Raw genomic sequence first — 144179 nt, 5'->3', positions numbered from 1 at the left:
TTAACCTTTTAACCTCAGTTTCAGTTAATTTGAATTAATAGATATAATCAAACATCTTTTGTGAACTACCACTGAATAAAAATTAAGGGTGTACAGTGGTTTTCACCAAATACTCTTTCTCTAGAAATCCTCAGTATGGACTATGCTGCTCTTGGAATCCTTGGATAAGCCTCCATTAACTTTCAGTGATTGAACAGCACGAAGACTAACAGAAGCAATACAATTACATCTACTAAGAAATGCCATGGATGTTTCTGGGACCTCAGGTTGAACAGGATGCAATACCTCACAACTGCATGAGGTGTGCTGTTAACATCCAGAATAGAGAGGCTGCATGGAAATTTCCTCTTACCTGTCTTTCCTTGAATACTCTCACCCTTAAACTGCACCAAGGAGCTGGTTTGTAAAATGCTGTTTTTCACGGAGTCAAAATCATACCAGTGACTGCTCTAATCATCTGCTAGTATAGACAATTGCATTTATATTTAGCTTTCCTCTTATAGTCATAATGTAACTGTCCATAATGTCAGGACTTTACCTAGTGTAAACATCCATAGACTTCATTCAGAAATTTAAAGAAAGGATATGGCTATGTTGCACAATAGGGAACTGTACCAAAGAAAGCTTGCTCAAACCCAGATTCAGAAGTCTCATGGTAAACGCAGTATAACTCTTTTATAGTGTGTTATTCAAGTCTGGTGGAGGGCTACGGTTTTTTAAAGGGCTGACTAGTCTAAGCAGAGTTTCATACTGTTTTCACTGCTTAGTATATCTCAGGTATCTTTGTCCAGCCCTGCATTATGCTCTGAGATGAACTGAGTCTCTACTTTTGCAATACTTAACAGATACAATGTAGGTATAAAAGAAGGTATATTACCATATGGAATAAGTGTGTTTTTTGAACTGGCCAGACTAGGATTGCCATTAATTTCTACAAAAAGTGAGAATGAAACTCTAATTTTACATGCTTTTCCAGAGATTTAAGATTAGAAGAAATTAAGCTGAATGCAGTGAAATGGAGGCTCCAGGAAGCAGAGAATAATTTTGATTGTAACCAAATTCACAGGCAGTGTACACAGTTGTAACCACAGGAATTGCCACTATGGTCTGCACTGGTTTTGAATTTGCTATTGAGAACAAATGTGCTGGAGTGGAAAGAAAATCTTCAGAAATTGAAAGACAATCCAGATGAATGATTTTACAGCTTTTAAGAAAAGCTTATTTTCATAATAACAGGTTTTAGAACAGGTAATCCCCCAAACTGATTTTTGGATGGGTGTGTGGGTATATGCCACAATACATCTTTAACTTGCAGACGTGTGAGTAAGCAAGTCATTTTACACCTCTCTCTATTCTCCCTACTTTATTTTTTCGTGTTTATTTATGTAACAATGTCTTTATGGTAAGGATTTTTTCTTTCAGTGTGTGCAATACCCCATGTAAATTTTAAAGGCTTTGAGGGCTACCATTCTACAAGCTAAAAGATAAATAATGATGAGGCGTACATGGTACATACAGAAACAGTGGGCTGAATGTTTCACAAGATGAACACATTTTATGTTCACATATGATACACACATACTACATGTACTCACATATGTTTTCACAGTATACTCACATATACTGCCTTCTGTGGAAAAAAAATATGTGCGTTGTTAAAATTTTGTTTTAAGGAAAAAAACATAGAATCATAGAACATCCTGAGCTGGAAGGAACCCACAAGGATCACTGAGTTCAGTTCCTGTTCCTGCATAAGACAACCCCAAAAATTTCCACCATGTGTCTGAGGGCATTGTCCAATCACTTCTTGAATACTGACAGGCTTGGGGCCATGAATACCTCCCTAGGGAGCCTGTTCCAGTGTTCCACCACCCTCTGAGTGAAGAACCTTTTCCCAATGTATTGAATCTAAATCTCCCCTGGCATGTCTTCCTGTCATCCCCTCGAGTTTATTTGAGTTCCCTCATCCCTAACATTGATCACCAGACATAAGAGATCAGTGCCTTCCTCTCCTTGTCCCATTGTGAGGAAGATGTAGGCCTCAATAAAGTCTCCCTTTAGTTTTCTTTTCTCCAAACTGAACTCACCAAGTGACTTTAGCTGCTCCTCTTATGGCTTCCCCTCTAAACCTGTCACCAACTGTGGTCCTCTTTCAAAATGAAAGCTTATAGAAAATAGCATGACCATTGAGATGATTTATTCTTTGTTATGTACAAGCAGACTTCTTTGTGAATCTTAGTCTTAGAAAATTTATATCACATTGCTTTCTCTATTTCAATTTAGATTTGTGCTTCAGCATTTAATTCCTCTGTTTTTCCATCTCTGTACATTTTGAAACTCTTTTTTGTCAATTTGGTTAATATGCTTTGGAAACTTGATGTGAATAAAACCATTGAAAATTTCATAAACTTTGTTGCAGTTTCAAGGTCTATATATTTATATTTTCATGGACAAGTACAGATATTAAGAATGTACATTGATATTAATGGTTTATTTTGCAAAAGCTAATCCTGAAAATAGCTAGTATTTCGATTTTAACATTACTTAATGATGAAGTGTTTGGATTTTTTTAATAGATTACACAGAGTTTTATAATATAACAGCTCTTCATAATAGTTTTGGTTTTTGTTTATATTTTGTTTTTACACTTGTGTGGAAATTTTAAACATAACAGATGTGTTTTTCAAAGATTTCCAATTCAGATAGAAACCTCTGTATTTCTGGTAGTCAGTAGTCAGCTGAATCTGAATTTTTCCATCTTCCTTCTACATTTTGTATGTTCTTATCTAATCTTGCCTGAATGGATTGAAAATATTTTGAACTTTACAACAAATACCCTACAATACTTGTTATATGTAGATTTGTTTTTATTGTTAATATGACCATTTAGAAGGTCAAAATTGTATATTCCTGTCTTCAAATACACTAGTGCAATTAAACAAATCTGCCTGACATTTTAAAAGGTTAACTGGTGTACATTATTGTCCAGTGTAATGAATTAACTTTCCAAGAAATATAAGGTGATTTTATTTTTGTTTATTTAAGTGTAAATAGGACCGCGAGAAAGATAGCATTTTACTGAAATTTCCAATGTTGAAGACTATTAAGCAAAAAGATTGCCTAATATTAAAATTTACATAGAAGGCTATAGACAGCATTAAAGATCTAAGCAAGAAAAACTAGTTGCAACGGAAAAGATAAGTATTTTTTTGCATTCTAATGCTACATATAATTTTCTGTTATGTAAGTAATAAATACTGGAGTGTAGTCCCAATTGCCTTTTGGGATTTCTCAAGGTTTTAGGAATTTTGTTCGTAGTCTGGTTTTGAATCACAAATTACTTAGACTTTTTAGTGCCTGCCTCTTTTGTTCATGTTATTCTTGCTCCTCCAGTTTTCCATGGTTGACATAAACCTAGGGTAATAAGCAGGTATGACTTATAACATCACTAAGGTGTACTGTTAATTGCTTGCATTTCACCTATCTGACATGATTAATATTTCTCCCATAAGGAAGAATGTTGTTATTAAATAACTATTATCCATTAATAGAAATCACAATGCACAAAATAGCTTTTAAGTAGGACAATAGCTTCCTGCAAAAAGATTTGCAAGCGACTGGAATGTTTCATGGAGTAACTATGTTAACTTTTTTACAATAAATGGTACATAAAACCTTAAAAATTGTCAGTGTGACAGGGATGGAGCCAGGCTCTTCTCAGTGACAATCAATGATAAGACAAGCAGCAATAGGTACAAACTAGAACACAGGAGGTTCCACTTAGATATGAGAATAAACTTCTTCACAGTGACAGTGACAGAACACTGGAACAGGCTGCCCAGGGAGGTTGTGGAGTCTCCTTCTCTGGAGACATTCAAAACCCACCTGGATGCCTTCCTGTGTAACCTCATCTAGGTGTTCCTGCTCTGGCAGGGGGATTGGACTACAGGATCTTTTGAGGTCCCTTCCATTCCCTAATATTCTGTATGATTCCGTGATTCTGTGATTCCGTTGTGTTACATTTTATTTTCTGTATAAACTGGAAGAAAATTACCCCCAAAATTTCTTAATTTCTTGTACTACCAAAGCTGCAATCATTGCCACTAAAATGATGAGAAGTAAGTAGGAGTGATTAGTGTAAGTAGGAGTGAGCAACAGTTTTTATAAGTGTTGATCCGAAAAGAGGCTGCACTCAGGACTATTACTACAGAGTTTAAAAATTTTATCTAAAAATATAATTTATCAGTTTTTAGTAGGAATACGGCAACTTTCTGGGAGAAATCATGCTACTTCTGCTGGCTGATAGTGCTTTTTCAAAAGAGTAACAAGAGTTGCCTGCTTCTGTTTTGGTTGTGTTTTTTTGTTTTTGGTTTTGTTTTTTATTGTGTGTGTTTTTTTGTTTATTTGTATGTTTGTTTTTGTTTGGTTTGTTTGTTTTTTTAATACAAGTAGATTTTTTTTTTTACCAAGTTTTTGAAAGAAATAGGTAGGCAGTATAGTATACACAGGCATTTAATTCACAAATACAATTGCTTTAGTGATGAACTGAAGTAAACCTTTTGGTCAGTGAAATGTGGTTTATCTTCATTTCTGTGTCGGTCCTTTACTATAATTATATGTTCATATATTTATTCCTGATTTTGATGTAGGGCACCATCTTACAGTGGAAGCTTTGTTACATGTGGACAGTATATCTGGTCTTGTAAATCAGTTTGTCTCTTGAAAGACCTGAACACAATCAATTTTGGTTAGCATTTCATACAACTAAAGCTCCAATTATTCTTAAAATACATAAAGTCATAAACTTTGATATATTGTACAACCGTGTCCCTGTGTATCCCTATCAGTACAACCAAGAAAGGCTGTTTTGCATACTCTCCTGGACAATAAATTATGTTTCTTCCCTTAACATTTCCGCTTCTCATATTTGCTCCTGACTGTCAAGATATAGGAATTTTACTATGATTACTGTTTTATCTTCTTTCTTCATAAGTCAGTCCCAAATCTCTGGCCAGTTTTTTTATTGAGCCCTGGAGGCCTACAATTACCTCTATCATGTTTTTTTCTTGTCAGTTTTGTCTATCCTCCCTGTTTGGGCAGACTCTCCCTTTTTGGTCATTTTGTAAAACACATATTTCTGAAATTATTAGCTACATTAGATGTTATTTCTTTCCGTCTGTTATTCCTTCAATTCAAACTGTGCATTGGGCTAAACTGTATGTTTTACAAACAGCTTGCTGTCAAAAGCAGCTTCTAGGACCACCTTGTCTCACAGAGGCACTATGCTTGTTGGAGTTCATACACAGACTACCCACTGAGACTTATTGAGAATGTGATGAAAGTCATACTGGATCAGATGAGAAAACCACTTTCTCAAGTATTTTCTCTGTACCAGTGGCCAGGCTCAGCCAGTCCCAATTGCTGTGAGAGTAGGGAACAAAAAAGGAAGGAGCTACTTCTGCAAACTTTTCTGCAGGATGAATACTGTAACTTACCAACACTATACTCTTATCATCTTAAGACAGCCAAAGCCCAACTGCAGTTAAATCTGGTGAGGGACATGGAGGGCAGCACGGAGGGCTTTTGCAAGTACAACAGCAAAAGAAAAACCAAGGGAAACTTGTGGTTTGGGGTGGGGGCCTGAGTGTCAAAAGACGTGGAAAAGGCTGAAGTTTACAATGTCTTCTTTACATCAGTCTGGAGCAAGAAAAACAGCCTTGACAGAAGAGGATCCAGTTAGGTAACATTTAAACAAATTGGTGTCCTGATTTCAGCTGAGATATACTTAGTTTTCTTCCTAGTACCTGCTATAGTGCTGCATTCTGGATTTAGAATTAGTATGAAGTTGATAACACACTGATATTTTAGTTGTTGCTAAATAGTTAAGGACTTGTCAGCTTTTCACACTGTGCTAGGTGCAAAAGAAGCCAGAAGGGGACACAGTTAGGACAGATGAGCCCAGGTGGCCAAAGGGATATTCAATAGCATATGATATCGTGCTCAGTATATATTTTGGGTGAAGAAGAAGGAAGAGGGGAGACATTTGGAGTTATGGCATTTGTCTTTCTGAGTAACCATTAAGCATGATGGATTCTGGCTTTCCTGGAGATGGCTGCACATCTGCCTGCCCATGGGAAGTAGTGAATGAATTCCTTGTTTTGCTTCAATTGTGTGCATGGCTTTTGCTTTACCTATTAAACTGTGTTTATCTGAACCCATGAGTTTTCTCACTTTTACTTTGCTAATTCTTTGCCCCCTTCCACTGGGCAGGGTGTGGGGGAAGTAAGGGGGAGTGGTGGTGATGACTGAGCGGCTGTGTGATGCTTAGTTGCTGATTGGGGTTAAACCACGTCAGTCGGACATGTATAAGTTCATGGGATGTAACAGGAAGCACCCATAGTGTCAAGGGAGCTGGCTGATGTGATTGCAAGGCCAGTCTCTATTATCTCTGGAAGGTAATGACAATATTGAAAGGTTCCTTAGGACTGGAAGAAGGCAAATATCACTGTTATCTTCAAGAACCACAGGAACAAGAATCTGGGGAACTACTGACCAGCCGTGCTCACCTCAGTCCCTCAAACGGTGAGCAACAAGGTGACTGAGGGTAGTCAATATGGATTTACAAATGGGAAATCATGCTTAACCAATCTGATGGCCTTCTCCAACTATTATTATTTTTATTATTAATAATTATTATTATTGGAAATAACATATCTGCATATAAAAATAAAACAACTAGTGGCCAACCACTGTTAACTTTGCCACATCAGCAGCATCTATTTCTACTTCCTATTCCCTTCCTCAGGAGGAGAAGAAGTAACAGCCAATGTCATCAGTGTGACTCAATGTCAGATCACATTTCTCAGTCTGAAGCTTATTTCCAGGTCTCTATGAGCTTTTTTGTACTCTAAGTGCCTTAGATTCAAAATAGACCAAGATCATTAGGTATTCCCGTTTCTGGCCTTTGGTCTTCACATGTCACTGAACGGATTTAATGAGCAGGTGTTTACTAACATTCCTTGTTCCAGTGGCAACATGCTGTAACCTTCAGCATGTCACTTCAGACCTCATTTGGTGCAGCACAATAGCGTGGTTTTGACTCGTTTTTGTTTTTTTTTTTAACGAAGACTGTTACTAAAGCATGAGAAGAGATGTGAGCTAAAGCCATATATGACAATAAAAAGAAGAACACAGAAATTGTGAAGATGGTAGCAGTTAGCATCTCAAGGACTCAAGAGAAAAACTAAGAATGTATGAGAAAGAAAAAGCAGGAAGTCCAAAAATAACAATTTGGTAAGAATGAGCTTCAGCTCATACTGAGAAGCAGTGGAGGCCACTTTTCCTTGGTTGTCTGAGACTGGCCAGCTAGCAAGGACATCGTATATATCATGATAGCAGAATTTTGATGCATGATGTAGAAGATGCCTGAATAAAAGCTGCACAGTAACGTTATAAATACTAAATGTTGCATCCTTATTTTCATAACTGACTGATACAGGATTAGTCTTTCTTTTTTTTTCCTGAAACAGTGAATTCCATAAATGAAACCATATGAATCCTGAGTTCCGCTAGCTGCAGGATAAATGTTCAAAAATCATGTCTAGCACGCTCAGCAGACAGAACTCCTAGGAGCATTATTGAAGGTTACAGCAGCTAGGACTTTTGTCAGTCTCATCTTGTCTGTATATGCCAGCCACCATTCACTGGCAGAAGCCTCTCATGTCTCTTGTCTACATGTTAGCTATAGTTTCATGACCCCTTGGTGCAGGAAAGTGATCACTGAAATTTGGCTCAAGATTAAAAATCAGATATTTGCTCCACAGATATGTGAATTCATGCATAAATCCATGCACTAGAAGAGAAGACTTAAGCAATGTACAGAAAGTATATATTTTCATGGAATCTCCTCCCACCACAGGGTTACCTTTCATTCATCCATTTTTGGGCTCTGCCCAAGCAGTCAGAAGAATGTATAGCCCAAGACCTCTGTGCAGTGAAGATTTCCCAGTCATCTGTTAGTAGTGTTCAGGAACTCAGACTAGCCAGGTGCACATATCTCACATTTCTTCCAGACATTGCAGTTTCAAGTACTCATGACAATTAGCATTGCTGTTGTCTGTTACTGCAGCAGTAAATGAGGTGACCACTTATTTTGCACCTAAAGAGTGACTCTTTGGAATTGGTGTGTGTACTACATCATTTACGATTCAAATCTATCTCTTGGACATTTTGCAGTCCAGCAGATAGTCAGCTCTTACAGACTCCAATAAATGATATACAGACAAATGTCCTGACGCCAATAGCTTGAAACTAAGGTATCACTGGAATCACACTGTTAATGTAGGAGTCCATCAAAAAGCATTATGTTTTCTGGCTTTAAAGTTCATTTGAAATGACTAGTTGCTTTTAATGATTATGATTGATAGTGAATAGGAAATATCCATTGGCAATATTTTGTTGCTGAATGTCAATCCAATAAGTGTTTTGAAGCATGAAAGTTATCTGATTATTCTGTCAACACGTCAACACAGTGATCTAACAACTCCTTAATAGATACATATTTTTTACAATACATTTATTTGTGACATGAGAAAAATATTTCACTTGAATTTCAGTATCCCTCATCTAAGTGCTGGGATGCTGATGCTTCCTAGGATTAGACAGTAGCTCTTCCTGCCTAGTAAGGAACTCTTTTTAATAGCAAAAAAGAGTTTATCAGATTGATCTAACAAAGCCAAAGGAAGACATTTGTAGCTGGGTTTTCTCATTATTTAATTTCCTCAAGATCAAGCTTTTCTCTACTTCTGGAATAAAGAAATCTAGACAGTTGATTGAGTAAACAGTATTTCAACATGGCATCTCTTGTAAGATTCATACTTACTGATGATTAGCTTCAAAATCTTTTTCATAACAACATCATTTTCTGACTTCTCTCAGATAAGGAATTTGCTGTGATCCCCTCATCCCAATCTCAGTCTGCTTCTTTAAAGACATTCTATCATGTATTAGATGCTTGCTATTTACTATATTACTGTATGCTACATTCAAAATAGTTATTAGAATGGGGGTTGCAATTTGATTCCAACTAGCCAATTTTATTTGAGTCTTTAGGGGAAAGTAAGTAAACAGAAAACATTAAAACTTCAATTAGAACATGAAGCCTCTTGAACATTCTCAGTGAATTATTTTATTCTCTCAATCTGAAATTCAAATTCATCATCTGTGTTTGCAATTAAATATATATATATATATATATATATATAAGCTTAAAGGTATAGAATGATATTGTATTTTCAGATATTTGGTTGTTGGTTAGACATTAGCATTTATCCTGTTTGGATAAGTTATATCATTGTCATCAAAGTTGTACTTTTCATTGTCAATAGTGTATCCTGAAAAAGCCAAGTTTAGAACCTCTTCCACTTCATTACTCATGCCTTTGTGTGCATATTTGATACAACTTAAGTCCTTAGTGAAGTAAGAGTCTCATCCAATTTTGATCTAATACAGAAAAGTTGACACTTTTCGTCTTAGCTTTACATATTCATTGTCATAGTCATGCTCTCATGTTCAAAATGTGCTCCAGTGCCCCTTATTTATTCATTTTTTAATTTATGCTAGCCAGTGCTGAGGATAAAGCAGTGTGCTGGGGAAATTTTCTTTTTAAAAAAATATTTTTAAGTAATGAAAATGTAAATGCAGCTAGAAGGGGTATGATTAGTAGGTCAAGAGAGGTTCTCCTCGTCCTCTACTCTGCCCTGGTGAGACCACATCTGGAATATTGTGTCCAGTTCTGGGCCTCTCAGTTCAAGAAGGACTGGGAACTGCTGGAGAGAGTCCAGCGCAGAGCCACAAAGATGATCAAGGGAGTGGAGGATCTCCTGTATGAGGAAATGCTGAGGGACCTGGGTCTCTTTAGCTTGGAGAAGACTGAGGGGTGACCCCATTACTGTTTATAAATATGTACTGTTTATAAATATGACACTTTAATATGTGTCACGAGGATGGAGCCAGGCTCTTCTTGGTGACAACCAATGATAGGACAAGGGTCAATGGTTACAAACTGGAACACAGGAGGTTCCACTTAAATACGAGAAGAAACTTCTTCACAGTGAGGGTGACAGAACACTGGAACAGGCTGCCCAGGGAGCTGTGGAGTCTTCTTCTCTGGAGACAGAGAAGTGTGCTGGGACACATTCCTATGTAACCTCATCTAAGTGTTCCTGCTCCAATGGGGGAATTGGACTAGATGATATTTTGAGGTCCCTTCCAATCCCTAACATTCTGTGTGATTCTGTGTGATTCTGTGAAGATGAATGAGACGGCAGCTAGAAAAAACATTTCAGAAATGTATCTTCATTTTAATCTTAATGTTTTGTTTGCTTCAAATATTTTCTATTAGTAAATCTCATTAACCTTAATAGTGTGTTATAAAAAACACAATGTTATCAGTCTATAGGGTTAATATGTACTACTGGGGCAGACTTGAGTATATGTAATGATATTTTTTCTATATACTTATTTTATCTTCCTAATTTTTAAGAATCCAGTTCTTGATATTCTTTGGGGAAAAGCTGAGTACCCAGCATTACCCTTAGAAGGCACATAACAAAATTCAACATCTGTTGAAGGGGAAGCTGAAGACTGTAGACATAAACTTACCCCTTAGAACACAAAATCTTCAAAAAACCCACAAAGCTACAACCAACCAAATTCCTGTTCTGGTAGCTGCTCTGAGTATTGTTTTGTCTGTATTTCCTTCCCAGCTCTGTCCTATGCTGATATGCTGGTGTGGCCAATGACCCAGGCACCTCTATCTGAGTGCAGCTCACAAAAGAGAGAGAGAGAGAGAGAGAGGTGTCCAATAGAGAGGGGTGTCCTTCGAGATCCCCTGCTTTGGAAGTCACTACAGGCTTTCCCACTGGGTATCTGATGGCACTGTGGCAATTTACTGGTACTCTGAGGCAAGTCAGTGCTGCAATACTCAGTGTTTGATACATCCACATAATTATTGCTATTTCAAAGAGTAATTTCACTCTGCATTTTAAACAATTTCTGGGCACATGATTAATCGTACTCCATCAGAAAACTAAATTTGGTAAAGTATTAAAAGCATAGAGGTTACACTTTAAGAGAAAAATAAGGTGCTTAAAACAGAATGAGCACTTCAGCAGATTCCAGCCTGAATTCAGTGTCAGACAGGGAGGATCTCCTACGGACACCCATGTTTTTTTTCCTGTGTCTGGCCATAAGGATGGCAAAGATCACTGTCTCCTCTATACATTAAAGGTTTGGCAGAAGCAGTCACTATAAGATGCTGAGAGTTAGCAGGAGATTCTCAATGCACTTTAAAAGAGATGCTCTGGCCTGATGATTGTCTGCCTTTATGTGTATTCTGAGGAGAAAGCAGTTCATTTTATTTTAAATTTAATTTGTGGAAAAGCTTGTTTAGCATGATTTTGCAGCCTGAATTTTTGTTTCTAAAAATGATAGCTTCTTAGGCTTGCCCGCTTTTCTTTCTCCCTCCATTCTTCCTCCAGCTTTACTTAATTTGTAAATTAATACTTGTTTCTAACTGTTAGCTGTGCAGGACTATATTCTAGAACTTTTTTCCCTCTCAAAACCCTACAGCTTTGTCTGCAGCAGTGACAGGAAGCCTGGTTGTAAGTTTAGGATGCAAGACAGAAGTACAAGAGGACTGAAAGTGTTATGTGTTCTAACATAGGGGTTTTTGTGTGATCTTGAGGAAGTCTCTTAAATTCTTTGTTTCTTACTTCCTTATCTTTAAAATAGAGAGTTATTTTAAAGATTGTTGTAGCTTATGTACAACAGTTTGAAAGTAGTAATCTCTTCCATAGAGCTAAATCTGTCTCTGACTTGGCAGCAATGTACAAAACCAGAAATCCTTACTCAGGTGCAGAGATAGGAATAAATTCATACAAGCTGAGCTGTTAAGTAACTGGGCAGTACATCACTGATGACTAAACCCAACAAGATTAATCTAGAGTTCCATAATGTCTCATGACAAAAATCACTTTGGGAGTTCAAAGGCATTGCAGGAAAACACAAACACAGCAAGTTTTGTGTCAAAGTTATTTCAGAAGAAGCTTATCACTATTCTAGACATATCTCAGATTTGTCCTTTGTTCCACTAATGCTTAAAAGACAGAATAACATTCTATGCAACTAAAAAGATATTAATTGAGCTTGTGTAATATAGTGTTGGGATGCTGCATTTTTAGTGCCATTTAATCAATAAGACCTAGTTGTGTTCAAAGTATGAATGACTCTAAAATGCATTATTCATGAAAACTTTCTGTGAGTTTGCTGCTGACCTCAAGTAAAGGTCAACAGGTTTTGAAAAGGTAACATTTATATTATGTGGAGAGGGATGACTGCTGAGCTGAATAAAGAACTTTCTAATGAAGTTTGAATTGGGTATGAACTTCTAATCTGATAAGACATACAGAAAAAATAATGTAATTTAGTGTATTCCTTTTAGTTGTATTTCTTTCTTGAAATATGAAGTCATCCTCACTGGCGACACTGTGTATGCAGGTAAAGATGGGCCATAATGGGTTCTTTTCCTTCAAAGGGTAAATTAAGATATAATTGAAGAGTAAGAAATACTGGATTTTCTTGATGAGAAATCAAAGTTTTTCATGGTGCATGAGCAAACCTTGGCAGGAATAGTGTTAATTTTGACTTGAAATGAAACACTGAAACTGTTTCAAATATGTACTTTATTTGTTACCCTTAAAAACCTATATGATGTTGAACTAAAACAACTCCAGGACTGAGTTGGAAACTTTTTGAAAAATTACATTTGTAAAATACCACTAATGTTTTTAGTTTTACATTTAAATGGATTTCATAAAAAAATTATTCAGTTACCTTTTCACACGGTTATGAAACTACATGTTTAACTAGTAATACGTTTGCCAAACTTTACTGAAAAAGCAATTTTTCTCAGCAAGTGTATGTCTCTTAATGCAAGTAAAAAACAAAACAAATCAATCTTTTTTATTGCAGACTACAGAGCCATGCTAAATTCATCCAGAAGCTGCAAGAAGGGCTCCATAGCTATTTAAAGTGGAACACCTTACTGAAATTATTTCATTAAAGGCAGGGTTGTTTTCAGCATCCAGTTGCTGGTGAATAGGTAGAACCGGAGGCAGCACAGAGGGCAGCTGAGAGCAGAAGCCCCCAGATAAGATAAGCCCCCCCATCCTGTTCAGGTCCAGACTGCAGCTCGTGGGCAAAAGGAGTTCTTCCTTGTAAAAGACTTGAGCACAGAGGAGACTAGGGGCCAGTTGATTAGAACTGCTCACCTTAATTGAACACCTAAATGGAAACCAACCATCTGGCCCTGAGCCCATCAGGATACTGCTTTGCAACCCCTTCTCCAACACCATCTCCCAGAAGCTTTGGGCAGCTGTACCCACAGCTATCTGGGAGAGGCAATGGTGCTTGCAAGGACTCCTGCAGTGGCCTGGAAACTGCACTGAGCCTTGGGCCCTTGCCTTGCCTTTGACTGAGCCATGACGTACGTAGTCTTGCCAGTATGTTGCTGGCCTTGATTTTCCATTGCCCCCCCAACCACCTGGGACTTGCCTTGTCACTGTCACCTCATCACTATAGCCTTGACCATCTGCCCCACAGCTGACTTTGAGCCCCAGCCTAAGCCCTGGACCTGCTCAGCTCATTGGGTGGGACTGTGGCCCTGGAAAACATGTTTTTTCTTACAGGATGTGTCAAATGAAAATCCGGCTCTAAATCAAAGGGTGGCTGTAAGTTACCTGATGTGCCCTCCAAAAACGTAAAGGTGAGGGAATGGTAATTCCCAAGAGCTTGCAATTTGCTGCCAGTTGTGATCCAAGTTAGCTCCAGCTGCTCAACCTCCCAGTGGTGCTACAGCTCAAGGAAAATTCATGGTAGGAGGTCAGATAGAGCTTTAGGCTATCTATATTAATCATACTTCTGGGAATGGTTGCACTAAAACTGTTTGCAGCTGGCTATTGATAAATCAATATTTGATGAAGCAAGCCCAGAAGACATAAAATGCACATTCCCATTGAGAAGGCCAGTGGTGATAGCTTTGGAGTGCGTGATTCGAACATGTAATATGAGAAACAGTTGATTTTTCTTCTTGGTGGTGGTGCTACTTTTCAGTGAGAGAGCGAGTTTCTCTTTGTGCTCTTGTGACTGGTTGCACTATCTTTAATGCTACAATATCTAAGGATCTTCAGTAAATTTCCTTTAATATATATATATTTTAAAATATTTTACATTCTCTGTACATTTTTTTCAAAATTATATGTAAACCAGTTTATCTAAGGGTTAGAAACATAAACAGTCCTGGTTTTAGTATTGTTGAGAATACTTTTTCTTTCCCCATATCACACCCAATATGATAAATAATGTCTGCTGTACCGTGTAGGTTTAATGTGAAATTGCAAGTGTTGTTGAACTGTGTGCCTTACCACAGCTCTAAATTACATGGGGAACTAATACAGTAGCTACATATTACTACTACTAGGTAGCAGCTAAATCTGATTATGATTTATTATTAATATAGCAAACTGGAAAATAGCTGTACTTACCAGTTACATGTTTTTGATTTGTTTTGTGTTTTTTTGCTTTGTTGTTGTTGTTGTTTTGCTGTTTTTTTTTTTTTTAACAAATGATTACATCTGTGTGCAAAATAATTCCAAAAAGGTCTGTTTTACTAGTCTTGGGGGCTGTACTTACCTAAAAGACCTAGGTGAAAGCCTTGGAGATACTTGGTTGTAAACAATTTTATCAGAAAAAAGACAGTTAACCTGTCAAATTCAACTGTGTTTAAAATATAGGGAAGTACTAAAACAAATGGACAACAACAAACTGACAAGTAAGTACAGCCATGTGCCTTGTCACTGAAATAATGTAAAAATAAAAATGGATTTTGAGAATGTACTATGTAAAATTAAGCAGCAAATAGAAAGTACCAGTAAAGGATTCTATTTTGTTGCACCTTGAAAAATTCTTGAAATCTTACTACTTACTCTTTTTGAATAATGTTTATTTGCATTTTTAAATGTGATTGTAGTTGGTAGAAATTTACTGAAGTAACTAGAAAATTGGTATCTTATCAGAATAGACTGTAGTGTTCTGAAATGTGAACATATATTCTCAAATCACCAAAATATGATGCTGGACTTTAATTTTTGTACCGAAAGAACTTACTCTTATTTAGTCCTGCACTACTGAGATCATTGGGAGTTTTTCTGTAGTAGAAGATGGCCACAATTACAGTTAAAATTTATCAGTATTGTTATTTATCACCAACATGATAACTATATGATAGTTAAATCTAACCTTAAGAAGTTATAAAAAAATCAAACCAGCTGAAAAATATGAATTACAGTATTAAACAAACAAATCAGTGTGATTGAGCTGCATGGTAGTATAAAATCTCATATACTCATCATTTTGCTAGAGGTTTTTTTTCTTTCTAATTACTTTCTTGAAATTTTAAAGAAGGATTCAATATTTTTTTTTTTTAAGTAAAAAAAAAGAAATACAGTAAGGAGGAACTTGGGAGAGAAATCTACAAGTACAGAAAAATACATGCAATTCAAGTATTTAAAGAGTGAAAGAAAAGAGTGAAAGAAAAATATATAAGATCAGCAGGTGTGGGAACACTTACATAAATTGCTAAGTAAGTTTCTTCATTTTGCATTCTCTTTTCTCATTTTGGGCATTCATTAAGAGAGCAGGTCTCCCAGTCTTAATCAATTACAATGAATTATGCTTGATTTTGGTCAAATACTTCAGTCTCAGTACAGATCTGTGAGGTTTTTCACTGGTTATAAGTCTCCAAGTACAACTCATTAACCAGTATATCCTCTGAGTCCAATCATCCACCCTTTTTTCTTGTTCATTTACCAGCTCACCATCCAGACCTTAATGTGGCAAAGAGCACTGAAGGCCTTGTTACACTCAAAGTAGTTGACATCCAAGACTTCCCCCTTGTCTAAAATCTAGTCATATTACCATAATATGGGCCTTTAGGAATGCGTTTGAAGACCAAGACACCTGTAGTAGCACTCTCTTAAATTCTCATAGGACTCTGTGTTGTTCTGGAAACTGGATGAAAGGCAGATTTTTAGTGCCTGGCTGTTGAAGGGCTGGTAAGCAGGAATTCAGATCCTTCAGAGACTGGGAATGCCTCTGTAATAAAAAAAGCCTATACAGAAGAGGTGAACTTAATTTGCATGAAGGATTAGGACATTTGAAATTGGAATCTGATTAACTTGTATATAAATTTAACATGGTAAAGTCAGCAAAAGTGAGAGAATTATTCAGCATAGAGTATCTGTTGTTGACGAAATCACAGAAATTCTGTATCTTTGAGCAAAGATGAAACAAGTCTGAAATCTTCAGTTACAGGGCATCTCTATAACAATAAGCATGATGAGTTTATATTCAATGTCCCCACAGATTCAATTGAAAATCACTGCATCTCTGCTCAGTTTCAAAAAGTGAAACTGCATGAAAACAAGATGAGCAAAAGAATCCCTACAATGACAGTAAACAGCTATTCCAGTTTACCATGACAATCTCAAATACAAATATAGTGACTCATTATATCACTAGTCACCCAATTTGCAATTTATTTTCAGCAGCTACAATATGTATTAACTATGTTATAATAATGTCACGGAGGCACCCCGAGGTTAGTTTAAGGGACAACAGGGTCCAAAACAAATTTTAAACAGGGTTTTAGCACTCCAAAAGTTACTTAAATACAGGTTCGGATATCAGTTGAGGAAAATTATTAAGGGGCAGCAACTAATACAACAGGCGGTCCACAAAGTGCATGCACATGGCTTCACCCAAAACAATGCCGGAGCTGTCTCTGAGTCCAGGAGGAGTACACGCTTGCCTGAACATGGTGCCGGGATTATTTTAAAAGAGATACACGTACTCGTAGTGAGTACTGAAAGTTAATACACTTGTGATTGTGTGAGGGTAAATTTATAATACACTAGCAATCCTGTGAGGGTAAATTTACTGACACGTGCAAATGTGCACAGAATATTATACGTGCTTATGTGGAAGCACGGGAGGAAAATACACCCACGATTATGCGAAGATTAATTTTATATGTGCTCATATTGTGCTCACAGAAAGTATCAATATACTCACAATCCTGCGAGAAGTTTTACTCACACACATGGCGGCAAGGCAAGTGGAGTCTCCGTCCTGGGGAGGGGAGCTCTCGGCAGCAGCATCTCGCACGTGCTCCAAGAGACCCACGACAATGGGCGCAGTCTCGACAAGAGTCCCGTTTTTTATATTGGCTGATCAGATCTGGCTATAGACATTCCAGAAGCTTCTCTGCACCCCCACACTGGCTGTGGGGTGTCCCTGAAGCCTCCAAACATCCCCCACAGGGGCCGCAGGTGCCCAGCAGGTCACTGGTGCCTCGACACTCCCTAATGGCCCTGGCCAGGGTGCTCTGGGGCCAAACAAAAGAAGCTGTTAGCCTCAAGTAGCAGAGAGAGGGAGATGTGTCTACTTCTTCCATACTGAAGGAGGGAGGGGGAGAGAGGAGGGTTTGCGTCCTGCTTACAAATATCATCTGTTACACATAACAGCATGGTTCGGTGAGATCTGATCCAATCTTAAGTACCATTTAGGGAACTGAAAATAATGTTATTTCTTGAGTTCTGGTGGTCCTTCCTGAATCCAAATAGTTCAACATATTTTATTACTCTCTCCACTTTCCCACCCCATCAAGGATTCTTATAAGGTACTGGATGCTTTGTAAACTACAAGGGACTGGCTGCCTGGGATGTTCAGGACACTGAAGAACTGTGTGAATAACATTGCATTCCATAGATTATATGAAGTATATGATAAAGTCACTATGAAGCAGTGGTGATTCAGAGCAGTATTTCTAAGTGCAAGAATATTAATAATTCGTAGATTTCAAAAAATATTCCTTCAAACATATTGTTTCATTTAGCAAACTCTGATGATATTGGTCTACAAAGTCATTTTTTGCTTTCCCCTTCATTAATGCTCCTGTGTTTTATCCTCTGAATGTACTAAAGATTTCACCTAAGTGAAAAAAAACCTTAAAAAACATATTTCGGGTAAAATAAAATACTGAGTTTCGAGACTGTAGTTTATTACTATTAAGATGATAGCGTGGCAGAAGTAGCCATTCCTGCTCTGATTGATAAGTTGTGCTCTCTACTTTAAATTCATACCTATGACTTAAAATTGTCACAATCATTTAGTTAAAGTCATATTCACATTCGTATGTACCTATAATGACATCTTGTTCAGTAAAGGGTCTTTTTATACTTCTGTAATAAATAACATCAGAGCCAAATACTGACTTGTAACTTAGTAATAATTTTTTTTCCCTGGAATCCAAAATGCAAGGGCCTTATTTTTATTATTTTTTAAAATAAAGTTTTGTATAACCTTCCATTTCTTTACTGGCATTAGTAAGCTGTTCTTGAATATGGAAAGAATAAACAAATATTGAAAACTGTTGAGGTTTTCATTTTTGTTTTATTTTTTTTTGTTTTGGATTTTTTGTGGGGTGTTTGGTTTTGTTGTGTAGTTTTGTTGTTGTTGTTGTTTGATTGTTTGTTTGTTTGCTTTCATTTGGTTTGGTTTTGTTCGGTTTGGTTTTGGTTTTTTTTCGATACAAACCAAATACACACTCAGCACATACTTGTTATTGATTATTGAGAGATTTTAAGTAGCTTCTTGGAGAAAGAGGTGACGGTGGGGAAAGCAAAATCAACCTTTTGTGTCTTGGGTTGGGTCTGCTTGATTTTCTTTTTTCCTATGACTTAACAGAAAGTTTGTCTAATACATGATAAGGACAGGTGTTTTCCCACCAGTTTGACTTTCTAGCAGTCTGAGGTTTTCTTGGATAAACCAATATTGAATGAAGAGGGCTTTTTTGACATCTGAGGTCTGGGGGATGTTTGTGTATTTGTTTGAATATTGTTTGTGTATTTGTTAATAGTTTGTGTGACCAGGATATGTGGGATCTGATGTGTTGTTCTTTCACTCTTATGTATTTTGTTTATGTCAAGGATACACAAAGTAGCTGCAAATGTTTCTGCTAATGCAGATATATCTGATGATAGATATCTTTGCATATATTAGTTTTGTAAGCATTTCCTATATTTTATATAGAGTCCAGATTTAAAATAAAAATCACACAACTTTCAAGGACTAATGCGGTGTTTTCTTTTGACATGATATTGGATATACCCCCACAGTACATGAACTCCTGTAATACATTTTTGAAGGTTTTTCTTCACCTCTTACATAGTTTTCAATTTGCTATGGGCATCTTTTTAGGTTTTAATAGATGTATTCAAACTTAGTTGAATGTATGTCAGGATTGTTCTTTGGAATCCAATGCATAGGGTTAAGCAATGCTGCACTTCCATTTTACTCTCATTAGAAGCTGGTGTGAGTTATACTTTCTGATTTAGAAGTACAGGGAAAGGACACAGACAACTTAGTAGAACCCAAAAGACTTCAATTTCAGATGTATGTTATGAAGAACCGGCATACATTTTAACCAGTAAGTGATGAATGGTTGTTTGTTTGTTTATTTGTTTGTTTGTTTTATTCCTAGATAATTGCCCAGTCAAATTGCAGATTTTATGAGGACAGAGAAGAAAGTGTCATCCATGTGAGCAGCAAGCATCTGTACCAACCCTCTGCTAAGCAGTGAGGCTAGTTAATCCAACAAGCTCTCAGTGAAGGCTCAGCCCCAGATCATGTTCTTAAGTGAGCTCCCTGTCTTATTTCCACCTGTTTTACCGCTGAAGGAAGTCCTGAATGCTGCCTACTGGGACTGAGGTACACAGTGTATCTGAGGTGTGACAGTTTCATGATGTTAAGCCTGATGTTATCTGACTGTTCCATGGAGGCTATGGAGTAGCCCTTCTGTCCTGTGCAAAGGAATCCTCTCTTGGTCTTGACTAATACACATGATCACAGCAAGTGTTCAGGCCCCTGCAACTAAATTCCCAGTAGACTTATAAAAGGGCAGCTCCTTTCTTATCTTGTTGTAAGTGAAAAATAGCACTCTCAGGAGCATCTGTCTCAGATCATATGCAGCTGCCTCATTAGACCAAGTAGGAACATATCATCTTCCCCTGAGCTGGAAGCAGCAATAGTGACTTCATGATAATCACCACTGCTCTCTCTCCCTATGACTTTGATGAATTTAAAATTTATTATTTCAACTTATAGTTGAAGTAACTGACATCTATCAGATATTTAATTTGCTTTAATTCTTTTCATTATTTACTGCAGATTATTGTCTGTAGAATATAGATTGGTAGTTATACAGTGAAGAGGTAAAATTGTGCACACTTCTATATAAAATAATGCCTCTTTTTTTGGTTTGCAAAATTTTTCCAGTATTTTTAGCACTTAGAAACCTTTATGTAACACTTTTTGATTTAGGATGCCTATCATTTTTGCTCTTCTGAATTGTGAATGATTGTTTTGTAGTTCACTGACAACTTTATGGAAGTCTGTTTCATTTAGCATCCTAAATGATGATCACTATAGTTCAAACAAAATATAACTGGATTAGGTTCCAGATATTGGGGATGTAACACATCAGATGATCTTATAAATTCCTTCTGAACTTATATCTAATTTAGCTCTGTCAAAATCATTCAAATCCAAAGTGGGCTTATGTGTCTCTCACTGTCTTCTTTCCTATCAGCTCTGTGTACACTGTTGTGCAAACCAGCTCTCCATGCTTGATGCAGCAGCACTTGCAGTCACAACCCCTTGCAGTCCTGTTTGCTTCCCCTGTTCAGCCTGGATCGCTTTGTCTCTTAAGTTTTATTGCTTGAATATGTTAATTTAGAAGTTTTATTTGTTTTAATAGATCATTTTTATAGTGTTTTTTTTGTGTGTTTTTGGTTTTGTTTTTGTTTTGTTTTGTTTGTTTGTTTGTTTGTTTGTTTTGTTTTTTTGTTTTTTATCATTAAGCATGACCAGTAAAAGAACAGTAAAATGCAAATAATGTACACATTCTGATGAACAAGTTCCCTGAAGGTTCATTGTAGTGCTGTGACAATGAATGATTAGTGATGCCCAGTGTGCCAAACTCCCAAGGTGCACAGCTTTCAAAAACAGCAGACACAAAACCAGCAGTATGTTTTTCTCATTCATCAATTTTGTGAAGGCGAATTGGCTTTCTGGAATCCCCACAGCAATTTGCAAGTGATATATGAAATAAAATATTCCTACCTGCACAGTGCACAGAGAAAAGAAAAATGAAATAGCTTTCCCATCAGTGCTTTGACATGCTATTTCAGTGATATTTGATATCCAGTCAGATACTGGCAGAAATAAGATACTAGTTCCAGATGCTAAAATACTGTCTACAAAAACCTTCTGAACATTTTTCTGCACAGTTTTCCTGTTTGTTATGTCAGCAATGTTAACCTTCATATTTTGTCTTTCAGAAAACATATTTGGTTGTGCAAGTCCATGTCAACAATTTTCAGAATTATTGGAGTATCTTTCTCTTCTTATTTGAATGGATCTTGGCTTGGGGAAGTGTATGAAATGGATGACCTCTCCAAGTTCATTGCTCTCTCCTGTGATTCATTAAGATTACCCTTCCACTCTTTTTTTTTCCTTTGCTGTTTTGCTTCTGTAGTATTTAATTCCCTAGATATTTACCAGCTGTGTCTCTAAAAACCTTGTCAGTGTTAATTTGTCTTGTTTTGTATTGTTCTTGTAATTTTAATAGTAAAAATTTGAGAAATGAAAAACTTTCCATGGAAAATAAGGAACATTTGATGCTGCTTGTTAAAGATAACTGAAAGGTAAGACTTTAGCCAGAATAAAAAGATATATATATGTAGACATGTGTAGGTGACAGGTGTCTATGATTAGAATGACTTTTGGAAGGACAGTAAACTCTGATATTGTCAAGTAAATTCACATTTTTTTTTCATTTGAGGTTTGAAAAGCATTATTTTATAACATTAATTCTCTTCAGGCTTTTGTGCACTTGTTTCCCAAGAACTCTGAATACCCTTGGAAAGAAGTGCCAACATAATGGATTAATGAAGTGAGGCAATTCCTAGAACTTGTGAAATTGCCAAAGTCACTGGGCATCAGTGGATGTCTTCTTTCCTTCCAAAAAGCTGAGAAGCACTGTCTAGCAGTTACTGGGGTCAGTGAACTACTAAAGCAAATACTCCTTCCAGGCATTCATAATGTTCAACTGCAGCCACCAATGGTATAGATCTGTGCTACTGAGAAACATGAAGCAATATTCTGTGCAAATCTTCACACAAATATAGCTATATTATTTTTGATACCTAAGAAAGGTTGTTTCAACTTTTCTCAGGTAATTCTTCATGGTACCACATCGTACAGTGTAGCAGAAAAAAGAAAGACTGTGATGATTTTCTACTTGGAAAGTCTCTGTCAATGCTGTACTATCTTTATCTCTTTTGTATTCAGCATTAAGGGAGATAAAACATATTCAGGAAGGAAAGATTTTATTGGTTGTCCTTCTTGTTCTTCAAGGTTAAATATATTTACCCATAAACCCTAACATTTTAGTGTCAGAACTGTATGTTCTCAGGATTTTTATGATTTTACAGCAAGAACATCAAAACCTGTTAATGAATTAACAACATCTATAAGTAAGAAATTCTGTCATTAGTGGTGGGATTTACTATGCCAACTATCCTTTAGAAATGAAGCGTTATTAGTTCTTCTAATGTTTGGTAAGGGGGAGTGCTCTATTGAGCATGTTTTTGGGTAAGTCTTCTCCTTCCTGGCTGGGTACCTGATGTCTGAAGGAAAAATGTCGTGTGACCTCAGCCATTTTCTGAGCGTAAACAGCAATATGGTCTCTCTGCCAGGCTTCCTGTTTTCATGCAACTGCTAAGAACATAATGCATTGACATTTCTGTGCTTTTGGCAAATGGTTCAAGTTATTCATGGGAAAGTAAGCTAAAAATATTTACGGGTCAAACTTTGATTGTATGCCATTTAAAAATGTCTCATCACATGTATTTATGCACTATTTTCCAAAATTTCCTTTTTTCAATGTTTTGTTGTTGTTATTGTTGTTTTGGTTTGGTTTTCTGTTGATACTCTGATTATCCATGTCCATTCAAAATTAGGTACCCCTTTAACCTGAATCCCTAAATGGATCTTCAATTTGAGCTCAGTCAGCCATGGTTAGTGCAATTCAGTTTATTTTCTTGGTAGTAAACTTACCCTTCCATTGTGTATTTGGGTAATGGGCTTTGTTTAAGGTGAGATTACATATACCTGACAGATCAATGACTCAAATAAAATTAACCACGTACCTTGAAATCTGATTTTGAAGGACTAGAGTATCTTTCTTTGCCAAAGTCACAAAGACATCTCTGAAGCAGTATGTATAGTGTATCTCATTTATAGTTAATTTGTCCCAAACCCACAATGCCTGTTTGAGCAGTCTCTGCACTAAGCAAACTGTAAACAAATCTGTACAAGAAATGTACATATGTCTCTAAGTTTATTATTTTCAGATCATTTGTTACACTTGGGTGGAGAAAGTCCTGACTCTCTCTGCATAATCAAACTCTGCTTTCCATCCTTTGCGGGGCAGATAGGGAAAAACCTGGAATTAACCATTAATTAACCATTAAAATTCAGTTTTTACTTTATGTGGTACATGTAGCCCCCACACACAAAAAAAAAGGTAGTTAAGATTTTGCTTGTCTTTAGTATGGTTCAAGTAGGTTCTGGAAACATACTCTTATAGTAAGAAAATTTATTTGCCGCAGATATTGAAACAAGTTCCTGCAGTGATTTTCATGAAGGAATAACCTTAGTAGACCACAGATGCATTTATATGAAATCCTCCATAGATGAACCTCATAGTCCTCCTGGGGAAAATACAGAAAAAATAAAGAAAAAGAAATAAAAAAGAAGGAAGGAAGATGGGAAGGAAGGAAGGAAGGAAGGAAGGAAGGAAGGAAGGAAGGAAGGAAGGAAGGAAGGAAGGAAGGAAGGAAGGAAGGATCAGAGAGGATCAGAGAGGAAATTTTGACATGGGTGATGTAATGTGAACTCTGAATTGTTAGTGTTGATTTTGCTCAACTGTTACTTAAGAGCACACAGGTTGTGCCTCAGCAGAAGTTAAAAAATTGCATTAATATAAGAGAAAAAAGGTTGTTGTGGATCAGACCAGAGATTCATCTAGCCTACTAACCCATGCCCATCAGAGCATATAAAGCAAATGTATAATAATAAGAACAGGACACATAATGATTTTCATTTGAACTATTCTCAATTTTGAGCTGGTTTTGGCTCGCAAGACTTTTTGAAACAAATGTGTTTTCAATGTGTTTTGCTTCCATGTAGTTTTATAATTTACCCTGGAGGACCTGTAAACTTTAATCATTCACAACATCTTGTGGCACCCTTGCATGGTCTGATCAACTGCCTCCTTTGTTATGAGTTTGACTTATTCTAGTTTCATATTATGCTCCCATCTCTTTTATTGGAAGAGACAGTGTGCAATTTCTCCATATCTACTGTCTCTGTGTCAGTTCAATTTTATAGTCCTCTGTTATTTCTATGTCTTTTTTTTCAAGATTTAGTTCTTTTGAAGATGTCAAGACAATCTGTTGTTTTTCATACAGGAAGAGTTTAATGCCACTGAACATTCTTCCCAGCATGCTCCGGACCATTTCCTGTTTTATTAGATCTTACTCTGGAGGACATAAATAGAGGTATAATTATATTATTGTTTCATTGTCTATGCTTTCTCTAATAATTCCTAATGTTTCATGTGGGTTTTTGACTGCTAATGAATATTGAGCTGCTGGTTTTACAGAGCTGTCATAATTTCACAGTCCCTACCTAACCAACTCAGGGCCCATCATTTCATTTGTACATCACTTACCTATGCACATTTCCCTTGTTCTTCGCTTTACATTCACCTGTGTAAATGTGTTTCTGCTGCTACTCCCTCTCTTCCAGATAAGTAAGACCTGTTTGCTTGTCATGGGTAGAAGAGAGCAGAGAAATCATGAACCTGAATAGCTAGCTTGTTTTTTCTCCTCCTGACAGGCAGTTGGCTTCCCAAGGGTTTGAAAATGCTGGTTTGTCTACTAAGAAGCCAATACACAGAAAACAAACATACTTGTATAAAGAACTGATGTTGAAACTTATGGTTTGTTAGTTCCAAAACCACAAGCATCAGATACCTGGCCTAATGTTTTGCATCAATCCTTCCTTATCCTTGGCAAATGCAGAGAGCAATATCATGTACTATGTAAAGCTACTACCTGAGCCTGGTTGTCCTAAATGCTCCAGATGGGTAGTATACACTTAGCTCACTGCTGCATCTGATGAATTCTCTTTTAATTATAGATTCTTTTCCCATATTACTATGGTCTTTATGTTTACATGTACTATTAAGGTCTTCAACAAGATTTAATACATTTTCTTTATAATAATTTATTTTACTCATCTTTTTCCTTGTTTTCATTCTCTTTTTTCCTCTTGAAATAGTTTACCATTAATATTGTCCAGCAAATTCTGCCCAATTTCACTGAGAGATTTATCACTGTCATTCTAGCATTTTTTATATAAATTTGTCTTAAGAGTAGAAATTATTTAGACTTTCATAATATTAATAGTTCACCATCAGTGCCTTTTGAAATGATATTTACAGCTTTCCTGGAAGGCACAGAAAGGTCTTAGTGGTATTTACCACACTATTAAATTTCTCAACTGGCACAACAGTGTGTGTGCTATACAATGTCTTCAGGGAGAAGGAAAGAATGATTTATCAAGGTCAGGTCTTACAGTCATTGATTGATTTTTAGTCTGGGTATTATAAAAGTTGCATCTGTTTGAGGAAGAAGCTGCACAGATCTCTGACTCCAAAGTCTCTGATTCAAAACCACCGGTCTCATTTCACATAAAGTATTCAAAAGCTATTTATTATATCTATTGAACTTCAAAAATATCTATATGTCAGCTCTAAACATTATATGCAATTTTTAATTTTTTTTTTCTCCCATTGTATTTTGTGAATTTCTTTAAAAGGTGTTTCTTCAGAGCTCTGAATCTTCACAATTCATTTCCATGCACAGCTCTGGAGGGTATCAGATCCCCCTTTCATCCAGCAATGCACACACAAACTATTTTCAAATAAGTAAAATAGTTTTATTTGCATAATATTATTTATCTTGTATTATAAAGTCTTTATCGAGCTTATTTCTTCCTGGTTTTCTTGTACAAATTTATAGAATTACAGAACAATTAAGACTGGAAAGGACCTCAAGAGGTCTCTCCCATGCAAAGCAGGGTCAGCTACAGGGTCAAACCAGGTTGCTCAGAGCTTTATCCAGCTGAATCTTAAAAGCCTCCAAGGACGGAGACTACACAGCCTTTCTGCGCAACCTACGCCACTGCTGCAGTGTTCCAGGGTGAAAGTTTTTTCTCTTATATCCACAGCTTACCAGCCATGACTCTGGTCATTCTGCCAGGCATTGCTGTGAAGAGCCCACCTCCATGTTCTCAGTAACCATCACACAGGTATGGTCAGGCTACTGTTAGGTTACCCTGAAGACACCTCTTTTCTATTCTGAACAAGCCCCGCTTTCTCAGTCTCTCTTCACAGGACAATACTCCAGACTTTGATCACCCTAGGGGTTCTCTGTTGAACTCACTTCAGTTAACTGACATCCTTCCTCTGCTCAGGTGTTGTCCAAAACTTAAAGTAGTTACTAGATGTGCTCTCATGAGGGCTGAGTAGAGGGGAATATTTACTTCCTTTGACATCCTGGATGTGCTCTTGTGAGTACCACCCAGAGTACACTGCTGGCTCATGCTCAGCATTTACATTTTTTCAGTCACTGCTAATTTCCCCTGATCTTCATTACTATTGCAAGATGATAATGGCTTCTCTATGAAATTGTCCATTACTCTCAACACCCTTGGATTCAGTCTGTCACAAGGACTTCTATGGGTTGAGTTCCCACACGTTGTCCTCACCCATTGCTGGTAGTTCCTCTCCTCTTTTAATTTTTTCACTACCACCAGAGGCCTGGGAGACCTTGTTGGTGAAGACTCAAGTAAGCCATTAAGTAGTTCAGCCTTATTTGTCTATGCTATCACCTCAGCCAACTGCCCCATAGAGCAATAAGACCATGTTTTCCTTCACCAGACTACTCCTATCAATATAGAACTAGAAACTCTTGTGCTTAATATCTCTTGCAAGTATCAACTCTAGGTGAGCCTTGGCTTTCCTCACACCATCCCTGCGTGTCTGGGCAATATTATTATAGTGCTCCCTTGTAGTTTGTTCCTGTTTCCTCCTTCCACACACTGTTGAACTGACCTGTTAATCTGTTTCTTTTCCTGGTATTTGGGGGCAAACATTCTTCAAGAGATTACTCTTAAAGACCTGTCAGCTTTTACAAGCTCCTTTGCCCTTCACAACTGCCTCTCATTGTGTCACTCCTACCAGTTGGTTGAATAAGCTCAATTCTGCTCTCCTAGAACCCAGGATCTGTAGTCTGCTACTTGCCTTCTTCCCTCTACAGGGGATCATGAGCTCTTCTGCTTCTTGGTCACTATTACTAAAGCTGCTATTGACTATCATCTCCCCAGTCTGTCCCTCCTTATTAGTGAATAGTAGATCCAACTGTGCATCACCTGCAGTTGCCTCATCCATTACATGTGTCAGGGAGTTGTCCCTGATATTTCCCCAAAACTCTGCTCAATTACTTGGCTATGGCTGTGTTGCTATTCCAGTAGATTGCAGGAAGATGAAAATCCCTCCTAAGAGTGGAAGTTCTTCATTCTGAGACATTCTTAAATTGTTTAAAGATTTTTTTTTTTAATGTTTTCTCATTCTAATAGCTGATCTGTAACAATGGCCTACTACAATAGCACCCTTACTGGCATTTCCCTTGAGCCTGATCTAATCCTTCCTTGAGCCTGATTCTTACAGGAGGTATGGGGAGAGTCTTTGAAAAACTCATTATCAGTAGATTGACTAACGGTCATTTGTATCATTTGAGAATCAATCTTTCAAAGACTAACCATATTCATTAATAGTGTGTAAATGTTGTGAACACTTTACAACATATTATACTAGTAATCCTAGAACTTTTAATAGCATACTTGTATCTGTTTACTAAGTAAAAATCTTATATCCATACAGCTTGTACCTAACTTGGTTTTTAGGGAAACTCTGGAAAACCTAGTCTCAGAATCTGCCTAAAATTCTATGCAATAACTTTAGTCAATGGAGACTTTCTTTCCTCTGTCACATTCTCTTTTCCTTTTCAACAACACTTCTCTTTGCATTTCTTTTCTATGTTTCCTTTTAAAAAATCCATAGAAAGAGACACAGACTGGAGTTTGGAATGATTATTGCAGTAAGTAAGAGGACAACTTCCATATCCTGCTATGTCAATTTAAAATATGTTAAGAAACTATTGGTTTTGGTAGTCAGGTAACACAGTGCCGCATGAACACATAGTAGCATGACTGAATTGATTTCATTAATAATACTGAAATATTGCTGATACTCTGAAGTTATTTAAAGATAGTCTGAGCAGCATGAGTAAAACATTTTTAAGTTGCTGCTTATGCAAGATTTTACTGATTTTGGTTCTCAACATTGTCAAATCACCTAGTTCAGATAACACAACACTGATCATGCCTTGCTATTTCTGTTTGAATCATCATCACTTTGTTATATTCTACATTTTAGTTAATCTTTTCTTGGCAATCTTTCCAAAATTCAAGATGTCACTTATTTACAAAGTGGGTATTCACAGGACATCTAGGTCTTTTCTTCCATACATAGATTGAGAGTAGAAGTAAAAGTAGTGATAGCCTTCCTTTATAGAATATAAAAAAGTTTATTTACAGTTCCTGTGTTTGTTTATAGCAGTGAATTAGTATTTGCAGTGCAATCTATATCCAGCTTTCTGTAATTCTCCTTTTCATAGTTGCAAATAATTGCTATGTGAAAAATGAAAACATAGTAGAGAATAGCTAAATAAGTAACCTCATTTTAAACACATTTATTCTATTAGCTATCATTTATTTGAGAGGACTACACTTTGTTATGGTGTATACCCTGGAGTGCTAGAAATTCATAGGCACAGAGTTTTGCATAATGCATTTACTTAGTGTCACCATGAATTTAGCAGATCCTGGTGTTTTAGAAGTATGTAAGCTTCCTTTTTTATGGGAAGTACTTGATTGTCCGACTGCCTTGTGATTTATTCATTCCATAGCTGAAGAGATGAGAAGTGTTAACCTTTTTATTGAAATAAACAGCCTGTAACTGAAAGTTTCAAGAATAATAGACAATAGAGGTCTGGAACTGACGTGTTTTTAACACAAGTGGGATATCACCAAATACACAGACAGATGTGATTAACTCCTTCCCTGTTGTTTGTTTTAGTGAACCTTTAGTCTCAAAATATATTATATGAACTTGAGTTGCATGCTTGTGTGCAGCATTCATAAAGAGGACTTCATGAGAAAAGATGGATCTATGTGAAAATTACCTTCTTCTACACCCTGGAGGCAAGAGGGATAGACAGTCAGGTGAGATTACACTTAGCCACCAAAATCAGATTTTTGTGTCCGATGTCCTTTTTAACTTCTTTCTTCAGCTTCACTGGTAAATAGTTTTGTTACACTGTCAGTTTTGTCTGCTGCCCCTTCTCTAGTGCTTTCCTACACTTCCACAGTCCTTTCATATTCTTGACAAATGGCATTGTGGGTACCTTCTCCTGAAGTATTTGAGCCTGAGGGACTGATTTCAAACATTTTTCCCCTGTACACAGCTGTACCAAAAGTTGAAGTTATATCAGCATCACCATCTCAATAGAATTATTTATGCTCCTGCAGATGCGGTTAACTTGAAATATATATTAAAATGGATTAAATTCACAAATTAAGCTTGAATGAGTAAAAGTAATTTTCCTATCTAAACATGACCTGGTATGCTGAAGCACAATAGGCAGTATAGCTTGGCTTGATGAACCACTCCAACAACAACAACAACAAAGTAAAACTTAGCCAATTAGAAACAAGAGATTTGCAGGGGTAAAGTCCTGTTGGGTATTGAAGAAATCTGCTGGAAGACAGGGCAATGCATTTATAAAGAAAACCCTGTAACTAGTGTTGTCATGTTTTATTCTGATTTACAGATGTTATTAAGGAATCTTAAAACAATGATGCTCTGAGATATGAAGCTTGTGGCTTTGTCTCTGATGAGTGTTCTACTGTTGCTTGTAGAGTTCATATTTTTTTTCAAGGAAAAAAAAATGTGGGTTGGGTTGTCTGTTTGGTTTTTAATGAGCCAGAAATATAATATCATTGCAAAGTTCCTTCTCCTTTTTGTTAAAGACCAGATTCCTGTATATGTATTTCTTTTTTGAGAACCCAGCTGTGGCTTCACATTCGTGGCTGCTTTGCAAATTAGCCATACTAAAAAAGGGTTAACAAACCAGGAAATCTAAAATTAAACAAATATGCCTACATATGGGTAATAAACAGAACAAAACCTATTCCATCTTCTTCCTAGTATTCTCTGGTGAAATTTACATCTGCTTTATGAAAGCGAGACTGAGGTTAAAAGAATTGTCACTATTTCTGTTAATTTTACTTGAACTAGTCACCACATAGGAATTAAACAGATGCCTATGATATGTGAATAATTTCTTAATTTTAGAAAAATATAAAAGGTTGTGTTTGTTCATTTTGTTTGTTTCTGTTTTAATACAAAAGTATTATCTCCTTGGAGTAGTTATTTTTTATTTAGGTCTTTATTTTGGGGCACTTGATAGGATGTTTTATAGAATCATAGAATGTTGTGAGTTGGAAGGGACCCACAAGGATCATTGAGTCCTTCACAGTACTGGACAGCTTCAATTGTAATTGAGCTTTGGCAGTGCAAATTTCCTCCTTACAGTGGCGAGCAACATCTCTGTAATCCTTCCATGATGCCTGACCTTGCTTCCAGGGACCATATAATTTCTTTTTTCACTGTATTTTTGCAGTCATCAGTAGTATTATGTTCAGATATAACAGTGGTAGATTATTACTTAAAATTGCCTAATTCTGTCTAGGTCACTTACATGATAATAGACACTAAAGAACCAATCTGTCATTGACCCTCACCATTTGAACAAGTCTGCTCACTCTGTCTAGTTCTTATCTAGATGATGGAAAGGAGGAATTTCACCTGTGGAGCTCAAGGGAAAAAAGAAAATTCTTTAGTTTTTTGTGGGTGAGTTTTTTTTTTGAGTTCCCCTCTAGCTTCTTCCTGATGCTAGAGAACATCTTTTAGGCTTCAGTACCTTACATGCAAGTTATGAATATGTTATTTCTGGAGTGAAACAGGATCATGAAAATATTTCAGGTTAGAAACATTTACCAAGATTCCGAACATTTTTTAGCTTTTCATCTTGGAAAGGTAAGTGGAATAAAATCTGGAAGAATGTTGGTTTGTTGATTTCAGAAGAGGGAAATGGTTGTTAATTCTCAGCTGGATTTGAGTAACTGTAGAGTTAACTACTTCTATTCCCTAGAATAGTAATATCCTCTCTGGTTCCTCTTTTAATAAAATGCTCTTAAGCTATGCATGAAAAAAAACTCAAAACATGAATACAAGGATAATCAGTTCAGTCATTCTTTTTCCTTCTGATACCGTGTTTTGTAGCACATTTAGTAAACAAGGAGTTAGCAGGAAGACATTGATTCAAGGTATGTAATTCTATATTGTAGTTCATCACAGTGAATGAGAATTATGCAATATTTTCAGAATTTTTTTTTAATCTAAATTCTGCATCCAATAACAACTAACGATAATTCCCTATGCTTTTAAAATGTTTTATTTATTCCTGGTACATATTAGCTTTTTCTATACAGTATTGCAGTTTCTCTAACACAGACATTATATGCACTTTTAGAAAAGAAAAGTTTTATCTTGTTGCATAAACTTTTGTTCTTTGAAATTACTCCACTTTGGGTTTTTGTGGTTGGGTTCTTTGTGTTGATGTGTTGTTTTTTTTTTTTTTTTTTGGTTGTTTGTTTTTTTGTTATTGTGTTTGTTTGTCTTGGGTTTTGGTTTTTACATTTTCTTACAGCTCTAGTCAGCAGATCTCAGCAAATATCTTTATTTTACTGGAGATTTTTTTCCCTTTTTCATTTTGTTTCTCTGTGCAATTTAGAGACATACCTTTTTCACTGATATATTCAGCCACAGTCATAATCCATTTTAAGTTGTTATAAATTTATTGAATGTGATCATGAAAACATAAAATTATACACTCTATTTTCTGATTAGTTTCACTATGTGAAGATCAGATATTTTTGTTTTATTCTCCTTTTTTTTTGTTGTTGTTGTTTTGTTTTGTTTTAGGGCACTACTGCAAAGATTAAAATAAAACAAAAACCTCCTTCCCAACAACTTTCCAGAGCCCTAGTTCTAGTTGTTCTGAGGCTTCTTTATGGAATCAATGAGGATACATATTCTGACTTTGTTAACATTGAATTTCATCTCAAATTTTACTTTGAATTTTACCTAAAAGAAAGGGTAATGTGATTGAAGCCTGATGTATTTCTTTATGTTTTCACATTTATTTAATCTGGATAGCTTATGTCTTTTAAGCGTAATGTTAATCTTATGATGCACTTGAGTACCTGAATGAAAATACTCTTATATGAAAAGCTAAAGGGAGTGCTTGCTATCATAAACCAACTGTAATGTATCATTGAATTCCTATAGCAAAGCTTTTAATGATGGAATTCCCAGCTCTGTATCAGACTGAGCTTTGCAAAAAGGTCATTCTCGTGCCATTCTGAAGGTGCTTGGTTGTTTTTTTGTTTCGTTTTGTTTTGTTTTTCTCTGTAGACCAACATCATCTGTAGTAAAGCATAAGGAACAGTGAGAGCTAATGAAACAAGCTTTTATTTCCTGGTTAGTCTTTGGGTTATTCTGGCTTCATTAGGAGTCTGGGAAGGTGCTCTGTTGGAATGGAATGGATATCTGACCTTCAAGAAGTATTTCTGTTCTCTTTTCTTTAGACACTAGCAAGAAACAAAACGTATAAACTCCCCCAAACTCATCTTTGTTAAACTGGCATATGGGAATGTGGGAGATTGGTTTGAGATACCCTGAGCAACTTCCCTACTAGTGTTTAAGGTAAGGTTTGATAAGTACAGTATTGCACACACCAACAATATTGAAATAGCACATAAATGAGTTTTAAACTCCCTGGCAAGTGGGGATATCCCATTTATCTTTGACATTTTGTAAAAGCAAATATCAAATAGGGACATAAAGTAAGTTGTGCATGTGTTAAAGTTCAGGTTTTTGTATATCTACATATTCTGTTTCTTCTGTGCTTGCAGTTAACTTGCTTTAATATATTACAACAAATAGTGTGTATGTGGTGTTGAATATTGTTTGTTAAGTGTTTTGCACATATCTACATATTGTGTGCAGCTTTAAGATATTCCTTTCATGAAGAAGGAAATGTAGAGAACCAATGCAACTTAGAAAAAAAAAAAAAAAGAGTTTGTTTTTTTTTTTTTCTCACTGAGTGATGAATGAATTTGAGCTACCCCTCCCAATGACTCCAGAAGTTTGGTTGTGGAGTTTTCACAGATTTCTGTAATCCAACAACTAAGGAGTTACTTGGACACTACTGTAACATGAATGTGGAAGGGATAATAACGTGAATGTGGAATAGGGTAATAAGAATACAAGTCAAATGGTGCATCTGGCAGCAGTTTTTTAATTGCTTAAACAATATTGAAAATGAACTTACACCACATTGCTTTAGGATTTCAAATACTGAAGAGCCATGTAGTAAACCTCTATAATGTTATGACCTGTATAATAATAATAACATGATGGCAAACCTTGTTCATATTCTATCCACAGCTGTATGTTACTCTGGCTGTACCTACAGCACGGGGAGTGAGATGCTGGAAAGAAACTCTGTGGAGAGTGATCTGGAGGTTCTGGTTGATGGCAAGCTGGAACACGAGCCAACAATGTGCCCTGGCAGCAAAGAGGTTTGTGTTCTAGGGTGCACCAAGCACAGCATTGCCAGCCAGTTGAGGGAGGTGATTGTCTACTCTACTCTGCACTGGTCCAGCCTCAACTGAAGTGCTGTGTGCAATTTTAGTTGCTACAGTATAAAAAGGACATAAAGCTACTGAAGAGTGTCTGGAAGAGGGCCATGAAGTTAGTGAAGGGTTTGGAGAGGAAGCTGTATAAGGAGCAGCTAAAGTCACTTTCTTTGTTCAATCTGGAGAAGAGGAGACTAAGAGGAGACCTCATAGTGGTCTACAGCTTCCTCACAAGGGGAGGAGAAGGAGAAGGCACTTATCTCTTTTTTTTGGTGACCAATGATAGGACCTGAGGGAATGGCAGGAAGATGTGCCAGGGGAGATTTAGATTGGGCATTAGGTAAAGGTTCTTCCCTCAGATGGTGGTGGAGCACTGGAACAGGGTCCCCAGGGACGTAGTTATGGCCCCAAGCCTGTCAGTGTTCAGGCTGGACAGGTTGGACAACACACTCAAACATATGGTGTGACTTTTCGGGTTGTCATATGCAGGGACAGAAGCTGGACTTGATCTTTGTGGGTTTCTTCCAACTCATGACATTCTATGATTCTGTTATTCTACTCTCTCTTGTTCCTCAGGCTTGCAGCAAGTTATCACCCCTTACTGATTACTACTGATATAAATCACTCTTGTATATTGGAAATCAGATTATGGAGATCAAAACCTTCTAATTTAGATTGTAGATAATATTTTTTTTTTTTATTAATTAATACAGGTTTTCAGAATCAGATTGATTTCAGAAAATCATTTTCTTTGTTATGGATGAGGAATTGAATGTTCTCACCAACTATTTTGCTGCTTATAGGTTACATGATATGGGGGAAATAATTAGGCATATTACTGCCAAATGGAAAATTTTGCATGGTCTGTGATGGAGTTGTCAAAACTGAATATGTAACCTTTCTGCTTACCTAAATTTCAATGATAATTATCTAACATAGAGGTGAATCACACTGTCTTGAAATAGAATTAATGAGCATTTCCATTGAGGGTGCAATCTACTAGATTATTAAAGAGCATCTGTGTTCTTTTAATTATGGTAATTTCACTGTTTTAAATAGTGTTTTACATTTTCTGATGGGAATGTGACTATACTCAGCATATGCTTATTAAGCCACTTAGCAAACATAGGTGTATTAATAAAATCAAAGGTGTGTAATTTCATTCCATATTCTCAAAACCTGCAAAATATACAGTTCAAATACAGGAACTGAGCCTCACATACAGTGCAGCCTATTCAGGACAAGTAATGTCTAAGTACTGGGAAGTCTAGATGACCAGTTTTCATCTTGTATTTCACAGCATATCCCCAAGGGATTCACAAACTCCAGCCAAGGAGGACCACTGGGCAGTGTATATGTAGATTTGCCTGTTGTCGAGGGTTAAGATTGCGGGGTAACAATAAAACCCTGGCAGATGTATTGTTAACCACCTCTCCCCCCCCCCACTTTCCCCTCCCTCTCCCCCCTTTCCACTAAGGAGAGGCGATTGGGAGGAAAAGAAGGACAGAGTGAAGAGAGTTGGAAAAAATTAAAGATGTTTTACTAATGCTACTAATAAAAATAGAGAAAATAATACAAAATATACAAAACCAATCTTGAAAGTCTCAGCAACTGCAGAGCCGGCAACCAAAGTCCTGGATTAGACTCTGCAGCCAATCGGAGCTGGATTCAGTCTCTCACTAGGCCTCAGTTTGCAGGGACGACTAGCAGGGTCCTCTCCTAATGTCGGCCATAAGCAACAGGGAAAAGGAAAAGGGCAAAAGGGACAAGATTCTCGTGATCTCCCATTTTATATGAAGTATTCACGTGAATGGAATGTTATACACAGTTGGTCAGTTTCTTGGCCTCTTGTTTCTCGTAGCCCCTCTCGCGAGATGTCCATCCGTGCTTATCAATAAGTTTGCATTCCACTGCGAGGTTTACCAAAACATGTGTCTGGTTCTCCAGGCAAATGCAGTTAATATGAAGGCTTTAGCTGACAGGCAAAATTCACTGAAAGAGAAACTTGTTTTTAGCAAAACCAGGACACCTGTGTATGTGGAGTTTCCAAAGGGAGATATCTATTCATTAAAAATGCTACAAAACTATGTTTCTTTTTGATTGCAATTGTATTTATTAGATGTGAGCACTAGTTAGGCTAGTTTTGCACTTTTTGTGGGGCAAGTGGTAACAGTTTCCTTTGACTTAGACAAATTTGAAAATACCTCAAAAGCCAGTAGTGTTTAAGAAGAAAGTTAAGATATCTGTCCCAGAAAGCCTGGGTCTCTAAACAAGTGTCTTCTCTAGTTGTGCCCATGGGACAGAAACCTATCTGTGCCTCATAAATGCCAGCTGGAGATCAGCAATGTTAGAGACTGAGGAGAAGATGTAGTCTCTGGAGTAAAGGAAATAACTTTTTTTTTTTTTTTTTTGTATGGCATGTAGAGGCCATGAGAAAGAGCTGCTTACTGTAAACTGAAAATGAAGAAAGGTCTTTGGGTGTGCACAAGTGAGAGTCTAAGGGATAGAGGACTGGTAAATAAAGGAAAACCTGGGAACTTCAGTTACCAAAAGACAGAAGAACTGTATAATATTTGGGGATGTAGTCAAACTTTATTTTTCTCCTTTGAGACAAGGACCCGTATCATGTTGTCGAGGGTTTAGATTGCAGGATGACAACAAAAACCCTGTGTCGAGGGTTAAGATTGCAGGGTGACAATAAAACCCTGGCAGATGTATTGTTAACCACCTCTCCACCCCTCCCCCCCCCCACTTTCCCCTCCCTCTCCCTCCTTTCCACTAAGGAGAGGCGATTGGGAGGAAAAGAAGGACAGAGTGAAGAGAGTTGGAAAAAATTAAAGATGTTTTACTAATGCTACTAATAAGAATAGAGAAAATAACACAAAATATACAAAACCAATCTTGAAAGTCTCAGCAACTGCAGAGCCGGCAACCAAAGTCCTGGATTAGACTCTGCAGCCAATCGGAGCTGGATTCAGTCTCTCACTAGGCCTCAGTTTGCAGGGACGACTAGCAAGGTCCTCTCCTAATGTCGGCCATAAGCAGCAGGGAAAAGGGCAAAGGGGAAAAGCGAATGAGATCCTCGTGATCTCCCACTTTTATATGAAGTATTCACGTGAATGGGATGTTATACACAGTTGGTCAGTTTCTTGGTCACTTGCTTCTTGTCGCCCCTCTCGCGAGATGTCCATCCGTGCTTATCAATAAGTTTGCATTCCATTGCTAGGTTTACCCAAACATGTGTCTGGTTCTCCAGGAAAATGCAGTTAATATGAAGGCTTTAGCTGGCAGGCAAAATTCACTAAAAGAGAAACTTGTCTTTAACAAAACCAGGACACCCTGGCAGATGTATTGTTAACCTCCTCTTCCCCCCACTTCCCCTTTTTTGCCCCTCCTTCTCCCCCCTTCCCACTAAGGACAGGTGATTGGGAAGAAAAGAAGGACAGAGAGAAGAGAGTTGGAAAAATTAAAAATGTTTTATTAATGCTACTAATAAGAATAGAGAAAATAATACAAAATATATAAAACCAATCTTGAAAGTCTCAGCAACTGCAGAGCCGTCACCCAAAGTCCTGGATTGGACTCTGCAGCCAGCCGAAGCTGGATTCAGTCTCTCACTAGGCCTCAGTTTGCAGGGATGACTAGCAAGGTCCTCTCCTAATGTTGGCCATAAGGAAAAAAAGGGACAAGATCCTCGTGATCTTCCACTTTTATATGTAGTATTCACGTGAATGGAATGTTATACACAGTTGGTCAGTTTCTTGGTCACTTGTTTCTCATTACCCCTCTACCAAGATGTCCATCTGTGCTTATCAATAACTTCACATTCCATTGCTATGTTTACCAAAACATGTGTCTGGTTCTCCAGGAAAATGCAGCTAATATGAAGGCTTTAGCTGACAGGCAAATTCACTTAAAGATAAACTTGTTTTTTACAAAACCAGGACACATGTTGAAGTATATCCTCAATACAGTGGTATGATGAGGTAATCCCAGAGTATACAGAAAATATTCCTAATAATGACATCTTTGTTTACAGTAAAATTAATCAGTCAGGTTTTCACAAGGTTTCAGTAGCACTGAAAGCAAATGATTATTCAGGCTAAAATAATAAGTGTAAGATTCCTTTAAAACAAAACAAAAAAATGCCAAAACCTAAAACTCTACAGTTGTTGATTTTTTTTTTGTAGCTTTAAATGTTTACACCATATCAGAGAAAATATGACAGCATGAGGAAAGCATAGATTTTTTTCAGTTTATTGAAGAAGAACCTATGTATAGTTTATCAACTGTATTTTTCTGTGAAGTAATTAGGTCAAAATAATCTTGACATGCTTGAGTCACCTGACAAGAAAAGCAAATACATACTTTATCATGTGATACACTTGAAAGGTCTTGATTGTCTTGTCTTGGGGATAGTGAACTCTATGCAAGTTGATAGAATATATTTATTAGAGAATTTTTGACTCATATAGTGTGGATAAACCATTTCTAAAACTAAAAAAAATGGAACAAACTGCTTATCCCATTTAATTCAGAAATATTTCCTAGACTGTTATTCGATATTTATTTTACTTCATGTCAGATGCAGTACTGTGAGTGTATGATGCAATATTTTTGGATTAAATTTCTTTAAATAGCCTGGCAATGCAGGGATGGTTTTCAATATGCATTGTCATTTCTGCAGATAAAAGCCTTGCTTACTGATAGCAAAACTTCAGTATATGTTAGATTTCCTTCAAAGGAAAATAAATACCTCACCCATCTATTCCACTGTGCAAAAGCAAATCAAGATTAACTGAGCCTGAAAAGGGAGAGTAAGCTTAGCTGTAAAGTCTGGTTAAGACCATCATGTGAGAGGAAGAAACTTGGTTTCTCTTTAGGGATTTTTTTCTGTGTGTGGTGGTTTTTAATTATTATTTGTTTTTTATGATTCTTTAATGTCTATTGTACAAACACAATTAAGACTGTTACCCTAGATATGGGAGGAGATGGGTTTTGAATTAGGAGATCAAATTTGTAGGTTAGAAAAACAACAGTGGAAGGTCTTTCAGGAAGAAAAGTGGCTGAGTAAAAAATGATTAGAATGTAATAGATAGGAGACATCCAGCACCAGGTGAGCAAAGTGCTGTAACTGAACTTGGAATGAGAATTAATATGCTATTCCCAAAAGAGAACAGAGGAAAAATAAAAGTCTGTCTAAAGTAGATCATGCTGTTTGAATATGACTTGTATGCCTCTGAACACATACCACTTAAAAGTGATATGTAATTTTACAAGTTTTTGCTTATGTTTGGTAGAATTTGTCTAGTCTTCATCTCTTTAGCAAAAATGTTCTAATTTTTTGATCCTTTGCACTTATTGATTGTAGCTATAAGCAATAGTACTAGCAAGATAGCTGATTCAGTGAATGTTCACTAATGACTACTGTGGGGTTGATGGAAAAGCAGTCATAAGGCAAAAAAAAAAAAAGGAAAAAAAAAAACCTTAATATCAATGTGCTTGCCATGTTAGATATTCATTGGTTTGCAAGAAGTCAAATCTCAAATATTTCTCATCTTTCTGGCAGATAATTGTTCCTGCAATGCTGGGAAAAGTAGTATGAAAGCAGAACAAAGCAGCGTGCTTTCTCTAACTGACAAGGTGACAGGCCTGTTGAAATTCAGGACCACTAACATTTTGGTCCATTTCAGAATAAGCAAAATTGTTTAACATTCAAATTACATTTGCATTAATTATAGTTATAGAGCTATAACTAAATTTTTGCAAAGTAAAGCAAACAGAGCCTTGTTGTCCCAGTTTAATACATAGCAATATAAGTGAAGTATATGGTTAATAAAAACTAAGAATTAAATACATTGTTTAGATTTTTCATGGACCACTAAGCGTACATAAACTTTGAACCATCAAGACAGGATAATTTAGTATCTTCATTTTACAGCTGGTTAAATTAAAATATTGGGAAGCGACATTAGGATTCTTTCATGTATTGCTTCACATGCAGAGTACTGGAAGCAAGAAATCACTTTTATTAGTGATAAAATGCTGAAGTTTATTATAATAGCAAAATCCATTTTATGCAATGGCAGTTTATCACTACAAATATTGTCTTACTATATGGTGATATAAAACAAGTTATGAAAATTAGAGAGGGTTGTTTAGAATGCTGAGGAATGAAAAATGCATTTAGTTATTTTGTTGATTTTCCCTTTGGTATGACATGGTGAATACGAAATGGAAGCTTGCTGAAAGCAGGTCCATGGGGCTAAAAGAAACCTATGTTGGAACAACAGAAAAAGGGAAAAAACATCCTCAGTGTTTGAGGAGCCACTAACTGAATTCGGCTCAAACTAATTAATTTTGTTACAGAGCTCAGTTGTGGAACTAATAATCTAATATTATAGTTCTATCTTAACACTTTCTAAATAGAAAAAAACCTTTATCAAGTTTATCTTATTTTTTGCAATCTAGCTTAGTGACATAAAAAATACTACACCAAGGTTCCTTTTAGAAGATCAAATACAATAGCTAAAACAACCTTTTCAAAAAGGAAATGGCCTTTTTGAAGAGTTTCTTCATGTGTTGTGGTAGTCCTGTGATATTCTGATATATTAATGATTTTGTGTCTTCTTTTATAATTAAAAAATAAAATAAAAGAAAACAACAGAATGAATAAACAAACAAAAAAACACGACCACTTTTTAACATCAGGGATCTGATTCTTTTAAAACTGCACCAATGTCACATACTGTCTGTGTCTACAAACTCATGCATGCTGTCTGGCATGTAGTCCATACTGAAAACTGTACTTCATTCTTTGGGGCCAAATAGTGTAAGCATTAGAGTATTCCATAGCATTCATATTAAGAAGGCAAAGAAGTTTAATAAATAGGTAGAGGCCGCATGGAAAGGAAATAGGACAGGAAATTTAAACGACCAAACAAGGAACTAAGAAATTAGGAGGATCTTTGCTGTAAAATGACTGTATACTGGAGAATTGAAAAATAAGAGTGTGGTAAGCATCTAGATGCTTTTCAGATGAAAAACAATTGTCACTGCTCTTCAGTACTATTAAAACCTTTTTGGATTGATGTAGGGATTTTTTCCACTAAATCTAGGTACATGTGACAAATGGATCTTGCTGGATTTCTACACTGAAATAAATAATGCGTGGCTTTTGGACATAATTTCGGATTTCCAGTCCAAAGATAGTTTTGCTTTTCTTGTTGAATCAATGTTCTTGAGTTCTGCAGCATTTTTTTTTAATGTAAACTAAATCTTTCAAGTCCTACATCATAAATTGATTGCAATGTTTTATAACACCCAGTCATCCTTGAAAAAGGATAAACTCTCTAAATATTGTGTTGTGTCTGAATATTGTTTAAGTGTCACTTTACATGTTCTTATGAAGAAACATGGCTTAGTGTCGTTATGTTTTGAAATTTGTTCTTTCAATATTATTTTACATTTGATCATCTGATAGACTACATTACAATGGTTTAATTTTCAGTGGTTCAACGCATACCAAGAGCACTGACTAAATAAGTACAACAGAAACTTTGGCTGCTATTTCCTTATTTTTGAGCTTTTGATAAGTTTTAATATGCATTTCTTTTCTTTAATAAGACATTTAAGACACTCAAGATGCTTTTCTTTTCAAGCTTAAAAGCATGTAAGAAGGAGCAAAATTAAAGTATGTTGTGATTTAATCCAAAACACAGAACTATAGCAGCTAAGAGGAAGAAAATTAACTCTACCTCAGCTGAAACCAGCACATTCTCCACCTCTTATTCTGTACCATTTACATCATGCTCAGGTCCCACACCATCCAATACATTTTTATTATCCACCACCACCCTTCCCATCCTTTGATATAATGCACAGAAATAATGTCCACAAAATGTCCATGACTTCAGGCTCCACCTGTCATGATGGTGACTCAGGACAGAAGAAATGATGTGTAACATGTAGTTACTGGACACCAAAGCCAGGTGAGGTTGAGTCACTGCTGCATCTGAAGCTCATAGCTGGCGTATCTGGTGCAGTTCATTCCCACAGGCTGCAAGCTGAAGATGTTGGTCCTCAGGAAGTCGCTGGGCACTAGTTGCTGAAGCCAGTTCTTATTCCATTATCATTGTACTTTGCTCAGCTTCCTCAAAGTTCTTTCTTCATCAATCTGAAACAGTAATGGATAGTAGTCTGAGGGCTGTACCAGGCTAGGAAGTTTCCTGGTGATACCCTTAACCTGGGCCCCAGTGTGGCAACAAATTTCCTAAAGAGGAGGGTCTGTCTGGCATATTGCACACTGTGAACGCCTTTGGTGTAGATGGACCTTCATCTTTCTCATCCATTGACTGGCTTTCTACATCCAGATCCTCATACCTGTTGTACAGAGGCACCTGTGAGGGCAAGGTGGGGAAGGAAGGATTTTGCCGGCCACCCCAAGTGTGGACTTGACTTCATTTACTCCTTTCCCTTGAGTTACTGCCTTCAGCCTGGTGGGGGGAGGATACAAAACCCCCTTGATCTTTTATTTTGATTTTTTTTTTTTTTTTTTTTTCTGGTGGCCATTCCTGTGTCAGCAAGCCCAGAGCTTGCTTCAACCAGTCCATTTCCTTTTCAGACTCCCTGATGCTTCTTAACCTCCCTACTTCTCTCAACTTTGCCACCAGGCTGAGCAGACTGTTCACCTGGTCGCGTCTCACACAGCTGTTATCTCTACTGTCATCTCATACCAGTGAAAGGCTCTGGTGCTTTCCATCTGAAAAGTCTTTTTGGTTCGACTAGAAGTTTACATAACAATCAAAGAAATGTTGATGTTAATAACAATCCATTATTGATTTATACAGAGGTCTGAGAGATTAATGTTAACTGAATAAAAATGAAATCTGAGTAATTTTCTGTACAAACCTTAGTCTCTACATTACCAGAAATGTGTCACAGTTTTTGACATAAACTAACAAAGGTTTGGGGTTTTTAATTTTTTTTTTTTTTTCATTTATTCTGGGGGTATTGGGGGGTTTGTCTCAGAAGAAGGTGTTGACATCCTTTTGGCTTACATGATTAACAAGATTAACAAACATATTTTTAGATGTTTGCATAGTCTGAATCTTAGTATACACCAAAGCCCTAGACAAATTATTTTTTTCTGCTGTATTTCAATTTGTATTTCTGATATGACTCATGGTAAGCATATGTTATCTGTAACTTCTGAGTTAGATGGCTGACACTTTAGGCATGCCCATAAACAATTTTTAATGTATTCAAATGAGATTGTATAAATCTCATTCTTCTTTTTCTCATGTTTTGGTTGTTTTGAGCTGAATTAGCTCATGTTAAGGTGAGAAATAATTGTGAGCCAAATCTTGTGGGGCACTTATAGTACTTAATTTGCACTGACTTCAGGTCATTCTGCCAAAAAAAAAAAGGCAAAGAAGCAAAATTTAATGAGATCTGAATACACTAATTAAATTTCCCAAGCCAAAGGGCTGAAATTTATAAACAACTGTTGTATCTGCCACTGCTTTATTTGTTATTGTTTTTCTGAATATTTTTCCACATCCCTGTGTGGCTTTGAAGTCACCTTTTTGTTCAGTGCTGTCAATAATGGTTTTGAGTATGAAATGGTTGAGGTGTTTCTGCCCTTTTTCCTGGGTATTGAAACAATTAACCTGTGCTGCAACAAACTTCAAACTTTTTAAGTTGGGATTTCCTTTTCAGGTGTAGTAGTTCATTCTACAGAACCTTGATCTATGCACTTGATATTTTCAATAAAATGGCAAGTCCATGTGGAAACAGATGCAGTGAAGCATCCAGTCATGAACCTGACCTTTTTTTATTCTCCTGATTTGATAATATTTTTACAGTATGAAAGACTATTTTTAACTTAGCAAAAGTGACATTTTTACTTTTTCCATGTACAAACAATAAAAGAAATGTAATTTCATTGTGCCTTACTTTTCCTATTGAACTGTCTAGACCTTTTCAAATACCTTTTTGGATTATCAAAAGAAAGCAAACTTACTGTTTTCTTCATTGCAACACAATATTTCTATATTCTTACATAGAAATCAGTGGATGCATTATTTAAGAATTCACACAAAAAAATTACTATAACCATCTATCTCTTCCTCCCAACTATGTTGTGATAATGAACAAAGTAATAACATATTCTATTACTAAATATTTCTGAAGGATATTTAGGACTGTAGTGAACACATTTTTGACTGAAGAATATAGACAGGTAGCATATTATACTGGCCTTTTGCAACTAAATTTCTTTAGTTTGCTTTTCATTTGTACATTGCTACTCCAGAAGCATCTCCAAATACTTTTTCAAAGTCACAAAATGGCTGAGGTTGGCCAGGATTTCTGAGATCACTGCATCTAATCCCTGCCCCTGCTCCAAAGCAGGGGCAGCTAGAGCTGGTCATCCAGAACTGTGTCTAGTTGGGTTTTGAATATCTCTAAGGATGGTGACTCCACAACTTCTTTGGGCAACCTGTTCCAGTATTCGGTCACTGTCATAGCAAAAAAGTGTGGATGTTTTATTTTGTTTGTTTTTGTTTGTTTGTTTTTATTTGTTTTGTTTTGTTTACATGCAGTTCTCTATTACCTCACTTTTTGCTTGTTACCTCTTCTCTTTTCACTGGGTATCAATGAGAACAGTCAGTGCAATCCCAGCTCTCTCAGACTCTTCCTGTATAACTGATGCTCCAAGCCCTTAATCATTTTCATGGTCTAAGCCATGCCACAGTAAAGAAAGTTGTTTCTATGGCATAGATGAAAAAATACAAGCTTCCTAGAGGACAGTATACCTTATATTTGTATTTTATTCATTTATATTCACACAATATCTACAGAATTCTGTTACTACCAGTGCTGTTTAAAGCAAGAAAAGCAAAACAAAAACAGAGGAAGTATCACCTGGTCTACTTAATGTTTTCATACATTTTCCTGGCATTCAAGTTCCCATCAAGTGATGAAGAGATTTTGCATTGCCTCAGCACACACAAAAAGGATGAGGACAAAGAGATAGGTCAAAAGCTTTTACCAAAAGGAGAGGCATTCCAAACTGCCTTTCTAATAACCAGAAAATGTGTTTCAGGAAGGTGGGAATTTGATGCAGCATCCAGCTAGGAGGTCAGACTTCTTGCTGGTGTCAATGAGCCGTCTTGCCTCCCAGGTGTGCCAAAAATGAGCAAGGCAGTTGTCAGGCTTTTTTTTATATCTATCTAAATACACATTTGTACACATCTGTCTCTTTGGATCCTAAAAAGAACTGTTATTCTGTTGGTGCAGTGCTCCTCTTCCCTAAAAAAGGAGAGTAGTTGAGTGACTGTTATTCTCCTTTGGATCCCTGTACATCTACTATTGTGGAAGGAGAGTAGCTATGAGAGTCAAAGCTTTTCCTCCCAGCAGGTTCTGTTGTTGTGCTACATAGTCAAGGAGGACAAGAGGACAGTGGATTTACTTATTCTGGTCATACTTAAAGACTCATTTAAATCTCAAAAGAAGGGAAAGGTATTGCTTCTACTTCTTTGTCTTTTATTTAATCCACACAGTCAGGACTTGTGTGCCAGTATAGAATCCATAAAGTGCATGCTGTCTCTTTAGCTTCTACAAATGTAAACATAGGTAATGGAAGGGAATAATGCATCTGCAGAGCTATGGATTTGGGAGTTAGATAAAATGTCAAATTTAATACACTAAATTGAGATGTATGTTATCATTAATGTTTATTACTAGCCAATAAACTAATTAGCAATGATTGAACTTCTTGTTCCTACTGTCTAATTAAATTATTTCTTAAGGACAACAGATTTAACATGGCAGTGTAAGTGAAGTGAGCTAATCCTACAAGATATATTCTGGTAATTTATAGATTATTACCTCTTATAGATAACCTTGTATGTGCAATAAAAAAATACTACCTATTTTAAACTGGGAAAACTGACATCCTTTCTTAATGATAATCCTACACTTAAACAATAGCCAAGAGATCACTCCTTTTCTTAGAAAGATTAGTTTTCTTTCTCTCTGCCTAACTGTCATTTAAAGAATCCAAGAAATTTAAGTCATGTTTGCTTTTATATTTTAAAATCACATTGAATATTACAGACAGATCTAGAGACAGCAGTGGTGAAGCTAATAATCATAGTAAATTTTTGTCACAAAGAGTGTTCAAGGTCACAGCAGGGAGTTGTGGAAATGATAGTGCTTTAACCTTCTGCCCTGTATGGGACACTGTATTAGAGGAAAAACCTCCTTGCTCTTGGTGGCTTTCTGGATGAGCAAATGGAAACCATAAAATGTCAGACACTAATATAAGAGATGGTATCATTCTGTCCTGTGTGACATGTGAATGAATCAAGCAAGTCGGAAAGGGAGCTCTAGCAGCCACAGCTTTTTCCTGTTCCATTTCCCATCCCCACCTGTGGTGCTCTGAAACACTCCGTGAAGGATCCCTGATATCTAGCATGGGAAGCAACAGATGTTGTGCTAAAACTAAACAATAAATGGACTCCACAGAAAGAAATCCAAGGGGTACAAGGGAGGATAGAATAAATATGAGTGCTAAATATCTGAGGTGAGAAATTAAAACTCAGTTTTGGTATGCCAGTCAAAGCCATTCTTATCTATTTCCTCTAGAAGAGACCACGACAGTTCAGTTTGCTGAAAATAGTATCCCCTAAATGCAAATAACCTGGAAGGAGGTTTGGTGTATATAGGAAGAACAGAAGCTCAGGTAAAAGTTCATCATGTCATTACTAGCATTCACCTAGTCACAGAATCACAAAATCACAGAGTGGTTGTGGTTGTAAGGGACCTCTGGAAATCAACTACCCCACCCCACCTCCTAAAGCAGGTTCGCCTAGAGCAGATCACACAGGAATGCATACAGGCAGGTTTTGAATATCTCCAGGGAAGGAGACTCCACAACATCTCTGGGCAACCCATTACAGTGTTCTGCGACCCGCAAAGTAAAGAACTTTCTCCACATATTCAGATGGAACTCCTGTATTTCAGTCTGTGCCCATTGTCCCTCATCCTATCACTGGGCACCACTGAAAAGAGTTTGGTTCCATCCTCTTGACACCCACCCTTGAGATATTTATAAACATTCATAAGATCCTCTCTCAGCCTTATCTTCTCCAGGCTAAACAGATCCAGCTCTCTCAGTCTCTCCTCATAAGGAAGATGCTCCAGACCCCTACTCATCTTTGTAACTTCCTCTGGTAGTTCCTTGTACTTCTTAAACTGGGGAGCTCGGAACTAGATGCAGTACTCCAAATGCGGCCTCACCAGGGCAGAGTAGAGGAGGAGGATAACCTCTGTTGACCTGCTGGTCATACTTTTCCTAATGGACCCCAGCATACCTTTGGCCTTCTTGATCACCTTCACATTTAACCATTGTTTTTTAAGTAAGTGACAGCTACTTTCCAGCTTAACCTTGTTATTTTTGTTTGTTCATTTTGTTTTGTTCTGTTTTGAACTGCAATGTGTGTGTTTAATTCCAGTGAAAAGGACACTTAGTGTCAGTTTTATTTAGTCCAATAAACCGGAGAAGTATCTGGCCACAGCTTTCTGGAGCTACTTCTATTCATTTCCTAATACATTTTCATCTCCCAGAGATTCTAACAGACTTATGCCTGCTTAATTAGGGGTTAGACAGTTACAGATGCCACTCACGGCTCCTCATGTCTCTGGGAGATAGAACATTGAAGTAAGCTCCAGGCTAATTAGAATTACCTTACTGGGATTAGCTTTTTGCACTTCACCCTAAGGCAGGGAAAATGGATTTGTCTTCAGCTCTTACAAAAAGGCAAGCCTAAAGGTAATACAGCTTGGGACAAGAGCTTAAATTTAGGGCTACTACGCTTTTTTTTGGAGTTATTTCATTTTATATGATACAAGTTACTGGATCAGCATTTGAAAGCACGTATAACAAGCTGCAACTTCTTTTTTTTTTTTTTCCCTTTTGATTCTCTTCGCAGAGTACCTTAGAAGCCCTAATGGTTGATAATAACTAGCAGCTTTCCTTGAAATTTCTAGGTAAGACATTGATAAAAATATCAGTCAAAGATCTGCATGTCTTTTTTAATAGATCTGTGAAGTTACTTTCCTTCATGTTTCTCTGTATGTAAGCTATTGCACACTCTCTATTTGCTACACTAATCAAGATAATATTTTAGCTATTTTTTCATGTGATTAAAACCTTCTGCAACCCTGTTGATCTTTCTAGTTCTTCCCAGACTGTACTCCAGTCTGACTTCATGGTTCTTGAGTGATGTATTGCCAGAATTGCGCACCATGTTCCAAGACCTCCAATTTTTGCATTTCTGTTAGTAGTTTCCTGGCCTAGTGCTTCCTTATCTCTGCTTAAAATATTATACATACCAGTTGTCTCAGTTTCAGCTTCAATAGTGTTAATTTTGCTCTAAGTAGCTGGTATTGTTTTGTGTTTTGGAATTACTACAAGAATAGTGTTGATAACACACTTCCAATGAAAAGACAGGGAGTATACAAGAAGGTGGGAGGAGACACAGCCAAGACAGCTGACCCCCACTGACCAAAGGGATATTCCACACCATATGATGTCATGCTCAGCATAAAAATCTGGAGGAAGAAGGAAGGAGGGACCATTTAGAGTGATGGTATTTGTCTTCCTAAGTAACTGTTACGCATGACAGACCTCAGCTTTCCCGGAGATGGCTGAACATCTGCCTGCCAATGGGAGGTATTGAATTAATTCCTTTTTTTTGCTGTGCTTCTATGTGGGGTTTTTGCTTTCCCTGTAAAAATGTCTTTATCTCAACCCATGAGTTACCTCAGTTTTACTGTTTTGATTTTCTTCATTATCACACTGCAGGGGAGTGAACGAAAGGCTGTGCGGTGTTTAGTTGCTGATTGGGGTTAAAACAAGACATCAGTGATTTAACTCCCAAAGGTTTTGTTACAGGAGATATTTTGATTAATAATTGTTTGTATTACAGAAGTTCTCAAAATTATCCACCTCTCCTGTAAAAATCTGACCTTTGAGTACTGGCTGCACCTATAATTTCATTTGCACATATATATTTTTCTAGACTGTTCTTGAATATAGCGTCTCAAACTAAACCTCCAGAAAATGTATGAGGTTTGTATTTCCAGTCAAATACTTTTCTTTTTTACACAACTCATTGTCATATTCTGTTTTGCAAGCTCACCACAAGTTTTTTGTTTGATATGATTTTGAGTGGTAGGGATTTGGTCGTCTTGTTTTAAACTAGATTTCCTCTTATGCTGAAGTAATAATTTATTACACTTTTCTGATTTCTTCTGATATCAAGGAAAAATTACATCTGCTGCCTCTGTTGTTTTCAGGAATGAAGCAATGACATGTAGCACCCCAAAAGTACTATTGTCCTGTTTTTGGTTAAAACAAGACCAATTCTTTTTCAGTGAATTTTCCTTTCAGATAAGTTATTCTAAGTAACTACATTTTTCTGAAGCTGGCTGCATGTTTTTCAGACAGTGCATACTCCAGAGCTGACAATGCCTAATATTTATAATTTCACTGAGCTAATGGTAGAAATAGTATGCAGAAAAGGTCTATGTTTATATTTTATTGCTATAGCAGCCAAGGTCACTGATAGACCCCTTATTTTTCACAAATGAGGCATCGTACTAGGATTGTACTTGCAGGGAGGGCTGGACAGAGCAGGTGACCAAAAACTGACCATTTAAGGTTTTCCATGCCATATTTGTCATACTCAGTTTAGAGCTGAGGGATCATGAAGGTCTCAGTCTCTTTGCCCATGGCCAGCTTCTGAAGAGGACCCTGCCCATTTTCCCACCACTGATCATGATCCCAGTGTCAGCCTGTACATTTCTGAACCTAGTTCCCATCTACTGCTGAGTCCCATCCAGGACTTCCTGATGGCTGCCTTGGAGCAATATCAAACCCCATAGTATGCAATTCTGTGGCTATTTGGGAGACTCAGTATCAGTTTTGTATATTTTGTATTATTTCTCTTATTAGTAATATTATTAGTAAAGCTGTTTTAATTTTCAAACTCATAAGTCTCTTCTCTCTTCCAATTCCTCTTTTTTGATTAGTGAGAAGGTGGAGGTTCATAGAGAGCATCTGCCACAGTTTATTATTGTTGTCCTACAATAGATGGTGAAAACTATAAAGCTAGTGCCATATTACAAACATTGCAGAGCAAGGATTCCTCAAAAACTGTGGTTTACCCATTGCCAAGGATACTAGGTTGATAGATAAGTTGGGTAATCTTTGTAGTAATTTGCATGTTGCTGATGGCTTGATTAACATTCCAGCTTGTAAATACAATACAGAATTGATTTGCAGGCTTTGTGTTTTCTGGTGGGCTGTTTGATTAAATTAAAAATTGGCTTTCCTGTCACTGCTCATTCATGCTCTGTAGCTGGGAGATGAGTGGTTTACATTCATTAGTGAAGAGCCTCAGGGAGGAATGTGAACAGGGCAGTGCTTCAAACAGAGTCCAAATTAAGGGCCAATATGCTAGGAGGCTGTGTATCCTCTCCTTCCAGAAACTTAAATAGTTTCCATAGTAATAGTGCTTTTTATTGTGTGAATGGGCAAACAGTTGTTAGGAGCCATGCTAGAGAAGTATTGTATAATACAGGGTCATAAGTTAAGTGATTAAATGAACAAATTTAATCATATTTTTTTTCAGCTATAGCTGAGAGCATGATTATTTGAAGGGAGCTTTTTAGTCTTTTTTAAAACAAACAAACAAACCAACCAACCAACCAACAAACCAACCAACAAAACAACCCCATGCTGCTAAGGCTTGTAGTTCTACACAACATAGTCATGGCAAATATGGGTAACAATGGAAGATAATATAAAACAACATTAAGTGCCTTTTGTAACCAGCTATTGTCACTAATATAACAGAAAAATTTGTTTGCAAGAAAATATTGCCTGCTTTGGGAATTCTGTATTCCTTGGGAATAATCTCATGTTTCTAGTCTGAAAAAAAGTGTGTATGTAGATGCAAAAAAGTACTTCCTGTTCTGTGACTGGGCAACTGAAAAGAGTATGTGGTGATTGTTTTTAAAGAGATCATGATTTCCAAAGCATGGACAAAAATAATTGGATTTGTGAAATTAGATTATGTAGTCCCCTGTCGTCTTGTGTTTATTTGGACTGGGATGAAACCTTCAAAGGTTGTTTACCCCTCAACTGCAAAGGAAAACAGAAAAGGGAAAAAAATCTTGGAGATTAAACTCCTATGCAGAAATTCATGACTGATGACACAATTCTAGTCACCAAGGAACTCTTTCTCTTGAAAGTGTAATATTCTTGCCTCTTTTGTAAGGAGAGTCCATTCATGTGACAGGACCCCAAATCAGGTATTCTGTCACATGGCTGCAGTGTAGCTGTGCTGATTAATCATATGAGTGCTCCTAGATTGTCTGCTTCAAGGCTGTAGTTCACACCTATGATTTCTGCTAATGAATACTTATTTATGGAGGAATTAGTGATTTTTTTTTGTTTTGTACAGAAAATAAGTATGTTATGGTAACTTGATCACATACAGTTGGATTCCGGAAGTAGTCTCTCAAATAAGTAAGTTCAGAAAATCATTAACAAGAGAACTCAAGTCCTGTCTTTGTGGGCTTGCTTGCTTACTTTCACTTGAATAAAGGAGTCTTCAAAAACAAAATTTAGAGTTGTATACTTGTCATCTTAAGGCGCTTTTTGTCTGACTTTTTAATGGGATCGTGTATCTGCTTTCTCTGCTCTTGTAGCAGACAAAAAAAAACAAACACAAACAAACATAAAGCTATTGAATACAAATCAAACTGAAAACCAATGGAAAACTTATTCTATTTTAGCAGGTAGTTTCCTCATTTGTTCCAGCTGTTTATTGTGCTATCACAGCTGCGGAAACGTGAAACTTAAGTTTCATTCAGCTGACCAGATGGTTTTGAAATCCTCCCAAGAATAACTGTGTTCCTGTAGAGGAGTAAATTCAAAATATGGATTGGTAGTTCTTAATGGGAAAATGGCAAAACTCTACCCAGCATGGTTCTCAGAACTGTCTGCAGCAAAGTGAAATGATGGACAGTGACTTCTTTGAAGTGAGAAAACAAAGAGGGGGAAAGAGAAAGAATCCTGTTCTCTAATGATTACTTGTAGGAGGTAGGTAGCTGTGATAATTCATTCAATTTGTGCTACTGCTGTGTGACTTAAAGACAGAGCCAGAATGGTAAAGATTTGAAAAACATGGCAGGACCACAGTGATTTCACTTGCAAAAATCCCACCTCAAAAACCACACTCACCCAAATCCTCAGTGTCAATTAGGTCTTTTCGAGCAAAGACAACAACAATAAGACCGACAAATCACAAACTTACGGGGGATATCTTGGTTACAACTTTTTGTATCTTAGCAACAAAACAGTACAAATGAGAGAAGTTAGAACAACCAAAATGCATATTGGTGATATGCTAAATCCAGAAACTGTTCTTCAACCACTTTGTTCTTAACATATGTTTTTTTTAGCTTATCCTTTTAAATTATGAATAGATGAGACAAAAACAAGACATATGGTAGATTTGTCAAATCCTTTGAGCTTTACAGCCATATTTGAGCAGTGTGTTAATCCTGGTTTCTTAAGATTTTCCATACTTTGGGGTGCCTCAAACTGACATTTGTCCATAATATTTGGGGCCTTACCAATTCATTCATTTGGATAAGAGACAGAGGGCAGACAGAGAGGTAAGTCACCCACTGGTTCGTAACTGAAGTTATGTTTTGTAGGAGAAACCAAGCAAGTTGGGGAAGAACGAAAGAATAAGGGGTCTCACTTCAGAGGCAACTGGCAGGGTCAAAGGAATGTGTAACCATGTAGAGTTAAGCTTCCAAGATTCATTTAAAAAAAAAAAAAAATTAAAAGTCTTAAGATGTTGTAATGAGAAGTTTTAAGAAAGATAGGTGGAAATCCAATTAAAGTGTTTTCATAATAAACTTGAAGAAATATTAGAGTAGATGTATAAGATTACTGATCTTTAAGCAAGAAAAAGAATAGATATAAAGTAGAAGGTGGAGGAAAGCCCACCAGAAAGTATGTCTTTTTACTGTGTTTTTTATACATTTTGCTATTTTTTTCTAACTTAAATTGCTACTTCTGTCTTTCGAAAACATAATCAAAAATCTGGAAATAAGTGCAAACAATAAAAAAAAACACATTTAAGGGTTTCTGTATGTTTTACCTGCCTATTAAAGCACTGTATCAATACTTGAAGAACACACAGAGGATGTTTCTATAAATAACTTACATTTCTGTATTAATATATTAGACTCCTTTCATAAATATTAAACTATGCAGAAATGAGATCTTCAGCCATGAGGGAAGTCCTGTTATTGCAGTCTTTTTATTCAATTGTCTTTTATATTTCCTCACAAAATGACATTTCAAATATTTTACAATTAACAACTATAATTGTCTTTTATGTGTTTTATCAAAATTTTAAATTTAAAATCAAGTTCAGGTGCTCTTTATGAAAAATACCTTATTAAAATCTTAGTCTCATACTAAATAAATTCAAAGAGAAACATGGGGTCAGATGGAAAACTGTGGTTAAAAAAAAAATCAACTGCTTCTGTGCCTTGTGCTCACTCAAACCTCTTCCTGAAAACTTCAGCAGTTTGAGCTGATTCAGTTCTCTTATTTCTGATTGTCCTGAATGAATACTGTTTTTCTCCCTTAGTTGTCACTGTGTTTCCTTTTAGCATCCTAAACAAGCTCCAGCTTTCAAGGATGTGTTCCTTTAATCACTTGTAATTAGTCATCAGCATTTTTCTTGCAGCCCTGGTCTTTCATGGTTGTACCTTCAAAGCCCCTGCTATTATCCCATACTTTATGCTACATTTTTATTTCTCGGGTCATAGATAGTTCATACTACACATAAGTTCTTACCACTCTTGATCACAATATACATTATATGCATTTCACCTTGTAAACAAATTGCTGCCTCCCAACCGTATTGTGTCAAATGAAAGAAAACAATGACTGTACTTCTCTAAATGAAATAATTGTAGTAGTGTGTTCTTGTTCTCTTAAGCATGTAGTTGTCCTGGTTTTGTTTAAAACAAGACCAGCTCTCTTTTAGGGAATTTTTCTTTCAGCTAAGTTCTTCTAAGTAACTGTACTCTTCTGAATTTAGCTGCATGTTTTTCCAACACTTCACTCTGGAGGTGACAACAGTAGCAATGGTATGCAGAAGAGGCTCAGGTTTAGACTTATTGCTATGGCAGCTGAGGTTACTGATAAATTTTGCACGTCCCATAAGTGAGAGGGCTGTACTTGCAAGAAGAGGCAGACATAACAGGTGACCAAAATTGAAGTATTCCATCTCATGCTTGTCACACACCCTATAAAAGTGAGAGATCACGAGGGTCTCACTCTCTTTAACCATGACCACATCTGAAGAGGACCCTGACAGTTCTGTTTGTGATCCGAGGCCTAGTTCCATGCCCTGCATCCCTGAATCCAGTTCCTGTTTACTGCAGAGTCCAGCCCAGGACTTCTGGGTATCTGCCCTGCAGCTGCTAGAGCAACATCAGCTCCACCACTGTGCTATGTCAGGAAATTCAAGACTGTTTTTTTATATTTTGTATTATTTATTTATTAGTAGCATTAGTAAAGCATTGTTAACTTTCTAATTTGCAAGTCTCTCTCCCTTTTCCTCCTATTACCTGCCTTAGTGGGGAGAACAGGGGGTTAACAGCGAGCATATGCCACAGTTTAATGTCACCCTGCAATAAACAGTGATAGCAGTTAATTGTGTAACCAGGGTTTTCTTAATCTTTTGCTTTGAGGGGTAAAAATATTGTGCAAAGAAAGAATGAGCTAAAAGTTGCCAGATAGGACAGCAGATGAAAACAATCCTCTTCTATATGGCTTTCCTCTCCCCCACCCTGTATCTCTAACCACTGAAAAGGGAGCCCTTAATAGAATCTATTCTTCCTATAGGTCTAACAAAGCATCCCCCCTCCTTCTTTTTCAGTCATATTACTATGGTCAGCAGACAATTAAGAAATAAATAATTGGGTGCAGCCAGGGAGACAGAATTATAGCTTTATAGGCAGTTGGGCTGAGGTACTGAATTGATCTGTCTTTGATGTCCTCTGTTCCTGAGCCACCCAAAGGCTCTGTAAATACTGAGAGTTTTAATTACTCTGAAACTACTTTGGTGGAAACTTAAAACTTTCCTGCAGGCTGAAGGTTGCTTGTACTGGTCTTCACAGTAGCTGCAATGGTGCCATGTTTCAGATTGGTAACCAAAACATTGTTGTTAACACAGGGATGTAAACACCATACATAGTGTTTACACAGTGTCAAGGGATTTTCTCTTGGTGCCTCAACAGCAATTAGGCTGTGAGTGCACAAGAAGTCGGAGGACACACAGCCAGAACAGCTGACCCCAACTGACCAAAAGGATATTCCATACCATATGATGTTGTTCTCAGCAATAAAAGCTGGTACAAAGAAGGAAAGCAATATGTTTGAAGTTACAGCATTTGCCTTCCCAACTAACGGTTACATATGACAGAGCCTGGTTTCCTGACAGTAGCTGAACATATGCCTGCAAGTGGGAAACAGTGAATGAATTCCTTATTTTGCTTTGCTTGTGTGTGTGGCATTTGCTTTGCCTATAAAACTGTCCTTCACTCAACCTACAATTTTCTCACTGTTAAGCTTGCTATTCTTTCCTCAGTCTCACTGAGCGGGGGATCACCAAGCCCGCTGGGTGGAGCTAAGCTGCCTGCTGGGGTTGACCTGCAGTAGTGCTACAGCATATAAAGGAATAAAGAACAAATATCTCTATATAAATATATATTAGAGTGAAGTTGTCTTTTGGGTTGACTTCTTTCTCAGCAGTATTAACATGACAGCAGACTGTGAAGTACTTAGATTTTCCACACAGTAATTAGTAAAGAATTGCTGCTATCTCCTCCTCTCTACATCACAATTAGGTTTTTTATTTGCTTCATTTAAGGGTGGAAAATATAATCTGCAATTTGCACATTATTTACTGCAAAGTAGTCAGGAGTTTACTTTTGGGTAAAGGTTTACAGATTATTTTTTTGTTATTGTAATTCATTTTCCCTTAAACTTGAGAGACTGGAGGCTTTGAAAGCTTTACACAGAATCAGGGAATAACAGAATGTTAGGGATAGGAAGGGACCTCAAAAGATCATCTAGTCCAATCCCCCGCTGGAGCAGGAACACCTAGATGAGATTGTACAGGAAGGCGTCCATGCATGAGACTTGTCCACTACTGATGAAACGACACATCTCCGTAAAAGATCTTCACAGAAAAAAATGCAGAATGTGCCTTAGTAAAACATCTATGTTTCTCTGTGGTTTTAAATCTCTAGTTTAGTGCAGACCTTCCATTCTAAGGATAGTTGTTGTGAGGATGGGGAGGAGACGAACCAAAGCAAAATCCATAAACACAGAACAGAGAAACAAATTGGATATGATGCTAAAATGAGCTTTTTTTGGTGAAATTTACTTGAGTTAAGCTCTAACAATTTTTTTTTTTTTTTTCTGAATATACCTTTAGTACTAAAGTTCCATAGATTTTGCTTCTTTTATTGTCCCTTCTGTTGCGTTAGTATTACTTTATGCAAAAATCTGGTTATAAAGGTTAATAGAATTGCTCAGTTTGCAATAAAAGTCTAATCTGTAACTGCCTCTTGATTCTGAACAGTACTGAAATTAAACTATTAACATCAGCTTTAATGCTTACCCCATAAGTGGTCATGTTATTCCCTTGGAGAAATAATCAGCAGAAGGACAAAATGGAGATGTATTTGCAGATTTAAAATGCTTACCCCTTGCAAATCTCATAGCCAATTGAATTGAGGTCAGGCGGAAGAAACTCTGTTGCCCTCTGGGAAGCATCAGGCAGTATTTCTTACACCAGGCCTGAAATTTCTAAATTCCTTTTTTTTATTGGGGAGTTCCTTCTCAGGAATCCAGTCCTGCTTTACGGACAAGTGGAAAACAAGTCAGATTCTTTGGGTAGGGCCACCTCAGGGGTAGCTACATTTTCCTTTTACATTTATTTGAACAGGTTCTAAACAATGTCTGTTTTTTTGACAAACAGGGCAATTAAGACTGTATCTGCACTTCCTGTCTTCTGTTCTTTCAGTTCTTTCTTTAAAATATTTATAAGAGTTCTGCAGTAAACCAGATTGATCAACATACTTGTTTTCCCTGTCTCACTTGCATGCCTTCTTCAGCACATCTCCCAGCTGCATGTACATGGTGCTACTTGAAGAAAGGGAAAAAATTACTGATGTAAAAATGAATGTGGTTTTCTTTCATTTTGGTTTTAATCAGGAATAATCAGATACTATTAAAAACAAACCAAACAAACAAACAAACAAATACAAAACAAAACAAACAAACAAAGCAAAACAAAAGCAAAACCAAAAAAAATGCCCTGGAACCCTGAAGTGTTTGGGAGAAAACATTTTAACAGTCATTGAATATTTGAAATTTGAAGAATGTCTTCACAAATGTTTTAGTATCAAGTACTTAATAAGGATATTCATTGTAATCACCATGCTTAGAGTAAGAACTCTTACTTTTGGCTTTAACTCTGACAGTGAAATCCTGGCCTACTTGAATACAGTGGCAAAACTTCCATTAACTTCACTAATACAGAACTTTGCCTGAGGAGTTTCTGTTACTATTAGTAATAGTGGTAGTAGTCTCTGTTAATTTGGTCAAGGCCTATCAAGGTCAGGTTCTGTAATGTGCCCAAGTAATAATATTTAGGAAAGAGGAACTAGCACAATCTTTAAAACAGTGCAGTACACTAAGTAGCCTTTTGTTCGATTCGCATCTCCATTATTTAGAACACTAATATATGTTTGTTCAGTACAGTTGTCACTGGCAACATAAAACTGCCTGTCTTTAAATAGGCTCACAATGACTGCATAATCTTTTCAAAGACGCATTATTAATGGTGTGAAGTTATGGCAATGCTCTTCCTATGTTCAGGATATGTTCTCATTCCTGACTAGCTTAACTGTGTTTACCAAATGCCAATCTCTTTCTGCACCTGCGTGTTATGGAAGAAAAAACTGTTTGTCAAAGTGGAGAATTAGTCTCATTTCCCTATTAGTTACTGGAGTGCTTATTATAACTCTTAAAATGACTTACCCCTGACTATATACACTAATTGAAGGCAATGCTACTCCAGGTGAGTGAGACTTATAAGACTAATTTTAAAGCAGGTGTTCATATCTTCAAAATAAACAACTGTTTTGTTGGTATGGTTTCTTTTTGTTTTGTTTTGTTTTCCCCACTGTTGGTATTATAACATGGGCTATAGAATGTACTTAGATACAATAATTAGCTTGAAGTAGTAAATTATCACAGAGGGAATCTAAGCATGGATCTGTGTTTTGGATTAACATTTTCACGGTTGCTTTGTTTAAATTTCTACCAGTTGGATCGAAGTATATTATTTCATTACAACACCTCACTCCACTGTATATTAAGATGTATATTTTTCAAAGTTACTGTAGATGTCTACATAGATTGCATCAGACATACTTTACAGTTATCAACCCTTCTGATGACTTTCAAAAGTATGACTTGTTTTAGCAAACTGTAACCTTTGGATGTTGATATGTGTGTGAGGAATGAAGATTATTCGGTTTTGGTCAGAATGGTGCATCTATTTGACTATACCACTTTGATATTATCCTGTAATGTTATTCTTGTTTTTGGATGGAACTGTGTATATAATAAATGCAGCATACATTTAAATTACAAGAGCATTAACATGTAGGACTCAAATGTGTGCAAAAAAAAAAAAAGTATTTCTTGTTTAATACATTTTTCACTTCATGATTGAAATAATTCTCTTAGATAACAAGGTAGATCTATAGTGATGACAGGTAACTGGAAATGAAGGCCTTCTACTCAACCTGATAATGGATCCAAATAACTGCATTGAACAGTCTCATTTAGATAAGTGAGACTACTGAAGTCAACAAGGCTTATCTTAGAGCAAGTTGTTGGTCACCTACATAATTGGAAGAATCACACCTCCAACAATTTTGTATTTCCTGATACCTTCATAGTGTTTTGATTTAATTTCTGTGAGAATAATGTCATCTATAGAGTTATACTGCAGAACATTTTTCTCATTGACCAAGTAATCTCCTTTATGTGCTGTTATAGTTGTGTCCTAATTTTTGAAATCTAAATATGCTTTTCAGGTTGCTGTGGAGTCTTATCTGCAATTTTGTCCTCTTTCTCATAACACCCTTTCTGGGTAAACTAACAATTACTGACTGGCAGAAAGCTGTGATTTCTGTGAGTTTGTCATATTCAAAGTAAAAACTTTTGTGTAGTCTCCGTATAAGACAAATGAAAAAAAAAAACTTCTGTCCGATAAAAGTCCTGGTAGCCATCTGGTTCTTTGTTCTGTCCAATAAAAGTCCCGGTAGCCATCTGGTTCTTTGTTTTGCACTCTGTAGGCAATTCTAACTGGAATAAACTAGATATACATTAGGTAGTTATAGTTGCTATCTCAAGTAAAGCTTTCACTAATGGATTATTATACTTTTCTCAGTTTCTTATAGGAATGATATATAGTGATGAGAATGATTTTTATCTAGAGTTCAACAGCAGATGTTTGTGTAAGTACCATCACCTAAAATTAGTACCTGGTTTGCCAAAGGATGACAGTCTTAAGAGAATTATTGTTAATTTATATATGTTCATTTTAGAAGTTAAGCTGCATTAAATGAAATTCCCTCTTTCAAATGAAAGAAAAAAAAAACAAAAACAAAAACAAACAAACAATAAGTAAGAAAGAAAACACTACTAATTTGAAAAAATTAGTTACAAACAAATGAATGACAGGAATTAAGGCAAATATTTCAGAATGTGTTCCATCTTTTTTAACAACACTGAACCACTGTCTTCTCCTCCTATGTTTTCAAAATAAAATCCTTCATTATGCAACTTCATTGAAATGATTAGTATAAAAATAAGGACGTATTGGCACAGAACTGTTAGATTGCAACATTGAATCAGACTCATCTAAGGAAACAGTGAAGAAAAAATCCAGCAGTCAGGAAAACAGAAACGTGAGACTGAGCAGACCTGGAGTGGTTATATGAGGTTCATAGCAAGAGGGCTTCAGAAAGGACATCACAAACCTTATTCTGTAGTTACAAAGCATATTGCCATAGTACCTCTAAAGCTGCAAAGTCAGCAGAAACCATATACAGTAGATGAGTAAGCAAGTGGCAAACAAATAGCGCTGGAAACTGAATATGACAAGCTTGAAAAATCTTTTTGGACAAGGGACCCAGAAGCGAGATGTGAATGGAAAATACAGCATCATGGTAGAGTTTGAAATTAAATGTGGAGAATTGGTTTTATCACAAGAAATGATAAGGTAAAGGTAAGTGCTAGATACTAAAAAAATAGTTGGTGTCAGATATTGCCAATTTTTTTCTTATATAATGGAAACTATAGATGCTTGGCCAGCATAAGCAAGTTCATTTTCCACAACTTCTTTTCTGTAGAGTGAGGTTTAGTGGAGACCTTGTTTGTTTAGCACACCTGAGACCTCTGGCTGGAGGGTCCAAGCCCTGTAACTGAATGCATTTCTTGAGCAGAGAGCCTGTAAGTGTTTTGGGCTGTATAAAAATGACATGACGAAAGGAGATTGTGCTGGCAGCTGACTGCCATAAGGGTATGCCACAATGTTCTGCAGGTAGAGGCCAGGACTCTCCAACTGATGTGATAGATGGAGAGCAAAACTACAGACCGAAGCAAGGTGCCTCTCAAAGAACAGCAGTGTCCATAATGTCTCCCATGGATTGTACTCCTAAGCCAGTTCACCTTTTCACTTGTGTTTGAAAGGGAAGAGACAAACTCTGATAAGAGATTCAATTTGTAACTTTGATGGTTTTGTTTTGCACTTTAAATCATTTAATATGGCTTATAGACTAGTAAGAGGGTTTCAAGCCTAAAAGGCTATATAGGGAACAGACGTTTTCTCATAGCAGCTTCACTAGAATATTCCTGTCATATCTTAGGACAGAAAAACATTTTTTGGGTATTGCCTTTGTTGTCCCTTTCAATGCACTGGGCAGATGCTTCCTGATGCCTCTGTTCTTTGTAGTGAATTTTCATTTTCCTTTGCTCACATATTCTGCCGTCCTCAGTAGCCAGAGGTGAATAGCTAATATTTTTATCATTATTTTTTCCATTCAAACTTTTTTCCCTCATGCAATTCCATTCATATCTTTATGTTCTGTAATGTTTCATTCTCAGCAGTCAGAATTAGTTTTATGACCATGGGCCATCTAATACCCATTAGTCCCAGAGAGGATATATAAAAAGTGCATGGGAAGGAATTGATGGTGCGAGCATCTATATAGTGAATATCTCCATTGCAGACTCATCTGAGCTAATTAGTACTAGGATCAGAGTGTTCCAGTTAACCTAAACTGAGCATAAGTATTCCCACAGCAAGGCCTTCTGTGTGTTGCTGTCCCTGAACAAATGTATGTGCATGCCCAGGAGAGCAAAGCCCTGCTGCTTTGTGCTGTGGTGCTCTGGGATTTGTTCTTATTCAGCTGAGCCAACTGTGAGAAAATGACTTACCTTTAGAAAGGGTTGTTAGGAAGACAGGTTCTGGGCTAAGCTAAAGGACAGATTAGACTTTAGTTTATACCTATAGCTGAAAGCCAGTGTGCCTGGAGTTATATGGGCATATAGTGAAGCTGTTCACAGTTAAAAATAAGACTTAGGTGAAAAACACTTCTAAGAACAAAACCTAAGTCTGTAGTGGATATTCTTGCTTACGTGGTTTACAACTTGATGTTGTTCAAAAACTATTAAAAGAACAAATGCAGAGGTCAGAAATGCGATCAAATGAAAATGCTCCTGTGTATTTTAACTATCCAACTTTATGCAAAAGAAATCCAAGTAAATATATTAAGTAAGAATCTAATAAGAATCTAATCTATTGCCATATACAAATGAAGGTTATGAAGAGCTTAATGAGTAATGTTATTACTATTTTTATTTTTTACATTTATAGTAGTGGGGAAAGTTCAGGGTAGTATCTAGTGAAAGCTGATAGCTATTTGGAGTAGAAACAAATATGGCAATACTGGTAGGCTAATTTACTGCCTTGTGTGTTTTTTTTCATAAGCTGATAGTTCCTAATCACTTTCAATTAATAAGCATCCATAGTACTAAATCCTTTTGTATTTGGAGTAACATATTTGACCTCAAAACCTAGACAGAAGAATTCATTGATCTTGTATCTCCAAATGAAGTTGCCCAGGATCATGTCCAGACATCTTTTGAAGGACAGTCCAGACAGCCTCCAAGAAGGGAGACTCCACAAGCTCTGTGGGCAACTCATGCCAGTCACTCGTGCCAGTCACTCTGTGGGCAACTCGCTCAGTCACCCTCATAATAACAGTGCCTCCTGATATTCAGCGGGAATCTCTTGTGTTTCAGTTTATGTCCATTGTTTCTGTTCCTCCCACTGGGCACCTCAGAAGAGATCCTGTCTTTGTCCTGTTTGTGCCTTTCCTTTGAGTATTTACATACATTGATAAGTTCCCCCCTGAGCCTTCTCTAGGCTGAACATTCCCAGCTCTCTCAGCTTTTCCTCATAGGAGAGATGCTCCAGTCCATCACCTTCATGACCCTTTGCTGGACTCTCTCCAGTATGTCCATGTCCCTCCTGTACTGAGAAGCCCAGACCTGGACACAGTGATCCAGGTATGGCCTCACTAGCGCTGAGTAGAGGGGAGGATCACCTGCCTCAGCCTGCTGGAAACACTCCTGTGCAGGCAGCCCATGAGAGCATTAGCCTTCTTTGCTGCAAAGGCATAAATATCATATATACCATAAATACCATATATCATGTTCAACTTTGGTGTTTACCAGGACACCCATACCCTTTCTGCCAAGCTGTTTTCCAGCTGATCATCCCCTAGCATGTACTGGTGCATGGGATTGTTCATTCCCAGGTGCAGGACTCCACACTTCACTTTGTTGAAGATAATGTCAGCCCATTTCTCCAGCCTGTCCAGGTCACTCTGAATGCCAGCATGACCTTCTGCCTTATCAACCACTCTTTCCAGTTCCATGTCATCAGCACAAATACAGTTAAAGAAATTATGCATACTAATTGAAGAGAATGATGTCTTAGCCACTATATCCTTAATGACTTGCTAAGTAAGATAAGGTATAAGAGCTCTCTTCTTGTAATGATGAATGAGGTCAGTAATTGTACAATTAAACGTTTTCACTTATAGAATAGGATATTAAGGCCAACAGAAAAATTCCTGTTTAACTGGAGTCTACATCAGACATAACTTTTGTCAGAATCAGGAATTGTCTGTCTGAAGAAATGTGAGCAGAAATGAAGGAAGAAATGATACATGTGTAATGTAAAATGACATTGGTAAAAGTTGCCTCAAAGGTCTCCTGATAATAAAGAGAAAATGAGATTTGCTATCATGAAAGGAAATACCAGATAGGAGCTGCTAGTTTTTATCCTATGAGAAAATGCCATTGAAACTAAAAGCTGGTGAGACAGTGGAAGTGTTGGCAACACAGTGCATTTAATGTCAAAGGCGACAACTTTTGGTTCTAACTGCTTGCCACTTAAAAAACAAATCTGAAAGAGAAATAAACTGACGTGTTTCTCTGGCTTCCTTGCAAGTGCTGTTTAGTAGAAAACACAGGTAACTTTTGCAGTTGACCTTATAGCTATGGAACATTCTCAGAAATCTGAAAATGACTTGTGATTCAGTTTGAAATTGGCGTATTTGGTAACAGATTGCTGAGAGTTTGCTGTGCTCAAAACAGGAGCCTGCTTCTGACATTGACATGAATGGCTACAGGCAGAGACTTGTATTCCCATTCCTCCATACGTTTGGGCAGGCAGACTCTCTTTTTAAATAGTAATAATGTTTAGCTAGAAGACCTCAATATAAAGATTATGTCTTTGGGAAATTTGTAAATTAATCAGAAATGGTAAAGTTCCTCACAATATTACAAAAAAAAAGTCCAGCTAGTTTAGGATTCAACTTGATGTTAGAAGGCAATCCAATTAAAGTCTAAAATAGATTTGAAATTTTCTACCAACTCCTGAGTATATTATATTCAGTACTTAAAACAAAGTTTCATTCATGGTTCTGCAGTTAGGTACAGTATGAACAAGAATTTAAGAATGTATTTTTGTAAATGTCGTTTAATTGTGGAATTATACGGTAACCACAACTTATGACAGCTTAAAGTAAAATCACTGAATCACAGAATGTTAGGGATTGGAAGGGACCTCAAAAGATCACCTAGTCAAATCCCCCTGCCAGAGCAGGGACACCTAGATGACGCTACACAGGAATGTGTCCAGGCGGCTTTTGAATGTCTCCAGAGTAGGAGACACAACAACCTCCCTGGGCAGCCTGCTCCAGTGTTCTGTTACCCTCAATGAGAAGAAGTTTCTTTTCAAAATCAAGTGAAACCTTTTGTGTTCCAGTTTGAACCCGTTGCCCCTTGTCCTACCACTGGCTGTCACCAAGAAGAGCCTGGCTCCATCCTCGTGACACTCCCGCTTTCTATATTTGTAAACATTAATAAAGTCACCCCTCAGTCTCCTCCAAGCTAAAGAGACCCAGCTCTCCCAGCATTTCTTCATAAGGGAGATGCTCCACTCCCTTGATCATCTTTGTTGCACTGTGCTGGATTCTCTCCAGCAGTTCCCTGTCCTTCTTGAACAGAGAAGCCCAGAACTGGACACAATATTCCAGGTGTGGTCTCATCAGGGCAGAGTAGAGGGGAAGGAGAACCTCTCTTGACCTACTAACCAGCCCCCTTCTAATACACCTCAGGATGCCATTGGCCCTCCTGGCCACAGGGGCACAGTGCTGGCTCATGGTCATCCTGCTGTCCACCAGGATTTCCGGGTCCCTTTCCCCTACAATGCTCTCTAATGGATCATTCCCCAGTTTATACTGTAACCTGGGGTTGTTTCTGCCCAGATGCCATACTCTACAATTTCCCTTGTTATATTTCATTAAACTTTTCCCCTCCCAACTCTCCAGCCTGTTCAGGTCTCACTGGATGGCAGCACAGCCTTCTGGTGTGTCAGCCACTCTTCCCAGTTTGGTGTCATCAGCAAACTTGCTGATAGTACACTCTATTCCCTCATCCAAGTCATTGATGAATATATTGAATAATACTGACCCCAGTATTGACCCTTGAGGCACTCCACTAGATACAGGCCTCCAACTAGACTCTGCCCCACTGACCATGACTCTCTGGCTTCTTTCCTTCAGCCAGTTCACAGTCCACCTCATTACCCGATCGTCCAGACAGCACTTCCTCAGTTTAGCGGTGAGGATGCTGTGGGAGACTGTGTCAAATGCGTTACTGAAGTCAAGGTAGACCACATCCACCACTCTGCCATCATCTATCCATCTGGTTATGTCTTCATAAAAGTCAATGAGGTTAGTCAAGCACTACTTCCCCTTGCTGAAGCCATGTTGACTGCCCTTAATGACCCTCTTATCCTTGATATGCCTTGAGATGGCATCAACGATAAGTCGTTCCATCACTTTCCCAGGGATGGAGGTGAGCCTGACCAGTCTATAGTTACCCAGGTCCTCCTTCTTGCCCTTTTTGAAGACTGGAGTGACATTTGCTTTTCTCCAGTCCTCAGGCACCTCTCCCGTTTCCCACGACTTGGCAAAGTTTATGGAAAAATGAAGTGACTTATAAAAATTATTTTTCTCTAACTAAAATTACATGTAAGAAAAATGAGGTTTAAGACAGGGTACTCCAAACATATGTCTTCTGAGAATTATACAGGGTGATTTTCATTAGGGTCACTAGTCTGTGTGTAAAATTTCACATTCCTATTTTTTTGGATGAAAGCAAGGCTGGAAAAAACTAACAAGCAAACAAACAAAAACAACAAAAAACCCTAACAAACAAAAAAGCAACCAACAAAAAACAAACAAAAACAACAAAAGCCACCAAAAGCCACACAACATATGTTCAGATATTTTGGGGGTTTAAGAAAAAAAAGAAAACAGTGAGGCCTTTCCACTTGTCTCAGTTCATCTGAGAACTTGACATTCTCAAACTGAGATGAGTAGAAAAAGGAAAACATGAAAAGAAGGGGAAATGAAAATATTGCCTGGAAAGAAAAGAGTGCATGTCGATCACTAATTTTAAGCTTTGCCTTAGTCTGCAAAATACACAATGTAAAAAATTAAATATTACATCACACATTGCACGGAGCTTACATATACATTGTGTACAATGTTGCATATAACATCACATTGTAATTTTTTTATGTATTTTAAATAACCAAAAATAAAATCTCCAAAGGTGAAAAGATTAGATTAGATTTTCTGATGGGTTTTATAGCTATATAAGAAACAAGAACACTAAACTAGTTTCTTCAAATGGGTGATCTTTTCTTTTTTTTTTTCCCATGGAGTTGTTTTTTTATTCTTATCCTTGAAATTTAGCTAAGTTCCATCCCACAATAGGGCTGAATGTGTTTCAAGACAGTAAGTGTGTCTTTGTTTTTAACCTCATCATCTCTGAATTCAGGAGTCTATATGGAAGAATCGATAATGAAGGAAGGTAATAAAAGTTTAGTGAAGGAAGAGTCTTCATACAATTGGTCTCTAAATGGACCCATATTTTGAGATATTAAAATAAAAACCTGCAGTCTTTAAGAGTCAGTCTCTGGAATCTTTTAAGGTTTCAGATATCAATATAGATGACATTCTTTGTTTAAGTAGGAAACAGCATTTCTACTCTCTAAGTTATTTCTGACTTATAGGTAATGTTGTGTAGAGACAGGGTAAAAAAGAAATATTTCTATGAATAAAATCTGCAGTGATGCTAAGATGTCCATTTCAGGCCCTAACAGAAAAACGCTTTCAGTGGCTCGTTTTTATAGAATCCACGCAGCGTAGCCCTAATTGGTATTTATGCAGAAATGACTTGATGAGATTTGTCTGCATGAATCTCGAGTATACGTTTACACATAATTAATTTAATGTTGAAAAGGCAAAACCATGTTGTGGTGTGGTGTTTTTTGGGGGAGTTGTTTTTGTTTTGTTTTGTTTTTTTTCTTTCTTCTGGTGATGGTTCTTAACCTCTAACTCAGAAAGCCACAAAGTCTTAGAGAAACAGAACAAAGTTAAGTTATCCAGAACTTACAGAAGTCATGTGTTTCACATTGCTGAATAATGGAGCAGTTTCCAAAGGGGTAAAATTCATTGTCTTTAAATAAAGGCAGTCTGAAAGCCGGAAGATTTCACGATGGGTTTTATAGCTATTAAATAGCCTATAGCAAGTACTGTTATGTAATCCTTTAAGCCACCATTTGTGGCTAGCTGGTTTTCCCTAGGGGGGCATAGATAAATAGGTTTCTGTAATTCTCTCATGCAGGAAAAACTTATAATCTCCAGATATAAAGCCAGGAAAACTCTTTTTTTTAAAATTATTTTTTATTTTTTTTTATTCTCTCTCTCTCACTAGAGAGAATGGCTGGGAGCACTTCACACATCTGGTGGTACAGTTCATCTTCAAAAACCTCAGATACCCCATCAACTCTAAATAATCAGTCTGGTTACAATGGTCTTTTATAAAGCACATGTTTTGAAAAAATATTTCACCACTCTAATGAACCAAATACTGTGCCAGCTGGAGTCCATGGTGCCCATGAATACCAGTATGAGGAAATTTGAGCTACTTGCTAAGCATTTTGTTAAAAAATGTAAGTTATGAGCAGTATTTCCATGAAGATACCATTCTATATCGAGCATAAAACTCTTTAGTTAAGGAAGAAAACATATTTCTGGTCCATCATGTCTGTCTGGGCATCCTTCCTTGTAACAGTATCTGTGCAAATCCTGGGCCCTACTTCAGCCTTCTATGCACCAGCAGACCGGAAATTAGTGGAAAAGGTTTGGATATACAGCATTAGGCATGCAAACTGGAAATTTCACAGTGTGCCTTGCTGCCATTTTCAAATAGAAATATTTGGATTTCATACAAGAAATTGGCATGATTTTGAATTTTGCAGAATTGATTTATTGATATCTTTTACACAAACTATGTTTTTGCAAAAAAAAAAAAAAAGTGTTCAATACAAATAAAGGATGAATAAATGGATACATTTGATCTAACCATAAAACTCTAATTTGGCAAGGGGTGAGGTAAAGAAACATGACTGGTGTCCAGGTAGGCATGTCCTCTGATAGTCTTACGGTTTTAAATATGTTTCCCTAGATTACACTTGTTACATTCCAAAGTGTAAGGACTGCAACTTGTGCAGCTATTACTGATGTTACTTAACACTGCCAATCTAGACTATACTGGCAGAGGGAAAAAAGATACTCTTGCCATCAGTATAGCTGGATTGTCAGTGTGTGAAAGCCCACTATATAAACGCATATTTATATTATGGTAATATCTATCTGTTGATATGTCAGTTGTTCTTTTTTTTAATGTCTAGGTCGTTTTGGCTCTGTTGTTTTTATTCATAGTTGTTTTCTTCTCCCTAAATACCAATTTTCCCTCTTCCTTTGATTAATATATCACAGTCATCTCCTTTTTATTGTGTTCTTCCTTTTCAATTTCAAAGGAGAAAATGACATTGAGGGACAATCAACTCTCTCAGGTTTTGCAAGAGAAGCACGATGGAGCAGAAATGGGATAAATGTTTTCCTCCTTCAGTGTAAAGTAGAGGCTACCCTCAAGCTGAACAGAGGTCATCCTAGAAACCACACAGAAAAATATCATATTTTTGATGTTGGGAGCCCAGGGGAAATATAGGTTCATACTGTGCCAAATCTTTCCTCCAGAAAATGCATTTTTAATGAGGTTTTCTCTGGTTTAGAAATAGTAGGAAATTGAGGTTTACCTGTCTCTTTATACTAACAGGCTTAACTCCTTAATTTAGTACTTGAAACAATTGTGTTTCTGAGATCATAAAGAATATAAATTAACATTGTTATTTTGGTGTTGGGGAGAGAAGGTATCTCTTTCCTATCATTTTTTTTCACATCTGTGCTGCAAATATACTTCTTTTCATACCTCCTTACTTGGTAAGCCATTAGGTTTATTTCTCCTACACTAACTGTTCTTGTTTCAGGTGTAATATAATTTGGCTTTTTGGAATACATATGAGTATTAAGAGATCTGTGAAATGAGTAATAGCAACCAGGATATTAGTTTATCTCACACTGTTACTGCTAGTGTGCTTATAAAGAGTAAAACAATATTCTAAAAGCTAAAAATCCAAAATAGTCTTTCATATCAAATTATCAGCTTACTTTCTCAAAAAAATCCTGTAGGTTCCATATGTGCCCCATGGAGCTGTATAGATATAGGAGCCAAATCTTAGTAGTATCCTGCTGGTGGCTGGGTTTCTCAATTGACCTGTGCTCTGTACCTCACCTAGGTTTTGTTTAGGCATCAGGGAGGGGAAATGAGTAAATTCCCTTGAACAGGAGTTGAATGGACTCACACAAATGCAATAAGTTTGATAATGGAACTCAGATTTGGGAGACAAGAGAAGTAAAAAGCTACTTGATAGTGTACATGTAAACAAAATATTCATTTCAGATGCATAAAAATTTATTCTCTGCATTTACCTGTTAATTTAGGCAACCTCCCTTAAGGGGAATAAAACAAAATCTGGTCATTTGAAATCTGAGAAGAATTATTAGAACTACATGTGGTTATTCTCCATATAGTTGAAGATTTTGGGCCTCTCAAGTGCTCAAATATGGACCGTGGCAGATGTTACTAGATGAAAAAATTAAGTACTGTAGAAGCACACTTTGGACACATCATGAAGTTTTTCACCTCAGCAACTAATCAAATGTTTCAATATTTTCCACTGAAAAATTAGTATCTCATATTTTATTCCTGTTTTTAATGACATAGTAAGTATGGGATGCCTTTGCAAAATTACTAGAAGTATAATTCCATGCAGCCAATGTACTTAGGGTGGACTTTACTTTTGACATATTTAGTCCGTTAACGTATGGTTATAAGTGAAACTTTCACCCCAGTTACTGACTTAAATTGTCTCCAAAGCATATGTACGCATTGATTCACCTCTTACTTAAAAAGTAATCTTTCTGTCATAAACTGAAGCAGGGAAAAATTTCTTCTAAATCTAGAAGACTTTTTTTTTTTTCAAAATCATTTGCTAAAGTTTCAGAGTTGGTTGTTTTCATTTTCTCTCTTAAGAACTGAATTTCAGAAGACTGAAATCTCCTTGGAGCTATTTAAAAGATTGTCAGAAGTCTTCTGTATTTCTAGTATATCTGTGGTTTATTTTCTAGCTGTATGATTGTTTTGCTTTCCGGATCTTTGTTGTTGTTAACTTCGTGTTGTAAATCAAGTTAGTTCAAAGGGAGCTGTCATGATTTGTGGACAGACTATTTCACTTCAGACAACTATTTTGTTCCTTGTTGATTATTTTATTATTGGGGTTTCTGGATTTTTTAAATAGTAAGTATGCAATATTTAGGTCTCATCTGCCCATTCTTTCATCTGTTAGTCCCCCACATCAACTTCTGTGTTTGATGTATCTTTTCTGCAGACCTGAGACCCACTCTCCTAATCCATTGTTACTCTCAGCATGTCTACTTGAATGAAATACTTTTATTCTGTTAGTCTTGTAAATTGCTCTCTCTCAGAGTGATGAATTTCTCTTCCATGCTTTACAAATATTAGGTGTTTATCAAGATTAATCAACTCTTCTACCTTCAGCTCTGTAATGCTTCAAAGCACGCTAGAACAATTTTTTGGGATTATATACTGCACAGTAGCAACACTGCTTTCTCTTCTGTGATGTCTTGTTTAGTCACACACTTTTTTCCACAAGTGTTGTGGCTTCCGTCGCTGGAAAATACGTGATGTCAGCAATGGCTAATTCTCCTGGTGAAGTCCCAGTAATGTCAGAGGGACTTGAATAGTGAACTTGCTGCAAAAAAATGAAAATTTAGAAGGAAATGGTTAATTTGCATGCTTGTGATGTTTTCTTGAAACAAGCTGTGTGAGAAGTGTGAAATCAATACAAATCCCACTACTTCCACCAGCTGCAGAGACTAAATAAATTCCAAAATTAGTGACATACTGTGTTTTAACTAGATTATCTGAAGGCAAGTGAATATAATTACTATATTTCTCTATAAAGTGTTACTATGAAGAAACACCATGGCTTACAACATCGCACACAGGAGAAAGGGAAAAGCAAACTACCTAAATTCAAATGACCAAAAAAAAATGTTCATTATGAATGGATTGAATCTCTTTTTCCTAACAAAGAAATTTCAAGGAGTAGCTGATGAGTTTTTCCATGGGCTAGTCTTCTCACTCTATGGGATGTTATCTGATAATTTCAAGGAAGAGAATGTTTTAACTTTGTCTGTTAAATGCTTTCATTTAAACAGTCAAGGAGATGGTGAAAGACATAACAAAAGGAGACTGTATTTGTACATATGTATGAATCTGCACTTGTGTGCAGATCAGCCGGTTGTGTTTATTTAGAACCCCACCCAGAGTCTGAAGCACACCCATGAAATAACTGAATCTCAAAGCCATATGTTTATTAGCCATTAACTGTGGATTCTGTGCTGGAGCCAGGGAGACAAGTTTTAGTGGAGCCAGTTGGAGCTGAGCTGATCCTGCCTTTACTGTAAATGGCTCTGCTTACTTTTATATGCACTACTTTTTCTGGCAGCTTATATTCTCCCTCTTCACTAACAGTCTGTGAGGCAATTGGCTAAGCCTTGTGTTTGTGTATTTTAATAATTTCTCTAGATTCTCTTTCACAGTTCCTTTTCAGTAATTACATCTGAATATGAAACTTGTCATTATTATATCTAAGCACCTCTCAGATCATGTCAGCGAAACCTTGTAAGTACAGCAGTATGCCTGTCTCCTTAGTGTTGCAAAAACTTTATGGGCTTTTTGCTAGGTTATGCATCTCAAGTGTCTGTCTCATTTTGCTGTACAATGAGAACTATTAGCTGCGTAGAACAGGCGAGTTAAGATATAAGTAGAAATCATCCCATTCCTTAGTCTGAGAACATAAGCCTACCATCTCAGCACTTCTACCAGCTCCTTTGCTACACTTGGGTGGATCCCATCTGGCCGCATAGACTTGTGTGTACACAGATAGTGCCATGTAACCTGTTATTAACCAAATACACTATGATGCATGACAGATATGCTATTCCAAAATGTGCAGTGAGATGGTTCTCCAGATGTCACTGTTATGAGGTATAAAGCTAGAGAACAGTATAGTTATAGATCACAGCAAAAGATGTACATTTAGCCTGGGCTGCTCTTCTTTCAGTTTGAAGATTTACCAGAGAGAAGTCTAATTGTTACTAAAAAATGATCTGCTGATCCTCTGTGTAAAATTATTAGCTGATGTTCAAGTATCCCTGATCCTTTTCAATTTTTATATTTTTGTTTTACATTCTTGATTAAATGGGCTTCTCTAGCTTCACTTTTCAGCTGTTGGGGCTTAATATATGTCTTTAGTACCAACTCTCTGCTACCAAATTTCTGTTCCCTTGGAGGTATTTCCAACATGTAAACAAATTATCTTTTTAATCTGTCTGACACGTTTAATAGATTGAGCTCCTGAAAAACTATAATGTGTGTTCTTCAATCCTTCAGTTATTCTTTTTACTATGATCTTGCTCTAGTTTGTCAACAAACTATTTGCAAAAAAGTATCTCTGTCATACTTCAAGATTTCTTTGTAATAACTTCTTGTTTAAGTTTGATACTTCTTAATATTTAAGATAAGGGCAGGTAGTCAGACTCGAAATACTTTATAACACATATTTTATTAAAGCAGTGTTACATAGTTGTCTTTTAAATAACCATCTTTAATATAGTTCTATTGTTGTTGATTTTTTTTTAATATGAAGCTGTTAAATGATGCAGGAGGTATAACAAAACAAACAAACAAACAAACAAACAAACAAAAACAAAAAAACAAAACCAAAAGAAACAAAAACCAGACTCCCTCAAAAAACAAAAAAAGTCCCAAAAGCCCACCAAAAAAGTCCTCCATATTGACAAACTTATCAGCCTGTGTCGTCTGTTATAAACCAAAACTCCTTTGGCCATGTGTGCTCTATCGGTTCTCAAGTGCATCTTGAATACTCTCCTGAAGACTTTATAGAATAGGGCCACTCACTGCTGTCACTTTGGTTTCAGTCTGTATTGTTGATGTGTTTCCTCTCACTATAAAAATAATTAGGTTGCTTCTGAAGGATGTGAGGCTCATGTATAAGAGGGAAGGGCAGAAGATGGAACCTGGTGTGTTCCAAAGTCTCTGTCTGGGCAGCAGCTGATACCAAGATAATTGACAACTTGCTGTATCTTCTCTAGGCTCAAAAAACCTGTTTGTAGACTGAGAAAATCAAGGCAATTGTACCAGAAGGCTTAGTGGATGTAATTGTTTTTTTTAAATAAAAGCTTATATTTGGCAAGCATTGGCAAGGCCACAAAGGAAGTGTTAACACAGCATAACATGAAATTTTGCTTTGATCTGATTTCTACCATTACAGTATCTTTCAGCTGCAAAGTTCTTGTAGACTGCAGAACAAACAATTTCATAAAGACTCTTTACAAACTCCTAAGTGGTGGTCTTGATGCTTCTTTCAAACTACAATGTTGAATGAATATTAGTGTTTACTGGTTTTATGATAAATATGTTATTTTATTTCCCACCTGTGCCTTAAGCTAGATTCTCTTTCTACTGCTTGCTGAATGGAGAGAACATAATATGGAAAATAGCATTGTTTCAGAGAATGATAAAACCAGTGTGAGCTTTATTTGATGTCTTTTCATGCACTGATTTCTAGTATAAAAAATAAATCACAAAAAATTTAGGAGTGGGAAAATTGAATAAAACCCTTCAGTTTTAATAATTTCTTTTGTTTACTTTTGGGTTTTGGATGTGAGGTTTTGTGTTGCGGGCCATTGATTTTGGGGGTTTAGTGGGGTAAGATTAGAAAATCAGACTGAATGATGACAAATGACAGTGGATATTGATTAGGAGGCTTTCAAGTGATTACAAAACTATGCACAGAAGAGTATCACTGTGCAAATATCTTTCTTTCAAGTGTGTGTTTTGTCCTTGCTGAGGCATTTCTACAGTAATGATGCCTATTTGTTCGGTTAAAGAATATTTTGGAGAACTGCAACGTTCAGAAATGATTGCAGCAAGTCCATTATGTGTCAAAGCACATTGCACTGAACATTCTTTTCTTGTTTTTGGAATGCAGACTTCCTCCACTTTTAGAATAGGGAAATGTAAAGCTCTAAGTTTCGCTGAAGAGTGATATAATAGAAGGAAAAATGAACTCACCATCCAAAACATACACCTACCTGTCAACAGAAAACAGACAACATATGGGATAGGAAAGATACAAGCATTGATAAATGTCGCTATGAATAATGTTAAATTCAAGTATCTGAAGTAGATTTTTGTATATATATTATTTGTATATATATTATTTGTTAACTTAAATCTTGAAATCCCTGACAATGCTAACTGTTGGAAGGAAAAATAAAAATTATTAAGGGCAAGATTTTAGAGGTATTCAAGCCTGTGATAATTTAACTAAATACTAAATATTTTTGAAAATACCTCAGAGCTTGGCCTTTATTGAAGTCAATGGTAGGTTAAACTTGTAGGATCTTCTAAAAATCTTACTACAAACATGCTGCATCATTTAGTGCTTAAATGTTTTTAAAATCTGACCCCACCCTGTTTCTCCTTTTTAGTGTATTTAATAATTATACTAGTAAAAACAGTATGTATTTCTATAATGAAAATTCATAACAGCAGTGTATTGTCAGAGGAAGATAAAAACAAAAGCTTTTTCTTTGAAAGTTTAAGTTACTTAATGGTGAATAAATTAGATAAATCTCAGAATGGAAAAATTAGTGGCAAATCTGTTATACCCAGTCAAATGGCTACTGGTATTTAGCTTTTTTTGTCAGTTACCTAAAGCTAAAAAAACACTTTAAAAATTGAGACAGGAAAATTGCATGACATATGGTAATTACACTTACTTCAGGGAATTACACTCTGAACTGTTCTGGAGATTCCTCCTCCTGCATACAACGTGGGAATTTTTGAATGCAGACTTCCTCCACTTTTAGAATAGGGAAATGTAAAGCTCTGAGTTTCGCTGAAGAGTGATATAATAGAAGGAAAAATGAACTCACCATCCAAAACATACACAGTACATGTACAGTCGTTCACTGAATGCATTAATACAGGCCTTCTCTTGTAATATTTTGAAAATTATGGGGTTACTTTCACAAGCAAGAGTTTGGTGGATTGGACATCCAGTCATATGCAACCCATTTTGAATTTGTAGTGATCTATGTTCTGTTTACTGTAAGTGGGACTATAGGAAACTTCTCTTCTGCATGAAGTAATAAAGGAAAGCAAATATATCTCTTGGAGAAGATCACTGCTTGCAATAAAATCCTCTTGTCCCTCCTCTAACAAAACCAAGAAGGTAAATAATTAAATCCTGTCATAAACCAAAAGTAATGATAGAGCCAGAGACCATTTTGTAAGTTGTTCATGATGGGAAATACCTTCTCTGAAATGTGGCAATGTGCAGGACACATCTGAGTTATTATTTCTTTCTATTTAAGACTGTTAATCACAGAAGTGTCAAGATAAACCCCATATTTTTGGAGGCTTTATGTAAGCTTAAAATGTTTAATGCAATTGTCTGCATATCCCAGGCCAGAAAAATGTCTAAGCATATTCTAAGTATTCAGCAAGGCAATAATTTGAAAGAAGTCCCACTACTATTTGTGGCATATCATCTACCATTTAGTGTCAGTTTTTTGTGTTGAAAAATGGTATCCTTTGTCTCAGTAGGAAGTTGCATACTGCAGGCAGGAATGGATGTGAATATGGGGTCTTGGAGCTTTTAAATTTATCGAATTAAAACAGCATCATTGAATTTAGATTACTTGCTGGTGACCATCATGATAAACACATTTCTGTATGTAGTTTTTTAAAATTATTTTTACAGCCAAATTCTTCTCTGATGCTTGCCAGTTGTCCCCAAAAAGGCTAATAAATTTTTAGGTCTTCAAGAAAGCACATCCTCACTCTCTTAACATGTAAATATCTGGTATGAATCACACAATCAGAACTTTCTTAGAGGATATTGGAAATGTGCAGGTGCATGCTTATTCCTAAACATTTCAACAAAGTTTTAAAATCATTTGAAACCGCAAAAATATTTTGTGAATTCAAAGTCACAGTTGTTTGCATACATATCTGAAACGTAGCACTACACTGAAAGTCTGCAGATGTATAACCTGTTCTTTTAAAACATAGTATCAGCCAAGTTATTTTGAAAGCTTGTGCATTATTTTCATTATGTTCAAATTCAATTTTCTTTCTAATTATATTAATAGTAAGCCAATAAATTAAATCTGCAGTAAACCTCTAAAAATTTTGTAGATCTGCAGTAAACCTCTAAAGATTTTGTAGAAAGCTTTTACAGAAAGATAATCTCTTACTCTTTCATTCGGTGAATGAGAGATAATTGTGCATTTTATAGAAGAGAATAGAAAAACTTATTAGGAAAAATAAAACAATCAGGTGTTTCCTCCAAATTCCTAAAGCGTATTTTGAAGGACAGAAAATAGCTTCCTCAAACATGTTTGTCCAATGATATAGATGGAAACTGGACAGTTCTTTCTGTGGTCAAAGCAAGAAAAAAATAAAATCACATTGAAATTAGAATATATTTAATTTGTTTTCTTTTTAGCTGACCTGGGAAAAAGCAAAATCAGTGGAACTAATTTCCTCTGTGAGGAGATGCATTTTGATTTTTATGAAGGAGGGCAGAATGAGAGTTGTATTTTTTTTTTCATGAATGTTGGAAAAAAATGAACTCCTGCTGAGTCACTGATTTATAACAGCAGAAATGAATGTTTGAATTTCCTCTTCAGCCAAATCAGGATGGATCCTGCTGCTGTTACTTCAAAGATGGGCACTTCACCTTGTAAGTGTTCCATGGAAAACTATGGAAAGAAGCGTAAACAGCCTTTTAGAAATGTCAAGCAATACTTTAAATGCTAGGAATCAGTTAATTTATTTAACAGGAACTGCTTTCAGTTACTTATTTTTACTAGAATATGTAAGAACAAAACCTGTTTCTTGTAAGATTAGAAGGGGAAAAAAAAAATCTAAACCCTGATTTCTGTAGTTTCTATATACTGATAGTTTTTGTTTGTTTGTTTTTCATACTAAACATGATATTTTGATACTAACTATTCCTTACTATTCCCTTAGTAGTATTAACAATCTGTATTTCACAGTCAAAAGTATTTACTTTGTTAATGCACAAAATGATTTCCCTGCACATATACACTTGCATTTTAATAATTTTAACAATATGGTAAAATATGAATTCACAGTTATTACTTCGTAGAACTCCCTGTTCACACTTTTGAACTCATGGAATGGGTACTGTATTCCATGCTGGAAAGGAAATATATGATACGATTTCCTAATGTTATCCAGCATACACTTTTCCATATACTTTTTCTACATGCATACATACTAAATGTCCTTCTAAATTGACTTTGTTGAATTGGTACAACTCTGGTTCTCCTGAATTAGAGTGCCTTAATTTAGCTCATTAGACAATTAAGCTAAATCAATATAATTCACTTATGCTGATTTAAGAGAGTTAAATCAATGTAATTTCCTGTTGTGTGTTTTTATCAACCACTGAGAAGAAATGTGGGGAATTTCATGTCATTTTTTACATGTTCCAGTCTCAGAATTATTTCTTTCACACGTTTTGCTGAGGGGAAAAAAAAAAAGGAAAAAAAAAAAAAAGACATTAAATACATTCGTGTTTAAGTATGTGAAACTCAAGCCACTTTCTTGTAGAATTTCTTAGACATGCTGCCCCCCTCTTCACCCTTCTAAAAGAATCCAATAACCTGCAGAACATCAGAAATCTTAATTTGTGTCCATCTATAGATGTTAATATAGTTTGGTGATGTTAAATTACAACGTGGTTTACAGATGATACAGGCACTTGCTATTTATCATTTTGACATGAGGTTAAATCATATGAAGATACTCCATACTTCATAATAGGATAATTGGTTTAGATGGTGTATTGAAATCTAAACTTAATAAACAGCCTTTTAAAGTGTAAACAATGACCATCCTAATTTCTTCACTACCTTTGTCATAGTTATGTTAAGGAGTTGGAACCCTGTCTAGATTTAAGCTCTTGATCTTAAATTGCTTTGCAAGATGGCAGAATTGTAATCAACAAGACAAATTACCTTTATATTCCAATATTAATGAAAAATTTCTTTATTTTTGCAGTTTTGTTGTTAATTTCTACATACGTTTTATTTCTGATACCCAACTTTGTTATACTGTGGATGTTTCTATGACTTTCAAAAATAATTCAGTGTTAAACAATCCTCTTGATATCTCCATTCCTATTAATGTATATTAAGTCTAAAAATGAGTTAAAGTCATCTTACCTGAACTATGCAGCGTTGGTAGTACATGGTGACATGCATCACTTACAGGAAAGACATCACTCAGGACTTCCTGTGCAAATTTGTTGTTTTACAGCAACAAGTACATCTTCTGTTAAGAAACAAAGCAATAAAAAAATAAAACAAGCAAGGGAACCTGCTGAACAAATAGTATTCAATTTCATTATAGAACACTGGAGCTTTCTGTTTGGCTGAACCTATCCCCTCTTCCTGTTATTTTCTAAATTTTTGCAGGTATAAATGTCACTGTTCCAGGCATAAACAAGAACATCATTGCTGGAGTTTCTTTGCTCTGCAGTGACTTTTAGATCATTAAAGCTGCTTTGATGGATGCTTCCCAGTGGGCAAATCTGTTGCACTTGAAATCTGTGATCATAGTGGTTCTACAGCGTAATTCTATGCTATTATCCTTTGTCATGTTTAGATATTGCAGTGGAGCATGAATTGCATTGATGGTGATTTTTTTTTAATAAGAACTAAATATTTACTCTCCATTTAAGTGCTGGGCTCCCTTTAAGTAACTTGCATGTGCTCAAAGGATAATGGTTATGAAATGGGCACCCATGATGCTCCTTTTGAGAATCCACTATACTTCATCTGCTTTAATTATGTCTGTAAATTCTAATTTAGAAAGCAAAACTAAAGGGGCCTGAGGAATGGAAGGGTGAGTGGAAATAATCCATTTTGGTACCAGAATACACAGAGGATAGAGAACATGATGGGCAGAAAAAAAGTCTTGAAAACCTCAGGATTTTTCCTTCACTGCCAGCAGACACCTGGAACATGACAAGCTTATGTGTTGTGACTGTTGTCTCACTCAACCAGTAGAATTTGTGACTATAGTTTGGTGACAGCCCTCATCTGCAAATTGCAGTAAAATAAGCCCTTTTTGGAGATAAAATAAAGTAAAAATCTATCTGGGTCCACCTCTTATTTATTTTTCACAGTGCATATTTATGACACACTTTAAGAATCAGGTAAAGATCTAGACATTCTGTTATCTTTTCTGAAACTCTGTTTGGATGACTGTTTCATCCTGTGAGCCCAAACCCAGTGGGGTTTGAGTCTTTTCTTTGTCCTCTTTTCTCTGCCTCTCAGAATGAGCCTGAAGTCTCTGTGTCATCTCTTAAGGTCTGGTTGGCAGTTTCATCACCCACTAATAGCAAGGGAAAATGCCTCTGGCCAGAGCATAGCTCTAGACATACTTTCTCAGAAGAGATGGCACTTTTAATAGTGGATAGGTTTTTCTCTTCTGATCTGTTTCCTTCCTGTTTAGGAGAAATTAGAGGCTTTGGAAGGGGAAAACGACACCCAGGTTTAAATCACTTATATTAGGCATTGATGCAGCAAATTAAAGCAGCCATACTCCTACCTGAGGATGATCTCTGGATATTCAAAGTCTTTTATAGCTTTCAAAGAGGATAAGCCTTGCATGCAGCTTAACATCTCGTTTGACAGTATGTTCCCACAATATATACTCTCAGTAATACTCCTCCCAGTGTTCACATATCTACCTAAAGCATCGTATTTCCACAGAACAGATCTATGAACACTCCCCCAAGAAACAACCTAAAATAATTCTTGAATGTAATTAAATCATTATGCTGGCTTTAGGTTTGTAAATTAACATTTGAAAACCATTTTCTTTATCAATAAATTTGATGTATTGTTCACTGTGTGTCCAAATAATGTCATGTATTTTTCTATAATATCTTCTTTTTTTCCATCAGCTTTTTGGAATCACGTAATGGTTTACAAAATTATTGCCATGAAGTAATGAATGTCAGTGGCATTAACACGAGAAACAAATCTGAATAATCTATTATACTTGACAATAAAGCTCTGCAAATAAAGGACTGTACTGATGCAATGAATTTGTCATGATGTCATGACTGCAAAGGAAAAATTGGGAAATAAATTTCACTGTCTCTATAGAATAAGAATGAAGCATATGAGTGCCCTGAGGGCTTAATTAAAAAAAAAAAAAAAAAAAAAAAGTGCAAAGGACTCTTTTTGCAGCAACTGTGGCCTGAGCACAAAACTTGTTTTACACTCTGCACTGAATGAAGCAGTGAATCTTGGGCTGGAAGCGTGAAGGAAGAATAATTAGACTGCATCTTAGTTGTATCTTGGTGCCCATACACAAAGCGCTGAAATACATAGGTGTTTTTTTGTTTCTTGATGAGCACAGACAATCACAATTCAGATTAAAAAGAAAATAAAAAACAACCAGCCAAACAAACCACTGTCTTGTACTGACTTCAGAGCATGGTTACAAGCAATTTTTGGGAACTAGCTGACGTTCTAGGTTAGTAAACTGGCTGCATCTATTTCTGTGCCCATATTCTTAATTTAGTTGGACGTGCTTTCCTTAAGCCAGTTGTGTTTTGTCATAGTTAAATAAGGTATTGGGTAAATAGAACCCAGATGGGCTTTGAACATCTAAGTCCAAAAGAACCTCACCAATTTGATTCACACCTCAGCAAATCTCTAATTAACCTACACCAAGTCCATCTGCTTTGCTGCTGAGTTCTCCCAAGCTCTTGATAAGGCATCTCTTTCCAAAAGGGTGATGATTTTAAGCAGGCTAGGCTGCTTAAGTGACGGGGTGATTGATGCAGACTGTGGTGGCTTCAGGCAGGAGAGTCCATTTCCTTTTGTGAAATGGGAACTTATGCTGGTCATTATGCAAATAAACACATAAAAGCTTAAGCTCCCTGCAGCTCTCAGTTTGCAGAAGTAGTTTGTTAGGGAGTATGTCTGCCTGGTTTCTCTCAACTCCCACAAAGAACTACCAAGTTGTCTTCTGCTGGGTTTATGTTCACAGTCTCTGGGAACGCAGTTGCCTGCTGGCACTTGCTGTTGCTAGAGGAGCAGGAATTTGTAAAAGGGGATTTTGACAAGCCTAATTGCTAGAATTGTTGGGGCTGCCTGCTGCCTAAGATGGTGACAATATCCCTAGGCATTTTTGATTCTACTTTTTTTTCCCCCTCCTTCTTTAAAGGAAGAGCCTCCCTCTTCTAAAGAACTAATTGGAGCTTTAATTTACAGTCCAGCTGCTCATATATCAGTATACTTATAACTTTAAAATAAAATTGCCTGAAAGCACAAATAGAAAATTGGCAATTTAGAGTCCAAAAACCTTTATGCCAAGTCTCTAACATCCTTCCTTGTTGCTGCTAAGATTAGTGAAGTGGGAGCCACTTGTAGGGAAGGGAGACCCTGTCTTTTATTTATCTTTCATCACACCATCTGCAGATAGCAGTATGCAAGAAAAATGCCTTGTCAGATAAGCCTAAAACTTATTTAACAGATTAGAATCTTTTCTGAAATAGCATATGTTAAATGCCAAACATGTCTGAATGGTTATGAGCAAAAAGAAATATCAGGCTAATGTGATAAGGTAAAATAAACAGAACCATTTTTCAAGTTGTTCTCAGAAGAAATATGGACTAAAACACTGCAAGTAGCTAGTTTAGGCTATTATTTTCTGTTTGAGGTTTGTAATACCAATGAAAAATTATGTTTCCACTTTCTGCTGGTCTCCTGAGTTAAAACCTGTTTGATCATATTTTGTAAACTATACGTGATAGGCCAGCTAGAGCAACAGCTACAGGATAGAAGGAGAATGTATAGATGAGGCATCAGAGAGATGGTCTTCTATTCAATAAATCATTGCAAAAGCTAAATCCGCACAGTTAAAATAGCTGTGAGAGGAAAGAACACTTCCACCTTTCCTGAGTGTTTGCCCTGCTGGTGTCTCCAAAGGGGGAGCCAGTGGATGCTGCTGTTCATTAAGCTTCTTGGTGCTATTTGGAAGTTTCTCTTGACAAACAAGGCTCAGCTGCTGGATTCCCTACAGCTTCCTCACAGTTTCGGTGGCACTGTAAGTAGTCTGAGGCACCTTTCTACACAACAAATAAGAGGAATTTTAACTGAGTAGAATGGGAACCTGTGCAGCAGCATGCCAGTGAAGTGCTGTTGTCATCTTAGATCTCAAATATTTCTTAATGGTGGTGGTGGAAACTAAAGCATTGTGGAATGGTTTGCATGCTTAGCTGTTTTCTTTATTTTTTCTTTTTTTTTTTTTTCCTCCCCTTCCTTTTTTTTTTTTTTTTTTCCCAAGCCAGACCTTTAGTACAGTATGCAGGAGTTTATAATAAAGATTCGGTCACTGACCAGATGTTCTGGGTTAACCCTAGCAGGCAGCTAAGCATTGCATAACCACTTGCTCACTCTCCCCACAGTGGGATGGGGGAGTGAATTGGAAGGGTAAAGTGTTTTGATAAAGACACTTTAACAGGGAAAACAAAATCTATGTGTGCAAACAGAGCAATATAAATAATTTATCTATTACTTCTCATCAGAGGGCAGGTATTTAGCCACTTCCAGGAAAGCTGGCTTCCATCACCTGTAATGGTTACATAAGACAACCAATGCCATAACTACAAACAACCCTTCCTTCTTCCTTCTTTTCCCAGCTTTCTCTTGCTGAGCATGACATCATATGCTGTGGGATAACCCATGATCAGTTGAGGGTCAGCTGTGCCTTTTGCCAGCTTCTTCTGTACCCTCAGCTGTCTCACTGGTGGGTCAACATGAGAAGCAGAAAAGGTCTGCTCTGTAAGAACTGCTCAGCAATAGCTAAAACATCTGTGTGTTATCAGCACTCTTTTAGTCGCCAATCCAAAGCATGACACCTTAACAAGTGCTGTAAAGAAAATTAGCTTTGGGTCAGCCAAAACCAGTACAGCAGAAAAGAAAAAAAAATCTGAACAATCTCAAAGAAAAATTTAATCCATCCTGCATGACCAGGGAACACGATGGGCCTGATCTGTCAAGTTCACAAATGCACTGCATGGGAAGCCACGTCCCTCAATTGAGTAAATGACTAGGCTTGTCAGCACTAGCTGTCCTGTGTCCCGTTTCACCTATTAAGAAGCTGTTTCAGGCCCTCACACCATCAATGATAGAGAGCTTTCTTCTAGTCACCAGCTTGATTTATTCAGAGCTTGTTCTTCTGCTAGGCTCTTTGTTTAGCTGAATTATCTCTTTCTCCCTAGTATCTGCATACTGATTTATTTGCAGGGAATGGTTCTGTTCCCTCTTTGCCTTTGATGTGGTTAGTCAAGCCAAGTTTCTTTAATGTCAATGTAAGTTTGAGAAAGACTAACATGTGTGACAATTACACTCAGCATTCTAAATAGGATTTTCCATCTAACAGTCATATGGCCTTGGCAGACATAGGTCTCCTAGAAAAACTTTGCCAGATATATCTAGATATTTTTTGCCCTTAATATAACTGTATCACAGTTTCCAGAAATGACATAATTAAAGAAGGCAATTGCTTTGGGCACCGGATTGCTGGGACAATTAAACAAGCATTGCCTTCTGTTAATTTTGCCATATTTTGCCTACATTGTGAACAAGCCTTGAGCTGAATGCCTTTGTAATCAAGTAACATACACAGAGCTTTCTCTTTTTCAAGGAGCTTGGATTAAGAAAATCCTTGTTAGCTCCTAAGGATGTTATTAAACTCTAGCTGATGTCTGTTCTTACAGGCCACAAAATAATACCTTATTTTTTTTTTTTTTAATTAAGGTGCCTCTCAAGCTTGGATCAGAATGGAATGCTTTTTCACCTGTCTAGTGGGACAGTCATTTTTGATAGTATGACCTCCCATAGTAATCCATGTAAATAGATACTTTGCTCAAGATACTTGAGTGTTACTAGATCAAACCCTCTGAGTTTAGGTGTCATGCAACATCCAATTGTCAGATGTCTTTTTGTCATCTATTCCAATTTTTGCTGCTTTGTTGTGTCTCCTGAAGACAGGAATGACAATGATTCTTTTAGTGTACTGTGAAATTTATTAATTTTTTCATTGTATGATAAAATGCAACTTCTTCATATTAGACAGACATGCAATTGATGTAAAATAACACCACATTTCATTTAAGTCATAATCTGAGATGCACTTAAGTGCTAATGACTGACAATTGAAATTTAACAATATGACAGGGAAGGGGGAAATCTTAATAGAACAGTAAGTTTTCACAGTATCACAGTATGTTTGGGATTGGAAGGGACCTCAAAATATCGTCTAGTCCAATCCCCCTGCTGGAGCAGGAATGCCTAGGTGAGGTTGCACAGGAACATGTCCAAGCGGGTTTTGAATATCTCCAGCAAAGGAGACTCCACAACCCCCCTGGGCAGCCTGTTCCAGTGCTCTGTCACCCTCACTGAGAAGAAGTTTTTTCTCAAATTTAAGGGGAACTTTTTGTGTTCCAGCTTGATCCCATTACCCCTTGTCCTATCATTGCTTGCCACCGAGAAGAGCCTGGCTTCATCCTCATGGCACTCACCTTTTAGGTCTGTCTTTTACTGTCTTTTTTGTAGAAAGGTCATTTCCATAGTATACTAGAATGAAAGAGGACGGAAATCAGACACAAAAAACATTTTCAAACTGGTAATTCTTGTATTGTCTGGTATTCATCATTAGAGAATTACCTAAAATTATCTCATTGAGGTAAAAAAAAAAAAAAAAAAAAAGGGTGGTAGTAGTCGGCAACTCCCTTCTGAAGGGAACAGAGGGCCCTATATGTTGCCCAGACCCATCCCACAGGGAGGTCTGCTGCCTTTCTGGGGCCAGGGTGAGGGACATTAATAGAAGACTTCCGGAGCTAATTCAGCCCTCAGACTACTATCCCCTGTTAGTAGTCCAAGCTGGCAGTGAGGACATCAACAGAAGAAGTACCAAGATAATTGAAAAAGACTTTAAAGCACTGGGTCGGTCAGTTCATGGGACAGGAGCACAAGTGATATTTGCCTCAGTTCCTGTGCTAGCTGGGATGGATGAGGAGCTAAATAAAGAGAGGAGTAGAAAAGCCCATCTCATCAACAGGTGGCTTAAGGATTGGTGTCACCATCAAAATTTTGGGTTTTTTGACCATGGGGCAAACTCCATGGTACCTAGTCTCCTCAAATCAGATGGGCTTCATCCTTCTAGGGAGAGCAAGAGGACTATAGCCCATAAGTTGGCAGGGCTGATCAGGAGGGCTTTGAACTAGGTTTGAAGAGGGAAGGGATTGAAACTGGGCTCTCCAAAGATCAGCCTAAGGATGGAAAGCCCGAATTAAGAGTGAAATCAGCAGCCCGCTTGAAGTGCATGTACACTAATGCACGCAGTATGGGCAACAAACAAGAGGAGCTGTCGAGGAGTGTCGACCTGCTGGAAGGCAGGAGGGCTCTGCAGAGGGATCTGGATAGACTGGGAAAATGGGCTGATTCCAATGGGATGAAGTTCAATAAGGCCAAGTGCCGGGTGCTGCACTTTGGTCACAACAACCCCCTGCAGCGCTACAGGCTGGGCGCAGAGTGGCTGGAGAGCAGTCAGACAGAAAAGGACCTGGGGGTACTAATTGACAGGAAGCTCAACATGAGCCATCAGTGTGCCCAGGTGGCCAAGAAGGCCAACGGTATCCTGTCCTGTATCAAAAACAGCGTGGTCAGCAGGACAAGGGAAGTGATCCTTCCCCTGTACTCTGCGTTGGTGAGGCCACACCTGGAGTATTGTGTTCAGTTCTGGGCCCCTCAGTTCAGGAAAGTCATTGAAGTGCTGGAGCGGGTCCAGAGAAGAGCAACAAGACTGGTGAAGGGACTTGAACATAAGACCTGTGGGGAGAGGCTGAGGGAGCTGGGGTTATTTAGTCTAGAGAAGAGGAGGCTTAGAGGTGACCTCATCACTCTCTATAACTACTTGAAGGGAAGTTATAGCCAGGTGGGGATTGGTCTCTTCTCCCAGGCAGTTAGCAATAGGACAAGGGGGCATGGGCTTAAACTCTGCCAGGGGAAATTTAGGCTGGATATTAGAAAGAAATTCTTTACAGAGAGAGTGGTCAGGCATTGGAATGGCCTGCCCAGGGAGGTGGTGGACTCACCGTCCCTGGAGGTTTTTAAACTGAGATTGGACATGGCACTTAGTGCCATGATCTAGCAAACGGACTAGAGTTGGACCAAGGGTTGGACTCGATGCTCTCTGGGGTCTTTTCCAACCCAGTCGATTCTGTGATTCTGTTTCAGTCATCTATATTTTTAACAGAGAGACTGATGTAAACTGCAGTGAAAATGCTTTCTGCAGTAAAGTATATCAAGCAGCTATTAAATGTAAACCAAATGGCTAACAAACAAATTTTTATTAAACGGAAACAAGAAAACTCAAACTATGAAAATAAACATAGTACTGGTACTTGGTTCTTAAAGCATAACTATACCAGCTATATATTATTGTGTTTTCTTCAGAGGAAACAAATGCTAGGTCAGCTAGTTGCTTTTTCTCTCCTCTAATAATTGGCACTCACTGTTCAAGGTTTTTGAAGTCTTCATGGGGGGTAAGACTGCATTTAAGCTGAGTTGGTATATTGTTCTTACCTGGTTCTGATTTTGCTGTTTCTTGATGCTGTCAGCCCTACTGCTCACTGTTATGAGCTACTCATTACTCCTCTGCTTCTCATCCCTTTAGCCATGCTTCACACAACTTCCTCTCCCACTACCTCTGCCTTATAATCTCTTCTCTTGGTAGCTGTGCTTCATAGTGCTTTTCTCCCTACTTTCTTGCCTCATTTTCTTCACCGTGTTACCCCTTCTAGCCAATTTCACCAGCTTTACTGGTGTGGGGGGTTGAGCCCAGCTGCAACTGCAACCCATCAGCCACTTGCTTGCTGCCCTGCCACAAGATGAGAGAGAGAATTAGAAGGTCAAAAAGAAAAACTTGCAAGTCAGGATAAAGACAGGTTAATAAGTGAAGGGGAAGAGGGGCTGTGGAGAATGGCTTAAAAAAAATAAATTAAAAAAAAAAAAAAAGGTGTGGGGACACACACCAAAAACCAGAAAAATGAGAAACCAAGGGATGCAAAAGTAGTCACCCATCACCAGCATCTGAAAGCCCAGTTGGTCTCTGAGACATGTCTGCTTTGGAAAAATTCCCTAACAGTAACTGAGTGTGATATTACATCAGCACATCTCTTTGGTCAATTCAGCCAGCTCTCCCAGCTGTGTACTATCCCTGCTTCTTTCCCACCCTCAGACTATTTGCAGAGTGGGGAGGAGACACAGTGAGAAACAGAAGACCTTCACGCTGTGCAAGAACTGTTTGGTACTAGCTAAAACACTGTTGTGTTATCAATACTTTTCTGGTCACAAGTCTGAAGTACAACACTGTAGAGGTTACTACTATATATCCTACTTGAAAATAAATTCTTGTGTTAAGCCAGACTTTTTCTTTTTCCAAATTGTCTTGTTGTTCTTTCTCTAGCCTTTGTGTTGTGACATGGGAAACTACTAACAAGAATTGTTGTTATCATTTATCCAAGACATATTTAGACAGGCATTAGAAATATATTACTGTAAAAACAAAACTTTCTTACTCTCCTTCTAATAGAAATACATCTGAAACACTACACAACACATGCAAAACAACTGCACTTTAGTCTGAATTATTGATGCTTTCCATTTGCCCTCCCTTTGCTTAGCTAATTTTCATAAGTAGGCCTTTTTGCTTCTTGGCATACTCTGTTCCAGGCTTCTTCAAAATGAGGGGAAGTGTGATGGAATTTTCTTGCATTTCAGTTCTCAGAGAACAGCTTTTGCTAAAGAAGGGAAGCAATCTTTGTTTTAAATGAAGGATTGGGCTGGCTCTCCCTGAATTAACATGATGCTGAAAAAACTTTGGAATGAAAAATGAAGCCTGCAAGGACCATCTCAAAGGAAAAAAAGCTAAAAGGGAATATTTGCAATGAGAATTTTCTTCACCATGAGGCAGCTGGATGAGATGGATATTACTGGAGTTGTCCTCTAAAGGGAGTGCTCCAGAAGACAATTTTTCCTGTGGATGAACTTTCTGGCAGGCTTCATAGTAGGTACAGCTGACACAAAGCTTAAAACATTTTACTGCATTTTTGGAAGAAAGGGGGAGAAACAGGGGAGAAAGTAAGGTGGCTGAATGAGGAACAGAAAGGTTTTTTTTAAGTAACTCTGGTCTAATTAGTTTAGATATATTTCTGCTCTCATTTCTTCACCTGTATCCTTTATAAACATTTGTAACTTTTATTTGATGTGGATTTTATGTATAAATGTTTGTTGCATTTTATATTAGTCATTTTTCAGTTATCAATGATTTAAGTAACTAGGTAAAAGCAAGGTATTCCCCATTTTAAGATGCGTCAAATTTCTGTGGGTACAGCCTGAAGGAATGTGCTCCAGCTGCCTACCATGGTTTCTGCCATATGAGTCAGCTGGAGGCTTAGGGGCTAGAGGCACCAGAAGTGTCTCCTAGTGGCTGCTGGTGACAGCTCAAGGCTTTCTGGCATTCATCAAGACACGGGGAAACACATTTAAACCCTATGGGTTGTAGAAAGTTGAAAAGAGTCACAAGGCATTGCTGGATGTAAAAAATAACTTTTTCTCTGTGTGCCCAGGGTTTTTAATATACATATATCAAGAACTGTAAGGCATATGAATTTTATAGAAGGAAGCATATTTAAGTACTCTGGAATATGTATTCCATGTGAAGATCCACTGGGGATGCATACTGTACCATGGTGTAAAAATTCAGGATTATTTTTCATTTGACTTTTTTATACATTGTACATACTTTAAAATAAATATAATGACTAATACATTCTTATGCTAATGACTGCTACAGATTGGTGGCTTGCTGGTAACAATTTACTACTTCAAAAACAAAAGATTATTTGCTTTTATTCCTGCCCAAATGACATGCTATGCAGATTATATAAGTGAAATGCTAAATTTAGAACTTTGATCACTGGTGTGTTTATTATGAGCAAAACATTTTATCTGAATAAATAAAAGCATACAAATGTAAAAAACAAAAACAAAACAAAACACAGTTTATGAAAGATCTTGGAGAAGTAGTGGTTAGAGACCAGATAATAAATGCAAAATTTGTGGATAAGATTCTTTGATCCTTTGCAGAAGATCAGTCAGGATTAATCTCAAAGTCCTTATTGATGAGCTATGTAATACCTGTGGTTAATAGAATAGGACTTTGTGTTAAACGCCTACATTATCCTGGACTTTGAGGTTTGTATATTATGTGCTAATCAAATTGCCCCTTGTTTTATACACATCTGCCATTTGTTTACTTTTAGAGTTACAAACATCTGAAAAGAACATTCCAAATCTTCATTCCAAATATATTCTTTATACTGTTTAATGTCACTAATTTAAATAATGTAGTGTCTAAACTATTTTCTTGAATTAATAATTAATATCACACTATCCTCACAACCACCCCCTCCCCACAACCCCCCCAAATTTTTTTTGGATTTTTGCAGCTCAGAAGTCAGGACTACCTATATACAAATTCAACTGTGTAATAAAGAATATCTAAAATGCTTAAAATAGACTGAAAACATATTCAATCGTAATAAGTTATTGTGCCTCTTAGTATGCTTCTTGGCTTAATGTTCTACCTACATGTGGTGCTAATAAATATATATTCAGAACAAGGAACAAATGCACTGCTATTTATGAGCCACTGGTAGGAGAAAAATACAACTGTTTTAAAGTAATGTACATCTTGTCTTGTTTAATTAGAAATAGATTTTTAACATATTGAATATTTTCATTTTTAAAATTTAAAAATTACTTTTTTTATTGTATGTCAAGTTGTATTATAATATGGCATACTTTAGAAAACATTAAATATATCACTTCCTCAAAAATCTAATCCACGATCAGGGAAGAGTTACTCTAATTCTCTAGTATTCTGCAGGGCAATTAAGTGAAAATGTAGTTGTCCCATACCCCAATTTATCAGCCTGTTCATGCTCAGTCCAATGAAATTACAAGTATGTTTCAGAAGGCCTTGTTCAACAGGGTTTTTTTGATTCTAGCAAAGGATGGGGATGGGTCCATAGTTAGAGAAATCACTTATTTCTGGTGTTTGAATATGATATGTAGACTCTATGCAAACTCAATGGTACATAAAATATTTTAAAGTGCAAAAGTTTAGAATTATTCAACTTTTGGTGGATACTTGTATGTATAAGCTTTTGGAAACACAAAACACTAATTTAAGGGGCTACATGCACAGCCGTTTTGTTTGAGGGTAATTTGGGGAATTATATATTCTGGAAAAGTTAAGGTCCATTGCTACAAAAAATATTTATTATCTTTGTTCAAAAGGTAGTCCATCTTTTGAAAGGAGAATTAATAAACTTTACAGTAATCTTTTTTGGTACCTTAAATCAAACAGGTATACTTCTTCCACTGTGACTGTACAGGAATCAACTTGTCATCAAGTACTTTCACCATGTACCCAAAAAATCATATGTGTGTTGCTTGTTTTCTTTTTTCATTAGTGTATTAGATGTACTGCTTTTAACAGCCTGTCTCTTTTTCCTCTGTTGCTAGTGACCAGAGTTGGATTCAAAATGGTGTCTTAACACTTGAGCTCCATAGTGCTCTTCTCTTTGACAGTCTTCTGAACTCTCTGTGCCCATGAATGAAATACTGTGGGAATGGCCCTTTGCTGATGACATGTAACAAATGTTGTGTTTATAAAACTGAGATAGCTGAGAGCCAAGACTAATCAACTTGGGCACTTACTCTTTATAGGAGTATATGATTTCAGCTGGACACCTTGGCTTAGTGTACTCCACAGTGCAATGAGGTTGCCTTTGGCTGTTCACACTTGAGGAAGGCTTATCCTTCACACAGTCAGTCTGCAGGTTCACTGTGATCCTCAAGAAAACCTGCATTTGGATATTTTATACTCTTTATTATCTATCTGCTGGTATCTACTAAAGAACATAATATTTAGCATTCAAATTAAAATATATTGGGGGGAGGGCTGAAGTATTGTAAGTGAAGGACAGCTGAAAATGGAAGCAAACACATGCTTCAGTGAGCTTTGAGAAATGTACTAAACTCTAAAGGATATCCAAAATTGTGTTTTATCTTACCAAAGGAAAAGTTGTATTATAGAAAACCTTGGGCAACACTCATGTCTCTAATACTAACAGCCCTACTAAACAGTGGAAGATGCTTAAAAAACAACATCAAAATGAACAATATGAAAGTTTTTCAGGTGATTATTGTAAAAGTGTTTTCCACAACCTTTTTGAGTGGTAGATGAAATCATTATTACATTAGAAAGAAAAAATATCAAAGCATTTAGCTTCAGCCTTATAAGAGAAAGTAGGATTGCTCTACTGCTTCTCCCATTTTGCTGCATTTTGCCTGGTGCTGTTGCTATCTTCCTTGCCTCACTGGGAGGGGAAAGGAAAGGGGAAAGGAAAGGGGAAAGGAAAGGGGAAAGGAAAGGGGAAAGGAAAGGGGAAAGGAAAGGGGAAAGGAAAGGGGAAAGGAAAGGGGAAAGGGGAAAGGAAAGGGGAAAGGAAAGGGGAAAGGAAAGGGAAAGGAAAGGGGAAAGGAAAGGGGAAAGGAAAGGGGAAAGGAAAGGGGAAAGGAAAGGGGAAGGAAAGGGGAAAGGAAAGGGGAAAGGAAAGGGGAAAGGAAAGGGGAAAGGAAAGGGGAAAGGAAAGGGGAAAGGAAAGGGGAAAGGAAAGGGGAAAGGAAAGGGGAAAGGAAAGGGGAAAGGAAAGGGGAAAGGAAAGGGGAAAGGAAAGGGGAAAGGAAAGGGGAAAGGAAAGGGGAAAGGAAAGGGGAAAGGAAAGGGGAAAGGAAAGGGGAAAGGAAAGGGGAAAGGAAAGGGGAAAGGAAAGGGGAAAGGAAAGGGGAAAGGAAGGGGAAAGGAAAGGGGAAAGGAAAGGGGAAAGGAAAGGGGAAAGGAAAGGGGAAAGGAAAGGGGAAAGGAAAGGGGAAAGGAAAGGGGAAAGGAAAGGGGAAAGGAAAGGGGAAAGGAAAGGGAAAGGAAAGGGGAAAGGAAAGGGGAAAGGAAAGGGGAAAGGAAAGGGGAAAGGAAGGGGAAAGGAAAGGGGAAAGGGAAAGGGGAAAGAAAGGGGAAAGGAAAGGGGAAAGGAAAGGGGAAAGGAAAGGGGAAAGGAAAGGGGAAAGGAAAGGGAAAGGAAAGGGGAAAGGAAAGGGGAAAGGAAAGGAAGGAAAGGAAAGGAAAGGAAAGGAAAGAAAGGAAAGGAAAGGAAAGGAAAGGAAAGGAAAGGAAAGGAAAGGAAAGGAAAGGAAAGGAAAGGAAAGGAAAGGAAAGGAAAGAAAGGAAAGGAAAGGAAGGAAGGAAAGGAAAGGAAAGGAAAGGAAAGGAAAGGAAAGGAAAGGAAAGGAAAGAAAGGAAAAGGAAAGGAAAGGAAAGGAAAAAGGAAAGGAAAGGAAGAGGAAAGGAAAGGAAAGGAAAGGAAGGAAAGGAAAGGAAAGGAAAGGAAAGGAAAGGAAAGGAAAGGAAAGGAAAGGAAAGGAAAGGAAAGGAAAGGAAAGGAAAGGAAAGGAAAGGAAAGGAAAGGGAAAGGAAAGGAAGGAAAGGAAAGGAAAGGAAAGGAAAGGAAAGGAAAGGAAAGGAAGGAAAGGAAAGAAGGAAAGGAAAGGAAAGGAAAGGAAAGGAAAGGAAACCACACACAAAACCTGAAACAAACCCCCCCCAAAACCTAAGAAAATCACTTCTGCCACTGGGTTTTGCAGCCTTCTTTTCCATATCTCCTCTCCAATGGATCACATTGCAACATAATATGCAGGAATATGGTCTGAATAGCTGCTTTAGGTACGGCAATGTGTATTTCAGTGAGTTCCATTCTACACCCATGTGTAAAGTGTTCATCTCTTATATTAATTGGTAACTTGCATACTGCTTAGAAAATATTGGTGCTAACCAGATCTATTTCCCCTCCACTTTAGGAGCCAATCTAAAGACACCTAAAGCAGAAATGTAATTTATTACAACAAACTTGAAACTTGTGTGCATTGATGTTCTCCTCTGTGGTCTTTCAACGACTCTTCTGCTAGACTACTTTCTTATTGCAAGCAGCCTTGGTAGTTAACTTATGATTAAGTGAGGTATGTAAACCATAAAGAACTCCCACAATTTACATAAGCCAAAAATCAAGACATTTCCAAGACGAAGGCATTTCCAAGGTCTGTAGCTTCTATACTAGATGCTTACTCAAATCCTGAGTTCCTCTATCTTTTTGTAACCCATGATATTTGAGTTACCTTTGCTTCACTGAAACAGGCTAGAGTAGTAAATCTAAAGTCTTCTATATTCCTCTGAAGAATGAAGAAGGCACAACAAATATTCTTGTTCAAAATTTCCCTTTTTAGTGATGATGCTGGTTGGCTTTCATTTTTCCTCCCTAGACTTGACACAAGAAAAGCTCTGTATAGTCCAAGTGAAGGTTCTTACAGTCTGGTATCATTTCCCAGACAGCTCGCTCAAATCAGATGCCTGGGGGAAACCGTAACCATAAGGCAAGCATGGAATGATGTTTACACTAAAGCAATCTATGAGGTATAGGAACTGCTTAATGAGGTGTTTTTTGAACAAAGAAAGTGTCTCTCTAATATCATATGATAAACATGGTGCTGTTTGCTCCTTTTGGGAGGAGTAAGTTTAGGATGATGTTTATGGGGAAAAAAATCAACCTTCTAGATTTCAGCTTCTTGTAGCAGAAGAGGCATTGGAATTTCTGAGTGCTTCAACTGCTTTTAATTTTTGTCTGAAATTTTCAGACTATCTTGCTTTTTCTGTTGCTCTGACTATTTGTTTCTTCAGAGAATATATTTTACTCTCGGTATTTGTACTACTCCCTTTTGAAACAGAGTTCCCTGAGAGTTTTTTTTTGGCTACCATTCCACTTCTTCCTGCTTAGTTACATTCTCGGTTTTCTCTTTCAAGGATCATACAAAGTCAACGGCTTGTTTGAATGTTTAATAATAATAATATTCATTGATACTTTTAATTAATAATAATTAAATTTCTGAAGTTGCATGAATATTCTATGATATTGCTGCTTAAAATGCTGACATTGAGGATCTAGCTTCATGAAACAATAGAATTTTCCAGCTTATCTGTATGACCAATATGGTGTCAAATATATGTTAGGAATTGATTATAATGTGCAATGTGTGCAAGCAGACTCCTAAATCTGTGTGGTTGCTACTTACATAAATCTTGCTGAAACCCCTGTAAACAGAAGGGCTTATATGTGTGTTGCAGGAGCTTGCAAATCAAGCACATAAATACCTGTCTACCCAGGAGTTTTCTTGCAAAATCATAGATACAGAAATGGAGGTTTGGATTAATCTGGCATGCTGCTATAGAGCTGTAAACATGGAAGTAATACAGCTGCTCTGTGAAGTAAGTACGATTTTTGCTCCTATCAAACTGCACGTTGTGTATGAGCAATGTCAGACTAACCAGATTTGTTGACATGTTTAATCTGTTAAATAATTTGACATTTATTGGCAAGTTTAATATCACTCAACTGACAAACAGTTTTTCAGCCCACTAACTAGCTAGTCCAGAGAATTTGGGAAGCATCACCTCTGTGCTGGTTTGACTGAAATCAAGATAGCTTTTCTTCATGCAGTTAGAAACTCTTGTTTTCTGTAGACAGCACAGTCATTTGGATGTAGTTTGAGAACAGGAAGATAACACCCTGGGACATAATTCGTGTTTTTCTTCAAGTAACTTGCTGGTGTTCTTGAGTTGGAACAAAGAGAATGTAAGAACTTACTGTTATCTTAGTTGTCTGGGAGCCAAGGTCTTTCTGAGTTCTCTATCTGAAGGTGTGAGGCAGCTAGGAAGGGGCTCATGGATGGGGCAGACCTTAACTGACATCTAGGCCGATTGAGGAGAATATTCCATGCTATCAGTGTGATGCTTCATATTTAATGAGAACTGAGTTTTCTGGCTGGGGACATCTGTTCCAGTTCTGCTCCGGTTTGGTTGAGTTCTGTTCAAGAGTTCCTTTAGTTCAGCCTTTTGACATTCTGCCATTTGGCAGCTGACTTTTGGGCCTCTCTGCCTTTTTAGCTTTTCCTCTCTCTTCCCCTGGGACTGGCTGTTCAGGACCAGGGTGTTCTCTTCATGGGACTGGCTGCTCAGTCTGTGAAGGATTGTTTTGAATATCACTTATTTTAGATTTGATTTTCATTCTCTATATGTTAGTAGTAGCAGTATATTAGTATTGTTTTGTTATTTTATTAAATTGTTTTTATCTCAGTCCATGAGTTTGTTCCTTCCCTTCTGATTCTCTCCTCTATTTGGGGAGGGAGGGGGTATGTGAGGGGAAGCGAACAATCGGCCATCGTGTTTTTGATTGCTAGCTCAAGTTAAACTGTAACAGCATATTTTTCTTCATAGATTTGTTGTTAAAAAAATTTGTAGAATTTTTTCTACCTGCTTTCACGAAAAGTCAGATTCAAGTAAATGGAAGCACATATAGGAGGCATTAACAGAAAGTCAGGATGCAGCAAAGACTGTAAACTGAGTACATGCTGTGAAGACTTGTAGGGATTATTTAAGGAAGACATTTTAGCAGTCTCTGAGAAAGTCATACTTCATACTTGCAGGTGCACTGTCAGTCAGATTTTATGTTGATTGTCTTCTGTGAGCAGCACTGTCATTACCAGTATCTCACTGTTTCTAGTATATAGCTCATCCTCTTCAGCTTTGTCACTTGGTCAATGATTTTGTGCTGTGTTTGGTATTAGTGTATGTGACACTTTTTATGTAGTTTTTGGCTGCTTCTTTCTATCAAGAATCTGTTGGCACTGTTATTAGGCTTGCTTTTTTTTAATTATTTTTTTTTATTTAGGCAGTGGAGCATTATTTTGTCACTTAAATGTACTTTTGTTTACATGGACTTTGTTAATTTTCACTTGAGGAGATCTACCTGTCAGATGGCTCTTTATCTGCCTCTATTTCTGTTGCAAGCAGCCTTCCATGTTAAATAGCACAATGTTTAAATAAAAGCTTCTTTTGACAAGTTTCTGTTATGTTTTCCTTTACACCTATTTTAAATGTGTATTTTGTAGCTGTTATAACAATAAGGTATATAAATAACACAGGTGCTATATATGTGTTTTATAAACACTCAAGCTCTGTCACACATATATATATATAATTTTTTTTTTTTATATGGACTTACTGCTGTCAAACTACAGTTCCCCTGGGCATTGTTAGAGGTTACTGTTGGTGTCAGGCATTTCTTTAAAGAAATCCATTTTATGAAGCTGTCAGCAAGATAAAGATAGCATTTTTTTGTTCTTGCTTAAATGGCTTAAACTCAACTATAGCATGTACAGTAAAGAAACTGAGGTTCAGTGTTATACTTCAACACTGGTAACTCATCTCCTGTATTTGCTTCCTTCTGCTGCCTTAAGCCTTTTAAGATAAGGCTTTGAGTACTTGTCTAGAATAATAGAATCACAGAATGATTGGAGTTGAATTCATAAATGCTCCTTTCCTTGCACATTTGTTTGCATTAGCCACCATTGTTTGTTATTTTGATTTCTCTGCTAATCTTGAGTACTCTTTTCATACATATTCTTCATTTGCAACTCCTCCTAGTGTTGCCTGTGTAAATCACTGTGCCATTCTGTTCTGCTGTTCCCTGTCTCAGAATGAAATTCTGACCCCAGGGAAATCAGTGACAAAGTGTATCAACTCCACTAAGCATAAAATTTCTTCCTACCAGTTCTGTATCTTTCCATCCCTTGATTTGTCACACAACGTCCTTGTGTCAGGAACTTAGAGTGGAACATTTATTGTCTGCTGTTTGCTATCTGATTCTATAAAAGCTTGCATAGAAGTTGGATCATATTTTGTAACACAACACAAGTCAAGACAAGTTATAGTCCTTCCCAGGAAGAGAAAGCCAGCATAATGACTAATTTTTATGCTAACCAAGACTTGAATGACACTGGGCAATATCAACACAAGTGCCTACAGACCCCAGCTAGCAAAGTTCCCTTGCTAATTGTTTTTGTCTTGCTATGATATCAAGACTCAAGATATATATCAAGTATATATCTTTTCCATTCTTGTGCTTGGTATTTTAGACCACTACTGAGAAATATAAAGCTAGCATATGAGCACAATTTGAAAAACAAACAAACAAACCCACACAACATTGTATCTCATTTTATCCAAAAAAAAGTATCACAGGCTTTTTTATGTGCCATATTGTTAAATGGTCTTGGGGAAGCATAGTTTCTTCTTTCTATGGACAGCAGTTTTTGAGTAGATATTTTTAAAATAAGATGAAAATAAAATATTTATATTATTTAGAAAGGGATCAGGATATTCTTCATTACTAATTGACATCTTTAGTTTTATAAGGTTGTCTTTTTCATACAGAAGCTACTTATTTCAATGAGACGTTTAGAATAAAATTATACTCAATATAGCAGGAATGGAGACAACAGTGTCAGAGACTGGCCCATAATTACTGTTTGCAACAAAGAAAAACAAGACTTTCATTTGCAGCTTTGGAAAAAGAAAAGTATATTTTTTCAATATCCTGAAGTATTTTGTTACTATATATCCTGATATACATTGTAATGTATCACTTTGGAGATACGTTTCTCTGAATTTCTTATATGATTTTGGCCAAGGTTTGGTATGGTGTTTTGTTTGTTTGGCTAGTTGTTTTTTTGTGGTTTTGTTTGTTGTTTGCTTGTTTGCTTTTGTTTTGTTTTGTTAGGTGTTACTTTCTTCTAACTTCCTCATGCACTATATTATTATATTTCTCCAATAAAAAAAAAAATTTGTTATCAGCCCTCCTATGCATCATAGTAATATCAATAATTTAGTTATTCTTTATTATTGCTATCTCTTACTATTCCTTCTCTTTCATATTGAAGAGGCTAAGTTATATCACTGGACCTAATTAGATGTTCTTTTCAGTTAACAGAGTGATTAAAGGTACGAGAAAGTATAAAAAGAAAGTAAAAAGAGGGTATACTTTCATGAATTGTTAGTAGTTTTGAGAGTTATTTTGTATACAGGTGGATTTCTCATTCTTAATGTTTTCAACATGAAGAGACAGAGAATGTATATATTTATAGCGTGTATAAGTGTGTGTGCTTTATGTCTGTATCTGCTTGTCTGTTGATCTGGTTGCTTTGTTTGCATTCTGCTTTCTGCAGCCCACGACACCTGCACTAACCACCTGCACTTTGCAGGCATCTAATAACTTATAATGGTACTGTGCTGAAGACTTAATTACCTGTATGTACTTGCTGTTTCTCAAACCATTTCAGTCTGTAATTACTTAAAGATTAAATCACATTGCAGTGTTTGTGTGCATGTGAGAGCTCATGTGGGTGGGTTCTACCTAGAGTGACATAATGATTAGGAGCTAGGTATGATCTTCTTCTAGCTCGGTAGCTGTTCAAAATAGCTATGTCAGAAGTGTGAGATGAATCACAATTTACACTTGACTGCTGATTTCTGTTTCATATACAATCATCTGTTATTCAACTGCATCCATAAAAATGTGGATCTTCTTAAATTTTATCTGACAGAATGAAGTATCTATTTTCCACAAAAAAATGGGCATGATAGAATCACTTAAAAATAGATGTTCAAATATGTATCCGTTGTAATATCTTATTTATGAAAAAAAAACAAACCTGGTGAAAGGCCTGCAAGGAATGTCCTATGAGGAGTGGCTAAGGCTTTGGGTTTGTCTCGTGTAGAGAAAGAAGACGGAGGGGTGATTTCATCGCTCTCTACAGCTTCCCGAGGAAAGGACATGGAGAGGGAGGTGCTGATCTCTTCTCCCTGGTACCCAGTGACAGGATGAGTGGTGATGGTTCAAAACTCCACCAGGGGAGGGTTAAAGAGAGTGGTCAAACACTCCAGGCTTCCTAGAGAGGTGGTCAATGCCCCAAACGTGTCAATATTTAAGAGACATTTGGACAACGGCCTTAACAACACACTTCAGCTTTTGGTCAGCCTGAAATAGTCAGGCAGTTGGGCTAGGTGATCTTTGTAGGTCCCTTCCAACTGAAATCTATTCTATTCTATTCTATTCTATTCTATTCTATTCTATTCTATTCTATTCTATTCTATTCTATTCTATTCTATTCTATTCTATTCCATCCCATTCCAATTTATAATTGTCAACATACAGAGTAGAAACATAATAAAAAATATTCAGTATACTGGTTTTGTTGAGGCACAGTGCGGACCTGGTTAATCAGTCCCTAAGTGTTTTATAGAAAGAATAAATACAAGACCCAGATGTCACAGTTACTTGTGCAGTGTCTTGTGGTCAGCATGGTACAAATACTCCAGTTGTGTTTATTGTTGATACCTGACAGTCAAGGATGTGCCATCTCATCCTATGGCTTCTGTGATTACCTTCAGAGTTCTTGGGACACATACACAATCTGGAAAACAATTGGAACTATGACTAACCCCCAAAAGGAGAATTTGGCAACACTAAATACGTAATGTAATGGTGCATATCACATTTCTTCAGGGACAGATTTATCTGATGCTTGCTTACATCTAAATGAAAGTGGAAATCCATTTTTTTCAAATGTTTCAGTATATCCATTTATTACAAATTGGTAAAAAAAAAATCTTGCTGTGGAAACAAGATTTATTTTTTTTTTTTAATAAGCCACAGCACAGGGCTAATTTAAAGTAATCTGGTACAATTAATTAAGGAATAGGAGACTTTAGGTAATATACTCAGGAGAAATACCAGTTCACTTCTTAGTAGTTTGCAGACCCTTCAGCATAAGGTGGCTAACTTGATATCTCAGGTGTTGTGAATTGTGTTAGTCATGCTGTGCATCTTCAGGAATGGAACCATTTGCCCATGTCACTGAACTGATAGTGATGGATTTTTCTCATTAAGTGAATCCCAATAAGGTAATAATCATAGACTTTTTAAATGAGTCTGTATATTTAATGTGCATTATTCATTTCACCTAAGAAAACACTTTAGATAATCATATTTTAATGACCTAGGAGACTTCAAGGAATCTATAATTAATATTCAGAAAGTACTCTACATTTTCTCTTGCAATGTGCTGTTTGACTAAAAGGAACAAAGTGAAAAACAAAACACTACATTTGGTTAAACATTAAAAGAGCTTGTTTTCAATTGAAATGTCTTAGTGAAGCAAGTTATTTCAATAAAAATAAATAGTTGTTTCTAAAAATTAAATGAAAGCCTAGTCATTAAGACATTTTAGCTTCTGAAAAATAATTTTGGTTTTTATGTGTTGGATTTTTATGTGTTGTGTTTTTTTGTTGTTGTTGTTGTGGGTTTTTTTGTGATAATTTTTATTTTTATAAAGAATTTGTTTTCTTTCACATGCATTTTTCCTGTGGTTGTGAAAGATACTCTTCATATGCAGTATATACTCTAAATATTAATATATACTTACAGATCAGCTCTTTGTTGCATCTTGTATTCCTGTGGGTTTCTACCAGTGTATTGGAGCACATCTGTACTTTAACGCACAATACAACAGAGAGACTCAACCTGTGGTCTCTTGACATGAACTGTCTCTAATTGGAAGTTAACATCAGCATTATGCTGAGCCTCAGTTAATTAACCATGATTGGTAGGTATAACTAGCCCAAGATGGGCACCATGCCAATGAAGTTTTGTTGCTATAGGAATCAGGGGCAATATTTTCCCAATTCAATGTACTATGTATTGATACATTTGACCAGCTTAAATTGATCTTAGCTTTGGATTTAATATGTGTCCCACTACGCAATACAAAAATTAGTAAGAGGGTAGTTTAACACTGAATATATTGAATACTTAACTTAGTGGAGTTATAATGATGGCCTAACTTTAGCTAATGTGCATCTAAACCATGACAACTGTTAGCTACCTAATATACATTTATGTGGCTACTACTGAAACTTCGTGGGATGGTTCCCATGACTGGAGTGCAGCTACCAATGGCTACAGGCTGTTCAGAAGGGACAGGCAAGGAAGGAAGGAAGGGTGAAGGAGTTGCCCTTTACATCAAGAGATGGATGGAGTGTGAAGAACTGTCTCTGAAGAATAACCACTAACAGGTTGAAAGTTTCTGGGTGAGAATCAGAGACTGAGGCAACAAAGGAAACCTTGCGGTTGGTGTCTACTACAGGCCACACAATCAGAGAGAAACTGTTCATGGAGACCTTCTTACTTCAGCTACAGGAGGCATTTGCATTCACAGGCTCTTGTCCTGCTGGGGGACTTCAACCACACCAACATCTCCTGGAAAAGTAGCATGGTAAACTGTAGGCAATCCAGAAGACTCCTGGAGTGCACTGAGGGTAACTTCTTAAGTGATGGAATGGACATCCCTACCAGGGGGGATGCAATACTGGACCTGATGGTCACCAATGCAAATGAGCTAACTGGTGACATCAAAATTGGAGGATTAATCAAAGGAAAGAGTCAGGTGCTTTGTAACATACTGACATCTGCCGTTTTCCACCCAGAATATTTGCTGATATAATTCACATCTAAAATATGAGGCTTAAATAAGGGGTCTTAGTGTTGCATAAATCTTGTTCATAGTGCGGTGATGTGTTGAGTTGTTCGTTCAAGCTAATGCAACTGATGACAATATCTTAATTATAGGTGAGTTTCAGCCAGGGGCCACATCTTTAAAACTTCCAGTAATATGAATTCTTATGATAACATGATCACCTAAAACCATGTGTATTTTTACACCCTCATAGATAACCGTTTGGGTAAACTTAGCCCAGAACTCAATAGGTATGTCAAAGCGTAACATATACTGACATTTGTAAAACATGCTGAAACAGCTTAAGTCTCTGTAGCCGCACCTGAACTCTACTCTCTAAGATTCGCTGTAGCAATCTCCTGTGTATAAAAATTTTAATGTTTTCCTTTCTTCTTTGTTTATAACCTCAATACACTAGTTTTCATATTACCTTCCTTTCCATGTTTGACAAATTATAACTTTTAACTGTTATTATTGTTTGATTGAAGGTAACCTCTTTCATAATGTATTAGATATTTTCTAGGTTTACTTTCTTAGTAACTTACCAAGTAAACACAACTAGAAAAATGCTCTGATTCTTAGTTAGTCACCAGAAGCAAAAAATAGAACACCTCAAGATATTTTTTTTTTTTAAGATTCGATACAGGGTTTTTTGAGTTTCACTTTAGCTCATACACTTTCCTCATGTCTTATTCAGGAGGGTCGAAATGGGTGTTTTTTTGAGTGATGTAAAAGACTGATAAAACTGATTAAAGAAAGCATGTGTGAAACAAATTTTTTTTTTTTTTTTTTTTTAAAAAAGGTTTCTTGAGCATTACTTGAAATATCAGAAGCATTTTCATATATTTATATTGGCTAGAGATGCTCAAGGCAACACTTCCATCTTGCAGGCATTCCTGACAACATTTCCTTACTTCCAAATATGTATGAACTCAAATGCATTTATTACTTTTTTAACTTTCCTGTCATTCTTTCTACTATTTTTTCAACATGAATAGATAACTTAATAGAAATTATAAAACTGACAGATTTTTTTGGTGTGAGATGAGCTTTGTACCCTATTCCAAATCCATTTTAAGCTTCCCTGCAGATGGAGTGAGAGGGAAAGGAAAGGTGGAACAAAACAGAGGAAAGAAGATTAGAACTCAGTTCCCTGAGGTTGTTGCTTATTTTGTTTGTGTGTATGTGTGTGTTTGTTTGTGAAATTCTTGATACCTTACTTCAGAGAAAATGCAAAACCTAAGAGACTAAAATCTCAGAGAAAATAGATTTCACTTCCTACATTTTCAGATAGTAACCTCAGGATATTTTGAAATTGACCAGTGACAGGATACAACTCCAGGCATTGTCCCTCTTTCAGATTTACAAAGAAACCATATAGTTAAAAACTTCTCCTATGTCCTCATTGGCATTATTCAAAACTTAGTAGTAAGGAAAGTAGTAGTAAGGAAAATTTTGCTTTCAACTGTCCCAAAAGGTAATTAAACGATTATTAGATACCATTAATGGCTTCTACTTGCCAATATGGTTGAAATATTTTATTAACTTAGTTATCTAGCTAGTTACTCTTGGATACTCTCTATTTGAGCATTCAGCTGCTCATTCAGACTGGGATTGGACAAGGTGATCTCCAGGGGTCCCTTCCAACCCTAAGAATTCTGTGTTTCTGTGATCAAGCAAAAGCAGAATCCAGCACTCTTCACTTCTGTTTCAGTTTTGTGCTGACTACAGCATTGTACATGGCATGAGTGTTATTACAGCTACACATTCTGTGGATTTCATTTCTTAAGAATTTATAGCAGTGTCTCAATCAGGTGTCATGTTTTTCAAATGAGCTATACTAACTTCAGCTAGCTTTCAGTGTAGCATGCTCTAACTCAAGTAAATAGTTGCAAATAATCCAAAATAAGTTTAGAGTATTTTTTAGTTTACAGACAGTTGTCAGAGGCCCATTAGTCCTTTGCAGAATTTACAAAGAACTTAGGGAGTTGTGTTCTGGATTTTCTTATTTAAAAAAAAAAAAACAAAAAAAAAAAAACAAAAAACAGCTTGAGCCACATTTTTCTTCATATGATTTTTTTGAATTATATGCATTGTTGTAATTACTGGAAGTCATGTTCATAAATGGCATAGAGGACTCAGGATGTTGAATGACAAAACTAATAATTTTAGAATTAATTATATTGTTGTACCTATTCCTTCCTTTCACACCTAAAGACATTCTTTTACCTTCTTTCTTTCTATTTATTTTTCACACACTGCAAGTATCAGATCATGCCATCTAAATGCCACTAGAATATGTCACAATTAGAGGAAGCAGGCTACAGTGCATATTAAGTTATATATCTGTGTTTCCTTCACATACTTCACAAATAATAATTAGGAAAGTAGGTGCATATATGTTTATTAGAGTAGCTGAAACTAATTTAACAAAATATTGTCAGATTAACATGTTAACTACTAGAAAACCTAAAATATTTACAAATAACATTAATTTTATGATCTTTTTTAAATGTGTATTATTTTACAGTATTTCAAGCTACACAGTGTCAATATAATGATATGCTGACATATTATGTTTTTTAAAAATGTTGAAGTGAGCAGTCCAATTTCCTATTAACTTGAGAGTTGGCAGAAATTAACTTTATTTCTTTTCCTTTGATTCTCTGTATCATTTAGACTATGAATGATTTATGTAGTGTTTTGTTTCTCCTCATTATTTTTGTTCAAACAGTTAATCTTATTTTCCATCACTGTCATTTGTGAACTGAGAAAAAAGTGTGACTAGAGTTGATTCTCAAGATTATGCAAGTGTACTGCTCTAAGAAGAAAATCTTTATCTTGCAAGTATTTTGACTGTGTGCACAGGTTCCCTGATGAAAAAAAAAAAAAAGCTTTCTCTCACAAGTTATTTGAAAGTGACTTTCTAATCATCATTCATACTTCCATTTGATGAGGTGGAGGAAACCTGAGATGCACAATTTTTGGAAAACAGCATATATGCATGCACTATCATAAAAAAAAAACAACAAAAAAAAACAACAAAAAAAAAGCTACACACACACAACAACCACCCCCCAAAAAACAAAACAAAACAAAAAACAACCCAACCAAACAAAACCAAACAACTAAGCAAAAAAAACACAACAAAAAAACACAACCAACCAACCAACAAAAAAAAAAAAATTTCAAAATCCTTCCCAGCTGTCATATCTGACAGGGTGCAAATGAAGACTGGAACAATGTTTATTCATTTGCTTTCCCCTGGTGACAGATATGTCTCTGAAGGGGAAGAATAGAGAAACTGTATTATGAAGGCTCACTAACATTTTTGTGGCTGCAGAGAGTTAAGTGTGTTATAGATATTTGAGCAGCCTTTCCTTCCGTTTAAGGCTTTACCCTACTCATTGATCTGGAGATTTGTCTGAATATAGTGATGGTCTATGATGCCTTTATATGCTACATTAAGGTTTATGTTATAAAAACGCTTCACTGAACCATCAAACAGGGCAGTATATGAGAGAGCACCACTCTGTTATATAATATTATGGGAGGCTGACCTCTGCACTTATATGAAGGATCTGACCTTACAGAGAATATCTTTGTATGTGTGTGCACAGAAAAACAACATAAGGGAATAGACTTCAGGATTCAGTGCTATTGTCTAGTGAAAGACAGCCCTAACTGCTGTCACATAAGGAAGCATAAGGTTCATTTTTTATTCACTTCCAGAAAAATGAACAGTTAACCAAAACAAGGGACATACTGTTGTTTTATTGCTATGAGGAAAGCTTTATTTCAGAACATTTTTTAATTTTAATTTGACAAATTAAATCTGTGATTCTTAAAAAACAGATTCAGAAGATGTGAAGATAAAAATAGACTTAAAAAAAAAAAAACACAACGGAACAAAAAAAAACAAACCACAAAACAGAAACCTCAAAACCAAACCAAACCAAAAGCAAACAAACAAACAAACAAAAACCACCACCAAAACCAGAAAGGCACATTAAATGCATAATAGCGTGTAGTAAAGGTGACATTTGCAGTTTCCTGACAAAAATAGTTAGAAGATTACTTCAGGAGTTCTCTGGAGTTTATGCCTATCTGTAACATTGTCATTCAATGTTAACAAAAATCAAACATCTGTTAAAGTTTTTAGATCTTTATATTGACAAAGTTACATGGTTTCTTTCTTTCATTTCTGAGTTAATGTCACAAATGGTGTCAAAAACAATGCTCTTTACTTGAGAGAATTAAGAGTTGAAGAATGGATTTATGAATTCCTATAAGCTTATAAGTATCTAATAAATTAACAAGCACCTTAATAAATAGACAGAATTCTACTCATAGTGGGGAGTCAAAAGATAATATTGCCTGTTGACATTTTTTTTTTTTAAAGGAATGTCAATAAGATTTCTCCAAAACACTAATATTTAACATCATACTCTCGTAAGAAAAAAAAAAAAAAAAAGCTGATAGTCTGGCAATCTGATTCCAGTCACAGAAACTTTATTTGCTCGGGATAGTTAAGCTGGAACACAGACGTCACTTGCTTCAAATAATGGTACTTTGTGAAACTTAATTTTGTTTATTTCTAAGGGTAATTGAGAAAGTAAATAATAAATCATCAGGTTATTTTGGGCAATCTGCTTGATATTTATTGACATCACACGTTCTCTTGCGTTTCTGTAGAAAAATGTAAGATGCTAATGACTTGGTCAATTTTCAGTCATTTTTGTTGTCAAGCATTAACCAGGCTATTTTCTTTTCCCAGAGCCTGAATTAAGACAAGGTTAAAAAAAAAAAAAAAAAAGGCATAGGGAAAAGAAGAAGGCAAATAAGACGCTACAAGCTCCTTCTGAGTTTTCCTCCATTCCACAGTCCTTGACTCAAATGGGAATTATATATTCTATTAGGATCCCAATGGAGGAAAATGAAACCAGCAGTTTAACCCAGGTCTAATTTTTAAATGATGTAGAAGAAAGGTCTTATCAAAGTCTGTTCAAAGAGAAGGATTTCTAGACAGAGCAACATCTGAAAATGTTCATTATCATTTTTTCATCTCTAATCACTGTGAAAAGGTGTAGATCATAAAGTTATAAACTGATAGCAGTTTATATAGGGAGAGGCTGAACTGAACTTCTCTGAGGTACTGTATAGTGAAATTACGGTTTCATGACACACATATAGTTTCAGAGCATAATGCCACATGAAAGGTGGTGATTTGTGAATTCCATTCTAGCCAGTTTCTAAAGGCTGGCTGGTTTAAAGACAGTTTTCTTGTACAAAGCCTCTTGCAATGAAGTTGCATGTTCTAAAGGGGAAGAAGAATTCGTGCAGTCAGACTGTCTTCATTCAGGTGTACATTTTGCCTCTTTAGGATGCTATTTATAGATATCCTCTCTAAAAGGAGCAGTCACCAGATACATCTGAACATTTTTCCCCCCATGGCTTTTTCTTTTTTTTTTTTCCTTGACCAAGTGGGCAGCTCCTCCTAGCAGACTGTGTTCAATGTCTGACAGTAACAGACATGATCCACAGAGAATCCTGGTGATACTAGTGGCAAGGTAGTGATCTTTTGGGGATCATGGAGACGTGGTGGCATGGCTTTCATGACTAGAGTGTTGCAATAGAGGAATACAAGAAATTTAGGAAGGACAGGCAAGGAAGGTGAACAGAGGGAGTAACCTTTTATGTGACAGAATATCTGGAGTGCATCAAGCTTTGTCTAAGGATGAATGAGGAGCCAAATGAGAGCTTAGGTGTTAGAATTAAAGAGAGGACTGATAGAGGTGACATTATGGTGTGTGTCTGCTACATGCCACCTGACCAGGAAGACCAATTGGATGAGACCTCTACATGCAGATAGCAGCAGCCTCATATTTGCAGGCCTTGGTGCTCCTGGAGGACTTCAACTATCTTGGTATTTCCTGGAGAGGCAACACAGCATGACATAAGGAATCCAAGAGGTTCCTGGAGTGCATTGATGAAAACTTCCTGTCTCAAATGGTAGAGAGAACCAATGAAGAGAGGTGCTCTGCCAGACCTCCTACTCACCATAAAGGAGAGGCTCATTGGGAATGTGAAAATTAAATATATCCTTGGGTACATCGAATGTGATATGGTAGAGTTCAGAATCATGAGGAGAGGGAGCAGGGTGAAAAACAAGGTTACAGCCATAGACTTCAGGAAACCAGTCTTTGGCTTTTTTGAAGATCATCTTGAGGAGGCCTGTGAGATAAAACACTAGAGAGAAGAGGAGCCCAAGTAAGATGGTTAATATTTAAGGATCAGCTCCATGCTCAATAAAGGTCCATACCAACTAATACAAAGTCAGACAAAAGTGCCAGGAAGCCTGCGCAGGTGAACACAGTCCCTGATGGGATGCATCCACAAGTGCTGAGGGATCTGGCAGGTGCCATCATGAAGCCACTGTCAATAATTTTTGACCAATGATGGTGACTGAGAGAAGTGCCTTAAGACTGGAGGAAAGCAAATGGCACCCCCATCTTCAAGAAGGTCACAAAGGAGGACAGAGGGAACTACAGGACAGTCAGTCTCACCTCAATCCTAAAGGAAGGTCATAGAGTAGCTAGTCCTAGCACATGAACAATCAGAAAATCATCAACAGTCAGCATGGATTCATGAAGAGGAGTCATGCTTGACCAACTTAAGTGACTGGCCTGGTAGACAAAGGGTGAGCAGCTGATATTGTCTACTTGGACTTCACTAAGTGAATTCTGGGGGTCACCCATCTGGAAAGCATCTTGGCCAGAGAGGACCTGGGGGGCTTGGTGGACACCCAAGTTGAACATGAACCAGTGATATACCCTTGGACAAAGAGGTTTAATGGTATTTTGGGCTACATTAGGCAAATTATTACCAGTAGGTCAAGGGAAGAGACCCTTACCCTCTGCTCAGCACTGGTGAATTCACATGTGGAGTACTGTGTCCACTTCTGGGCTCTTCAGAACAGGAAGAAGAGTTCAGCAAAGGGCCACAAAGGCGACAAAGGGACTGGAGCATCTCTTTTGTGAGGAAAATCTGAGATAACTGGGACTGTTTAGCCTGTAGAAGAGAAGGCTCAAGGGGGATCTTATTAGTGTGTGTAAATACCTGAAGAGGGTGAAAAAAGGACAGAGCCAGGCTTTTTTCAGTGATGCCCAGTGACAGAATCAGAGGCAATGGGCATAAACTAAAACACAGGAGGTTCCCTATGAAGATCAGGAAACATTTTTTTGATGTGAGGTTGACCAAACATTGGCTCAGGTTTCCCAGAAAGATAGTGGGGTTTACCTCCTTAGAGGTATACAAAAGCCATTTGGTCATGCTCCTAGGCAACCAGGTCTAAGTGTCCTTGCTTGAGCAAGAAACGTTGGACCAGATGACCTCCAGAGATCCCTTTCATTCTTAGTCATTTTGTGATTCTGTGGTACCTACAATCATTAATGTTTTCCCTACAAATTCATATGCCAAAAAGGCAACCCAGAGTTTATCATAAGCTTATTTTTTATTCTGCCTTTGTATTGGCTGTATTACTGTATTATCTTGGTAGGCATGGGATGTTCAGTGATTTTATAGCTGCTTTTACTGTTAAAGCAAAAAGAGCAGAAAAGGTGTAAAACTAGCTAGATGACTCACTGTCAAAACACTTGGCATTATGAAATTCACTGTTATATTTCTCTAGAGCAGCAGTAGATGTTTTGATAAACCAAATATTTAAAAATACATTGTTAAAATGATTTTGAGACATTGTACTTTCTGTCTTTGCTGAGTCTGAAGTTGAAGGATAAGAGAAACAGAACTACACTTCAGCATACCAAGTTATTGCTGCATCCTACATAAAAATACTTTCTATGAAACTGTGGAATTTAAAGTCCAGTGTACATTCAGCCTCTAGTGGGCATATGGGTTCTATGTAACCATGTGAGAAACTTTTAAGTTTCTGTACTTTAAGAATTATAATTTGAGTTTCAAAGGCATGATTTGTATGTGTGTTGTAGTCTGTGCATTTTTCAAATATTGGTATGTGCTCACTTTTCCCATATAAATATCTGTGTTATGTTTAAGCTACCCAGAAAAAGAATGTGTGTCTTTTATTTGCTGTATGTCAATCTGAACTGCTGGGTCACTGTGTTTGGAATGGTGTTACAGATAAACTGAATAGGCTTTTATTATTTTGGTGGGTTTTTGTTTGTTTGTTTGTTTGGTTTTGTTTAGTTTTGTTTATGTGTGGTTTTTTTTGTGTGTGTGTGTGTGTGTGTGTGTTTGCTTGTGTTGTTTTTTTGTTTAGTTTGGTTTGGTTTGGTTTGGTTTTGTTGGTGGTGGTGGGTTTGCTTGGTTGGTTGGTTTTCTGTTTGTGCTTTTTTGTGTTTTTTGTGGGGTTTTTTTTGTGTTCTTTTTTGTTTTGTTTTGTTTTAATCTTGTTATCTAGACCAAGTCAATATATTTTGTGTGCCTGGTGAGAAATCAGCATAAGTGACAACTCATAGATGCTCAGATTCACAAAGTTAATGACATTTTATTCTTCACATAAACATATTTTCTTCATGACGATTACCTCATGACTCCACATCCTGAGTGTCTAGGAAAACCCTGAAGAGCCACCCTAAAATTACAGAGTTGACAGTATTTTGCTCATGTGAATCAGATTCTGAATCATATAGTGATACTAAATGAAGATTGAGAATGTTCTTCTTTCTTCAGTACTTACATTAACAATATTTCATATACAAATTTATTTTATGTAGGTGAAATGAGGAAATTCTTGAGAGAGGCATTGGTAGATAGAGACTCTATTTTATTAGCTGTTTTTTACAGATAATCTTTCTGGAAACCGTCACCTGTCCCGATTTTGATACAGATCTTCTGCCTTTTATCAAATGATTGTTATTATTGCGTTGATACAAAATTTACAAATTCCTCCATGTCCTCCAGACGTGCATACATCTTTAGTTGTACTGGGACACTTTCTTTTCTGTGTTTACCTAGACAGCTGTATGCAGACACAGATTCCTCCCTCTACCCTATGTCTATGGGTCATCTCTCATAAAAGCCGAGATGTCAGCTTCATGTCAGAAGATCGCTTCTTTAGGCTCATATTCTTCCTTATTGTTCATTTACTCTTCATGAACTTGTAAAATTTCAACAGCTTTCAGCCTTTGACAGTTAGAAAACCACAAATAGCCCATCTGAACACACAAGCCATAGTATGCTCCATTATCAACCAGGAATATTCTCAGTACAACTCATTGAATCACAGGGTAATTACAGTTACAGTGAGCAGTGGAAGCTGTCTCTTACTGAATACAAAATGCTTAATATTCCTAAGTAACATAAATTGATCTCATATCGTCAAGTAAAAATACATCATTTCATCTTTTGTTTTACTAGCATGAAAAAGCTTCATTGTTTTAATGTGATGTTTTTCCTCAAATAACCCTAGAAGCTCTTCAGCATACTAAAATATTTTACAAAAATCTTGTATTTAATACTATGTATCTGGTATCTATAAATAATTCTCCATGAGGCATTTTCAGTGCTTTGTAGGCAAATACAGCTAGTTGCCCACCTCTGAATACTTATCAGTTCTTGAGTGTTGGAGACTCATTTTTTTTTTTAATAATGATCACCTACAATGGTAGGATCAATCAATATACCCTTTATATCTGAGGACAAATATTCTTCTTGTTATTCTCTAAGTGTATGAAATTACAGCTTGCATACATAAGTTTCACCTCTTTCTTTTTTTCTTTTTTTTTTTTCCTTTTTTTTTTTTTAATCTACAAAGTCATCTAATTACTCCTGAAGGTCAATAACACATTTTTCAGGAGTGATACTGCCTCTGAAATTTGTCATTGCCAAAATTCCTTGTATTAAAGTGAGCACTGGAAATAATAAATGGGGTCAGTCTCAAGATTGATTATTAAAGAATATCTTTGTTATCTCTTTCCTGATAACCTACATTTTAACATAACTTTTTGGGGCTGTTTTTATTTTGTGGGGTTTTTTTGTTGTTATTGTGGTTTGTTTTGGTTTGGTTTTCTGTTTGTGTGAGGTTTTTTTGCTTTTATCCCATTCTTTATTCATTTTACAGTCCATGTCTAAAATGTGATCATTTCTGCATTAAATAATAATTTCCCATGAAAAATATATATCAGAAGTTCTGCTTAAATTTAGATGAATCAGACAAATACTTTGCATTTGTCTGAGAAGGTGATAAGGCAACAAAGGCACATTCTCATGTTTGATAAAACCATGTTGATTTTAGTCCACTTCACTCCATGTATATTTGCCTTTTCTTTGTCGTTTCATTTCTGACTTGTTTCTGAACAGTCAAAGTAACAGGCTTGTAGTAGCTGAGACATTTTGCTTTCCTTTTTTCTCTCCATACGTAATTCTGCAAGTAAGAATATTAGTAGGCTTTCTACGCATTAGTCCCAGGTTACAATCTCTACATTGAATGATCAATTGAATATTTGTTACCAACATTTTATAAATATCCCAGTTTGTGGATTTTATTGCACTTCAGTTGTATCAAAGTAAACTTGCTTTTACTTTCGATGCAGTAATTTCCATTACCCTATCTTTAGATAATTACTTTTCTGCTATATTAAATTCCTTAGAAAAGTGGAGTTCAAGTATGCTTTCAGACATTTGTATTTCTGACTTCAAGGTAACTGTTTGATCCTTTATCCATATCTTTATAGATACTTTCACTTTTGAAATTTTCTTTTCTGCTTGCTTATCCAAACAGACTGTCAGCCTTGCAATTTTCTCTTTTATTTGTGAGGACTCCAGATACTGCACTTTAATTTAAATTCTGTGCATCCACCTCCAAATTCAAATCTTTGGACTCTTCTGTCAGCTTTATTAACCATCTTCCTAATTTGTCTGTCTGCCATACTATAAACCAGTTCCTCAGGTTTTTATCCGTTTATCTCAATGACAATTTGAAATTAAATTAATAATTTTTAACAAAATATTGTACATGTTTTTTCACGACATCTTAAGTGTTTGCCAGGAGGACTGCATGAGCGACTAATTGATTTAGGAATTAACCAAACGTGCCTGACGTTGTTGTGGATTGACACAGACTGGAAGATAAATGCTAAGAAGTCAGTAGGATTTATAAAATATACATATGTCACATAATCTGGCAATAAAAAAATATCCATTCTCCAGCCTTGATGCAGGAGAAATATTAACATATTCCTATGAAGTCTTCCCAGGAAGTTGTTTTTGTTTTTGTTTTTTTTTTTAACTACAGGCACTGTTATATTTATTTAATCAGTCTTTTTTTTATGAATTGCAAGACTATCCCACCATCTTTAATCTTAATTCCATCCTTTCTAAACAGTAAACTCTTTCAAACAGTTGTATCCCAGTTACAAATGGTCTTGCTTTGCATTTCTATTATTACTATAATGAACACTTTCCTATTTTTCACAACAATTTCTGAAAGCCATTGTTTACTAATGCCCAACTCATCATACTAGCAAACAAGACATTTGACTTGTTTCACTTTGGCCTCATTTTTGCTTTCATTTGGAGTTACAGTTAATTTACTGGCTGAAGTTTCTTACAGAGTTATGCTCATAAAAACAGAGGGCTATCCTTTCTCTTAGGATTTCTTTCTCCATTGCCACGCTATTTTTTAGGGGATTTATTTTCTGTTGTGCAGTTTTGAAATTGTTGTAGTCTTTCAAAATCTTCCCTTACTGCCAGCCACCACAAAGCTGTGGATTCTTATTAATTTATTTGGCATTCAGACTGCATTTGGCATCTCTCTTCCACTCCATTTACAAAATTTCACCTGAGAGGCAGCATGGCCTTCAGCTGCAACTTTGGTTTTCAGGGATCTCTTTTGTGAAGTTTAAGTAGTAGTTTCTGCACCTTCCACTATCAAATTTTTGTATTTATATGTTTATGATCTCTGATGTACTTATCATCTTCTTACTACTTATTACTTATAATTTCTTATTGCTATTGCTGCAGTGTTCCTTACCCACATCAAGAGATTAGATTAAAAAGAAGATGGGAAAAAAAGAAAAAAGAAGAAAAAAAGAACCCACCCAATCACGTATTTTCCTGTATATACATCTTCCTTGGAAATACAAAAGCATTTGTGCAAATACGAAATATGACAAAAGGTTCAGGATTTTAATTTTCTTTATAATTCTTCTATTTTAGCTGAACACTGCCTTACCAGTTATATGTCTTTCTTATTAAGTTATCATCGCTGTTGTTTCCTCTAAAGATATAAATGTGGTAAGCGTAAGAGTTTCACAAAATAGTATGGGTATTTATAATAAGCACTCTTTTTTACAAACAGGTTGTTGTTAATATGTAGCATCTGCCATATTGCTTTTTTGAGTTTCTTACTCGGCTTCAAAATAACAGGATTTTTTTTTAAGAATTGAATATTAGTTACAATAAATACTATACCCCGTTTTCCTACAGTGGTCATAGTTCCTCTACCTTATTAGATAAGTACTACTATCATGTCTCAGTGTAGCGGAGAATGTCATTGTTACTGCAATAACAAAATCATTTCTAAGATGAATTAATAGTTGCCAGTACTTTTTACCCCTGCAGTGAGAATAGCAGGTCTTTTCAAGATGCTTCTTGAACAAACATAGAAAGCCTGTAACAAGGAATTGACTTTGAAAAAGTTGCTATAGCTGTAGATTTATCATTGTGTCAGTACTTATAGTGTAAAATCTATCCTTATAGTGTGCATATAATGTACACACTCTTTGCATTGTATCTTTTCACAAGCTACATAGAAAGGATTTTTCTACTAGGAAGAAAACCCTGTAACCCTGAGTAAAGCAAACTTGTCCTCCTACTTGTTAATTTGAATCAATGCAGCTGGTATTAACTTTCTTGTAATATAAGGATTTGACCTTCTTAGGTACTTGTGATGCAGAATCACATCAATAGTCTCTCTGTGGAAATCTCTGCATGTGCAAAAAACCCCCACAAAACAACAACAGCAAAACCCACTACCATTTGCTTTGTGCAGTGTGCTACTTATTGTGCAGAGCAACTAGCATTTCTGTAAGATCGAAACACTTCCTGTCATTTAGCTAGAAATTTTAACCATGTTGGCTTCAGAGTTTCACATGAGGTTTCTGGTCGTACTGTTTCACTTTGTCTTCACATAGTTTTGGTATCAGTAGAATGGGAGTTGGCTGGAAGCTTTCTATATTGGTCTTCAATAGCATGAATCAATAGCATACTTCTCCATACACTAAATACATCTGGTGACCTCTGTATGCATGAAGACTCATGTGTACTCTGAAGTTAGAGTATTTAAACATATTAATTTTAATACATGATCAATTTTTGCTAGTAGCTGAGTGCAATGGACCACAAATTCTGATTTAAATATTCTGTATTGTTCTTCATCTCTCTTTAGTTTCTACTCTTTGCAATGAGACTCTGCTTTTGGCCTCTTAGGCTGCTGTTTGGATAAACCTAGGATAGCATCCTAACTCAAATTTGAGACAAAGTGGATACCCATGTTATATGCCTGGAAATAAAAGTTGCCTGAATGTGTTCTACTAACACCCAATAATTTCAAACGCTGATGTTCTGTTCTGCAAATTAGAAGCTTTGCAGTGTGGTGTTTTGTTGTTTTGTTGCTAATACCTACTTATTTTGGAAGGGAGTAAGATAGAGTTTACTTGCTAAGAGAGACAGTCATAGTTATTACATATATTGGCCTCATAGATGATGGCAAAGACTAAGTCTGTGATCTCTGGATTTATATTCATGCAAGGTTCATCAGTTTAGTTGTCCTGTAAAATTGCTGCTGATACTGTATGATGCTCAAAGAAGTATGAGGCTTTGCTACTGTGGTTCATACATCCAACAGGACTTGGAAGCTTGATCTTACACATTGAGGTAGCATGCAACTCAAATTTTTCCACTTGTGCTTTAAGTGTGCAGTGATGGATTGAACGTACCATGCAGCTCTAGGCTACCATGACTTTTAGAAGGCTATACAATAACCATAAATATCTGATTGTACAGCGAAGAACAGGTTATGTCCAAGTAATCATTGAAATTAATCATTAAAGACCCTATATTAGCTAAGGAACAAGTTTTGACACTTTTTTCTCTATTTTAAAAGGTAAAATCTTCTGAAGATTCATCTCCTAAGCAAAGACACAAAAATAATCGATCATGTATTCTTCCAAATTTCTTTGTTCTCCTTAGAGCCTGAGCTGAAAGAATGATTCCCACTCTTTTGTGTATAACTGTAAACATGAAAGTGCTTCTTATATATACAGTTAAAAAGTTCAAACATAGAGGCAAATTCTAGAACAATGGTAAGTTTTAGGAAGAACAGGTAATTCTGTGACAAATTGTCTACCTCCTCAAATCACTGAACAAAACCAATGTTCTAGCCCAGATCAGATTCCATATGGTAATAAGTCATCACAGTCATGGCTACTTGATCACATTAAGCAGCTGGTTCCCACAGAAAGGTGAGTCCATCTGAGCCACAAGATTAAGTCTTCTGTTTGAAAATATTGTCATAATGGTAGACAGATTACCTGAAGAGATTTCTTTAAAATGGGAAATTGGCCAAACTACGAAGTAATTATCTTGCTCTAAATGGTTAGGTTTATCATACGTAACCAGTCTTTTCTTTTTCTGCATACGCTTTTTGATTCTGTTTTCAGTCCTCCCAGTGAAGGGCACAAACATTGTTCCCTTTATTTTAGAGTAGTCTTAGTAAATATATAGTCATATCGTCACTGGTGCTATGTGTAATTTGGTCTGCCGGGACTATCAAATCCCTCTGGGAATGGTCATTATTTGGCAAAGAATGTGTGCACAGCAATTGTGGTGGCATTATACTGTGTAGGACTGCAAAAAGGGAGGAAAGAATTAGTGTCTAAATAATATGAGGATCTATTGTGAAGGGGGAAAAAATATAAAAAAAAATATTATCAGAAGACGAAAAAACTGCCAGTAAGAGATAAAGAATAGGAAATGGGGATTTCTGGGAGAGATGGAAGGAGAAATTAGTCTTATTGAAGGGAGAAAAAAAAAAAAAAAGATAAAATGACAGTTTAAGGACAGTCAGATTTTGAAAATCTTGTTTTAAATACATAGCTGTCTTTAAAACACTCAGAATAAAAAGAATACTCAGAAAGAACAAAAAGAATGAAAATGGAGTGAGAAGATGTTGAAAAATGAAAGCGAACAGATATAGGCTGGAACAATCCAGACAGCCATCATTAAGCTGTAAGGCTGACCAAATTGAAGGTAGAGGCTGTTATCTTGTTGATATCAGGAAAACCAATATTTTGACAGTGTATACAGGTCATCCAAGGACCAAATTTGTCCAGCCCTGCTCAGTTGCTTGCTTATGAGCCATCCCACTGGTTTCAGGACAGAACCTATAGAATAAGATATTGTGCATGTATGACAGAATGATCCTAAGATATTGAAAAGTACATTTTCAAAGTAAAAATGCTTGCATTATTTTTTGATGTAAAATACTGTATCTCAGGTGTATGTTAAGTATATTAGACAAACTTTAATTTTGTTCTTGCACAAACACATATGCTTCAAATGCTATACAACCATGATAAGTAGAAGACAAGAGATGGTTATTGAAGGGACTGATAATTATCCTGAAAACAAATACATTAAGCTATATAACCAGTTTATTGAGTCCACTGCTCCCTGAAGCAGGACACTGTTGATATAATAAAATCTCTCAGTTCTCTGTAGGCAGATAGATTTTTTTTTTTGTTTTAGCCTGAAACACCTGGCTAGATTACTTTTGTCCAAACTTTAGGAAAAAGAGATAAACATTTTCATTTCCCTGGTTTAAATATCCAGGCATGGGCCATGTGATAAGTTCAGGTATAGGCCTCTTTCTACTGCCAGCCTGTACTGAGTATGATTCACATAAGACTCTTTCTGATGTAATCATTACTAAAATGTGTATTGTTTTTATTTTATTTTACTTGCTCTTTTGGAGTGTAATATAAGAGATAAAATTTAGAGTGCAAATATTAAATTTCTCTGTCCAGTGTCTTTGAAATGAGTTGTTTCTCTTAGTTCACCTCCTAGAAGACTCAGCTGTCCATCATTATAATGATCAGTCACTGTTATCCATTATTAAATCTCTGTATGGACAGCACGGATTGAAAGGTAAAATGTAGGATTACTCTTATTCATAGAAGATTCTCCCCTGCCTCAGAACTGAGGAACAGTGGTGCAATAGAGCAAAAAAAAAATGGTTTGACTTAGTTCCAAGTCTGATGTTTGCAGCATAAATAAAACTGCTATTGCTATAACCTGAACTTTTATGTTACTCATGTCTTTGAGCCACAGGTCAGATTCATTCAGCAGTCAATGAAAAACCTGTAAATTTTAAATTTAAAACCCAACAATCTCTTCCCTCATGACTACCACCCATGAGGCTTTTTGTGTTGATCTAGTAAGAATAATCCACACTAAAAAGAGTGCTAAAAGAAAACTTCATTGTGTATACATGTTAATTTCACATACTGTTCCTCATTAACTGCAAAAACTTTTTGAGGGACAGAATTATCCCAAGTTGCTGGAGTGGACTCTGTTCCAAGCAAATGTTTTGTGGAGAGAAAATTGAGAGCCAAGTTTAGGTAGGTGAAGCATCTGCTTCTGTTTGAATTTGCAGAACCTGAAACAAAACAAGCTCAGGCCTAATCTCTGTGCAAACACAGGTGACAGAGAGGTCAGTAAATGCCTGTGCTCATGCAGATTATAAAACATGTGTTCTACCTGCCTAGGAACACAAAAAAAAATAAAAGTCTGCTGGTAGAAAGAGCTAACCCAGTAGGAGGAGATGTTTTACAGCTCTTCCAGCCAACTGCCTAGATTTAAGAAGCCAGAGAAGGCAGATACCCATAATTTTTTTAAAGAACCATTTAGGTCAGTGAATACAAAGAAGCAACTGATAATTTAACCACCTGAGGATACAGCTGCAGAGCAAGTAACTTTGTCACTGCTAAGGTAAGAGGAGGAATCTGGCAGTAATTGAGATACTTTCATGCAGTGGGCCTGACATCTTAAGTTTTGAATCATGCATGTGGCTCTTGGATATCACGTTGTTTATGCTTAAATTAACACAGGGTGCAAGGAGCTTATGTGAAATGTAACAGCTAGGGTTCAAATCTTTCTAAAGGCAGGTTACTCATATCACTCTGCTGCTGACCTTCCACATTTCAGCACTTGCATAAATTACATGTATCTTTGACAATTTATAGCAGCTGATTAATTGGATTATTGACAAGTTAATGTTGCTTTACTTGTTAAGACACTGTTTGCCTATTATTCCTTCTAATAGGCTTCTAAAATATATTTTATTTCAGAAAAATGGAATGCAGCCTAAGGGGGCTTGTTTATTTCTTCTAACTTTATTTGTGCTCTCTGAAAAGGTGAGGTGGATGGATTGTAGTACTTCCTCCTATCCTGCTCTGCAGCGGTGCAACAAACTGGAGTTAGAGGAAAGTATGTTAGGTACAGCTTGAAAGGGATTCTTATAATCCCTAATATTCCTCCCTAGTGCTGGATGCTTTTGAAGATTTTTTTTTTCTCATGGAGGAGTTTGTGTAAGAAAGGAATTCCTCCCCTTTCATTCAACACCTTCAGCAGCATCCCTGACTGATGAGTTCAAGTTTGAGAAGGTCTGAGTGCAAACTGTCAAAATTAGGGTAGGAGCCAAAAGCACCTTCACAAGAGAAGATTTCAGAGAAAAAATGTAGAATTTTTTTTTTACTTTTCCTTGTTGCGTGATACAAATTGACAAAATGAATGGCAGGAACTTTCCACAATAACTTTATTTCTGTGACTGATGATTCATTCTTCCCTTTATAAATGTATGATCCTGTTCCTGTAGAACATACCTACATTAATAGGTCTCCTGCCTGGAAATGAGAAACTAGGTCTGGCCCATGCCAACATCTACCTAATTTCTATTGTGTCTGCTTATAGAAGTGCAAAAGATTGTTTGATCCTGTTTAATCTTCTGTTAGAATTTCATATTTCTTGATCTTTGTGAGTTATCAGATTTAACTGTTTCTGGAGGGTTAAATAAGAAACAGTTTGTTTGATTTTTTTAATTTACTAATTCATTAGGCAAGATAAGGAGTTGCACATTGCAAGGTTGTATTTCCAGGTAGTATGCTTTCACTTTTGTATACCAGTGTTCAGACTGGCAGTACAGCACAGAGCAGTAAGAGCAGTGGTCTTAGACCACTTCCTTGTAGACAGCAAGTAAACTAACTGAACTGTAACGGTAGCCACTCCTGTTGTGCAGCTTATTGCACAGATCACATGAGAACCAGAATTCAAAGTTTGTTGTGTTCAAATGAGTTAAAACATACAGAAATGCTGGAAATATTTCACATTTTTAATGTTTTCTGGAAACCTTAACTCCAAAGGAGTTACTATTACTTTAGTCTTTTTAAGAGCACTGGATGATTTTCTTCTTAAAATATCCTGGATCAAAGGGTGTACAGAGAATTTCAGAGCCTGTTTTACTGTTATTTGAAGTTTTTCAACTGATTTCTGTAGGAGCAGGATCAAAACTTTTCGATCACCAAGTACTGGTGACTGGAAAGGCTCAGAGAAATATTGTTCTTAGGATGAAAGGAGCAGGGAGAGTCCGTGGTATTTTCTGCTGGAATTTCTATTACACAAGAATGTCAGAGGGCATGAAGGATTTGAAGGAGGAAAGAGAAGAAATAAAATGTCAGGTAATAGTGGATCTAAAAAAAAACAGACACAAAGCCAAATAGAAAGTTTGTACAATATAAAGACGCATTTAAATCCTAAATTATTCTGGAGATTTAATGATCAGTCCTGTTAACATCCTTTATAAACTAAGTAAATCTTCTTAGGACTCTTCACAAACCCCAGCTACTTTTAAAAAAATCACTTACTTTTGACAGCTGTAATAACATACAGCTCTGCATAGAGGAATCATGTTAAATACATGCAATGTAATATTAGGATATACATTTTTTTAAAAGTAGATGAGAGGATCCAGAAGTATAATAATCTTGTAATCCTGTATTAATCCATTCTGTAGTGCTAAGGTTTTTACTTGAATGTGGAGCTTACAAAGATGCTGACAGAGAAAAAAAAAAAAACCAAAACCTTGAGAAAGAAAAGTAAAATGAAAAGACTTCTATATATAAATCCCCAGAGCTACACCTATAAAGAATTTTTGCAGTCTGCAAAGAAAAGAACAGCCCTGGGAACTAGTCTCTCATTGCAAGGATTTCTTTCTTTTTGTACTGACCTTGGCTAGTCCACAGCCCCAGTAATGTGTCTTTGCCTCATGATGAGCTTGCTGCTACTGCTGGCTCTCGGGGCATGCCTTTTCAACATCAACTTGCTGTTTAAATAATCCCACACTGAGATCATGCAGACACTGAAAGGGGCTTTAGTTTCACTGTCAGCTAGACCTACAGAGATGACAAATCAATCGATTTTGTGCCATGTGATGAAAATGCTAATGTTTAGTTATCAATGCTGTTAGTGAACTTTGGAGTAGTGTCTGGTCTAAGTGGAGACAGGATCACGCAGCATTTGCTTGTAGCTGTAGCCCACCTTAAAATCTAAGAATGCCAAGAATATGTTTGCCTCTAGATGTTTCTATAAAAAATGACTTAAAGAAGGTTAACAAGGAGAAAAATCTGGAATTGGAATCATCAGTGATTTCAATATTAGAAGTAGATGGAGATTAAATCTTGCAATATGAAAAGTCTGGCCAGCTGTTCCTAAGCATGTGTAATATTCCAATTTTCACAGTTTAACTCTTTCACCATTATGGAATGTAATACTGAATACTACTACTTGTATTGTTTCTACTAGTTTGATAAATAAAACATCTATTTATTTGACCAGATAATGCAAAACATATCTAGAAACTGAAACACATGGATGGACAGATTTGGTAAAAGCTGGCATTACAGCAGTCGTAAATTTGGAGTACTGAGCATTTTTGCATGCTTCACATTGCTCATTCACGTTTCTGGTTTTCAGCAATTTTAGATTTCCTTAAAGATATTTCTTGAGTTATTTTTTTCTCTCAGACAAAAATTAGTTCTTTCATCTGTGGGCAAACAGGTCTATTGCAGTTTTTAGGACACTCCTCCATCTAGCCAGGGCAGCCTGCCACCTTGGATTTTGCAAAGCTGCTCTGTTCACAAACCCCACATTTCCTGTGTATCTTATTAACAACTTCTGCCTCCTATTGCTGGTCTGTATTACTTCAAGGGACAGAAGACTCCAGAGAGATTCTGCATGTACCGGCCAGTATCCTGTTGTGTTTCTGCCTTCATAAATGTTTCTTCCAATCTACTAGGTAATTTTCATCAGCTTGCAAACTGTCTTCATTTTGCTATGCCGTGAAACACTGGTAGTGTTTGCCACAGTACCACACCATAATTGCCATCATGTGCTGTCAAAATAATAAACTAAAAAGGAAATGTTACATCTAAACCACTTATTAAATGTGCAGATTTATGTGGTACCTTTTTGTGCCTTTCTTTGCCGTTGCTGGCTTGATTTTGTTTAACTGATCTCTGTATTCACTGGGGGGGTCCTGGTGGACAGCAGGATGACCATGAGCCAGCACTGTGCCCTTGTGGCCAAGAAAGCCAGTGGCATCCTGGGATGTATTAGAAGGGGAATGGTTAGTAGGTCAAGAGAGGATCTCCTTCTCCTCCACTCTGCCTTGCTGAGACCACATCTGGAATATTGTGTCCTATTCTGGGCCCTTCAGTTCAAGAAGGACAGGGAACTGCTGGAGAGAGTTCAGCACAGAGCAACAAAGATGATTAAGGGAGTGAAGCATCTCCCTTATGAAGAAAGGTTGAGGGAGCTGGGTCTCTTTAGCTTGGAGAAGACGAAAATGAGGGATGACCTCATTCATGTTTATAAATACATAAAGGTTGAGTGTCACGAGGATGGAGCCAAGCTCTTCTCGGTGACAACCAATGATAGAACAAGGGGTAATGGATACAAACTGGAACAGAAGAGGTTCCACTTAAATATGAGAAGAAACTTCTTCTCAGTGAGGGTGACAGAACACTGGAACAGGCTGCCCAGGGATGTTTTGGAGTCTCCTTCTCCGGACACATTCAAAACCCACCTGAATGCCTTCCTGTGTAACCTCATGTAGGTGTTCCTGCTCTGTCGGGGGGATTGGACTAGAAGATCTTTCGAGGTCCCTTCCAATCCCTAACATTCTGTGATTCTGTGATAATATTCTCTTTGTTGCACTCTGTGCTCCTCAATCTCTTGTAGCATCAGGCTTTGATGTTTGCTCAAGAGCACCGCTTTGCATTGTTCTCCAGGCTTCACAGGTGAAGACTCTGGAAGGTTTCTCAGCTAACATTTTTCTACTACAGCCCTATTTTTCAATTTGCTGAGACTGGGCATTGTGCATTCAGGGTTTTGATATTTTTAGGGAAGTTTTTGCTGCCATACGCTTTTAGAGTTTGGCAAACAACGCTGCATTTCTATAATTAGCCTTATGCTGCTTGCTGTTCACTGACTGCTCTTTTTGTTAGCTTTTTGAGTACCTTTCTGTGTTTGATATTTGCACTTTATTCTCCTTTCCTCAGATTTTTGTATTCTACAGTTTTCTTGGTTACTAGAATTTAGCTGACCCTATGAATTTAGAACTTTAATCAATAATTTAGTCCTATTGAGAACTTTATATATATTAATAAGAGTAAACAAACTCATCATTTTCCAGAATGGAGTCATTGCTGGTGCATGGAATAGAGATGGGGTGCACAGCCTGAATCACAAAACTCATTCTCATCCTTGCTGCACCTTATTTGTGTAAGCCCCATCGTATTTTTCTTTGCTTGTTGACTTGAAAATCCCAAATAAGAAAATAAAATTTAGTCCTACAGCTGAAACGTACTTAATGATCACGAACAGTGGGAGAATTTTCTCATTCTATCTAATTCTAAGAGGTCAGAAATTTCCATCTCTATTGATGGTACATATATGACTCTTAGTTCAGTAGTACTACCTCATTTTGATAACTGTTTTTATAACTCTATTTTTTCCAAGACTACATGAAATATATTAATTTGAATAGAAATTAACAACAAAAAAATCATTTAAAAATCATTCCCTATCCAACCTGATGCTTAAAATTAGTAGCTTGCATATCTCATTTATACATAGCTCATTTCAGTTTAAAAATAATTATCCTTTTTACATGCTAACAGAAAATGCAGTATTGTGAAGAAAAAAAAAATAGTATCTATTTATAAAAGTTTGCTTTCATTCAGTTTCTGTTTGTCTTCATCACAACAATGACTTTATTAAAACAGTGGCTTCCCATAAAGGGGGAGACAAAACAGGCATTTGAACAGATAGGCTTAATAAAGATTCTGCAGTATATCTGCCACAAATGGTTGAGCCCTGCTACTGAAGAATGGCTAAGTTATGACTCAGAATAAAGAACTTCCAAATTGTTTGTGCTCTCACTGAAGAAATTTTAGATTAAAAGACAAAGGTTATGATGTAAATGGCCATAGATCAAAGGGGATACATAATGGAACCTTGCTATTCAAAGGAAAAAATCCACTTTCTTCCAGAGTAAAAAAATCATAGTATGCTGCAGTGGGAGAACAGCAAACCCTGTGTTTTTACTTTTGTGTTTTTTTTTCATTTGTGTTTTGTTGTTGTTGTTGTTGCTTGTCTGTTTTTAACTTATTGCCACTCCTAGCTGAGATATATTTTCTATTTTTTGTCTCAAAAATATTTAAAGAAGCACGAATAGTTTACAGCATCACCAAAAATGTTATTAAAGCTATAAATTTTCATAGGTATATCTTTAATGAATCTTCGTGCAAGGTGAGAAGAAGTTGCTTTTATAATTTATTCTCTGCTGTAGATCTGTAGATTCTTTTTCTTCCCAATAGTGTGTGGAAAAATTGAAAGATGTTTTTATAACACCATGTTTGGAAGGACAAATCACGTCAAATGTGTAGATATTGAATAAAAAATGTCATAATGAATACAATATTATTTTTTAAATTGCCACAATTTACCAATAGAATTAAGTGTAAACTGTCCTGTTGAGTAAAATCTAGTGAAAGTTGAAATTCAGGTCATCTGCACATTTAAACCTTGGACATGTTCCTGATGCTTCCTGCATTTCCATCATGAGACTAGAAATATCATGTACTTTTATGCTCCATATTTTGATGAAAAGTCCTTCAGTTCCGAGAAGAATTGCAAAATAGCACTTCATCCCTGACTTGGTTTCGGTTCCAGGTAAAATTATGTATGGTTGTGGGTTTCTTTGTGTAATTTGAAGTGATGTTTCCTTCCACAAAAACGCCGATTCCGTTTGTTTGCAAAATTTCCACAATCGCCACATCTTGAAAACTTGTAACAAGGCTTTATATAGAGAAATAGCTTGTTAGTGAAATTCCGAGTAGCTTGGCTGTGCATATTTTTGGGGTAGACCTTATTTTTAGCTATTCCAGTATTTTTTAGTATTCCAGTACTTTTGTTTAGAAGCCTCCTATTTAGGTGTCTGGTTTGAAAATTTTAGTTTTTTTTTAAATTTTTTTTTTAAAGACATTCAGTGTGAGACCTGTTATTTCCTCAAGTACAGATTTTTCTTTAAATATTAAATTTAAACCTTCTGGTGCCATGATAACTGTCTAGTCTCAATTACCAAGATAAGTTTATTTTGAGAAGAATTGTTATTGATGTCACTGTTTATTTTGTGTATACAAGAATTTAAATATAACGGCTTTATAGCAACAGATAAATGCTACTGAAATAAATAACTCACGCATTTTCCATGAATAAAGAGTGTTTAATCCAATTCCTTAATTGTATTCCTTAAACACGTGTTTAAGTGTGGTGCACTGGGGGATTCATTCCGCCCAACACGCACACCTTCTAACAATAAGAGGTGTGTTTAAATACAGTAAGGTATTACATATTCATAATAACCCCAGAAATGCCTATACATATTCATAACTTTTCCCCGCTTCTTATTAAAATTAGTCTCGGATAATCATTTCCATAGTCTCCTCCTGGATCCCTCCCTGTTGCCCCTGTGCAGTGTCACCTGGTGGTTTTGAGAAGGGGTCTTAGGGGGTCTTTGGATGAAGGCTCCTTCAGCTTCGTCTCAGTGAACTTTTTACCTTTTTGGCTCATTATGATGAATTGCCAAGTCCACTGAAACCAGATTGGTGCCCCCTTTTGCTCTAAATCATCTTGGTTATCTTACCTCCTCAAGGTTACAGCTGGTGCTTAAAACTTCTTATCTTGGCATTCAATGAGGTTCTGTTTTTTCTTAACAAAATTGGTTACATAGAGCCCTAAATTAGTCATGCATTACGTAGCTTAAAGTGTTAGTTCGTTAATAGACACTCATGTGGTCGGTTAACCCTTAAAATGTTAGTTCCCCCTATCAATATAATTCATAAACAAGTTTCACAACTTTTTACATAGAACTTAACCACCTTTTCCTTTTTTCAGGTTCAGAGCCCATGCCTCATTTGGTTATATCTGTAAACATTAAGCATCTTCTCAGCACAAATCACAACTCCATTTCTCACACTACTGCCTTATTTAAAACGGATAAATATGGAGATGCTGTTCCATGTTTTTAAGTGAAATGCATTACACAAAAATTGTCAATTGCTACAGTAAGGCTCCATTTATAGAAAAGTCTTTATTTTTTACTTAAGGTACTGCTGCCTATGAAACCTGAAAAGAGAACTGGAAATGTGTATTCTTGCTCTTTCTAAAGGACAGCCTGAACAGATAGTCTCATGACCACGTATTTCATGCAGTTCTCTGAATCTTGAAGTGCATCTCAGGAGTACATTCCCATTCTCCTTTGTAAGAATTCAGCTGGTGTTTGGGGGGTGTGGCAGCTACACATCCCCCTGAGATCCAGAGCCTTCAATTGGGCAGCTGATGGCTCCTTAGCACCTTTTGTGCTCCATTGTGCCTGTCCCAATGTACACACTTAGGGTGGCACCAAGGTGCTGACAGTCACATCTTCCCCTACCCTGGGGCAGGGTGACTTCACCTCCAACCAGCCGGGGGGGGGTTGGGGGGGGTGGGGGGGGTGGGACCCTCAGTTGATTCACAGGGTCCTCAACAAAGGAGGTGTCCAGAGAAGCTGAGAAGCTTCTGGACTACCTTGTAATGCCTACAGCCAGATCTGACCAGGCTATAAAACGGGGTCCCTGCCAAAGACTCCCTGTAAGTCGTCTTCTCAGAGCAGCGGGTCTGTGAACTGGAGCCCTCCCCTTAGACTGGGACACTATCTAAGGAAACTTCCTGGGATTGAGAGCACCTCACCTCCTCCTGTGGTGAGGGTTTATTTACTGGATATATCCTTGAAGAAGCCCTTGCCCAACCCAGACAAGTATGAGTCCTTGCCTAACTCGGGTGAGTGATTATTTCTTGTGGGTACCCTGGAGTGAGAGGCGTCTGACTTTTTTTCTTGTGAGTGTATGAGTGCACATTGTGGATCCCCATTATTCTTATGTTGTTGTACCCAGTAATCTCCTCAACTGATATCTGAACCTATATTATATGTTGTTGGAGTGCTAAATAGTTGCGCAAACCCTGTTTCTAGTTGCTTTATTGGCTACATTTTTCTGGCTAGATTAAAGACTGGTTTGGAACTTGTTGTCCACCTGGAATCAACTTTTTGGGTTCCTCCATGACAGAAGTCATCTCACTGAAAAGGGCTGTTGTGAAAGAGGAACTAGAAGAAGACCCACCAGCAGATCTCTCCAGCTTTGCTTGGGGCAGTGACTAAGATCTGAGGCTCCCGTGCTTGGGCTCCATCTGAGCTAGGCTGTGGCTGCAATGGTGTTCCATCTGTACCTCATCTTGTACCTTTCTTGATCCTAATCTGCATCCTAACCTGCTGACTTGGCTTTCTGTTTTTACCTCGGGCCTGCCTCATCACTGGGGGTTTGCTGGGTGCTTGCTGGGCACTTGGCTTACCCTAGTTACCGTCACTGGGCCTGATTCTGACCCTGACTTACTGACTTGGTTTCCTGGCTCTTTGTCAGGGAGGCGCCCCCCTGCTTGTCTTGTGACACTCAGCTCTCAGCTTACCTTCCCATACAGGGTCACCTGCTCTTGCTGTCTCCTGCTCATACTAACGGAAAAGAATAGTAGTACTCTCTAAATCTGCTTATATGAATTATTTTAGCTAAGCTTCTGCTCTTTGTTACTCTTACCCAGTTACTGAATCTGTCTGCTTCTAGTGACCTTGAAGCTGCATAAGCAAATACTTACAGGTACTTCTGTTCTCACAATTCCCTGCTTCCCACATTTAAATCACTGCATCCATCATGAAAGTGTGTGTCACTTCACACTAATGGTTATTTGATTAGCAGTAAATTGAAATTATCTGGATGAATTGTCAGTGGCAATGATTTAGCTATAGCTCAATGTTAACACCAGGGTGATGGAGCATAAGGGCTGCAGGGTTAAATCTTGAAAAACATTCAGAAGAAAGGATATGATCCCTACTCTCAGCTTCCCAGTACCTTTACTGGAATGAAGCGAAGATACAGCTTAACTGGTTCAAAGACTAACACCATTTTGGGATGCTGTATGCTTCATTTCACAATGGTCATTAAGTAGCTTGTCCAGTTACTATGATTCTCCTTGTAGACTTTATTACCTGAACTATTGTGCAAGAAAATGGACAACTAAACATGCAAGTGTTCTCATGCTCCTGGTTCATTTTAGTATCCTTGAGTGAAGACAATGATGCTTAAACAAAAGTCAACAAGAAAAAAAAAATAATAATAAACCACAGAAGAATAGAGCTTTGTTTTTTCCAAAATCAAATAGTCTATTTCATCAGACCTTTAAAAAATACATTTGAGATAGGAGAAATTTTAAGAAATGGATGCATGTCTCCCCTCTCAAGACATTAGATTTTAAATATTTTTTCTTTGCCACTAATATCTATGTGATATGTCTTCATAAAAGCTGTTATAAAATTACTGGATTGAAGGACAGGGAAACAATTTGTATTCAGTCTACAGGCTAGAGGGACTATATGTATTTATTTGCATAATACAGAAGCATAAAAACCGGAGCTTATATTCTGTTATAAACAAAATAAGATTATATAGCTATTAGTAACGGGTGAGTACAGGACCAAAGCACATACAGGCACTTTATGGAGGAGGAATTATTACATGCTTGAGTGTAGCTGAATGGAATAATAAAAGGGAGTTCCTGCTAGAATTATACCTATGTATGGTTCTTTTTAGCTGTCAGTTTATACCTATAGAAAAAAAAGAAACAAAACAAAAAAAAAAGAAAGTGGTGCGTTGTGTTATAAATAAGAGCCAATAAATCGATTCTGCGTCAATCAATCGATTTTATTTAGCAAGCGGTAATTAGGCAAAACAGCGCTGGGTGACCGGGGGAAGCTCAGTTCCACCAACAGGCACACCAAATCAACCTTTCGTATGTGCTTATATACGTTATGCGTTCGTTTACGTGCTGGGAATTTCCGCCTCTGGAACTTTTGTTATCTGTTGCAACATCCGAGCGCTTTGTTATCTGTAACACCATCTGGGAGTCCTATTATCTGTGGCACCATCCGGGAGTCCTGTTATCTATGACACCATCCGGTAGTCCTGTTATTTATGGCACCACCTGGTAGTCCTGTTATTTATGGCATTGTCTTTAACTACTACTACAAGGTTCTACAAAACATAATCAAACTCGCACAAGCACAGTTACTGCTTACAATAATATGCATAATACAATTGAATCCTACTCGATTTGTTCAACATTAAAAATTTTGACCATCACTTATTACAGTTGAGTGAGATATAAAACACAGTCAGATAAGGGTCAGGATTCTTTGTTCTGAGTAATAACAGACTGGGGCAAAAATAGTGTACCCTGATACCTCACATGATCATTGCAAAGACTGTACACAAGTATATGCAAGCCCTACCAGCTCTTGCTGCCAAAGGCAGGAGGGTGAGCAGGGCATAGAGCAGGGCAAGAAAAGATCCCTAAGAGAATTTTAAGGTGCAAGCATGGGTCTTAAAGTCTTGCTATGGCATTGATCAGCAGAGAGCAGATGTTTTGAGAGTCAGTTATATTGAAAACAGTAAAGAATGACTTGTTTTTTGTTGCTTACTGCTGTGGTTGTCTGATAATCCAGCATTTCAAGAACGAATTGCAGCTAACCACAGAGAAAATTCCTTTTTTTTTTCTAGCAGCTCAGAGCTCAGTTGTAACATAATGCACAGAGAAAGACAACAGTACTGACATCAAGACAGAAAGATTAATGTGTTGGTTAACATTTCAAGTTACCACAGGGTGAAGTATAAATGTGACTAGAAGATAAATGAAATTTACTTAAATAAGAATGATAAAGACCAGACTTGAAGTGCCTATTTAAACCTAGGAGAAAGCAAGGAAGAAAAAGAATACAACATAGAGATATGTTCTAACTCAGCTCTGCATTTTCCGGGAAATGCAGACAAATGCGAAGCAGGTTCCATCTCACTGTTTGTGGTAACTACACCCTGTCTGTTCAAACACTGACTCTCTGATTAACTCTGCTGCAAGATCCATGTTCCATGGTAAGTTCATATGCCATAGTACATGTGATGTGAGTTCAGTTATTCACAAAACTTCCTTAAAAAAATCTCCCATTCAAAAGGTTGAGAGAAACGTATTTTATAGTTTTAAGGGTGGCATAGAAAAAAATCCAAGCATATTTTCTTTTGAAAAAAAAGAAAGATAGTTAATACAGCCTGAAGACAGGTGTTAACATATCAATATCTCAGCTATGTGATGAAGGTAAACAGAATGAAACAGGTAAAAAAGAAACCACCCTTCTTTGAACTGACAAATTGTTATATACTGAAACAAATGTCTGAAGCAGCTTACCGTCTTTTCCACTTTCTTCTTACGTGTTTGATTTTATAGGACTAGGGACAAAACATTAATTTCTGTTCATTTTACAAGGTCTTGTATTTGTTGATTGTCTTAAAGTGAACTAAGTAACATTAAGCTAGTGAGGTATCTCTTGATCCCAAACAACCATACACTCTCGTGTAAAAGGACTAAACATACTTGAGTGTAAAGCTACTAACTAGACTTTTACTATGTACTGATGACTTTAGTGTTTACTGGCTACACCAGTCTGTGAAGCTGTTTAGATTTTGAGAAAATTTTGAAAACATGTTTTGAGGAAATGTTTGCATAAATGAATTATATATTATGTAACAAAAAAAAAAATCTTTATTTTTGCAAAAGCTGCTTTTGCAGGTGTTGTTTGTATTTGACTGTTGATGGAAAGAAAAAAGCTACATACAAATAAGAATAAATATGTGGGAGTTATTTTTTGGTGAAAAGATACTGGTAATTGTTTTGTTAACCTGAATTTTATACTGAGATCTGTATAAAGTATCATATCATCAAAGTCAAGAAACTGAGAAGGAAATTTAACTTCTAAAGCTTGAGTGAACAATCATCTGCTTTTGAAGATTGTTTAAGCCACAAAGTTGAGGTTCCAGTTAAGGAGGAAGTGAGTTAATTCTAAAGAGAAGAGCAAATAGAATGCTTCTGAGTATGAAGGTCACTGAGATTTGTTGTGGTGAATTACAGAACATAGCGTGCTTTTTAGTTATATCTGGACCCTTTTAGAGAGATTACATCTGAATAACTCACATAGCTCATAAAAAGACAGTAACAGCAACAGCTTAGCTAAAGCCAAAGTCATTAGTTTTTGTCAGAAACTTGATAACATCCCTTTCTATAATTATTTTTTCTGTGGGAAAATGTACAAGGCCTTTATTAGATATAGGTATGTACTTTTTCTGATTTTGGCTTCTGATGTTGGTCTAGACTGAATGGGCAAAGTGTAGCTACATTTTCATGACACCTGGTAAGTATATAAACACCCTATATGATAAAGATGTCAAAAAATATTTGTTCTAAGTTAATTAACTTTAAGAACTAGATTCAGGTACTAAGAAGGGTGTGTGGTTTTGGTTTGTCTTTTTTTTTTTTTTTTTTTCAAAATTTTAGGAGATTGCCTGGCTCTAATAAGCACAAATTTTGAAGAGTATCTTAAAGAGAATAGAGGCATTCTTTTTTTAAAAAGTAGGCTTTTTGCACCAGTAGCAAAGTTTAAAGTTATTTTCAATTTAAACTGGTCCTTAAGTTTCCTTGTTCATCCAGCAGTTAACTAATGATAAGGACACTAATGTAATGTATATTTATTGTAGTATTTACTGAATAGTGGGTGAAATTTAATTTAAGTGTACTTCAGCCCACATATGGAGTTTCAAAATCACTGCTCATCAAAATCACTGTTATAAGTAAGGATGGCATTTTCAAATATGTCAGTATGAGTTAGGCTTTAAAGACCAGAAAGGGGGTTGATTAAATGTAGAATTTAATGAGAGATAAATATTTAATTTTGCAGGTAATTTTTCAGTTTCCAATTTCTTCAGTAAAATCACTTATTTGTAGGGGCAGGGTATGATAATACACATGCATTTAAAACAGACTTAATTTAGATTTAATTTCTTTGAACATTATTTTGGCTATTTACGAAATCTGAACACAAGATGGTTTAAGCTCCTTGCTGAAGGAAATGCAGTTTCCATTGTTGCTCAGTGCAACGTCCTTGAGTAACACTGAGATAATAATGGAAGGATTGTAGAGAGACAAAGTAAGTTTTAGTATCTGTGACAACCTTGAAGCACTCCCCCCATGCTTAGCAGAAGAAAGACCTTGTTATGCCTTAAACATCTGTTTTTTGTTTTTTTGGGAGGAAGAGATAGATGACACCTCATCTTATCTTTCCTGAACTTTTATGGCCATGAAGGCAGACACCTTGGAAGATAAGTATAATTAACAGTGTTGCTGTAAAAGGTCTCATGGCCTAATTGGTATGATAGAGATGAACCGTCTGTCAGACAACCAATTACCAGAAGAAACCACGAACCAACAGTTACCCCCGATGGGCAAGACAACTTACTTCTGGTCAATACCGTGAACCTTCCCCTAGTTTGAAGACCCCAGACCCATTTCCAGAAGAGTCTTCCTAATTAGCATGAAGAGTGAGCAGAGGGAGGAGACGAATCGCCTTCTCCTATCTCGCATGTAAATGAACTGGGTTATAAAACAACCTCACGTATGATACAGGTTGGCGGCGTGTAGAGCTTCAACGTGTTCTCCCCCTCCAGGGGTCATCATGGGACCGATGTACCTGTAGAGTGGTGATATCTTACTCTCCCTCTCTGTCTCTCTCTCTCTCTCTCCCTTTATCTTTCTGATATCTTAGTTTTCCTCTTCTCTCTCTCTCTTCCTTTTTCTTAAACATATAAAGTAATATCATTGAAAGTTCTGCTGCTAAAGTCTTGTTAAGTTTTGCATTACAGTTACTAATTGTTGCCAATCCACTGTTTTTAGAAGGGCTTTTGCTGTCAATGTATTGATAAGTTTTGTAGTACTATAACATACTTTTGCCAAGTCATTAATTGCTGTAATTTGTATACCACCATGTGTTTTTAGTAAATTCGTAATTGGACCCCTGGGGTGATTGTCATTCAGGTCACATTGCCGTGCAGAATTACCCGGAGTTAACTCAAGCCTGATCTCATTTGTTGAGTCAGGGCTCATGTCATGTTCAGAGTTAACTCATCCCTCATCTCATCTGTTGGGATGGGACAGTATCCCCAGCTGGATTAATCCCCTCTTCTTGTGACGATGTCAAATAACTATACTACCAAGTGGATTAATTCTGCAGTTAAGAATTGTTTTTCCCAACTGAAAAAAAAGTCATTATTTCTTTTTATCTAAATTTCTCAACCCAGCTACCACTTTTAGCATGGTCACACCAACAGAAGGAAAATAAGTAGATAAAAAATTTAACCCTACTTCCTTTATTTATCCTTGAGAATACTTGCCAGACAATCACAAGAGGGCTTTTTTCAGTATTAAGAAATGTATCTATATCAAATACTAACTAAGATATTGTCCTGGTTTTGTTAAAAACAAGTTTCTCTTTTAGTGAATTTTCCTGTCAGCTAAAGCCTTCATATAGCTGCATTTTCCTGGAAAAACAGATACATGTTTTGGTAAACATAGTGATGGAATGCAAAGTTATTGATAAGAATGAATGGACATCTTGTGAGAGGGGCAACAAGAAACAGGTGACCAAGAAACTGACCAACTGAGTATAACTTCCCATTCACATGAATAATTCATATAAAAGTGGGAGATCGCGAGGATCTCATCCCTTTTTGGTTGTGGCCGACATTAGGGGATGACCTTGTGAGTCGTCCCTGCAAACTGAGGCCTACTGACAGACTGAATCCAGCTCCGATTGTCTGTAGAGTCCAATCCAGGACTTTGGGTGCCAGCTCTGCAGTTGCTGGGACTTTCAAGATTGGTTTTATATATTTTGTATTATTTTCTCTATTGTTATTAGTAGCATTAGTAAAATATTTTCAATTTTTCCAACTCTCTTCTCTCTGTCCTTCTTTCCCTCCAGATCACCTGTCCTTAGTGGTAAGGGGGGAGAGGGAGGGCCTCAAGGGGGAAGTGGGGGAGAGGAGGTTAACAATACATCTGCCACAGTTTTATCGTCACCCTGCAATCAAAACCCTTGACAGATATCTAGTAATATCCCAACAGAGTTCATTTTAGTGTTTCGGTTTGGGGATTTTTTGTTTGTTTGTTGGTTGTTTTGTTTTGTTTTTGTTTTCTTTTTTTTTTCCTCAGTTCTGCTTACTTTCTGCATTACAGTGAGGTACTCAGTCAGATTTTTGACTTTCTGAAAAACAGGTGAAATAACTATTGCATTCTCATTTATTTTTTTCAATGGTGCTTGAGTTTGATTGACAGCTTTACCTATTAGTTCTTTTTGTTTTGAGACCCTGAAGCTGCAATTTGTTAACATAATTTGAAAAGGATATTAAACCTCAATATATGTAGTTATTCAAGTATAGCATATACATACATGTAATAAATTGCAGATAAATTTGCTCTTTATTCTTGTTGGAAGAGTAAAATTTATTTCTTTAAAAAATCACTTCATTGTTGTATTATATACATTACCTGTAAAATTGCAAAAATAATGATTTATTGTTAGAAATAATAAACTATACATCTCCTAGATTGCTTTAGCTTTCTAATTAAATAAGGTATGAGAAACATCATTCTACAGATAAAATAAAAATTTAGCATTTGATTGTGCAATAATAAAGATTAAGACAAATACATTTAAAATCTATATTTTGCTAGCCATAATTTATCAATTTTCTCTTGAAGTAATTTAAGTTACAGATGTTTATACCATCTTCTGAAGGAATTCACTTACCGAATGTCAGGTATAGAAATATCTGAAATAAAGTAGTCATGGTAATTAGTAGTTTGACTTTGATTTTGTTGTTGCTGACCTTGCTGTGTGAGAAGATAAACATACTGTATAACTGTGTATATGCATGCCAAGGTGTATTGAAATATGAAATCTCTTCCTTTTCCAGCAGGCTTCAGTAGTGGGGACCATCTATATTTATGTATATATCTATGTGTGTGTATAAAAACAAACTTACCTGGACCAAAAATTGAAATTCTAATTTCATATTAAGGAATGTTCATACTGTTTCTTAAACTTCCTTGACCTCAAAAAGACTTCCTGATGTTTCTCTAACACTAGATACTCTTTTGTCATAAGACTTTTTTAAAATTTATTTTTGCTCAAAGGAAAGAGAAAACATGGTGACTGCAACAGGAACACGTAGAAATAAAAGACAGAGAAATCTGATAGTTGGGTGGAGGGAGGTGGAAAATCAGTGACCTTAAAAAAAAAAACTGCTGTAAGTAGAAAACTGTGAGAAGACATCTGAAGGAAGAATGAGGGAAAGAATAAGTACTGTCACTAATTTAATTTAAAAGAAAGATAATGTAGTTTGCAAATATATAAATGTTTACTTAGTTATAATTCCATAAACTACATGGATTTTTGTGAGAAAGGAGATAGTTTGTAAACTCTGGATTTAGATGAGGTATCCAGCAGGCAGCCAAGAGTGCTGGGTACACGGAAAATGTCTTGCGTGATGTGAGATACTCATGCCTCCCTGAGGTGGTTAGTGTCCCTAAAAATGATGGGGAGGGATGCTTCTTCCAGACAGTGATGCAGAATGAAGATTGCCCTCTGGAAGTGCTCACCTCTTCATTGACCAGAAATTGTTACTCATCTTTAAGATGTAGGGTGACTAAAGGCTTGATGATGCAACTTCAAGCTGAATCATATTGAAGGTCCTCAAGATCCATTAACATCTCGTGGATTTGGACTATCATGTTCTTTCTTACAAGGGTTTCTTAGTAACTGAAACAAGATTAAAAATGAAAAAATATGTAAAATGTATATATTTTGTAGATATTTTAGCAATATCATTATGCCTTTTTTCAATATTGTACTGATGATCAACATTTACCTTCCAAGTTGTCATTTCAAGTGGCTTAGAACCACAGTAGCTCACCAATCTCCCCTTTTTTTACAAGTGATTTATGGAGATTTGAGCAACAACAAACTCATAGGCATCTACTAAGCATGTATGTCTTCAAGATCTCAGGCTGTACTTGATAACAGCAAAGTCGGGTACTGTGTAAAGTGTTCCCCTTGGAGACAGGTAAGCAGCAGGGCCCTGCAGGGTGAGGGCTGTGGGAAATGTGACTGCAAAGCTGGGCATGATGGTCAGGGTGAGAGAAGGTTTTGAGAGTGAATGGGTGGTAGGTGTCTGGGGTAAACCTTCCTTGGCTGGGGACATCCGTGTCGTGGTTCAGACGGACAAACAACATAGACAAAGTTCTTCCAGGATGAAAGTAGCAGATGCCATTTCTTACCACAAGTGCATTTTTATACAGTTTTACCAATTCATGTGTCTCTTCACTATTGGTTACAAGTTACAGCAGTAACATCTAATTGGCTACTTTTGCTATCATCAATGTTATTCTTTTACTCCCTTCTCTCTCACGGGTACGTCCTTAACATCTCCGGATGCTCCTTTACTCCTATCTTTCTCATGGGTAGGCCTTAATATCTTCAAGGCTAATTTCTGTGCCCATGCCCTCCATCAGCAAATCCATGGATCCACTGTAGTCCCACACATCCGTGGATGTGAGGGCAGCAGAAGAGGACTGAGACTAAAAAGCATGCAGGATGTAATATGCATAGTCTCCTGATGTACTTAATCTGTCCTAGCCCTTTGCTGATTTCCTGGATGCTGAAGCTTGGTTACTCTCTGGGACTAAAGAAAGAAAGGTAGAGGGAAAGAAGAGGCAAGCTTGTATGACTCCTAAGGCAATGATACTGGTCGCATCTAGTCAGGAAGACCCCAACCAATATGAAATGATAACCAAAACCCAATCTAGATTTGTTAACAGTAATATATTAACCTTATTTGCTTTTAGAAACTATGTTACTCCAATATATGCAAATTAATCCTGTTCTGCTGTATGACAATATAGATTACGCACATATATGCTCAAAAGATATTTTAAAAATATGGTTTAATGGTTGTGTGTTTAAGACTGCAATGTATTTATTCAAGATCCCAATATGTGATCAGTGTTGTATTGATAAATCAGTGTAAAATCTCTGTTTACTTTCCCACCTCCAACTCCACTGTTATACTGTGGACAACACACACTACTCTGTACTGTAAAAAGTAGTCACTTGGGTCTTCAACTTCATACACCCCACACTACTGTAATACAAGAGCTTCCTGTATTTACACTTGGAATATTATTCTGAATTACACACTGGACTTTGTGTTTAAAATTTTAAATTAAATTCTCCTTATGTCTTACTGAGAGATCTTTATTTCTTTACTCAGGCTTCTTGAACTGTGTTTCCATGTCACAGATACAGACCAACACAGAGTAAAGTCAGGGCTTCAGAGGTGCTCCTGGTAATTTTGTCCCTGTGAAGGGACTTGCTTCTATTACTAGCAATTTCTTTTATTTGCAGTATTGATGTACACATTAGCCCAGAGCCATAGGCTTCAGAGTTATCTACCGTTTACCCTTTGTCCCAACACAATGGCAAACAACAGCCATTTTGACAATTTTAAATATTTAGAAGAAATGGTAAATTAAGCACTAAAACTTAAAAGCTGTAAGACAAATTTTGATTTAAATAACTACCCTCTTTATTTTTCCTCTTTTCAGTGACAATTTTTGTAGGGAAAATATTCTCAGTGACTTTTAGTTGTTATTAAGCCTTGCAGTTTCCTTTTGAGGCAGGGAATTAGGTGAAATGCATTGGAGATGTCATTTGTGTCTGATGCTGTAACCTGAGAGAGGGCAAAAGCAGACATGAATGGCAGTTTCTGTTTTTGTTACTGAACCTTTGTCTACAGCTAGAAAAAGGATTGTGTATTGTGTTTACAGTATATCAGGCATTCTGAGATCTAGAAAAATAGTATCAATAAATTGCTTGAAGCGTTACTTTGGATGCCTTGTAAGTTCAGGCAAACTTTTTTGTTTGGATGTTAACTGGTTAAGGCAGGCTATCACTGAACAAAAGAAGGGATTATAAATGGATGTCAGTGGAAAGTGATTATAAAAGGTAGCTCTTCCTATACACATCCAAGTTAAATTAAAGACTCTAGAAATGAATGATGGAGAGAACAATTAATCTTCTCTTACTTTTATTCATGAAGTTTCTCTTGCACTGAATTTTCTTTCTCAGTTTTAAACTGCAATCCCTTAATCTCCAACAACCTCTATTATGGTATTTCTTCATATTTTTGTTCAATTTAATTTAGTCTCTCTAGATTTCAGTATACTTTGTATAACAGCAATGGGTTTTTTGATCACAATGAAATTTTAAGCCTCTGCAAGGGTCTTAGATTTCCTAATGACTTTCCTTTATGACTTCTTTATTTTTATATGTTATTTCCTACACTCACCATCATTTGTTTTAGTACAAAGTCCTCTAATCTTCACAAAGTGTTTCTGATCCATTGTGTTATAGTCTATTTGATGAGTTGACCAAGGTCTGAACTGAATGCTGCAACATATCTCTGCATGTAAGCAGAGGTTTTGTGTGTCCTTGCAGGAAAGAAGGACAACTCACTTCTGAACCTGCCTGGTAGGATCATATAAAATAGTCAACTTATTTATACCTGTTTCTGATTAGATAAGGAATTCTAAGCTGAGGTGATGAAGGCTCTTGGACTGTCTGGTGAAGTAATTGATTGCCTTGTCTTCCATAAAGTTCACATCATCTGTAGGTAACTAACCTTCTTCAATAGCTCAGACTGAATCAGGTGGAGGCTTCATAGATCCAGTCTGAGAGAACATATTTATTATTTTTGTCCTTTTTTTTTTTTCTCTCTTTCTTTTCCCCTCATTAATTAAGATAGATTTCCAAATTAAAATAAATAGCCAGCAGCTAAATGCAGCTCTCAGAATCGATTTACTTCATAGTAATAACACCAGCCTCATCCCCAGAGTCACTTTTTTGGTTTATAAAATGCATTACATGGAATCAAAAAGAACCAGATCTAGAGTTGCTGTAAATTTGCTTTGCTTTAATGAAGCGGGAAAGCAGATACTCACAGGTAAGGCAACGTGTTTGTTGATGGATTTAGTTTGGATTTTCTAGTTGATAGCCTCTTTGAAAAGTATTAATGTACATTTTGGACTAGATTCTAATGTAAGGCATCAGGATGGTTGTGTCATCATAGATGCCCATCTAAGGCTATAGCTACCTTAAACATTTTATGTACTTTTGGAAAGTTTTCTAGATAAGATCTCTTTAAAATCTGTTGCTCTAAAGATGATTTTCCATGTGCTCTGAAAAGCTGCAAATGTATTTTCAGTTTGACTTCTGTCTTTTTTTTTTTTTTTTTTTTTTATGTGTGTGTGTGTGTGAGAGGATAAAAAGACAACATGATAATAAAGAGTTTTTCCTTCAGTGGTCTGCATTAGGACTAAGCTGAAAATGACAGCATTCTTCAGAAAAATGTTCATTTTCTAAAACTTAAAAGCTAATTAGGTCTTAATTATTATTAATTCTCATAGCCCACAATCAGTCTCCATCCTTAATTCAAAGTTCACACGTATTGTTCTGACTAGCTTACCAGCAGTTCAACTCTTAGATTTTTAAGATGAGTGCAGAAGTATTTGTTTATTAACATCAATATCTGAAGAAAAACCTGAAGAAACAGTATCTTTGAAGTTTCTAAATGAACCAAACATGAACTTCTGATGGCCTCTCTTATGTGAAGGCAAGTGGGCACAAGTAATTTCTAAAATTTCATTCCTATTTGTCCATTCTTAGACCTGCCAGTGTTACATTTTGAGTTGCAGCCTTGTGGTAAGGCTTAGTTTGAAAGAGCCCTCCGAATGTTGCCTACTCCAGTGCCCTGTGCAAAGCAGAGCTGTCCTGCAAGTAGGAGCGGGCAGCATAGGCAGGACTCTGCCTGGTTGTGCTGGGAAGTCCGCAGGACTGAGGCTGCAGGGCCTGTCCCCATGCCCTACTCCCTAGAAGGAGGCACCCCTGACTCCTCTGCAGATGCATTTGAAAAAAAAGTTTTATTTTTGAGAGAAAACCTGAAAAAATATGATGTAGACATGTTTGAAATGTGTATGTTTTATTAAGGATGCCTATACCAGCACTTTGAGTCAACAGGATGTCAAAAAACTCCAGGTCTTTGTTTATAAAAAGTATTAGTACCAATGTTTATCACCAGCAAGCACTGACTGAAATAGGTACAGCATGTAGTATTTCAAGACTGATTTATTCCTGCCATTAAATAAGGAATTACCTTGTAGAACCTTCTAAGAAAAATATTTAAGAACTGGCTTTGCTGCTACATTAAAACTTTGCAGATTATAATCATTCTCCTATGATTTATTGGTTATAGATTTAAGCTTGTTGAAATTCTGATTTATAATGCAGACTTTTATACAAATTTAGTCCAACACAAGAACAGTTTTTCAAGTTCTGCGTGATAATCACATATGTCAGGAAAAAAAATTAGTAAATAAAGTTGTCTACCAGACACATTTTTTAATTGAACTTTTTCAGGTATGCCTTACCATGTATTTTATTTCTGTTTGTCCACTAATTTTTTTTTTTTTTTTTTTTCTTAAGAAATATGTGGATGTGTTGTCTTTTATTATAAACTATTAGAGTGGGAAAGAAAAAAAATCACTTGATTACTGGCTGTGGTGAAAGGTGTTTTGGTACAAATAGACACAAAAAGGTTTCAACATTTCTAAATATAAGAGGTAACAGAAGGAAACAAGGATCATGCTGGTTCATTTATTAAATGTTTTGTATTGCATAAGAAGTATGTTTTTATTTTTTTAATGAACAATTTTGGTGTTTGTGTTCTATTTAAATTAAAAAATAGCTTTTTAAAATTATATGTTGTGATTAATAAATATAAGATCAGAATAAAAAACAGATTGGAAGAGCTCAGAAGGTGATTCATTTTGCAATGGTGTTTGTTTACCACATTAGCTAATAACTTCCCTCATTTTAAAGCACTGCGCTATCCAGCTGATGGACTACAAAGCAAAAGAAAGTACAGAGCATGTTTTTAGTCATCAGAAGTTTCCCCTGTCTAGTAATCATTTCCGAAGACTCAATGTCTATGTATTGTGCCTCTCTCTGCCTTTCACTTCATATGTTTCTGGATAAAAGGATTAATCAAGAAGGCACGATTTAAGTGTTTAGTCTGCAAACTCAGTCTTCAATTTGTGTCTGTAAAAGGTGTGCAACACTTGATATTTCCTTGAAATGTCTTGCTTACTTTTACTTCAGCATCTGGAAGGCAGAACTTACTACAGTAATGACCTACTCTTTTTGACACCTTTTTAATGATCTCTGAACTTCAGTATATTAATAATTAACAATACTAAAGTCACTCTCTACAGTGTCTATGAGGACCTGGCAGTATAAAAGTGAAACGTTTTCTCAAAGATCAAGATATTTACTTCAGAAGTTCATGAATATTAATAATTTTGACAAAGTTTCCAAAGAAAACAAAAAGTTGGCTAAAATAAGAGCCAAAATCAGCTGTTCAGAGTAAAACTTAATGTGATTTATTTTGATTTTTTAAAGTTAATATTTTATTTTTTTTTAATGTCTGAATGCTGATTTAGGAAGCCTTATATATAAAAAATAATCTGATAGTTTTATGGGAAAATGATGTATATGATGGAAGTCTATTTTAACATTGGTTATAACAGGAAAGCAGCAAAAGAAGACTCATCTCAGTCTCAGACTGACATCTATGTTCAACCTTCTTTTTTACTCATTTGTTATTTCACAAAGAACAACGTTTAAAGATAACTGGCATGGAGAAGGGAAGAAACACATGTCCCGGTATAAATAAGCAATTCTCACTGAAATGATACAGAATTTGGTTACACAAATTAGAGTTGATTTGATGTGACAAATGCTTCCACTGACAATAAACCAAATTGACAATGACCTTGATATCTTCATAAGGTAGTTAGTAATTTGTACACAGATATAGATTGCCCATAAAATAAAAATATCACTTGTAAGCTTCGGATGAGAGTTTTAAGTATAGGCTGTGGCAATTTTTAACAGCAAAGAGGGAATAACATTTACCAGTTACTTGGGACATCTAATTTTATAATAGTTGTGTGATTTTGGTGATTCATTTTCCCATGAGTTCCTACAGAGTTAATGGAAAGAGATAAATTTCTCTAGAAAGGAAATCCAGATCTTCTAAGTTGGGTTTCACAATTCCCATTATCTTCTGTGGGAGATTTTGAGGGATTTTCTTGAAGTTAATGTGTGGATGGGTTTCTATTAGATGGAGATTTGTTATTAAACTAGCCAGGCCCAAAGGAATTTCAAGGCCACCTCAGAAAGCTGAAAACATGACGTAAGTCAACAGATCTATTAGCAGTGAGACTCGGGCACATGGACAGCTTGTGAACATAGACAATATCCAATCAGCTAATGCATGCTTGGAGCGTGGACGCGTGATCAGGAAATAACTGCATATATAAGGAGGCTTGTTTCTGTAATAAATGGCTTCACTTGAATTCATATTGGATTGTGTGGAGTCCATGATTTTTCGCCCTCACAATCTTCCACAGGAGTTTTCTCTTTATTTATGCCACTAAGTGATGTTACTGGATTTTCTTTTCTCAGAAGAAAGCTGCTTGAGTATAGGTGCGGGGTACCATTTAGTTTTATGTGGTCATTGATAACTTAGTAGGAAATTGTTATATATATTTGATCTCAAATAAGAAGAGTCAAAAGTAAGAATCTTTTTGCATATAGGAATTTTTGAATTCACATAGTTTTGCAGTTTTCAGAGCTAAATTGGTTTTAGCATCTACTTCTTTAAATCTTGAGTCATTTTTACTGATGTGGAGTGCTTATCTTTCACTGCAGTTAAAACTGTTTTCTTGTGCTATAGCTAGCTTAGTCCTGCATTTCTATGGTGAAAAAACATATTTCCAGACTCTTCAGAAAAAAACATCAAGTGCAAAGTGTATTTACTGGAGGGTATAAACAACCCAGGAGGAGCTGGAAAATAATAAAAACACATGATTACAGTGAAAAAGTGTATAGTCCAAGACTTCTGGAGATATGGAAAAGCAGGAACAGTGTATAAAACAAAGGAGAAACTGCAAAGTTTGAATGAGCCATTTTTCATAGGATATTTAAATATTCGTTGTACTAAAGAAAGGTAATTATAATTTCACATATAGGAAGCTTTTCTGACAGAGGACAGGCT

At 36.6% G+C, this 144179-nt stretch overlaps 1 long non-coding RNA gene across 3 annotated transcripts; it reads right to left on the bottom strand.

Annotated features, from left to right (window-relative positions):
• Window positions 1-73698: 73698 nt before the first annotated feature.
• LOC102092672 (uncharacterized) lies at window positions 73699-121772 on the bottom strand. 3 transcript variants are annotated; one of them, XR_010470341.1, is made up of 4 exons: window positions 121652-121772; window positions 78880-78988; window positions 75400-77388; window positions 73699-74709 (listed from the first exon to the last, which is right to left on the bottom strand). It is a non-coding gene; the product is annotated as an uncharacterized LOC102092672 (long non-coding RNA). The 3 variants fall into 3 exon arrangements; XR_010470339.1 differs by having other exon boundaries at window positions 73699-77388; XR_010470340.1 differs by lacking the exon at window positions 121652-121772 and adding an exon at window positions 85263-85319 and having other exon boundaries at window positions 73699-77388.
• Between the last annotated feature and the right edge of the window lie 22407 nt (window positions 121773-144179).

Source organism: Columba livia, chromosome 2, assembly GCF_036013475.1.
Source record: "Columba livia isolate bColLiv1 breed racing homer chromosome 2, bColLiv1.pat.W.v2, whole genome shotgun sequence".
Classification (NCBI taxonomy): domain Eukaryota; kingdom Metazoa; phylum Chordata; class Aves; order Columbiformes; family Columbidae; genus Columba; species Columba livia.
Note: the sequence above shows the minus strand (reverse complement) of the source record. Positions and strands in the feature narration are given on the sequence as shown.